Source organism: Leuciscus leuciscus (assembly GCF_965113295.1).
Source record: "Leuciscus leuciscus genome assembly, chromosome: 5".
Taxonomy (NCBI): domain Eukaryota; kingdom Metazoa; phylum Chordata; class Actinopteri; order Cypriniformes; family Leuciscidae; genus Leuciscus; species Leuciscus leuciscus.
The window spans coordinates 6412409-6556587 of record NC_138729.1 but is presented as its reverse complement, the minus strand read 5'-3'; the positions used below and the strand labels follow the sequence as shown (position 1 = coordinate 6556587).

The window sequence follows — 144179 nt, the reverse complement described above, 5'->3', positions numbered from 1 at the left end:
GCAAATTTTTGGAGGCGTACATATTAATGATCCCAACTGTTGCGTCACAGTTGGTGTTATGTGGAGATTCGCCTGTTTTTCAGGGGTGTTTTTCAAAAACGAGATTTAAATAAGAAAGAGAAAAGTATGGTGTTTGAGACTCACTGTATGTCATGTCCATGTACTGAACTCTTGTTATTTAACTATGCCAAGATAAATTCAATTTCACATTCTAGGGCACCTTTAAAACGCCACATAGACATACAAACAACATTAAAAACTTGATTTTCACCACAGGATGACTTTAAGTGTTTTTTTGTGAGTTTTTTTTTTTACCTTGGATGTATGTAAACTAGGGCTGTGCAACGATTAATCGCATCCAAAATAAAAGTTTGTGTTTACATAATAAATGTGTGTGTACTGTCTGTGTATAATTATTTTGTATCTATAAATACACACGCATGCATGAATATATTTGAGAAATATTTGTATGTATATACAGCATATATATTTATATATAATTTATATTATATAGAAATAGAAATATTTTATATATACAATTTTCTTAAATATATACATGCATGTGTGTATATATATATATATATATACAAAATAATTATACACAGTACACACATTTATTATGTAAACACAAACTTTTATTTTGGATGCGATTAATCGAGATGAATCGTTTCACAACTCTAATGTAAACCTATTGTAGGAGAAACCTGTATTATAGCATATAAGCATAATAGATGCACTTTAAAAATATCATTTGTGTTTCGAAGATATACAAAAGTCTTATCATCAATGTATTTTGTACTGTATGTAGGTAAGATGTAGATGAACTGGTTAATCTCCCTTATGCTGGGGAAGGAAAGGATGTACCAACATCAGAAATAATAAAAGCAAACATTATTTTTGCTATTCCATTTGGTATGGCTATTAACTGTACATAACAAATAACATTCCTCATGACAAGAATTTTACTCTGGTGCATCACTACTCAATACAGCAGACAAAAACGCAAATACTTGACCTTGTAGGTGGCATTGACATAGGTACGGACAGTCGGGCCGGTGGACTCCAGAACATCAGGGGTGCAGAGAGGGGTGGAGGACATGACGCCACCTCCCTGAAGCCAGGCGTTCTCTTTCAGAGCCGAGAGCTTCAGCCGTCGCTCAGGATCTACGGTTAACAAACCTGTGAAGATGAAGAGGGAGATAAAACTTGAGATGGAAGCTAATTTAGGGGCTGCCAATATAAGGATCCTTCAGCCACTAAACCACCATCCTCAGGGACCATCACACTCTTTCCTTCCACCAGGGCACTGAACCTCATCCATCTCAATCTAGATGATCAAATGACAGCTATAATAACAAGCACGTGTGCTGAAATTGGACTGAAATGCGTTCGAGAGCCTGCGGGTCCCTGATGGCTGGGTCAGGAATCACTCATCGAAAGCTTTGGAGTGGTATAAAGGTATTAAAACGTATTTCACAGCTATTTCAGGCCGTAATCAATAGAGGCTCCAAGTATTGGGTGAACGCAAGTAAATTTCACATGTCTCAGTGCTCTAAACCCATAAAGATTGCAGTTCAGAAACTATGGATAATCACAACCAATTTTACAGAAGACTTCATAAACTAGAAGATCCTGTGGTATGGGCTTTTCTGAGTGAAACCTCAATTGGACCCTAATCTTAAACCTGATTTAAATTACACACATTCAGGTTGTTCAAATGGATTTTCTGTGTAGGGAAGGATAATATGCAATCTCAGAAACTACCTACTGAACAAAAACAGGCTACAGAACTGAAAAAAACTAAAGGGAATCTATAGCTATATTCAGACAGTTATCGTTTTACATGGAGACATAAGGTAATTTCCAAATTTGCAGGGGCTAGTCTGTGATTTTATTGCCATCTGAATCCAGAATGTCAGTGTTTTTCTCCCATCACCTGCGCAAATGTTTTTAACAAACGCCAAGGTCGTGTGTTCATTTAATTGCCGTCTGAATCCACATCTCAGAGCTTGCAAGAAAAGATCATTCCCAAAGTTATTTTGTACACTTTTACTACTGAAATGCTGGAAACGGTTTAGAGGAATAATAATAAAAAATAAAAATAAAAATAAAATGGGCTATTATTATTATGCAACTAATCATTTTACTAGTTGAACAAGCAGTTGTAAGATAAGAAGCAAGACAGAAAATCATTTGAACTACAGCTTGTCAATTTTCCTATTTTTAGGTAGGATATATAAATGTATTCAAATGATAAATAGGATATTATTTTCCTATTGTTAAATTAAATATGAATTTATTCATATTATTTAAATAAGTACACCAGTTCTTTTGGGGTCAGAACTGCACTACATTTGTGTCATCAAAATGGAATCTGTTTACTTCTGTTGCTAGGTAACAACAATGCAGGAGAAGGCGGCAAAATGGATAATGTTGTGTGCCTCACTGCTGCGCTTCAGCGCATCTACTGCAAATGCACTACAAAGGTTTATCCCTCCACTCCGCTTGCAGTGTCAGTCCAGCTTGTCAGGAAAGTGAGTGGGCACACACACACATGTTGGGTTTCCATGTTTTATGGGGACTTTCCATAGACATAATATATGGTCTTTCAAGGTGGCCGGCGGGGGGTGGGGGAGAGGTTATCAAAAGCACATCAACTGTTACAGGAGTTCCTCAGGGATCGGTTCTTGGACCTCTCCTCTTCCCCATATTCACTATATCACTGGGACACAGGCACATGGTTTGTCCTATCATTTTTATGCTGATGACACTAATTATTTTATTTATACTCTATCACTAATAATATACAAACTGTGTATTGTATCCTCTAACCCTAAACCTATCAATCACCGAAAACTTTCTGAATTTTTACATAAAAAAAAAACAAACATAATTCTGTAAGATTTATTAGATGTTTTCCTCGTGGGGAAACTTTGCTCCCACAACGTAGGGTTTACCAGGACCACACACACAGTTTGACTAAATCATACGTCATCCATAGCGGTTCATTTCCGATTGCATTCATATCAGCAGCGAACCATGACGGAGATCACAGGAACCGTACCCCAGACCACCTTTTTATGTAGACTGAGGAATGGTTTGTGGATGTGTACCCGAGTTTGTAAAACAAGACTCACGTCATTCAAATAAACCAAACTCAAATTAACCCAGGTGTTCAATATTAATAATAATAAAGTCATCCTTTAACTACATTTTTTTTTACCACCCAAGTTTTGATTCTTTCACTATTAGTACCTCTCACTAGATCTTTGGCCTCTTCGGACACACCCTTCCAGGCTTCTCCATCCAATGAGAAATCTCCCTCTTTGATCTTATGCATGATGTCAGCAGCATGCGACGATGTCATGCCTTTTTTCTCACTCTGGAATGGAACTTGACCAGAGAGCATGGTGTACTGACAAAAAAAAAAAACATCAACAATATCAGCATGTTACATTACATTTCTGTTCTTACATTTTTTTAACAAACAGTTTTTCTAAAGTCTGATTTTTATTTACATTTTTTGGGGAAGTATAAGTAAAGTTTACTTTTGGAATTTATCAAAATACCAGAGTAACATTTTCAAATAAATAATGTGTAAATTTTCTCTATTTAATCAATTTAATGTAATGTAACATTCCCCGACACCGACCTCTCCCCTGACTAAAACAATATGGCAGCCAGGCAATACATATAAACACTCACCAAAATCACCCCGAGGCTCCAGAGGTCGCACGCCTGGTCATATCCCGAGCTGTGGAAGAGCTCAGGCGCGGCGTACTGCAGGGTGAAGCAGGGGGTCTGCAGGGGGGCACTCCCGCTCCCCGCTGGAAACAACCGCGCAAAACCAAAATCAATCAACTTCAACACGGAGTCATCCGACTCATCAGCAAACAGCACGTTCTGCCAGTGGAGGTGGAAAAAAAAGAGAGAGACAATACGTGACAAACTGCTATGCATTAACACAATAAACCACAAGAGGTTCTATGTTACAGTCATTTGACTTCATGTGCATGTTTTGGCACTGTGGATCCAATTATGATGCAGCGCAATGTATTGAAACGTGCAATGCGCATCATATTGTGAGGCATTTGATCTAAGTGATGGCTGAAAGATCTCATTTAGGAAAAAATCCCACTGATGAAGATTAATGTCGACAGTCATCAGATGTGGACGGCGCATTAAAATTCCACAGCGCAAAGACGAAATCAGCACATGGATAGCTGAGCACAGAGTGAACGCCGAATACATAACATCACAGAAGTCAAATCAAGCAAACTATGAGTGATGATCACACAGCTGACGGGAGATCTGAATGAGAGAATGAGAAACTGACTAAAGCAAGGCCAGTTAGCACTGCGACAGATGCCAGCATAATGCTTTCCTCAACGCATGACAGCATCCTTTTATACGTTTAGAGAAAGAGTTGATTAAAAAGGCACTAAGGCTGCTCATTTCTTGTTAGTCCATCCTTGCGTACATTTATCTGTTTGCTGTTCTTTTGTTCAAACCTCAACAAATCTACACATTTTTGATGCATATCGATTCTCAACAATCGAAAACGTTTCCATATAAATTTTTTACTCATTTATTGATAAACTGATCCCAGCTGAGCTTTTTCACGAGTTGAAACCGCAGTGTGTGTTTTAATTAAATAAGTGTGTGCAGCTCATGATCTGGTGTTTGCAGCTCGGTTCACAGTAAATGCAGCTGAGCCCATTTTCTGCATATGCCGTGAGTTTAATGTGCATTTGGGACACATGCACCAGTTGTGCTTGCTTAATTTTTTCCCACATTCGCATTATCGCCAACATTTTTGTGGACAGATGATTACAGCATTTCTCTAGATTTGTAATGGGAAGGTATTGTATTGAAGTTATACTTTAAGTATCATGACAACATTAGTATTTGTGATTTACTGAAATTTTAGCAAGTAAAAATATTTCAGTTTCGAACAAAATATTTTTGGAGGACCAAAATCATTGACTGACATGGTGATGTTTAATTAGTTATTTTGATATGAAACAAAGTCTCAGCTTTTAAATTATGTAAATTTTATGAAATTTAAGCAATACATGATGCATGAAAATTGGATGCTCTTTAATGAGTCGTGACAGATTCAAGCGGCACGTGAACCGATCATCTCTTCCTCTTTACTACTAGTTATAGCACAAAATAAACATGAATGAGCAGCAGAAGATATGCTGAAAGAAACATTACAACTTACTAAAATGTCTTGTGTAATCGTTCAATCAGTGTTTTAACCGGGGAAAGATGTCAATAAAACAGCTTGTAAACAATGGTGCATAACTACATTTACATCAGAAAAACCATTCAATGAATTTAAGAGTAATATATGCGCTACATTACTTATTAATTATATTTTTACTAAACCTGTTGTCTTCATTATTTGATTTATGTTGGAATAAATCTGCCATGATTAATGTCATTAATATAAAAACTGCCTTGTGTGAAATTTAAATGTTTATATACTGCTCAATTTGATATAAAACTAAATTTTATTAATTAATTGATTATGAAATAAGTTATTTTTGGTTTTCAGCTCAATCAAAACTTTATTTAAGGTTTTGGTGTTTCGATAAAAAAAAAGCTGTCCTTTCCTCTTTGTGCTGATCTGTTCCACTTATCCATCATAATCTAGCCAGATTTTACCTTTACTGAAGGAAGTGTGAGTGGTGCTTACCTGTGCAAACGTCATTGACACAATGATAGGGTGTTTAGAGTTATTTTTTTCGAGTGGTTACAAGCAGGGTTTGAAATTAACACAAGCCAAACGCGGGTAAAAATCAACTGTGGCGGGTACACAAGATCATAGATCATATTCTGTTTTTAATATGTCATGATGACTCACGAGTTGAGTATTTGCCCTAAATCTGCGCAGATTTGGCTTACACGAACTTCCCCAACATAATAAATAACACACCAAATTGGCTAGTGATTTGACACCGTTAAATTTTTACCCGCATTTGGCGGGGTTGGTGGGTGTTAATTTCAAACCCTGCTTGTAACCACTCGAAAAAAATGACTCTAAACACCCTATCATTGTGTCAGTGACGTTTGCACAGATAAGCACCACTCACACTTCCTTCAGTAAATGTAAAATCTATGTAGATTATGATGGATAAGTGGAACGGATAAAAAGAAAGAAGAAAAGAAACAGAATAACTATATAAGCTGTGACGTACTTATTCTGGTTCTTTTCTTTTTTCTTTTTTTTTTGGCTAGTAGAAGTTCTGAATGGCCAGTAACTTAAACTAGTAGCCAAATTGGCCGGTGAGTGAAAAAGTTAATTTCAAACCCTGGTTACAAGGGTGTTGCTAGGCTAATTCTCTTTGCCCTTATAAAAATCTGTAACATCTGTAATCCTTTCTCTCTGTATGTCTCTACCTCTGGTTTGAGGTCTCGATGTACGACTCCAGCCTCATGCATGTAGCTGACCGCTGACACCAGGCTCTTCATCAGCTGACTGGCCTCCCATTCTGCAAACATCTTCTTTTTCCTTATTCGCTCCAACAGCTCGCCACCACGCAACAGCTCCATGACCAGATACGTATGGTACTGGGAGAGATGGAACGGAGAAAATGGGAGCGAAAAATAACAGTAGTAACATAAAGGGATGGGGTTAAAAAAAAAGCAATACAAGAGAACTAAAATGTATTATATACGTGACCAGGTATGTACGCAAAGGCAAAAAAAAATTCATAAAGTACTCATTTTAATAAAAAAACACTCAAATGTTTTTTATGATTAGTCTAAAACATTATAATTAGCTTAAAAACAGAAGAATTTTGATAGCTAGGTACATGCTGTGGTGCAAAAACATACCTGATCGGTATAGACCTCGTGGAGTGTGACGATGTTCGGGTGAGATTCACACTGGCGTAGTGCTGCGACCTCTCTCTGAGTCATGGCCTCCATCCTACAATGACAGAAAGAGTCTTTAGTAGGGAATCATCAACGATAATATCATAATTGTTGATTTAACGATGTGCGAACTGACATTATCAAGTATGTCACTCACTTTACAAAAACACGCCTTTCACTGCATGATGTAGCCTATTAGAATGCAGTAAAAATGCCAACAGAAATTCTTTTGCATATCTTAGAGCAACAAACACCAATGTTTCATTACTGAATTAATCAGCTTTTTTAATGAATTATTTGAGTGAATGATTCATTAACCCATTAACAAAGACACTTTAGTTTATTTTCTGAATGAATAAGCCATTCTGAACAAATCATTTGAATGAATGATTCAATGGCTCACTCATTATGACAGGGAATTTCCGCCACCAACTGGTGGTTTTAGTTTCATATAGGGCTGGATAGCATAACAATATATGGCATTACTACAGTATAAATTGTCTATTTTGTTAAAGATTTTGCTATTCAATTATCTCAATTTGTTTATATGAAAGGTTTCAAACCTAAAATGATGCAATAGTTTTCTTAGTCTGTTTTGGAAGTTTAAGATAACAAAACATAAAATAATATGTATTATTTAGAGGTACTAAAAATAATTTCTAACATAGGTTTTATAGAATAAATATAGTGATATATGTCATGAATTTATCAAATTGTTTAGTCAGGTAATAATGCACTAGGACACAAAAATATGTCACGCCATGTCATTGACCCTCATACAGTGAAAACAATGCAATATTTTATTTTTCCATTTAATTATTAAAGTTATGTACTAATTCTAACTTCATGTTAAATAAACCTACTGTACCTGAAAAACATTTATTCAATTCATATTTTTGTTATATTACATTTGTCCTATTGTTTGTAATTAGCTTTTTTCTTATTTTTAAATGAGAAATTAGATAAAATAACACAAAATAACTATATTGTGATATACATTGTTATCGTGAAATAAAATGTCATATCATGAAATAAGATTATATCGCCCAACCCTTGTTTCATATGTGCAGTGCAGATGTATATATGCCACCTCTGAGCCATATTAAATGCATAGATGAGCAAAAAGATTTCATCAGATGAGCAAACTTCTGTGCCACCTCTGCACTGCAAAAAAGCCTTTTGTTGATGATGATATTATTGGTTTGGTAGCAGCCCTATAATGTTTGCATTATTCTAATTGAATTTATTGATTAAATGTAAGAATTTGACAAAAGATGAATGATACATCATAAAGTTTAGAAACAATTTTTCATGAAAGGCCTAACTCAGCCAAGGTACCAGCACAAAAACACTCTCAGCAAAATCTTATCGAATTATCGTTATCTAAAAAACCCCAGATAATAGATACACAAATTTTCTCAATATCAAACACCCCTAGTGCTAAAACCTTTTAGATAGTGTTTTACATTAAAGGGGGCTTATTTTTTTCAGTACTTTTGAATGACTTTTCAACTAAACGAACATATATTTTTAGAAAATTGTGTTTGTTTTCTCCTGATGCTTACCTTTGTTAATTCATTCGTAGGAAACCTCAAGTAATGACTTTAAAACCTCAAGTGATGATATAACGTATGCGATTTTTAATGTGGTTTGGCAATGAACAACTCTGGTTTAATGTCTCTACCTTCGGCTGATGATTTTCACAGCGTATTCCTGGCCACTCTGCCTGTGTCTGCACTTCCTGCAGACAGAAAAACTGCCCTCGCCCAGTGGCGCCCCCTGCAGGCACAGCTCATAATGCTGAAAGAACTGAGAGTCCTGAAAAAAGACAGAAGAAACAATGATGTTTTACATTTTTTCCCCACCCAATAAGATAAAAAATAAAAACTATTTTCAAAGATTATTATTTTTTTAAACAGGCAGCTATGTACCTTTAGCATAGAACTGCGCTGGACTATAGCAGAACCAGGCCGGTCAACATTCACATGAGCGTCCAGAACATCCGCCATAACCACATTCTTATTGAACAAGATAGAAGGAGCCACAAAGGAGTAGCCCTGAGAGAAAGAAGAGACTGGATCACTACAGAGATTGATTTGGCAACAGTAAAATCTCTGCTGAGAAAAAAACAAAAAACAAAACAGGTTGAACCAGCCAAAGTGGCTTGTTGGTTTTAGATATTCTGGCAGAATATTTAATTCTTTAAAAAAAAGTTCTACATAAGAAGATTTGGAATGACAAGTTGAGCCAGTAAAGATTTTTCACTTTTGGGTGAATTATGTCTTTAAACTGGTCTAGCTGGTGTTTGGCTGGTTAGACTGGTCTGGTTTGGCTGGTTAGACTGGTCTGGTTTGGCCAGCTGAAGCTGTATGTTTCAGTAGTTAAAGCTGAATAAAAGAACATCATGGAACAGAGTATACATGGCAGAGAAGGTGTTGAAAAGTGTGTGTAGTGACTTGATCAAGGAGACTGGGTATTAAGTTACCGAACAGTATGTGTACAGTTACACTATCTGTTGCTATTAATAATGGAGGGCTGTGACAGGAAAGAAGATTTCATGTATTGTATGCATGTATGTATCTCCATGAAAGGGACACAGGGACGGGTGTGTTTGAGTGCGCGCGAGTACCTGAAACAGACGGTCCGTACTAGGTGGTGTGCTGGCAGGGGAATAGACCGGATCCATTCCTGTAAACTCCTCGGCAAAGTTGCCCACATCCAACTCATTACGTAGTTCTGGTCGGAATGGGCTCTGAACCTTTTTCTCTGCCAAGTCCGACCAGTTTAAACCCTAGAGAGACCAACCAGTTGAGGTTTGTGACAATCTACAGTGACACTAAAAAGTATGTGGACACTTAAGCCACTTAAATATGTATGAAGGTCATTGTAGTAGATAAAGTATCAAGTTTGTTTAAAAAAAAAAAAAGATTTTCTGGTTAAACATTTTTATACAACAAGGTTTGTTTTACAGCTAATGAGGGAAAAAACGGGACTTCATTTTATATTGGTTGGTGACTGGATTGTAAGAAAGTGAGAGAAGCGTGCCAGAATGGAGGCAGATATGAATGCAGTACATCCTTGCAATGTCTCGGCAGAGACAAGTCATATCACAGGAAGAGCAAGTTATGACATTTTGATTAAAGATTACTTTAAGTGTGGATTGTGAAAGAGTCAGGCTTTAAAAAAAAAAAAAAAACTTTTTCAAAGGATGGAGCAATGAAACAGAAGCAATATTACTGAACTACTGAAAACCAATAAAAAAGCATTATAATTTCATACTGTTAGAAAAAGGGTTAGCCAATCATAAGAGTAGGCATTAACAGGTCATGTGCATGAGAGAAAGGATAAAAAGCAATGTAAAACTAAATCATGACCATTTTTGGAGCAGAAATCTTGACAATTGAAGTGGGCCTCGGGGAAAAGAATACCGGTAAATAAAAAACTACCCCATTTATCTTATCTGTTAATGTCTAATCATTAATCAAAATATAATAACTTGCTCTGTCTCTGAAATGACTTTTCTTTTCAGACATCACCGAGCCCTGTTGTTTTTCAACGCCTCCCTACAACCACCTAAAATAACTACTATTCACGATCTAATCAATTCCTGTTAAAAAAATAAATAAATCAAGCCAGTCCTACATTTTTCCAAAAAAAAAAAAAAAGAAGGTAAAATCAAAGTAAAATGGGTTGCAAACACAACTACTAGAGAAAAATAGAGAAAAGCTGAGACAAGGATGGAGAAATTATTAAAGGGATATTTCACCCAATTGTTTTAAAATTCTGTCAATATTTACTCGCCCTCATTCCGTTCCAAACCCGTAAGACTTTAATTCATCTTCAACACAAATTAAGATCTTTTTGATGAAATCTGAGAGATTTCTGTCCCTCCATAGACCTCTACACAACTACCACTTTGATGCTTCAAACAGTTCATAAAGGCATCGTGAAACTAATCCATATGAATTGAGCGGTTAAGTCCAAATTTTCTGAAGAGACTCGATCGCTTTATATGATGAACAGATTTAAATTAGGCTTTTATTCACATTTAAACTTTATCAGCGAACATACACAGATGTGTTTACCATAACTGAAGTGTGAGTTGATGAATGTTTATATGTGAATAAAAGCCTAAATTCAATATGTTCATCATGTAAAGCGATCAAGTCTTCAGAAAATTTGGACTAAACCGCTCAATTCAGATGGATTAGTTTCACAATCCCTTTATGAACTTTTTGAAGCAGTCAACGGAGGGACAGAAAGCTCTCAGATTTCATCAAAAAGATCTTAATTTGTGTTGAAGATGAATGAAAGTCTTACAGGTTTGGAATGACATGAGGGTGAGAAATTAATAGGGCTGTGACGGTGGCAGTTTTTTTACCACCGCGGTAGTAATGGACCCAAATACCGGCGGTGTTGCGGTTGTTGGGTGGGGGGTGTTTTGAAATAAATAAATTAAACAAAAACAAAGAAACAACAAACTAAAGCCTGTAAAGCATTGAAATAAATATCAGTAAATACTGGTAACTTACATAATATAATAAAGTTGAATCTATTGAAAAAAAAAAAAATTAAGAAAAAATTTCGGTTAATATTTCCACACAAAGGCGCGTGATATAGCCTACCGCTCTGCGCATTGAGAGGGATGTGGGACACAAGCAGGAAAGAGACCATCGATCTTTTCGAGACCATCATGTTTTCTACTTGTAAAAGGTATGAAGAGCGAATTTTATCTTCTACAAGGGCAAGGCATTTAGGCTGTTTGCGCGCTGCCAGAGAAAGCCAAACTAAAATCACCCGCGGTTGTGAAACGCGCTTTACAAAATGAACTTGACGCTTCTTACCAATTATCATGTCTAACAAGCACAAACTGTGTTAAAAAGAATTTGACTTATAAGTAAAAATGTAGGCTATCTGTCCTACAGCGTTTTTTCTACTTTAACACAGTAAAGAATACGAAAATAATCGACCTAAAAGCAAACAAAGGAAGAAACGTTTATAACGCGTCTTTGGGTGAGACGCGAGTGAAGATATGGGAAAAGAAAAAAGAGATTCATTCCATGCAGGGATGAGTCACGATTTTTGAATATTCGATTAGTTGATTTAATTATAGAATATCTAATGTTCTAATGTCTGTTGTGCGATCATTCTCTAAAATAAAATCTCCATGTTCTGGTGCTGATGCAGTGGTGATGCGTAACCGGAGGGTGACGCTGCCAATAACGCACATAACAGCTGTCACAAAGAACTGGCAAAAGTAATGATTATGAACGTGTCAAAGATAGCAAGGAGACATTTGAATTGTTTATTAATAAAGTGTTTTTTTTTTGTGTGTGTCAGTGTCGGGCTGCAAAGATGAAGTTGACGATGCTCACTCTTTGCAGTGAACGCGCCTAGAGAGAAATGCACACTTCATACGGAATACACAAGCATATGCTAGTCGGTTTATTTTCGTTTTGAATTGTTTTGTTTAAAAGTATATAATTCAAGCTTTCTATAAGAATAACTAATGGAATATTTTTAAATTCGCTAATAATCGGGTGACCAGATCGCAAACCAGAATTCAAAGCCGACAAAGCTTATGTTTATGGGCTCACGTAGGCTACAACTCTCTCATTCGTCATGAATTTAAACTTTTCCATGGCTGCGATATTACATTTAATTGCTAACCTATTATTTATTTTGTAAACAAAGCTTTGTGTGTCATAATATTAATGTTAAACAGCATTCATATACAAAAATTTTTTTTAGGCGAACTACCGCCGGTACTACTCAGCCACCGCGGTGGCGCTTTACAACCGCGGTGGTGCGGTTGTCAAGTTTACCGGCACAGCCCTAGAAATTAATGACAGAATTTTCCATTTTTGGGTGAACTGTCCTTTTAAATAGACATGAACACAGTCAAACTGCGCTATCAGATAAGCGCTAAATAAATGTCACTGTTTCGGTCAATGATCTGGGCCCTCCAAAACTCTTTCGGACGAAACCGAACATTCTCATTTTTGGTGCATCACTAATTAAGAGATTACAATCACATGAAACACAGAGATCAAATGTGTGGAATAAAAACAGCTGAAAAGCAAAAAAAGAACCTTGAAGAAAGGATGGCATTTGATGTCCTCGGCTCCTCGGGGACCAGAGCCCAATCTCTTATGAGGGTCTTTCACAAGTAACTTTCGCAGGAGATCCTGAGCCAAGGGCCCAATGATGGAGGGGAATGGAGGCTCACAGCGCAGGATGCGTCTGCCAGAGACAGAAAGCTACTTTAATTCTGGGAAATAACTTACGAGATGCAATCACAACAGTCTCACTGGGAGTTCAAACACTTTGTGTATGTGGACGTGTGGAGAAAATCATTGGAATCACTGGAGGTTTGCCTGTGTGTGGGCGAGACTCACTTGGACACCTCACTCTGGGAATTTCTCTCTCCTTCCAGAGTAAATGGAGACGCTCCCGTCAACAGCTCAAACATCAGAATCCCCAAACTCCACCAATCCACTGACTACAGGAAGGGAAAGAGGGAATTATTACCACTATTTTACATGTCATCAATCAAAATATGGAGAATCTCTCGAAAGCCTGTCAATAGCCCTATTAAGATGGTAAATGTTTCTCATGGGCACGTTAGGTCAATACAACATTTACAGGGGCTAGTGGGTGATTTTATTGACGTATGAATCCAGATTGTTTTTTCCCCTCACACCACCCACATAAAAATTCCCAAGTTGAATTTGCCAAACACAAAGGTTGTGTGGTAATTTTGTCATCCGAATCCACATCTCTGAGTTTACAAGTGACAAACTTTATACAGTTATTGAACCAAACCGAATCAACACTGGACTGACTGAATAATGACTGTTTACTATCGTCTTTTTAGAGCCGCTTTACAGCAGAATTGAATTCCTTTTGCATCACTGAATCATAATTTTTCTGTTTATCACTGTAAAGCTGCTTTGAAACAATCTATATTGTATAATGTGCTATATAAATAAACATGACTTGACTTAAAACACCATCTGTGCAAATTTATTTTTACAGACATTTCCACGAGAAACAATTACCGTCCGAATAGGGATAAAAACATGCCATATTTTTGTCATTCTTGACCAAAATCAAAAGTATAAACGTACATTTTGCAATAAATTTAAGACCATTAACATGGACATTATGTAATAAAAAAGTTTTAAAAAATGTAACCACAAATTCTCATTACAGTAATGTAAAAGTTATTATCACCAACATTTTTAATACTTGATTTTATGGCTATAATATGGAAAGAGAGATATATTATTTAATAGTTAATGTGTATATTTTTATTTAACATTCTTTAACAAATTTAACATTACAAATACATTCTTCCATCACACCTTAATGTGCAGAGGCACAATATAATTAAGACATTTGTCGGAAGATACCTTAAATTACAGTAATTTATTTATGTAAATAATAGCAATGTTTCCATACACCTATTTTTATGTGCATTATGGGATATCGCATTAAAAAAAACGTTTGATGGAAATGCCAAGATGCACATTAATTCTAAAAATGCACATAAAAAATTTTTTGCGCTCAAATATGGTGGATACATTTTTATCCGATATGACAACATGCACATAAACTACAATGGAAACACATTCATCAAATGAATCCCTCGATGCAAAACAAAAAAACTCATGTGACTTTGCCTTAACAGAGGATGTGATTGGACAACTGGACTAACCAGCGGATCAGTTTCAAAGTCTGTCATCAGAATGATTTGGTATAATAACCTCCCAGAAGTGTCTCTCATGAATGTATTTTCAAACACTAGGTTTTCATCTGCAAACTCGCCAGTCATTTACAGTGTAGGAAAATAAGAGCCACAGTGGCTTCCCCGATTGCAGCAACTTCCATTTTAATTACAGATATTTTGTACCAGTTTCCCAGGAGGTGACAATTTGAACACATGGATGGATGAAAACTGTGCTTTATTCGCAAATGGTTTATGCCATATTCCAATTTTACGGATAAGTAAAATTCACAACTTTGGATGGAAACATCCAATGAATCCAGTGAATGAGAAATACAACTCAAAAAGCCAAAAACAAACTGGTTACATTTCTAATATTTTGGTAGCACTTTATTTTACAGTCGTGATCATAAGTACACATAAGTACAATAAGTACACATATGTACTTATTATAGTATTTACAATAACTAGGTCATAACCAGGTACTAACCCTGAACCTAACCTTAACCCATGTAAAAAAAAAATTATTTGTGCAATTATATCTCTCTTTTTTTCCTTTCGATTCTAAATGTTACATGCTTTTGTGAGATTAGTCAGATCATTTTCTCTCACCTTGCCATGACCAGCTTTCCCTCTGATAATCTCCGGTGCCATGTACTCTATAGTGCCACAGAATGAGTACGTCCTCTCTTTCTACACATGAACAAAGAATATCAGCATGACAACTGCACACTGGATTATAAGACAATATGGATACAATGAGAGAAAAATATAAACTACAGTTATCATTTATTCGTTTTTATTTCCCCACCTCCTCTTCCAGAAACTCCTTACTCAGCCCAAAGTCTGTCAGAACCACATGACCATCACTGTCCAACAAGATGTTCTCCAGCTTAATGTCCCGGTACACAATGCCAAGCTGGAAACACAAAACCAAATAAGGTTCTTAGAAAAACCTGATAATCTGTCAACATTCTCCATAAAAAATATCAACATAATCTCTTTTTTATAGCTAACACAATTTCAAATTTTGATCTAAAAAATGTTATTTCAGTTTGCTAAAAAATATTATTGCTAATTATAGCTAATTATATTTCTCCCAAACAATTATTACAAATGAACAGTATTAATAAAATTGAATTAGTTGCATACGTGATTTTAACTTCACCAACTTGTATATCTGTAAGTGTGTATCTAATAGTTATCAAATGAAAAAGTGGACAGAAGACACTACAGAAGCTAGTAGTACCTTGTGCAGGTGCTCCAGGGCCAGAATAATTTCCCCCACGTAGATCCTCACCTCGTCCTCGGAGAAATGATCTCTCTGATACAGGTGCGTAAACATCTCTCCTCCACTCACATAGTCTTGCGAAACAAACACACACTCACAAAACTGTCCAAACAACATCAACTTACTAACGGACAAATAGCTAGAAGTCAGAGGTGGGTGGAATGACCAATGTCTTAAATCATTGAGGATGAGTAATTTTACATCACAGTAACAGCATATATAACAACACTACCATGTTATATTAATATTAACACTATATAAAAATATTTATAATCTTTTATGTTAGATGTGATTAATCGATTTGAGAGCACAAATTTAACGACATTGTAAAAAAAAAAAAAACAGTCAATACACACCTGTGTGTGCACTGTAAAAAATAAAACATGCATATTTTTGGAGTACGTTTTACAAGAATATACTAATTCAGTCTTTCTACTTAAAAAAAAAAAATCATTATGTTAAATTCATTGTTTCTTTGTAATTAATTGTGAAATATACCAGTCATTTCTAGTTAAAAAGTCAGTCAAATTGCATATTAATGCTGGGTAAGGCGTTATTTCGATAGCACACCCCTGTGCTTACCTAGTATGAGATGCAGTTTGGTTTGCGTCTGAAAGGCGTAATGGAGGGTGACCAGAAAGGGTGACTGGCGAATGTGTTCCAGCACCTGTCGCTCTGTTCGAGTGTGCTCAGCAGTCTTTGCCTTCTGAACAATGGCTGCTTTCTTCAGGACCTACAGGGGGAAAGATCATAAAATCATTTCATGATAAGAATGTGACAAATAACAGTAATAATAAATATGATTTTTATACTTTATTTTATTACATGTAATAATTTTTTTATATATAGTTTTAGTTAATGATAATAAGCATGTGAAGAACACAACAAAAAAATTGTGGTAACATTATTTTTTAAATATTGTCTCATTTGTTGACATTAGTTGATGTATTAACTACCATGAACTAACAATGAGCAATACATTTGTTACAGTATTTATTCATCTTTGTTAATAAAAATACAGTTGTTCATGTTAGTTCACACTAATGTAAACAAATACAAATTTTGATTTTAGTAATGTATAAGTAAATGTTGAAATTAACTAAGAATAATTAATGCTGTAGAAGTATTGTTCATACTTTCATGTTAACTAAAGTGACCTTATAGTAAAGTGTTACCAAAATGGTGATTTCATTCAAATCTGCTGTAACAGTAGACAAGTGAGGGCTGTATAAACTAACATAACGGCCCATTATGTTCCAGAAGAGTATTTATTTCTATGATATATTTGATTTATTTAAAGACATCTGTATTTAAAAAAATAATAAACCCATTGAGCACATTATAACTCTCAGAGCATATTTTTGTTTGTTTTTACTAATTGAAGGACAAGCAAAAATTCATGTGTGATAATAGACAGTACAAACCTTCATGGCGTAGAGTTTGTCTTTATCATGGCCACTGATTTTTCTGACCAGGAATACTTTCCCGTAAGCTGATAAAGAGAAGGAAAAGCAATAGATGTAGCTATTTAAAGGGACAGCTCACCTAATGTGTATTAAACAAAACCTCGGCTTCTGAGTAATTTCTGCACTCAAACAAACAACGATTGAAATGCCCCTAAGAGTCACTGCATCTGCCAATTAGACTGTGATAGAAAAATTACTTAAATACTTCCAGTAATTCATTTGTTGTTAATAAGCCAGCATTAAAGATGCAGAATGTGTTCGGGCGTATGCTAGGTCTGATTACATGTCTGGTGTCTCTAGCTGATTATTACACTGAATGACTAAAAAAAAAAAGTGTTTGGCTCATTTGCAGTGAAAAAAAAATGTTGGAGATATAAAAGTGAATATTAACATATATTTTGCTGCTAATTTATGTATAAAATGTGTTAGATATACTCCATAATTACAACCTCATGGCTATCATTCATGTGATCACTTTCTTTCATAATCACTTTGTCTGAGTATAAACATTCCCAATGACCTTTACGGGATGGACAAACCAGTAACGGGATGGGATGGGACAGTCTCACCTCCGGTGCCAAGCACTTTGAGAAGTTCAAAGTTCTCCATGCCAACTTTCTCAGTGTATCCTGTGAGGTTTGCTGGGAAGGGACAAACAGTGTATTTACACAACAAATCTTGCTCTCGACCCTTTAAATCCCCCCACACACATATTTGAATCAATATGTTATACAGTGCATGTAGACATCAGACCAATTTACTTGTGGCCGATAACCTAAATGACTGAAAACATAAGATGGACTACTCTTTAAAGTCTTTAAAATTCTATCATTAATTACTCACTAACTTAACCTATAAGACTTTTGTTCCTCTTCGTAACACAAATGAAGATATTTTTTAATCTTAAGATCTTCTGAAATGTGAGAGTTTCTGTCCCTCCAATGACAGCGACGCAACTACCACTTTGACGCTTCAAAAAGTAAAACTAATCCATATGAATTGAGCGGTTTGGTACAAATTTACTGAAGAGACACAACCGCTTTATATGATGAACAGATTGAATTATTTCACATTTTATTCACATTTAAATATCGATCAGCAAACATAAACAGAAGCGTAACACGAGAATGAACCTCATTGGTTCTCGCAAGTCAAGTGAACATGCTTGAGCTAACGTTTACCACAACTGATGTGTACGTTGATAAATGTATAAGTGAAAAAAAAAGCCTAAATTCAATCTGTTCAATAAAGCGAGTTTCTTCATAAACTTTGGACTAAACCGCTCAATACATAGGCTATGGATTAGTTTTACTATCTCTTTATGAACTTTTTGAAGCAACAAAGTGGTAGTTGCGTAGCTGTCAATGGAGGAACAGAAAGCTCTCAGATTTCATCAAAAAGATCTTTATTTGTGTTCAGAAGATGAACGAAAGTCTTAAAGGTTTGGAATGAAATGAGGGTGAGTAATTAATGACAGAATTTTCATTTATGGGTGAACTATCCCTTTAAATACCATACTACACATCAAAGTACCGTGGTATTAGCATCAGCATGCTACCACCAGTTTTTGTAAAGAAATCAAAACACACCAGGTTAAATGAATACAGTCACCTACCATTAGTGATCTCGAGTTTAACGGTGCAAACTTTACGGCTGGTTTCCCGGTCGGAGTCTTCACCACTGCCACTACTGTCTCCTGACATGATGGCTCTGACTTCTACAGTGTTTGATCAGTAAAGTGATTTTGACAGCCCGCTCTTCCAATGCACAAACATCTATATTATGTACAGCAAAAGTCGACGGGTTTCTGTTATAAAGCGAAACTTTACAATTTATGACAGGGTGAATGACATGTTTTTGTTTTTGTTATTATCTCAGCTCACAAATCCCTTTGACATCCTGCTGTGAACACTAATCTTCATGCACGACCTAAATATTAATCTCCACTTTTGATGGGCGCGCGGGCACAGCGATATAGTTTAATATCTTTCAAAACAAGGCGACGATACACGGTATATTTAACACTTGATATGCAGTTAATTGATTATTATGTGGGCCATAAATGGCTGTTATTTCCGTATTTCCAACTTCGACACAACTGTCGTGAGGTCGTCCGCAACCGCAGTGAAGATCGCTGTGCGAGTGTTTACATTTCAGCTGATCTCGTTATCGCTGTTTTAGCTTAAACCCAATCAAATAAAGCGAGATGTTCTCCGCTAACGAGTTATACTCTAGTAGCGTACGTGCTAACTATCAACGATGACAGATCACGTTAAAAATGTCCTTAACAGCGGATTGACTAAAGCTGAACAAACGTATTTAAGTCCTTTGTACCTTCCTTTCGGGTGTAGTTATGTCTGACTCGCGTTAAAATATGCGTTTGTTGTGAAAAGGAAATTAATTGAACGATAAATTCCTGGAAGAAAGTGTAGTAAGGACCATTTCAGCTACGGAAGCCGAAGTAGTGCGGCTGTCTCATGATTCGCGAACCAATTGTTGTTATGAACCGGTTCTTTTTATTGATTTGGTCGAACCAATTCACCTCTTAAATCACTCGAATTGTGAACTTGACTGTGTTCATTTTCTTAAGGATGGAAACATAAGAAGAGAGGTGCTGCATTTGTTTATATTTATTTCGTTACAAAACATGACGTAAACGCAAAGGGAACCCTTCTGTGCTATGACTCGAAAGAATCACTTTCTGAACTGGTTCATTAAAATGACCTGTTTGAATGAACCGATTCGCTAAAATGATTCGGACTTTCCCATGGCAAGTGCCGCTATTGGAATCGTTTGCAGCTCGTGTGGTTGGGTTGGGTGGGTTGGTTCTTCTGTGTAGGTGGTGAAAGAGAAAAGCTGGTGCAATCCAACTTGCCAACTCCCGTACTAAAGGACAGCCTCTCCCACTAACGACACTTTATCTTGCACACCCTTTTTGGATCTCAAGTTGTATTTACATTCTATGTAATGTGGAAGGTCGATTTTGAGCTGTTATCATTTAGATTGCATTTAGTTCAGATTAAGCTTGTTATTGCTGACAGATGAGAGGTTAATAAATAAAATAAAAACTTGTATGCATAACACTTATAGCAAGGCATTATGGCACACTATATGGGTTAAGTTGTCACAAAGGAAACTTGACAGTAATAGGATAGCTTACTTCAAAACTATCTAAAAAAAAAAAACTATCTTTAAATATATTATAGGCTATTTGAAAAATAGAATATGAAATACAAAACAATTCATTTGTATTATAATAGGCTATACTTAAAAGATTCCTCTAACTGTTCCATTATGACAACTTACCCTTAAGTGTGCCAACATGCCTTGCTATTCACCTTATTTTTTAGGTAAGTGCGGGTGCGGCCTGTGCGGCTTCCTGTGTCGTTCGCTTCCAGTTATTTTTAGCTGTACAAAACAGCTCGTTATGCTACTTGATATAGCAAACTGGTATTTATTACCATATTACCATAATTATAAACACACTGGTTTTTGGCACAAATGGTTTTACAATTTACTGCACTTTGATATATTCTTGAATAAATATTCTTATATATTCTTTGAAAGTCTTGCACATTCACAGAAAACACTTAACTTCCACGTTGAAAGATAAGGTGGATAAGAGGTTCATGCAGGGCCTAAAGCTAACTTTTTGCCAAATCTGCCAATGGCTGGTGACGTAAGAAAATGGATCAGCCATAAATATTTTTACCAGTCATGAAACATAGATTAATCCTTATTAAAGTTACAAAAGTTATTCAGTCAAGAGCAATGAGTGATTGTTCTTTGTCTTTTGTTGTTTGATTAACATTAAAACAGAGATAGTAGCAGGAATATCTGGCTGCTGTCACTTTAAGAGCTAATGCACAGATCCAATAAACTGTTACACGCACACGTTTTATTTACGTTCACTTAAGACATAACTGACCATGTTATGTTTATAATGATACTTGCCAAGACGGGAATTTTGACATAATTTTGTTTGAATATGTCTGTTCAAGAGCAAGAAGACGTGAAAGAGAACTCAATTTAGTATTCATGCGCTGTCTGAGATGTAGATTTCTGGGCGCACGCGTTGGATATTTGCACAGTGCGCGTCTAACGAATAGAGTTCCCTTTCATATCTTCTTGCGCTTGAATATTTAAATTGGCCAGGCTTAAACTTTCATGACGTTACAGCACTGGTGTAGGCTCGCGCTTGATCGGTCCAAAGTCCGGCATCCGACCAGCGCGGAAGGTCTCTACGTGTTACTGTCTTTTCTCGAGGCAAAGTATCTTTTGATTAAATGCAATACATTTGAATATGTATTCTCTCGTTATTTCATCTGACTCCATAAATGAAAAGGTTGTAATGATGTCCAGCGAATGTTTGACTATTCCTTTTAACTCTTTAATAAAAATAATGTCAAAGTCAGTTAGAATAATCAAATGTAACAATTTATTATGTCAGGTAAATGTATCAAGCCAATTTCATAATCAATTCAAAGATAATCGATACAAAACATCAAATGCTCTGGAATAAAGAGAAGAGATGCGAACCCAAAATTATACATGAAGCTGAGAGTCTTACTCTCAGCCTCACGAGCTAATCTGAAATACAGAAAGGCCCCGATCTTCTCGTTGCATTTCCCTTTATAGACAGAAACTTCTTTCACATGGAAACATCTGCTAACAATGGGAATTTACATTCAGAGTTGACATCTTTTGGGGATGGGAGACCATTTGTCAGGAGACCACCTTCCTTTGTCTGTCAGTTCTCTCTAAACTCTTAAAAACCTTATTACCTTTTGTTTTACTTATTTGGAAATGAGACATTTGTATCAGTCGCACTGAGACATTTCAAATTATACTAAATATGTGTAATACTTGATGATAATCATTCACATTAAACCATATATTTTCTTGGGTGAATTCAGGTGATCGGAGTATGAGAGACAGGGGGTGAGGGATGAGGGAATGAAATGTAGATTAGGATGACTCGGAGGTGAGACTTTTGTCTCGTTCAAATGGTAATTTCCAGCAAGATCCTGTTTTCTCAGGGTCCGGTCGCTCCTTGACCAGACTGTCCGGCATTTTCAAATTTCTCAAGTCTTACACTGGCCTGTCAACTGTCACGAGCATTGCTTAAGTTTGTTCATGTTCATGTTCTCACATATTTGCATTGTTAGAATTTATAAAAATGTTACCGGTTTCATATACTCGCAAACACCGATTTTTACTCGCATTTGGTGCTTGGCGAGTGTTAATTTTAGGCCCTGGGTTCATGCATACACACATTTTTGTTGTTGTTTTAAATCTCTCTATATACTGTTTGGGAAAATTAAATTTTTTAATGTCTTTAAAATAATTATCTTATGCATTTATTTGAGGACAAATACGTTATATTTTAAAATATATTAAATATTTTTAAACTGTGTTTTTGAAAAGCTGTGAGCATGTAAGAGACTTCTTTCAAAAATAGTAAAAAAAAAAACGAATTATTCTAAACTTGTAGTCGAATCTCCAACATATATATATATATATATATATATATATATATATATATATATATATATATATATAGGCTAAATGGATTGACATGAATTGGAGTTTGGACATTCATCTTCCCTCCTGGTGTTAGTTATAATCGGATGCAGTGTGTGTGAGTGCTGGTGCAGCAGTATGTGTATTAACAGATTAGGGCAGGTTAAAGGATAAAGGACGCAGACACACTGGGCTTTCACTGTATACTGTCATCAACTATCATCTTTCATTATCTTGCACCTGCCTCGGACATCCAGCTACTTTTGTACATGAGAAAGTGGGTGCGTTTCTACCCGGCTCATATGATCGTGCAGATCTTTCTGCTTGCTTATTGTATGCATAAATGCACCTCTATGTTAAGGTGTAGCTACCTGTGAAAGTTTGAAAGAAAGAATCAATAAAAAGACAGAAGTATGGGGGTATGCATCTATTTCGACAAAATATCACTACTCAACAAAGCAGTTCAAAATGTCAGATTTTATTAGACCTGACAGTAGTTTTCTGCGAGTGCAGTACAGTGTTTCATAGCAGAGCATTGAGCATCATCTACACCATCTTTTAACACTTACAATGCATTTAATTCCATGCTGTATGCAAAACCAAAAATTATTTAATGACAATGAAGTATTTATGTTTACAACATGCAATTAACACTGAATGAGAAAAAATATGAAATTGTCTTCAGATTGTTTATAATTTATTTCACATTTATTGTAATTTAATGAATAATTTCCAGTATCAAATAATTTGCTTATTCACATTGCAAGCAAAAATACAACACAATCAAAACCATCAGAACATATTTATTAGGGTACGTTTACACGACAACGATGTACTAAAAACAGAAACGTTTTTCCTTCGCATTTTTTCACCTACAGGCGACAAAGTTGTCAAAACAATCCCGTTCACACGGATCTGCGAAAACGATTAAAAACGCTGTGTTCTGCTGATAGGCCAGTAGTTGGCGATTTCACTTTGTAAATAAACACTTCGTCCCTAGAGACTGAACACGTATAACGCATGGGCATGACGTCAGTGTTTTCACAAATTCGCATATTTGTAGTATAGAAACAGAAACGAACAGTATCGTTTTCAAAACTTTGAATCCTGTTTTCAAAGGTTTGCGTTTCCATGCCCTAAAACGCCATTTTCATGTAAATAAACGTTCAAAACGCATAAAAGGTTTCCCATTTATAGCTGAACATGGTGTCGTGTAAAGGCCCCTTAATCAGCAATGTGGAGATTTGTAGTGGAGCTTACTGCAGTGCCAAATGATGTTAGCTCCTCCCCTCTGGACTTAATGGGTGGAGCTTGACCTCCAGCTCCACCTCTGTGCACCTAATTGGTGGAGTTATGTTTAGTGATAGGGTCAGGGTTATGGGTAGGTTTAGGGTGTGGTTGGACTGTCTAGCTCCACCCATTACGTCCAGCTGGACTTCAAGCTCCAGCCATTGGCTTTGCAGTGAGCACCTCTCGAGATTTTAGGCCAGTGAGATTTCACTGTGGGCGGGGCTACCCATTGTGACGCCAAAGAAATGGAAACCTAGTATCAATGTGTTCTATCATTTCTCAAGGTTGTTGGCTGGTAATAACAAAATTTGTTTTGGAAGAGACAGCTTTATCGTGTCATGGGTAGTACACAGTGTAACTACTATTGTTAGAAGGAGCTTACCCTTGTAAAAAATAAGTACTTTTATGCATATTTTTAAAAGGAGTACTTATTAAAATAATATGATCAAGTTCAAGTTGAATTTAATGTTTTCAGATATTTAATTTCATGTTATACACAATTAAATACAAATGTATTTAGTTTAAATTTATGTTAAATATGAGTAGTTAAACTTAAGAGTGCTTTTTCACCCATATAAGTAGGACTTACATCTTTATGTAATTTCATAATTACTTATTTTTATTTTGTTATTTTTGAAAGTGTGCTGTCGAATGGTAAACTAAAATATACTCATTCAATATGTCATTTTTTATTGAAATGAGTATGTCATGTATTTAGACATACAAGTTGCAATTTAGTATATTTAAAAATATTTATTTAAATGTAATATCGAATAACACAACAGTTAAAATTATAATAAAGTACTTCACATGTGATCTAATATGTTAGTTAACACATCAAAATAAGTGTTCTTTAATTTAATTTGGAATTTTGCCAAATATAACTTAGTGTACTTGCAAGTGTACTCTCTTTAAGAAACTTAAGTGGCCTTTTATTTCATCAGTATTATATTACCTGCAAGTATATATTTTTTTAAATGTGCTTTTAAGATTTGAAGTACACTACAAGTGCACATTCATTACAATTAAGCACATTTCATTTTTCACAAGGGCATTGTTTTGCATGTTTCGGTTTTTCCAGTTTACAATAATTTACAAACATCCATATGGTAGCAGTAGTATATTACTGAATCAGCCTCTTTTAGGTGTATGATTTTGTAAATGGGAAAAGGATGTAATATAACTTTCAGTTAAGACAACTGCTCAGTCACACTTAATTATTCAACCATTCATGGTGGAAATTTAAGCACATTGCTAGTCATTTCCCAGGCAGAGCTGCACCAGGTTTCTCCTGACAGGAATGAACAGACGTTTACTCACCCCAAGGTAATAAATCATTAGAGTGCTGCAGAATTGGCAGTGTAATCATTCATCATTCAAAAGACTTCTCACCAAATTGGGTGACATTTTGATGCTGTTCATTTATTTCAGAAGCAACCATTTTAGAGTATTAATGAAGTATACAACTCTTTGAGATGTGTTATTAGGTCAATAAAACGTATATAAAAAATACCAAAACATTAATTAATTGATTGATTAGCTGTCAGCACTCTCAGCCTCCAGCTGGACAGATTTCAGTGGTCAGATGAATCTGACTCTTTAGCTGGTGGCCGCCCCTGCTTCGGCTTGGGCTTCATTAGGGGTTACCTGGTTCAGCAACAGGAGATTCAGCACAGGATCCAAATACTCCATGATGGTCTCCTTCACTCCTTTCTCAAGCAAGTAGCCCTCGGTGTCGATCTCCACATTCTCCTGTCCAGCAACGGCCTCCATAGACGTCTGCAGGAGGCGCACACTGGCCAACACTGAGCTCTGTAGACGAGATGCCATTAATATGGAAAATTTAGTAGAAATAGCAGGTTAGTAGGTATAGTAGAAGTCAAGATACAGGTTATAAAATATTAACTTAAAAAGACATTTATTAATGAGAATTTCTGGGAGTTTATTTGTCATATTGTGTTCAATCTGAAATTAGCATTGGTAGGTATTACTAACCTACCAATGCTGTATGTACTGGAATTTGCCTTTTTTTGCCACACTTGGTAGCCCAGTTATCACAAATGCATTTCAGTTACTGTAACGAATGCGCTGCAATGAATTAGTGTAAGACAGAACTTATTCATATCAACTGTAATGTATGAATTCATGGTAACACTTTACAAAAAGGGCCCATTAGTTAATAAAAAATACTGCTGTTCATTGTTAGGTCATCTCAGTTATTAAATTACATTAACAGATACCATTTTAATAATGCATTAGTAACTGTTGAAATTAACATTAATTAAGATGAACAAATGCTTTAGAACATTTTCATTGTTGATTTGTGTTAACTAGTGTAGTTAAAAAATATTAAAAAACATAACCTAATTGTAAAGTGTTACTAAATTGGGAAATGAAATAGGCTAAACCTTGTTGTCCACAAACCAACTGATATTAGTTAGGACAGCATATTTGATTTTTAATGCGAATGAAAACAAAGTGGTGATCTGTTCAATGTCCATTCAGTGGGTTACTGTATATTGTCTTGAAAGGTGGTTGAAGGTTTGATTTTCAAAACTCATGCTATAGCCTATGTGAGTTTTTTTTATTTTTTTTTATTTTATTTATTTTGTTTCTTGAAAATTTGTTGGAAAGATTCAATATTTCCTATTCTACCGTACACAACACAACAATCCACTGAATTCATTGGTAATGTCCATCCCTCGCTAGTCTCAGCCTTAGATGTCATGCCCATGCACTGTTGGCTGGGCGTCTGATGCATATGGCACACAAAACTGGAAACACTTCAGTTTCTAAGTCGGTTGAATTCTACAGGATTTCCGGGAGACATGTGTCTCGCGTTCTTTAACGTTCCACCTGGAAACAAAGCCTTCGTGATGCCAAACCCCCTCATGGAAGAAGAAAGCTGTCGTGTTTACAACATTGACAATTACCGCTTATCAAAAAAAACTTAGTTGACAGCATACTTCCAAGAGTTTTACACGGCGGTCTGTTATTGTTGGGACATCGACTTTACATTTTCACGACCGAAACATGGCCCTGAACAAAACGAACTGTGATTGGTTGCTTTACATGTCATTCAGACGGCCTCTTGGTTGGTCCTTGGCCAATGAAAGCTGCAGACCTTCTGCCATCAAACTGAAGGTCTGGCTACGTGAGACTAATCCCTCTCATTTTAATTTATGTTTAAATAAATATGGTGTCTACCCTGATTAAGGTCCATTGCGTACATGCAAACCTGTGACAATGTACCTGAATCATAAAGACAGACAGAACTGCAGCTCCAATGGTGTTCATCAGACCCATGTAATAGTTGACCAGGGCTTCTCTGCAACCACGAATGAAGAGGTTGAGTTCTTCGGTCTCATGCTCGTAGTTGTAGTGGGCAGAGTTGTTGGTGATTTTGGATTGGATACAGGGTCTGGGAGAACTAGGGTTACAGCAACTGAAGGGCACGCCGTCAACCAAGTAACGGCCATCCACATTGCTCTTAATGCGGCTAGAGAATTGAAGATGAAGAAAATGGAAGAAAAGAGCATTGAATGATTGAAAACTGTTACAGCAGGTCATATTAGATAGTTATAAATTGCTGTTCATAAAGTTACAAATAGTTCCCAAAAATATCTTAACTTGAAATTTTCCTAAGTTGTACTTTATGCTTTTTATTTAATTGTGCCTTTGTGCATTTATACTGTGCGGTTACATTTAACATTTTCATTGGCGAAATGCAGTCATTTCAATAATAGTAATTCATGCAATTGGGAATCTCCCTCACAGATTTTGCAGTTCAATTTGGTCACATGGACCACATTGACCAATAGAAAGCTGATTGGTTTGAAAGTGACTTTTGTGTGAGCTACATCGCTACACTATTGACAATAAACAATGGACCTTTTTGCCGACAAATTTCGCTAATGTGACTGTACATTTATTAACAGACATGAATGTCTGAGTCAACGTTTGGACCTTTGTCTTGATATCATTAACTATAGCTATAACATGTCATATAGCCTATAATAACACGCTCTCATACGTTTATTGTTTTATGGTTGGGAGGAGTAAAATTTACATAAGTGGTTTCAACAACCAGATGCATTTACACTTGTCCAGTTTCGTCTGGAATGCGTCTCAGACCACCTGATGAAGTGGTTTGAGTGATTGGATTCAAATCCGTCTCGAATGTGTTTCAGAGGGTATTTACACCTGGTCTTTTCACGATCGGATAGCCATCTGATCTGAGAAAACACATGAAGTGACCAGGAGTAAACAGGCCCTAAGGTAACTACATGGGTTAAGGTTAGGTTTAGGGGTAGGTTCAGGGTGAGTACCTAGTTCTTATCCAGTTATTGTAATTACTATATGTACATGGGGAACAGGACTGTAAAATAAAGTGCTACCAATTTTTCGGAACTAATTTCGCATTTCTAAGCCATTTTGGTCTCAAAGTGATTTTTGTGGAAGTTCAGTATTTTTGGGTAAACTATCTCTGCACTTAAAAAAGAAAAATTCTGTCATCATTTGCCTACCTCCATATTCTAAACCTGTATGCAATTCTTTTTTCTGTGGAACACAAAGGAAGATTATTGGATAATGCCCATACAATAAAAAATCAATGGGGTTCACTGTTGTTTTGGACCCCAAAATCATTGCACGGACAAAAAGAGTTGAAAAATTCTTCAAAATATGTTCTAGTTTTGTGTTCTGCAGAAGACAGAATGTCATACAGATTTAGAACGACGTGAAATTGTGTAAATTATGTCAGAATTTTCATTCTTGGATGAACTGCTGTATCCCTTTAACACTTTTAATTGACATTTCCTTTGACTCACTCCTTAACTTCCTTAGAGCTGAAATCCAGGTAACGGTTGCTGATCCACTGCACCTCAAACCAATCCCTGTAGTCGCTGTTTCCACAGCACTGGAACTCCATCTGAAGGCGATCAATGGTCTGCTTCTGGTAGCAGCGGCCAGGGGTGTCGGTGTCCTTGTAGAAGCGAATGCCATTCTTCAAGCCGATTTTCAGAGAGGACTCTAGGCTTCCCATCATGGCGTAACTCAAGATGACTGAAAACAGCATGAGGGTGGTGAAGAATATCGAGCATCCATAGAAGGGCTTCAGGAAGGTCTTCCATTGTGGGAAACGCCCCGCATCTAGGGCGTCCTGGCAGATTCGACTGGCAAAATAATTGATGCCCATTGAAGCCAGACCCACGATCAACAAGGTGTTGGGCACACAGTGGATGTCTGTGTTGTCCATTACCTAAAGGACAGGAGGATGTTTAAGTCAGTCCATTTTGAGCTCAGATTGCATTGAGCTCACTGTGTATACTGAGTTTGATTAAAAAAAGTTCTGTCATTAATTACTCACCCTCATGTCGTTCCAAACCCGTAAGACTTTCGTTCATCTTCGGAACACAAATGAAGAGCTTTTTAATGAAATCTGAGAACTTTCTGTCCCTCCATTGACAGTCTACGCAACTACCACTTTGACGCTTCAAAAAGTTCATAAAGAGATCGTAAAACTAATCCATATAAATTGAGCGGTTCAAATTTTCTGAAGAGACTCGATCACTTTATATAATGAACAGATTGAAATGCAACACGTTTGAGCTTCCACAAGGACCAATGAGGTTTGTTATCGCGCATCAAGCCGGTTCGGTTGAGCTTCTATGTTCGCTGATCAATGTTTAAATGTGAATAAAAGCTTAAAATCATATAAAGCGATCAAGTCTCTTCAGAAAATTTGGACTAAACCGCTCAATTCACATAGATTAGTTTTACGATCTCTTTATGAACTTTTTGAAGTGTCAAAGTGGTAGTTGCGTATCTGTCAATGGAGGGACCGAAAACTCTCCGATTTCATAAAAAAAGATATTTATTTGTGTTCCGAAGATGAACGAAAGACTTACGGGTTTGGAATGACATGAGGGTGAATAATTAATTACATAATTTTCATTTCTGAGTGAACTGTCCCTTTAAACAATCTTTGGAGAGTGAGCAATTTTTTTATTAGAGTAGATATATAAATCAGTGCAGAATAACCCCTAAATTAGCCAAGTACGTTAAAAAAATGTTTTTGAGAATAAGAGAAAGCTTTTGGTTGATACATTAAAAGCACTAAGTTGTGGCTTTGTTTTCCATTATGTTTAGAGAGATTCGAGTGGATTTGATAATCCATTGGGACTGTTGTAAACCAATTAGTTACTCCCTAAGCTACATCAAAGGATTTTTTCCTTGCTTTCTTTAAAGAAAAAAAAAATGTATTTAAATCAGAATTTCCTTTCTATTACACATAGTACTATCATTCTCGTTTTTGGAGTGGTTATTTACTCAATATATAATGAAAAACATGCAAAAAATGTTTGTTTGTGTGTGTGTGTGTGTGTGTGTGTGTGTGTGTGTGTGTGTGTGTGTGTGTGTGTGTGTGTGTGTGTGTGTGTGTGTGTGTGTGTGTGTGTGTGTGTGTGTGTGTGTGTGTGTGTGTGTGTGTGTGTGTGTGTGTGTGTGTGTGTGTGTGTGTGTGTGTGTGTGTGTGTGTGTGTGTGTGTGTGTGTGTGTGTGTGTGTGTGTGTGTCAATAAAAATATTGGTGTGAGTATAGAAAAGTATGGCCCTCTTCAGACAGATGTCACACTTTATAAGCATGTTGAATTTGACCCACCTAGACGGTTGAAGAGCTCATTTGCAAAGGACAGTTCCTTAAGCCAATTATGACCGGCTTAGATAATATTTATATTCAATTGGGTTAATCCATGCCAGATATTTCTGAATCATTTGAGCCCTTAACATAGTTATTTATTAATTATTAAGATCTTTGTCAATTTAAAATAGAGATTCTATAAACTTCCATAAACTAAATCAAGGCCACTACTAAAAAAAAAAAACACCTTTGCACAAAAAGTTCATTTGCTAACACTGAATGTGTCAATGGCAATTTTAAAGCTCAAAGCGAATTATTGCATAATACATGGAATTATTAGCAAAAAACATCAAGCAAATGAAAAATATGAGGATTAAATGGATACCTCTGCCCTCCTTCGAAGCTCAGTCTTTAGGAAGCATCCTAAAGTGAAGGTAACCGCTCCACCCAGAGTCGACATCCATGAGAGCAGCCACAAACCCTGGGCCAACTTCACCCTTTTCTGAAAAGTGAACTTTATCTTACCCACAACCATTGTGAAAGAGTATTATGATGTAAACTTGAGAAAAAGGGAAGACTAGAAGAGTGTGAAAAAATACAAAACTGTTCAAAGGTTTGTCAATATGTGAACTCTTTGAAAGAAGTCCTGAGGATCAGGTTGGAACTGCTGGAGGCTCAAATTTTGCGGGAAAGAAAAAGAAAAAAAGAAAGCTTTGTGCAATCCGTTACACTTCGTTTGTTAGAATATGAGATCAATTCAATTTCATCCAAACAACGCAGACGCTATTCTGTATTTCGGTGTCACTTAATCCGTTAGCAAATGTCAGTCCAGATTTTGATGTGGTGATCCCCCCGTAGCGATGCTAAAATGAGCCAGATGCCCACTCAATGGTGACAGTGGTGCCCTTCCACCTCCATGCCCATGCTTGGGTGAGACACACTGGATTTGGCCAAAGTTAGAGGTCTTGTGCGTCTTACCTGTAATCCATAAACTATCCTATTACAATGGCCCTCTCCAATGGGAAACAAGGCCACTGTCTGCTCAGCAAAGCAAGCCGTGCATCGCTGCATTGCGTCACATATGTAGAGGATAAAGATGATGAATAACGACAAGGAAGAGATTGGAAGGGCTATGATAGCCAGCCGTGAAGAAAGGTGGCAGCCATTGTGCTTAAAACTGTCTTTAAAGTCGATAGGTGTTAGATTTTGACTGCATGCGGTGCTGTATTTTGTAGACTGTAGTACTTATTAGGACCGTTGCCTTCCTTTAAAGTTCAGACTAGTTCTAGAGTGTCTCTCATTTTAGAGGTGAAGATTCTGACTTCCCTGAGTATAGGCGGCCATGAGAGCAACCAAATGGTAAAACAAAAACACCCATTTAGATTGATAGAAAAAAAGAAAAAACGGTGATTCACACTATACGTAATATATTAACGATCTTCATCAATTTTCTGCTCTGCCATTTGTGGGAAGGATAGCAGGACGTTACGCATCAACAAACTTCACTTCTCTTAAAAAATTAAGGATTCAAAAACTTTTATAAGAACCGAATTTGTTTACAATAAAAAATATTTCAATTATGACAACTCTCTAAACAGTTTTAGGGCCAGATTTACTAAATAAGGCAAAATAGCGGGAGAGCGCAGAACCATAAAAGCACAGATGGGAATGGAAAGTTCTGCATGTGATCTACTGACGATGCGCAAATTAAAGAACATTTCCATTATGACCAACGCAATCTATCAGTTAGCGTCTGGTTTAAGACGTGCTTTTTTGGGCAGTAAATAATGGTGCAAACCTTATTAAATCACCTTGCATGATTCATTTAAATACTCTCCTCCCATACATTTTTCATCTGAAAGGGAAACTCCTACAAAAGTTGTGCCAGCAGCCATATCACCCTGTCGCCCAAGACTGGTTGCCAACTGAAGCTAAGCAGGGCTGAGCCTGGTCAGTACCTGGATGGGAGACCTCCTGGGAAAACTAGGTTTCTGTTGGAAGAGGTGTTAGTGAGGCCAGCAGGGGGCGCTCACCCTGTGGCCTGTGTGGGTCCTCTCGCCCCAGTAAAGTGACGGGGACACTATACTGTCAAAGAGCACCGTCCTTCGGATGAGACGTTAAACCGAGGCCCTGACTCCCAGGATGTCCTTCGGAAAAAGAGTAGGGGTTTAACCCCGGCATCCCGGCCAAATTTTCCCCTGGGCCCCTGTCCAACATGGCCTCCTAATCATCCCCATATGCTGATTGGTTTCATCACTGTCTCCTCTCCACCAATAAGCTGGTGTGTGGTGGGCGTTCTGGCACAATATGGCTGCCGTCACATCCAGGTGGATGCTGCACATTGGTGGTGGTAGAGGAGATTCCCCCCTTCCATAGGTAAAGCACTTTGAGTACCTATAAAGGGTTTTTTTTAACACCAAAAGAGGGTTTGCACTGGCACAAGCTGTTAGTTAATCTGGCCCTTAGCATGTTATTTAATATGGCAATGTTAATGTATTTGGTCTGGCTGGATCTGCTACGCTGCTGCTGCTACAGAGCAAGTATGGACTTGCTACTGCTATAGATACACAGACATGCTGCTGTGAGCATGTAAGAAATGCTGCTGCAGGATAAATAGACATACATAAATCCCGAGCAGATCTAGAAGGGTGGAGCTAGGGGAGGTGGAGGGGTTCAGATAAAGCAGGACTAGCCTACTACAAACAATGAATCAGACTATTTAAGTGCTGAGCAAGAAATCTCATTGACTGCAGGATCAGCAGAGGCCAATTAGCTTGTGCCATGCGGTAATGATGCCATATCAGCCTGCGCCCTCTAGAGAGTGTCATGACTGAAATATAGTTTACAAGCGGGGAAACACCTTGGACAGGGGGTGTTCAGGGGTGTGACACCAGACACACTTCCATTCACACCTATAGGCAGTTATTGTCTCTCCAATTCACCTATCCTGCATGTCTTTTGGTTTGTGGGGGGGAAACCAGAGGACCCGGAGGAAACGCTCGCTGACACGGCGAGAACATGCAAACTGCGGGCTCAGTCGGGACCCTCTTACCGTGAGGTGTCAGTGCTACCCACTCAGCCATGAACTGACAATACACAATACTTCAAAAGCGTTTATTAATATTAGCTAGGGATGATTTAAAAATTTAAACTGTAGCAAAAAAAACAAAAGTTTTACCTGTAAACATTAGGTAATGCACTGTGAACTTTCTCACTTAACATTAACAAAGGTTAATAAATGCTGTAAAAAATATACTCAGTATTAGTTTATGTTAGTTAATGCATTAACTAATGTTATCAAATGAGACCTTATTGTAAAGTGTTACCGTGATGTGCTTACAGTACATGGATGTAAAATAACGTTCTTGGTCATTAGCTTTTGATTTCATTTCAGTTCTTTAATCCATATCTAATTCCAGCTTAATTCTTAAAATGACTATACTAACTAGTATACTAATGACATGAAATACTTTGGGGAATTTTTATTATTCAATGTTTGGTGGTGTGACTTTACACTCCATGTACTGTAAGGTTATTCTTATTTTAAACAACATTCATATTAATTGGGAGACTACTTTTAATCATGCATTTTTTTTACACTGAAGGGCAATATAAAATGAACTATTATAAAATGAGATAAAAAAAATAGTATTCTCATATACAGTATATAATAATTTATAATATGCATTTCAACTTTCTTTTCTATTATTTATGGATGTATCTCTCACTGTGTCTTTATTGTCAGGTTTTTAGTTATAGGAATTCAGGTGCAATTGTAAGTAAATTATTTAATAAAACTGCATACAATACACACTGAAATGAATATAAAAGGCTTCCAACATATTTGTTCTACTTTCATTTATTTATATCAGCATAGTTATAGACATTAATACAAACTGCAACAGCAAGGCAATAAAGGATGATGCATTATAGTGATTATAGAAGCGGGTGCACAGTTTCATACCACTATTTAAACGAAATCAAAATGACATTCTACTGCAACATCCTAGGAGGGTTTATTTTCTAAAAACAAACACAATGTTCTTATTCTTTAATGTTCTATTATATTGTCATACACACAAACAGCATGCATTTAATTTTTCTAATGGAAAAACATATGGAATGAAAAGTATTTTAAACCTATTGCTTTTAAAAAAAACTGTAAAGTCTTAAAGACACGACTCCCTTTACCTTAGTTTTTCACTCCTTATTCACTCAATCAATGTTTTTTTTTACCTATTTATACCTCTTCAAGTTGCTGCTATGGTTATCAGACACAAATAAAGCTTTAGAAGTAAGAGTATTAGAATAATTACAAATGCATAAGCACATGCACTCAAACAAAACATTAAAAATGCAAATAAATATTGAGTAAATATGAATAATATCTACTGAGCAGGCTTTACAGCTTAAATAATTTCAGCTTAAAGAATTTTGTCTTTATAAATACCAAACCCAAGAACTATACGTCTGACTAGAATCAAGAAAACAATGTGAGATCATCTTGTGGCATCAAGATCTTTAGAGGATCAAGCGTTTCCTACAGGTGAATACGTCAACAACAGAGAAAATCAAGATGGAAAATCAGATCAATGCGGATCTTTCACTATGATCTAAAACTACAGAAACAATCTTTAAAGTCGTCATGAAATAGCATTCGCAACCCACTTTACTTCTCTAATGAGATATTATTGCTACTGAAACTGGATGTTCAGGGGGAAAAAGGCAGGGACTTGATTTTATCCATCAGGAATTAATTAAAGAACGAAAAGAATGCAAGCAGACCTGAATGTGAGTGCGCAGATGATCCTCATATTAATTTCAGCCTCGATCTGCTGGGAAGCGAGGCTGAAAGTCAAGTTCACCCATCTATTTTTCGTTACTCTTATTGCTGTCATCTTTATTACATTAATTAGCAATAAGCATCAACCAGCATTAAATTGCTACATTAACTATTAGCAAATTGCTATATACAGTAGCCCAAAACAATGACGTATAAATCACTTTTTTTTATTGCCAAGTGAACCGCTTGACGAGAAGTTGTATATTAAAGCATGTAGACTGATTTTTATGTGAAGGAAATTTAAAGGATGTAGCGTTTACGCGCGCTCCTGTGAGCCTCTCTTCCATTCAGTGACACATGCAATGAATGCTTATACAATGTTCAGGAAAATGATGAAAGAGCCATTCTGTACTGAAATATCAATGTGTCATGCAAAGAAAAGGGATTAATTCAAACTATAGTCTCACATAACCAGATCTACAAAAGTCCGTAGTCTCACATATACTTTATAATCAATCATAACCTTAAAGGAACACTCCACCGTTTTTTGAAATAGGGCTTATTCACTTTCTTTCCTACATTTAGATAGGTGGGCAAATGCATTTTTGTCTCAGTGCATGCATTGTTTTAGTTTGACAGGGTCGGCGCTAGCTTAGCTTAGCACAATGAATGGAATCCTTTGTTGCCAGCTAGCATGTCCTGAGTAAAAGTGATATAATTTTTTTTTAAAACCCACCTAATTACTTCTTGTGGCCTGCGTATTCACAACAAGTACAAATAGTGATGCAGATTAACACTAGGCGATTTCCTAGGCAGATACTGACTTATATATTAAGGACTATATTAGGGGGAAGCACAGGCGAAGCACTGCTACTTGGGCGTGATATCTCTGCGCCCAAGTAGCAGTGCTTCACCTGTGCTTCCCCCTAATATAGTCCCAAGTCAATATCTGCATAGGAAATCGTCTAGTGTTAATCTGCATCGCTATTTGTACTTGTTGTGAATACGCAGGCCACAAGAAGTAATTAGGTGGGTTTTAAAATTTTTTTTATATCACTTTTACTCAGGACATGCTAGCTGGCAACAAAGGATTCCATTCATTATGCTAAGCTAAGCTAGCGCCGACCCTGTCAAACTAAAACAATGCATGCACTGAGACAAAAATGCATTTGCCCACCTATCTAAATGTAGGAAAGAAGGTGAATAAGCCCTATTTCAAAAAACGGTGGAGTGTTCCTTTAAAGGTAAAAACATTAATCATTACCTTATCTATCTGTGAAATGCAGAGCTGGTGCAAAACATTGCTAGTCCACATTGCTATGATCAATCAAATGCTTTCTTAACTGCTGGTTTGTTATTTTTGTTATTGAGAGGAAAGTGCGCAGCACCTTTTTACATATTCGTCTTAGCGAATCAGCAGCAAGGATGTTTGTTAACAGTATATCGCTGCAAAGGTATTTACAAGTTGTTTTTACTATTAAGCGAAGAACGAAAAAGAACTTCACTGTGAGTATATCACGTTCAGTCTCTTCTCATGTTACATGTGCACAAGCAATAAGTTGCTGGCTGCAGTTCACTTAACGGCCATCAGTGTCGCTATCGCTAATAACAAGGGTTTCTGAATTCTACATATAGCCCATTTAAAGGCCCTTGCACACTGAGTCCGAAATTCGCATCCAAAATTTTCGCACGTAAAAAAATAAAATAACTCACGTTATGTCAATCACGCTTGCACGCTGCCTCCGAAACTTTCGTCCGTCATAATAAAATTGTATCAGGTTTGATTTTCTGCGCTTTTTGCATCCGTAGCAAGCATTTTGAATGGTGTTTTGACATTTCAGAGCCAACGAATCACGAATACGAAAAAACGAATGCGAAACTTTCGGACTCAGTGTGCAAGGACCTTAAGACTTCACTAAATCTCAACCTAAATTCCAAATTCTTACAATTTAATAATTAGAATTTTTTTAATTAGTGATAAAATATGTTGCCAAAGTGACTGTCACAAATATTTTCCACCATAAGTACTATAATACTAAATGCATAATAAATATTCACCATTTTAAAATGTCCCCTTAATCACAAGTGTGTACTCTCTCCATCATGAATATAGTGGTTGAGCATTTTTTGAGCAGACTCCAGACCAACCATCCCATTTATATGCTCTCCAGCACCATGGCTGTTCGCTTCTCTCCAGTCACATTCAATCTCATCCTCGTACAACACTTGCCTGGTGCAAACTTGTGATTGGTGGAGGTCCATCATGGATTTATGATGATCCTGCTGCTGCTCTTGCTGCTTCAGAATCCCTATGGAGTGGATCTCTTCCAGACTAGCAGAGAGTACACGAATGGGAGAGCCCAGATTACGTACATCTGTGATGTGGTAGCCGTCGCAATCTGGATCATCAGGACCCTGATTGAAGCAGGCCAGGCTTACATCACCGATAGGCATCGGTAAGGTTTCGGGGTGAACGGTGAACTTGAGATGTGGTATCTGTAGGCCGTGAGGAGGTTGATGACATCTCTCCTCACCCCCAGATTCACTCTCCGTATCCACATTTCCCTTTGAATATTGGTTCACCCCGTCCCAACAGCCTTGCCTCTGCTGCCATTGGTAATACGATGCGCTTCCATGATTTCCCTGCGAACCCCTCAAGACGCAGATCTGTGCCTCCTCTCCCATTTCTGACCAATCAGATTCCTCCTCTTCTGGGAGTGTTCCCAGCGACTGGTCGTCGCCATGCATTGAGACTTTGTCGTAACGTTCACTATCCATGAACTGAGCTGGAGGTGGTGCGGCTGGAAGTGGAGTCATGGGATCGTCAGACTTCAAATGTTTCACCAGGGCATCCTGTAGGAGTGATGTCACCTATAGTATAATGGAAGGGTATAGGAATGTCATTAAATTAAGGAAAATAATTCTGATTAGAGGCATATTTTGAATAACCATGAACTAATTATTGTACATAATAATTAATGTAATATAACGGTAGTGCTGGGAATCGATTTAAAAAATACACACTACAAGATATTCTGGCCAATTTTGGACCGATTTCTCCCTTTCGACAATCCTAGATAAAGTCCTGATTATCTTGATGGCTCCACAGATTATTTGATCAGATTTTCCTGAGGTGTGAGGTGTGTTAAGAGTGACTGAACCTGCTTGGAAGAACGTCGGAGCCGCCCCGATCTCAAATCGTAAATATCCAACATGTTGAATATTAATGATCAGAAATCCTGTTGTGTGGGGGAATCCTGAAGACAAACGTGCGCACACTCTGGAGATTATCATGTGAAACGAAACAATATCCAATCAGAAAGCGAGCTGACGGAAGACTCACCGCTCGTGCTGTAACATGTAAAATCCATGTTCACACCGTCTCCACGACTTCATCTAAACATTTGTCTTTTTCCCCACACAAATTTTCAGAAAAAAATACACTTACACTTTAAGCGCCATTTCTTCTTGCCAGTTTTCCGCCATGTTTGTTTACTTTAAAGTCACATTTAATGAGAGATTTTGCGAGATTTGACTGTGTTTGTGAATGGATTCTGTTAGTGCGTGGTGTTCTTTCCTGATCACTCCACACACTCGAGGAACAAAACGGTTAAATCTATGATTTCTTATCATCATGTTTGTGGTCTCTCACATTTTGAAAATCTTATAAGATTTGAAAAATCTTTTAGTGTGGACCCAGTTTAAGGCGTTAGGAATCAAGAATCGATTCCATCAAAGGTAATCAACTTTTAATAGCATTTTTCAGTTCAAAAGAGCTAATCATTCATTCACATCTTGGTCCTGCTGGGGCCACACCACAAGATATTCGGCCGATTTCTCCCCTTCCGACAATCCTAAATGAAGTTCTGATTATCTTGATGGTTCTACAGATCTACAGATCTACAGGTTCTACAGGTTCTAGAGATCTTATCAGATTTTCCTGTGGTGTGAGGTGTGTTAAGAGTGACCAAACCTGCATCGGAAGAACATCGGAGCCGCCCCGATCGCGAATTGTAAATATTCAACATTTTGCATGTAGCATGTCAATATAAACATTACTTATTATAAAAATAACTAAATCAAACTCTCACATTAATGGTCTCTAGACTTTGGATGGTCGTTTTTGCCACAGACAGTTGATCTGTGAGCTCGGAGATTCGCTGGTTCAGTCGATCACGCTCTCCATCCATATTCTGTGCCTAAATTGAAGTAACAAGACAGACAGACGTAACAGTAAAGTCAAATTTAATACAAATACAAGTTGTTTTGAATTTGAAAGTGCTTGTGTAAATCAATGGTTTATTGATATTATGAGATTATGTGAATTTATTAAAACCAATGTACTTAATTTCTTACAGTGGAACTACTAAGATTGAAGAATTAAACTGGGCTTTACCACACAATGCAGTTTTTTCTCCAGAAGGTGGTTGGTTTGTTGTGTGCTAGAGTAGTTGTCCTGAAGTCTGATGAAAGAGAAAGACATTTCCTTATCCTAATACACTTTAACATAATAACAAGAACTGTAATGTAAAGTCTTCTGACATTTAAAGGGATAGTTCATCCAAAAATGAAAATTCTGTCAGTAATTACTCACCCTCATGTTGTTCCAACCCCGTAAGACTTTCGTTCATCTTCGGAACACAAATTAAGATATTTTTGATTAAATCTGAGAGCTGGCTCACTCCTTCATAGGCTGCTAAGTAATCGATATCTGCCATCCCAGAAAAGTTAGTAAAGACATCGTTAAAATAGTCCAAGTGACTACAGTGGCTCAACCTTAAGTTTATCAAGCGACGAGAATACTTTTTGTGTGCAAAAACAAACAAAAATAACGACTTTATTCAACTATTAATTTTCTTCTGTGTGGGCCTCTGACGTGAGTTCACGAGAACGCCATGACGCATGCGCGAGAACTGAGAAGATGACGCAGATGGGTCTCGATGTAGTGTTTAAAATGGTTCTAAAGTGTCTAAAATGTCAGAATCGTGAGAAACCAACAAGAAAACGTAAAAGTGCTTTACCAATGCTGCAAAATGAATGGCTTACCCTTCACACTTTTCCATCAAATGATCGTGAGAGTCATCTTCTCAGTTCTCGCGCATGCGTTGCGGCACTCTCGCCCACACTGAAGAAAATTAAGAGTTGAATAAAATCATTATTTTTGCGCACAAAAAGTATTCTCGTCACTTGATAAACTTAAGGTTGAGCCACTGTGGTCACTTGGACTATTTTAACGATTAACTTTACTAACTTTTCTGGGCTGGCAGATGCAATTACCTAGCATCTTATGAAGGAGTGAGCCATCTCTCAGATCTCATAAAAAATATCTTAATTTCTGTTCCGAAGATGAACGAAAGTCTTACAGGGTTGGAACAACATGAGGGTGAGTAATTACTGACAGAATTTTCATTTTTGGGTGAACTAACCCTTTAATTGCATGTTAATTAATTAATTATTTACTTAATTAAATAAAAATATGTATTATAGTTCAAAGCTATGCTAAATGCAATTAGTGGAACTTTAAAGTGTTTTTTCTGACCCACTTAAGTGGGACTTATGTTCATCTTTATATTGAAATATGGTTGAAGTGTACTGCCGAATGTATTGACAAGCATTTATGGTAAACTAATGCATAATTGTATGCAATTTCTTGTAGAATCTTGTATGTCATGTATTTAAATATATTTGTAGTTACACATTTGTAATGCTGAAATTGCAATTGAAAATATATTTACTTTAAATGTATTATTAAGTACCACATTACAATTTAAATTGTAATCAAGTACTTTACATGTGCTTTAGTCAACACATTAAAATAAGTGTACTTCTTTTGAATGACAAAAGATTATTAAAACATAATGATTTATAATATTGAAATCATGAAAGTGTATTCTTTTTAAGTACACTCAAATGGCCTTTTAATTAATATTATATGAATTTCTTTTTTTTTCTTTTTTTAATACATTTAAAATCTGAGGAACACACATTCAGTACAATTAAGCACACTTCTTTTTCACAAGGGTAGTTTGGGTTTGTTCATATGAAAATATTAGAGAAACCTGCAGGGCTGTTTCCCTTGTTGGAGCAAATCTAATAAAACTATCAAAAGCTAAAACAACGCATTAACTGTTAAATACCATAAAAATTCTTCTTTGTCATAAAAAGTCATGTCTCATATATCCTCTTATTAAAAAAATACATCTGTTGTGTATGAAAAAAAAAAATTTGTGTATGCAAAATGAATAAATGTGATAATGTAGTGCGTGTTGGAGGATGTACACTGCCTGTCAGACCACTAACCCTGACTGAAAGTTTGAGCTCAAATCATGCTAAAAACAGCTTTTTTTTAACTATTTTACACACATGCATTATACATTAATCCAATAGAATAGAATAGAATAGAATAGAATAGAATAGAATAGAATAGAATAGAATAGAATGTGCTCTATAGCACAGTACAATTTAGTCTTGTGTCTCACCTTGTGAACCGCTCCAATAAGCTGTTTAGCTCTATGCGAGTTCTTTGTAACTCAGATTCAATGAGTTGGTGGCCAGTTTTGAATTCAGATCCCATACATTCCATTCGCACAGTGGTCTGCAGCAAGTTGTGGTGGAGAACCTCATTCTGCTCCTGTAGCATCCTAGATTGAATCGACAGACAAGACACCTTCATGAATACAATCACATATAGCTTGTAAGAGACACAGCGCTTCTATGAGTAATGGCATGCCAGGAGGGGATATTTACATCTGAGTGTGTCTTAAAGCAAATTGTTTCACTACCATCCAAAAAAAGCTGAAAAGCAATTTCCAGACCCAAAGTTTAGCTGGCTGCATGCAAAAAAAGAATGCAAAAGTAAACAATGGACTCACATTAATCTTTCCAATTCTGAGTCCTTTTCCTATGCAAAGGTGAAATTGGTTGCAAATGTGGAAAACCCAACAACAAATTATGTAAAATATGTATGTTTTCATTCTACTTTAACACTAAAGAAAAAATACTCACTTTGAGGAATGAGGATGACTCTTGGTAACTCACTGTGGATTGGTCATCCTGGATAGTGGAGTTAGCGGATGAATCGGACTTGTTAGAATGAGGAGAAGTGGACCGCTGGCCAACTGGAGAGTGGCGAAGATGACTCTGGTGATCATCATTGTGATGATCTCGATAGTGGTTCGATTCAGAATGAAAGTGGTGATGTTCTGTATTGGAATGCTGATTCTGCGATTCTGGGTTGTCATGGTAATGATTGTTATCTTGAGAATGATGATGGTGGGATTCTGGTTGGGAACGATGATGAGATTCTGAATGCTCATGATGTTGAGGATGGTTAGACTCTGGATTGGAATGGTGATGGGAATTTGAATGGGAATAATGGTGGGATTCTTGAGATTTGTGGTGATGGTAATGATCAGGTTCAACAGGGGGGTTTTCATGACTTCCTGAGGGGAAATGGTTTGGGTGAGATTCCGGAGGATCATGATCACTGTGGTGGTGGAGTTCTAAACGGGAAAGGTGTCCTTTAGGATGTGATGCGCTGTGATCTTGGGATTCTGAATGTGCGTTAGGATGATTTTCATAATGATGGGCTGAATTAGAGTGAGCAGGGCCTTTTGGATTACTGTCAGATAAGTGATGGTGATGTTGATGAGGACTATGGTGAGAGTCAGTATGAGAAGAATGATAATGGTGTTCCGGTGTTGGGGATGCATTATGAGAACGAGAGTGTTGGCGAGGTTCAGTGTGAGAATCAGAAGTGTGATGGTGTTGGATGGTGTTGGGTGAGTTATTAGGATGGGAATGATGATGGTGATGGTGAGATTTGGGATGAGAGGAATCATGGTCAGAATGATGGTGTTGCAATTTCACATCAGACTGGTGGTGAGTTTCTGAGTCAGTCGAAAGATGAGATGTACTACCATGCTCTCCATGGTGGTGGAGAGGAGGAGGAGGCGAATTATAGTGGTGAGATTTTGAACGGGAATGATGGTGGGAAGGTTCTGAAACTGAGGTGCTGTGACTTCCATGGTTGTGATGTGGCGGTGAAGGTGAATGTTGATGGTGGCTGTGGTGGTGTGATTCTTTGTGAGAAGGATGAGCTTCTGGATGGGAAAGATGATGGTGAGTCCCTGACTTAGAAGAGTGTGTTGAGCTGCGGTGAGCTCCATGATGGTATTGTGATGGAGAGGGTGAATGGTGATGGGAATCTGGAGGAGGAGGATGGGAATCTGAAGGAGAATGATGGTGTGGTGATGGGCTATGATGAGTTCCATGGTGCTGATGAGATGGCGACGGTGAATGATGGTGATGAGATTCTGGATGGGCATGATGGTGATGAGATTCTGGATGGGCATGATGGTGATGAGATTCTGGATGGGCATGATGGTGATGAGGTTCTTGATGGGAATGATGGTGATGAGATTCTTGATGGGAATGATGGTGATGAGATTCTTGATGGGAATGATGGTGATGAGGTTCTTGATGGGAATGATGGTGATGAGGTTCTTGATGGGAATGATGGTGATGAGATTCTTGATGGGAATGATGGTGATGAGGTTCTTTATGGGAATGACGATGGTGGTTTTCTGATTCTGGAGAACAAGGACATGAAGGTGGGCTATGATAATCTTCATTGTGATGGTGGTGTGATGGAGATGATTTGTGGTGTGAATTTCGATGATTCGATGAATTGAAATGTTTCTCTTTGGGGGCAATTTGGTGCTGGTTCTGACCTTTGTGACCACGTTCAGTCCCAGATGAAAGACATTTTGAGGAAGAGCTAGAATTGCTTGTATCATTGCTTGTATCACTTCTTGCACTATCATGACGACGCCTGGGAACAGCCTGATGCTGTTGTTGATTGATGAGGTCTGTTTCAGAATAAGGATGCTTGTTGGAGCGGGAGGTCTTGCTTGAATGTGAGTGACGTTTGGAATGGGAGTGCTTACTGGAGTGCGAGCGTTTGCTAACATGGGAATGAGCAGTTGAAGTTATGGAGCTAGCACTGCTTCCCGGCCGGCTTCTAGCAATTTTTGACTTCTTTTCACTTTTATGTTCAGGCTTTGGGGACACTGCCTTTGGAGACGTTGAAGTCTGCCCAGGGCTCGAGGGTCTATGAACATCTGTTACCCCAAGGGAAGTAAGTCTTAATGGGCTAAGCACCTGCCTTGTGATTTCATTCAAAAAGGCAGAAAACTTTATCTTCTCCTTCACAAAGACCTTATGGGCCTCTTGTTTCCTTTTCTCCAGCTCTTTCTCATCCAAGTTTCCAGCACCAGCATGATCCACTCGCCTGGACAGAACCTCCATAGACTTGGTCTTTCTTATGTTTGCAGCCGCTTTAGCGTGATTCTGTTCTTGCCCCTTCTTTCCCTTTTCATTCTGTTCTCGAGAATATGTTGCCTTCTTGGCAGTTCCTCCACTTTTTTCTTTGACTGTCAAGTTCTTTTCCATGCTTGTAGACTTCTTCTGTTGGCTATTAGCTTCCAATAAAGGCATTGTATCTGCATCATCCTCATCATCCCCATCATCCTCAAAGGCTCTCCGTCCTCTGCTGATATCCATACATGATTGTGAGTGCTGTGGACGTCGAATTGCTCGCTTGGACTCAGAAGCCAATGGGGCTTTTTCCAGACTGGCTTCAGATGACCAAGAAGAACCAGAGGAAGAGGAAGACGAAAAACTAGAATTGGAAAAATATGATTTGGAGGAAGAAGATGAAGAGGAATTGGAGGAGGAAGAGGAATCAGAAGAAGAGGAATCGGAACTGGAACTGGATGAGCTTGATGAAGACTTTGAACTAGAGGAAGACCCAGAAGAGTTTGAGGAAGTCACTGAAGCTTTAGAGTGAGTTTTCTTTTCTGGTGTGTGATGTTTATCTTGAGGTTGTTGATAATGACGATGGTGATGATGATGGCTTTTAGCTTGGGAGTGATGATGGTTATAATGCTCATGAATGAGATGACCACTGCTGCCATCTGAGGCACTATAGATGAAAGTGAAGAAAAATAATTAGTAGCTCTTACTAAGGCAGGAATCACTATTACTACTGCTTATTCAAAACTCATGACTTATTTATGTATAAACTCATCCCGCACCATTTTTGCTTTATACAATGATACCTCAAAACCATGTTTCTTGAATAGCATAAAAGGCTTGAAGGTGAGTTCTTTTGACATGAGCTAGTCAGCAACTGCTTAGCAATGCTCATCAACCATTCAGGAGACAGTACTTGCATTTTGACCCTGTTTACACCTGGTATTAAGATGCGTTTTGGTTGATTGTATCACAAGTAGACGAGGGAGAGACACCCATTTACACCTGGTATTTTAATCCGTCTCTTTTGTCCACTTTGAACCACTTCTGTCCTGATTTCTTCAAGGGAAGGGTCTATGGGTGGGTAAATGTGTATGTTTTTTTTTAGATCTTTCGATCTAATGGACAAAATAAGCTTGTGAAATTTACATATGAACATGACCGGAGAAGACAGAAAAACATACGGAGAGCATCAGCTTTCGTTCCTGCTCTGACAGCCGCAAGACCACGGCGAACGCTGTAAGAGTGTGTTACAAATCAGGAATGTTTAGAGAACATTGTGCTTGGTATGTTTTTTGTCTTCAAACCAAACTTGGGTCTTCAGCCAACAAAGCTGGCTAGCACGCTTCCCATAAAGTTTACACAGTAGATCAGTAGGCGGAGAGTAGGCAGTCTTTTGTGGCTGTTTGAACACATTCGACCACATGAGCGTTTACAGTATGAAAGCAGTCCGGTCAAATGTGCTTTCAATGACCTCTAGAAGTGGTCGAAAGTGGAAAAGCTCAAAACTTTTTAATTTTAAGTTAAGTGACATGAAGGCCAAGTTTGGTAACCCATACTCAAAATTTGTCCTCTGCATTTAACCCATCCTAGTTATTGCACACACATTAGGCGCAGTGAGTAGTGAACACTATAGGTGAACATACACACTGCAAACCATGGACACACACACCCGGAGCAGTGTGCAGCCATTCACTGCGGCACCCAGGGAGTGATTGGGGGTTAGGTGTCTTGCTCAAGGGCAACTTAGTCATTTCCTGCCGGTATTGAGAATCGATCCCGCAACCTTCGGGTTACCAGTCTGACTCTCTAACCATTAGGCCACGACTGCCCCCACATTTAGCGCCATCCACTTGTGATCCGATCGACCAAAACGCATCTTAAAGGTGGTATCAGTGATTTCAGGCCCAAAAATATTTTTATCACATTCATCTAATCTTTCCTAACGATCCGCTAGCTGCCCGCCCCATAAGCATGCCGTCAAAAAAACGCATCTCTGTTGGCAGGCTAGGCTCTGAGATCTGCACACAAAAACAAATGGTTTAGCCAAACACTCAAAACCAAAACAAATAGTGTTCCAACCAATCACTGACAGGGGGAGGGTGTTGTGAGGTTTTTTGTGAGGTAAAAATATTTTTGGGCCTGAAATCACTGATACCACCTTTAATGCCAGGTGTAAACATGGAATAAAAATGTTTTTTGTATTGTTTCTAATGTTGTATTTATCTGCATTTTACAGTAAAAAAATGTTGTGCTTTAAGATAATTGCAACCCCCATGTGAGGGACCCCCATTATGCACATTTATATTTATATATAAATGACTTTTTTATTATTACATAAATGTACAAAAGTGCTTTTATTACAAATACGTGTAAATCTATCACCTTTTATCTTCATGTTCCTCTGGAAGGTGTCCACCATGGTGGTGACGATGAGATGAGTGCCGACTCTCATGGTGAGGATGCTGATGGTGTTGACTATGGCGATGTGTCTGATGATGAGCCATTGCCTATGTTCTTGCTTTTTCTCAGAAAGATAATGGAACTGAATTGAATAGTTCTTGAGTTGTAAAACGGTTGCAATTTCCTTGATTCCAGAGCAACAAAGCGTCCTCTGCCTCTCAGTGTAATGGGAAGTACTGTGGGAATAGATATGTTAGAGGTATGATAGTACTTGTAATTTAAAAAGTAAAAAAAAAAAAAAAATCAGTAACAAAAAGACAAATGTTGTGCACATGGTAAAGAATGGCTGACAATTAAAACTACTAGAACATCTGAATAAATGACTGACGTTTTAAGCATTGAAATTTAAATAATCTAAACAAAAGTGTTCATATAAAATATACTTGATCTAAGACAACAGGAATTAAAAAAATTCTTAAATACTTAAACTGTACTACATATCTCGTTAATTTTATTACTCTACATAAAAAAATTATAAAAAGTTAGCTTATTGCAATATCTTACCGTAAAATGGTTACAGAGAAACGAAGCCAGACTTCCTCAAGGGATCTAAGAAAAATAAGTATTGTGTAATACCAATTTAAAAGCCCAATTGCAATACTTAATTCCAAAGGGAAAAAACTATGAAAATGCCTATTATAAGCCACGGCAAACAAATGCTGCGTGTTTGAAGGGTTCGGGAGAGACGATGAGAGCTCTGCTATTTTCACAACCTTTCTATCCATGTCTGTCCGTCCCCTTTATTTGACATGGCTGATTTTCCAGCAGCCATCAGAACAGTGGGAGCACCAGATGTCAATAATTCCTATCACTGTCTGAAGTGCCCGTGGCAAATTTGTGCAACAATGGTAACAACATCAATTTTTAAGATAAAATAACTCTTGAAGGGGAGATTATTTTCCATTATAGGCAATGGCTACTTTATTATTATTATTATTATTTGGGCATCAGATTAAATAAGATGCATGCATGATGTTATTCAATTATTTTTTTTTTTGGTCCTTAGAGATCATTTATATATGTTTAAAAAAAGAGAAGTTCATCTTTTGATTTGACCTTGTAAATGGTTGTTAGGTCATTTAAATAAAACTTTGATAAATGAGTAACCTGACGTAGTACTTTTTCTATGGTTCATAGTTTCCTTTGCTTCAGGCCTGGGCTTGTATCTGTCATCACTATTGATGCAAATGTTAATGCAACAGAGATGAGGATGGAATCATTGAGAATCAATTTAAATTTACAACATTAAACTTAACACACGTTCACAGGCACATGTTCTCCCTCACCATCCATGCCAAGATTTAACAATGTGAAACATCAGAGTCACTTCACTGAAGTCATAAATGTCAAAAACATTGATGAAGCTAAATATGATTCAGAAAAAAGATGAATATATAACTTCACAAACGTTCAGTGTGTATAACAAATAAAATCACAGATGGTACTACTTCATATTACTCACAGCCATTGTCATATAAATAAAAATAATCGACCTTTAAAGTACACTACCGTTCAAAAGTTTGGGGTCAGTAAGATTTTTAAAATGTTTTTAAAAGAAGTCTCTTCTGCTCACCAAGGCTGCATTTATTTGATAAAAAACAATAAATTAAAAAAACAGTAATATTGTGAAATATTATGACAATTTAAAATGACTGTTTTCTATTTTAATATATTTTAAACTGTAATTTATTCCTGTGATCATTCCATCAGCATCATTACTCCAGTCTTCAGTGTCACATGATCCTTCAGAAATCATTCTGATATGATGATTTGATGCTCAAGAAACATTCATTATTATTATCAATGTTGAAAACAGTTGTGTACAACTTTTTTTTCACAATTCTTTGATGAATAGAAAGTTCAAAAGAACAGCATTTATTTAAAATAGAATATTTTCTAACATTATAAATGTGTTTACTGTAACTTTTGATCAGTTTAACTCATCCTTGATGAATAAAAGTATTGATTTATTTTATTTCTTTCCCCCAAAAATAAAATTTAAATTCTTACTGACCCCAAACTTTTGAACGGTAGTGTTTAATGTTACAAAAGCTTTAGATTTCAGATAAATGCTGTTTTAGAACTTTCTATTCATCATAGCATCATGAAATAAAAATGTAAAAAACTGTTTTCAACATTGATAATAATCATAAATGTTTCTTGAGCATCAAATCATCATATTAGAATGATTTCTGAAGGATCATGTGACACTGAAGACTGGAGTAATGATGCTGAAACTTCAGCTTTGATCACAGGAATAAATTACACTTTACTGTATATTCACATAGAAAACAGCTGTTTTAAATTGGAATAATATTTCACAATATTACTGTTTTTGTTTGTATTTTTAATCAAATAAATGCAGCCTCGGTGAGCAGAAGAGACTTATTTTAAACCGACCCCAAACTTTTGAACGGTAGTGTATATAGACTGAATTTTAAAAATTCTCACAGAAAAAAAAAAGCTACATGTAAATATCATCAAGATTTACAGTAAGCGACTTGCCCTATGCTTTAGGTATGAAATGCATTTTGCATGAATTTTGTTGAGTCTCAGGGACACGAACAAATCAAGTGTAAAAAAGGACAAAATTCCACTATTGAAAATTCCATTGATTTTCTTGGTTTTGTCTTTCCTGAGCAGTGGCTAAAATGTGGATACTTTCATCTCAGAGAAGTCTAGCTTTCTTAAAGTCTTTCTCAATACCTGACAATGTCTATTAAGAGGACCGGAGTGCAAATGCTTTGACCTGACAGGAACTTCAGTTTATTTATCAGAGCTGCTCTGGCACTTTCTAAAGTTTCAGAAAACTGCATCATCGGAAAACATTTCAAATGTAATTTATGATTCTACTAATTATTTGTTGCAAAACAATATAGAGACCATGCTCTGCTGCACTGTCTAACAATGCCATTTATTTTAAGACTGTAGTCCTAAAATAGTGCAACCTCTTGTACCTTTTTGCTTAAATAAGGCACATAAGGCTGTTTTAATGCTAATACACACTGTAAAAAAACATTTTCAAAAGTTGTAAATACATTACTGGAAGACATTTTACAAGAAAATACTGTTTCAGTCTTTCTACTTCAAAAAGTCATGTTTAATTTAATGCATTTCTTGCTGTTTCTTTGTAATTATGTGTGGAATTTACTGAAAATTGTTTCAAAGTCAATCCTTACTTTTTTTTTTCAGTGCAGTTTTGACAATATAAAAAAAAAATATTCAGCTGTGATGACCATATTCATAAGAGCCAAAAACCCCTTTTTTGCTTAAATATAAGCCAGCCTCATCATGAATTTAAAGCTCATATTATAAGCGTATGAGCAGATCTCCAGTGTTTGATGCGTTTCCTATTCGTTCATTCCATTCCGTGCAAGAGACAATCAATGAGAAATTGTGTAACACTGTCAGGCACCCAATCATGATCAATGTCAAACTGCAATGAGATTTAACCTTCAGAAAAAACAAATGGACACAGACCCAAACACAGCTGAGTCCTGAATGAAGGCCAGACAAGGACGATCATTTCCCATCAACTTCCTCTTATTATATAATGCAGAAGGACAATGACTTCATTGCCAGCATGTCTTCAGGAAATATTCACCTCTCATTGATTATTGTTGCACAGACAAATTAGATTTAGCAGTCCAAATGCAATTCTGTAATGTTAAGTTACATTATTCTATTAAAATACACACACAAATACATATATTTTTTTTTTAATTTTATCAAGCTTGTATATTTAAGTTCAGTAATTTCACTTAAATGGCAATGAAGATTACCTATTAATTGTCATTAAAGTGAAATTACTGAACTTAAATATACGAGCTTAAAAATTATTGTATATATTCTCTCTCTCTATATATATATATATACAGTACTGTGCACAAGTCTTAGGCATGTTAATGTTCCAAGATGCTTGAAGAAACCTTCCTGCAAAGAACTATACGCAAGTGTACCTGGACAAAAGCCGTTTTAAACGCAAAGGGTCGTTACACCATATATTGATTTGAATTAGTTAACAGAAGTTAAATCATAAATAAATTCAATTTGTGATTTTATTTTTGAAAGCATTCTCACTTTACAGCATTGTAACACAAGTGCCAGTGCTTCTCACAGTCCTGTAGCTTTGCAGGAAGGTTTCTTCAAGCATCTCGGAGACGTTCCCGCAGTTCTTCTGGATTTAGTCTGTCTCAGTTTTTATATATACAGCAAAATATATAAATAACTGACTTAAAACCATTTTGGGGGGGATATTAACATGCTTAAGACTATACACACTGTATATATATCTCTTTCTATCCATATATCTATCTATATCTATCTATATCTATCTAAACTTCATTGATAAGAATTCCCCCCATTATTGCTTAAAGGGATAGTTCACCCAAAAATGAAAATTCTGTCAGCATTTACTCACCCTAGAGTTGTTCCAAACCTGTAAGAGTTTATTTTCTGTTGAAGATGATATTTTGAAGAATACTGGTAACAAAACAGTAGTTTGGCCCCGTTGACTTCCATAGTATTTTTACTGGAAGTCAATGGGGACCAGAAACTGTCTGGTTACCAACATTCTTCACAATATCTTCGTTTGAGTTCAACAGAAGAAAGAAACTCATACAGGTTTCAATTTTCGATTTTGGGTGAACTATCCTTTTAACAGCCCAGGCTAGACGAAGTTTGCAGTTAAAGAGATTCACACTGAACAAGATAAACATGTGGTCAAAGTGAGTCACTCATGTTCAGTTGCTTGATCGATTGCACAATAAAACTTTGGGAAACACCATTTCGACACTCTACTAGCTATAAGTAACTTAGCAACTACATGTCAACTTATTCTAACCCGAACCTAACGGCCTACTAATAATCTACTGCGAGCTAGTTGACATATAATTGCAAATTGATGAAAGATAGTTGACAGTTATAGAATGTCTAAAGTGGAGTATCAAAATAAAGTGTAACCAAACTGTGTGATGGTCTCAACTATTAGTCTCTTAATTCCCTCTCATTACATAAAAGATCAGACAACAAAAGACCATGTTAAATAAGACAACATTTATTTTAAACAAGCACAGCTCGATCAGTATAACAATCGATTTCAGCATGTCAACAGATCTGTCTTCACACGGGCACTGATCCACCGCAGCTGCATGCTATAGAGCAGTCAGGTTCTGCTATTGATGGATGGATTGTGTGCTGACAGACTGATTAATGTACAGAACCTCCGACATACCGCAAAACAAATGCTCTGAAATCAAGTTAGAACACATTAACAATAGATGAACAAATGAATACATCGATGATCAAGTGCTCTCTAGTGGTGAGGCACAGGAAAACAGGACATGAAGCAAAGATGGCTCGCAGAACACAGCATACTGTTTCCCAATCGGTTCCTATGTACATCTAAAAACATTTAAAATATCTATAGCTCAACTAATCTTGAGCTTAAAGTCTATTAAAGTTTCAAAGTAAATGAGGCTTTATGGAATTTATCCAGACATAATTTATGAATATAAATGTAATATGAGAGGAGTATGATAACGTATCAGTGATCATCCCTTCTGCTGCCAGAGGATCAGAGAAAAAATATGTTTACTATAATAAATTTGAATTTTACAATCTCTTACTCCTCCAAAATGCTATTTATTAAAACATTAGGCGACTACAGTTCTGTAGTGATGAAACACATTAACGCACATTTAAGGAACGAGACAAAAAAAGGCCTACAAAGGGCTAAATGATTTTAACCATCTAATATGAGAAAGTGAAATCAAGACCACCTTCAACATGGTGAAATCTCTGAATGATGACTGTAGCATTGTGAAATAATCAAATTATATAAGAACAAAACTACATTTGTTTGATCTTTTAAAACATGCTTTAGTTAAATCCATCAAGATTTTGCAAGCAGGAACAAATAGATGACAATCAGCATAATGAAAAATACTTAACCTAGAAGTCGTAAAATGTGACGTGTCCTGAAAATGTCCAGAGCGCGTGAAGCTCTTCGTGAAATGTCATTCAACAAACAGATCAAAACTTTCCGCTTCCTCAAACTCTGCATTCAACTTTGCGGCAAGAAAATCCAACTCTGACATCTGAAAGAGCAGGAAGAACATTAAATAAGAAGTGTTTAATAAGGGGAAAACTTAATTAACTTAATTTGGTGAAGCAGAAATTACACAATTCAACTTTAAACTGATTGAGATGTTTTATATCATACAAAAGCTCGTTTCTGCCACTGAATAAAAATATAAAAGTTTTTTCTTCTCACAATTGTTTGTTTCCGCCACATTTTATCTCACAAATTTAGACTTTTTTTTCCTCAGAATCCAGAGATCAAATCTCACGTTTATAAACTCAGAATTGTGCTGGAAATCTCTCACAATTCTCAGTTTAAACAGGACAAAAAGTCACAACAACCTTCTTTATATTTTGATTCCATGGCAGAAATGCTTCCCCGACTCTCTCTCGCTCTCTCTCTCTCTCACCTTAATCTGTTGAACACGCTTCCTCCTGGTGGTCTTCTTCCCCAGACAAACACCAGGGATGTTTGGATCCACTTCGGGAGGGTGTGACGCACTGTCATCAGCAGCGGAGGCGTTAAAAGACCCCAGGGAGAAGGACGCAGAGCCTAAAGGAACTATTCGAGATCTCTCAGTTTTACGCATCACCTCTGGTGTCTGTAGCCTCTCAAAACCAAACAGGGTGTCTCGGTCGTTGGTAGAAGAGGAAGGTGCAGGCTGGCTTTTGGGGCTTTCAAAGGACTTGTCCCCGACACTCAGGCGACTGTAGGAGCGCCGCACTTTTTGGGACCAGACGGGGTCCTGCTGTGGCTCTTTGGGCTGAGACGAGGGTGATGAAGGAGGCAGGATGGGCGAGAGGACCACTGTCTTGAGCACTGTTGCTACAGCTGGGGATGATGTCAGGACTTTGGAGAGCTTTGTTGGCACTTCAGATGAATGTTCCACATTCTCCTTGTTACTGTCAGACGGGGCCTTGAAGAACATTTCCATATGATAACATTATGTATTGGTGGAACAGTTTAAAAAAAAAAATCATAAGCATGATATTGGGCTTGACAGAATTACCTGAGTTTTCCTGGGTGCAATCTTCCTGACAGTGATCGAGCGTTTCACAGCCACAGGTGGAGCCTTAACAGTGAAAGACATGATATTACACATCTATTATAAAGAGCTAAATCACCAAGTTTACTGTTGCATGATTCAGTAACACTTCATAATAACTATAAAGTACTTATAAATAATTTACAAACTCTTAAATTGTGTCATCTCTACAATAATAGGCTTTGTAGACTATAGAAATAGTTCTTTTTTTCATTCATTGTCATTAGAATTTAAGTTGTTTAAGTAGATAAAGCTTTCTATCCTAACTCTAAACTTGTGTATTTATGTATATTATGTAAAGTGTGGTTCTACCACACACACATTTACTTGCATTTGAATAGACGCGAAACAAACAATACTAATGTCGTGACAGCATCTAAAACGTTAATGAGTTACTAGGGCTGGGGGAGAAATAAAATCTATTCACATTTGAATCGCGATTTTATCTTCTACCGATTCACAAATTTAAAATATTTTCTAAAGTGTTACACTTCTTTAACTCCACTGTACTACTTAAAGTTATTGAAACGTTAGTGTTGTTAATTACAATAAGCCAGGAAAAAGGACTCGTCAGCTTAATAATAATGACTAACATTTCTAGATTTACATTTAATTCAGTGCTACTTTTTTCTTCAAGACCTATTCAACCGTTTACTGCAGTCAAACAGGAAAAGTAACAAAACAGTAATCCAGAATTAATATATTATATCTATGTATATATTAAATATACTATTTTTGTCTTGACGACTACACAGTGCGTGCAGAATTATTAGGCACATTTTTATTCCCAGGCACATTTTGCCAATTCCGAACCATATTAATCTTAATAACTACTATTAATTTTGTATTTAATCATTTATAAGTGATATATAATTGTTCATGAAGGCTGGGAATGAAAAACGCCTTTAATTCAGGATTATTAGGCACATTTTCTTTTACAGATAAAATAAGACTGGCTTTATAGACAGACAGATTGAGAGTGACTCTTCAGATTGAGAGCACCACATCCTCTTCTATCACTGTTTGAAGAATTCATCTTCTAGAATCTGACAGTAAGTTTTTGGAGTTCATTTTTAAACCATCTCCTACCCTGAAGTCCGTTTTGCAGAGATGGACTAAAAATGAACTCCCAAAACTTACTGTCAGATTCTAGAAGATGAATTCTTCAAACAGTGGTAGAAGAGGATGTGGTGCTGGTCCTTCAAGAGTCACTCTCAATCTGTCCGTCTATAAAGCCTATATAAAACCAGTCTTTATGTATTTTATTACACTTCAGCTTGTGATTCTTATTAAGAGGGGGTACATTTTTAGGATTCTTTACCTAACCCAAGTCTCTGAGATCCTGACACCTTGCTCTACTGGAGACTCCAGGTAGGCTGCAGTTCTGGAAAATGGTGGCGCTGGAGACTAAAGGGTTCCTGATGGTTTCACACTTAATTCTTCACCTTAATTCCTAATTCTTTTGCAGTTAACATGTGTCTTTTCTTCTCCACCTGTTTTTGTCTGACCCTGCAATGAGCATTTCACTATCCAATGGTCATGCCCTAACTGCCATTTATAGTATTGCATCCTTCTCATGGGCATTTAATAATTTTTGACTTTTCAGTCTTACTTAAAGGTATAGCGGAGGATGTTTTACTTCCTGGTGGGTAGTCTAAACTATTGGTCCTCCTAATTGTCAATCATTCTGGTGAATCAATCAAACTTTTCAAAAAGTGGAGAGGGTGGGTCTTATCTAAAATTTGGAAAGATCCTCCGCTATACCTTTAAATCTCTTTTTTGGCTTATTTTATCTGTAAAAGAAAACGTGCCTAATAATTCTGCACACATGAATATAAGGCATTTTTTATTTCTAGCCTTCGTGAACAAGTATATATCACTTATAAATGATTAAATACAAAATGAATAGTAATGATGAAGATCAATGTGGTTTGGAATTGGTCAAATGTGCCTGGAAAAAAATATTATCAGAAAATCAACGTGCCTAATAATTCTGCACATGTAAACATCTTTTATCTAAAATTTCTTATTCAGGACAGTACCTAAATAAAAAAAACATGCATTTTGTATGATCACTATTTTGTACAAATAATTAACATTTTGCAGATTCTGCAAGGTGCATGTAAACTTTTGAGCACAACTGTACATGTATACCATCTGTGGAAGGTGTGGGACCATAAAATATTTGTCCAATCATTACTTTCGGATCGAATTATACCTGCCTGTCAACTTATGCATTTTCATACCTCCGAACACCTGCTAGCGCAGACATCACACGTCATCAGCGCATTTTATGCTATGCAGAGTTAGACAGACGTCAGTCACCGACTGCCAAAAACAAACAGCAGCCGCCTTATACGGTTCCTCCTGAGCCAAAACAACCAGCTCATGCTGCTGTACACACCATAACTACTGTCATTTGGAAGAGATGGAAACCAGTGACGTTATACTCAGAGCGGTTCGTGACTTGAATTTATGCGTTTCAATGCCAACACTATCAACGGCGAAATTAATCTGCAGCTGTCAGGTGGTACAGGTCAGAGTTATTTAAGTTTCTTTTCTATTCTTTATGTTCAGAATTATGTGCTTTGAGATATGAGGTAACGCCATCTCTCCTGACGCTTTAGTTTTCTCCCTGCTGTACGCGTTGTTTGTTTTGAAGGAGTCATGCCTTTGGAGACGCTCTGAAGCGAGGGTGGGATCTTATGCTTTCAAAGCTAGCTTGCTATTGCTAGACTCTCCAAAAATTGCCTACCCTACCTTTAAAGGGATAGTTCACCCAAAAAATCACTTACTCACCCTAAAGTTTTTCCAAAGCTGTATGAATTTCTTGCTTCTGTTGAACATTAAAGATGATATTTTAAAGAACGTTGGAAAACCAGATAATTAATGGTCCCCATTGACTTCCATAGTATTTTTTTTCCTCCATACTATGGAAGTCAATGGGGTACATCAACTGTTTGGTTAGCTATTCCTCATAATATATTCTTCTGTGTTCAGCAGAAGAAAAACTCATACAGCTTTGGAACAGCATGAGGATGAGTAACGTTAAATGATGACAACTTTCATTTCTGTTCTGTGTAACTTCTGGTGAGAAGACAATGTCAAATATTTCTAATATTTGACACAATATTACACATTTTTTACATTCCTGTAGACGTCTAGCCTTAGTACTTTCTAGTGAACTCACATAGAATGTAAAATTTAATTTCAGTTCAAGTCACTTTCGTGTTGGTTTCAAGAGAGAGACGGGAAAAAATGTTTGTGCTTTTGCTGATAATTAAAGTCTTTTTAATTCAAAGCTTGTGAACTCACCACAACTTTAGAGGCCAGATTTTCATCATTTGCAGACAATCTGCAGGACCTCCTTCGTGCTGGACTCTTACCATTTGACTCTGAGCACAAACAATATTTGTGTTTTAAAAAGACAACAATATTTGTGTTTTATTCACACAAAGTAGAACATTTTAGTATCATAAAGCCATTTCGCACCATTTCTCCCATACGACCATTCGGTAGCATTAGACAGTAGCAGCCCTGTTATGTTAAAAGACTAAATGTCATGCTCGTACAGAGTAATAAGTTAACACTCACTTCTGAGTTCATCGCTGCTTTTCCTCGACGTTAATCGCGTAGTTTTGTTGCTCATCTTGCGAGCCAATCCAGATCCAGACACTAAAGCAGTAACTGTTAACGTTAAGCTAACACTGAACACACGAGAAACTTCAAATGCGACAATCACTACAACAGCAATGCTGCATGTATGCTAACAGAGCTGTGCCTGTGTTTTACGCACACTGCTCGATATCTGACTGTGTTGAATGGGATAATGTCAAACAAAAACACGTAATAAAAAATGCCGTCTCTTTGGATATAAACGATTCCGCTCTTCTTTCAAATTCGCCCGCCTTCCCATGTAGAAGCAGGACATGGCGGATGCTAAGGGGTGGGGCTAAACAACTACTTCCGGTGGGTTGAAGCGTGTCTGTCTTCCTTTGGGGGGCGCTTGGCACCATAAAATCGCAGTCAAATATCAGGATGATTTTGGTGAAACTGTTAGACTAAAAAGTATATTTTAAATGTAATTAATCGGAGTGTTAGTTCCTGGCATACATATGAAAACTTGCTAAAGTAATATCGCTGCAAAATGAAAAAAGTAACAGGCAGAACGTGAACTCTGTTCTGTTGAATGATAGAGTACAGAGAACACGTTTTCCTTTGAAATTAACATTTATTTCTTGGTTATGTCCCTTTGCTTTGTTTCCATACATCTAATTCCTATTAAATAAATGTGGGACGGGTCTTGATTTTGTCTAGCGGGAAATAATTGGAATGTTGTTGTTTGCTTTTGCTGATAATTAAAGTGTTTTTTGTTCAACAGTAAGATCATTCATATGCATCAATAAGTGGGATTTTTTCACTTGTTTTGACTTTGTCAGAATTATCTTTAATTTATTCTGTGGGGGAAACAAGCATATATTGTCAATGACTGATCTATGACAAGAAAAAAAATTGTAATTGCTAAACAAAGATTTATGGAATGAATTCTGAACTAGTCAGAACCTTGGATTATTAGTCAATTTTCATTTAAAACTATTAACAGAAAATGTAATACATTAATCGCATGCTTTTTTTTTCTTTGTAAAGAACAGCAAACTTAAAAAAACAAAAACATTAGTGACATAATATCAACGATGTTGCTAAATGATATTCAGTAGAAGTATTATTTTCAGTAATGCAAGTTATAGTTGAGTGTCGGTGAAGGGGTACTTGATCTTTACCGTTTACCAGTGAGGTACATAAAGAAAAAAATGTTTGCGAAAACGGTTCATTCTTAAGATTGACAACATCAGACAATTTTATCTGAAAACGATGTTTATTGTGACTCACTGCTTCGTTTATCAGGCAGTTTCATTTTGGAAAAACATGTCTGGCTTTGAGAAGAGACAAATAGCCCTACGTTTTCTACAGACAGTTCAGGAAGTTCTTCAGGGCCATACACACATTTTTTTTAGAGCAGCACATTAGATTTAACATATAACACAACAAAGATTTTTTTTGCACTTAAAATATATTTTATGAAGTTTCTTTCCATAAGATTTTCCCCATTTGAACTTTATACAAATAAATGTCTCACAAACAACCAGGGAAACATGCTGACTTTACTGAAAACAGTCCCCCCTTCATACATTCCAGATCTACACAACTCATAATAAAGTAACAAAAACAGTAAGATGATGGTTACTTGTTTTTTTTTTACAATTCTTTTTGGGCAAACGTTTTCCTAACAGTCATCCTGAAAGATAAGTCATTGAAACAGACACATTTACTCGTTGAGAAATAATGAAATTTTCACAATCCTAGAATAACTTATTATATTATTACTTCTCTTACAGTATCCAAACTTTGTGACGTGTGAAAGGCTGTTGAGAAGTCAAGCCTCCCTTCCACTAGAGGTCAGCACTGAAGTTCAAACACCTGAACCCAAAGACCTTTAAAGAGAGAACCGCAATTCCACATTTCCTGGTTAACCATAAAAACAATGAGCATTTACTACATTTACAAGGTACTCTTTCCTCCGAACAGTCATTCAGTGCAATAAAGGCAGGTAAAATTGCCACTGAGTAAACTATTGATGCTTGCTTTAAAGTGACTGAAAGGTTTAGGCTTATATGGTGGTAAACACACAAGTGAAAAACCACACACACACTCACAATAGTCTTTTGTGCACTGTTTGATTCAAGGCATAGTATTGCAAGTATAAATGCTGCAGGATCATGGTAGCAAAACCCTAGAAAGTTTGATCGTCGTTGCAGGACTCTGTCCAGTGGCCGAAGACCTCACAGATGTCACAGTAGGGTCGTTCATCGCTGGGACTGCCGTGGTAGGTGGTGTGCGGGGGGGAATCTAGCATCTGGTCCTGCGTGGGACAGTCTTCGGTGTCGTGCTGGTCGAAGCAGTCGCATATGTCACAGAAGAGACGGGGAGGGGGTTTCTTTTTAATCGCCGTCTCAGCATGACTAGGTAGAAAAGACAAGCTCTTAGACACTGTATAACATGATAAACATAATAATAACAGCTTTTTTTTTTTTTTACCTAATATACTTGTGTAAAACAACATTTTATTTGCATATCAACATGATAAACTGAACAAGGTGAATATATTGATCTGAATTGTCAAACTGAACAAGGTGAAACATGGATAACCCAAGCAGAAATAATCCAATTCAAATCAATATATAAGAATTAAGTAATAAACCTTGAAGTAACACTCTTTACATTTAGGAATACGCCTCTATAAATGCATGTACACACAATTACCTTTTTGTTTGAAGAACTACAAAATCTTTATGTTAGTCAACTAATATAAAACCAGTAATTATAGTAATTAAGTTAACTGAGACGTTTGTGTTTGAAGATTAAAAGAAAATAAATGAGTGACTCTTGGGATTTAAAGAAATAAAAAAGCACCTGTTATGAGTGTCTATTTCGGTTGCACCGTTTCCGTTGAGCGCTGCTTCAGCCATCTTCTCTAGTTTAGATTTTAGGTCTTCGTTCTTCCGCTGCAGATCCACAATAACCGTGTTCAGGAATTCAACCTTTCCCAAAGAAATCAGCAAAGTCAATTAACATGATTCAATAAACCCAGAGAAGTTGCTTTCAGAGATTGAGACTCTATTCTGATGCCATTTTAGGGCTGCACAATATATTGAAATTATTGAAATATCGCAAATGTATATATCGCGATATGCATATCGCAACGGCTTGCAATAACTAGGGTCATGAACAAAAGACGAAGAGATTATCACTCACTGCTCTTGGCTGAATAACTTTTGTAGCTTTAATAAAAATCAGTATATATTTAATTCATACAGTGAAAATTAAGCAGCGTTTTATTTTTTACATTTGATTATTCAGTTTCTGTTGTTAAATAAACCTAATGTAGGATAACCTGAAACCCTGAACCCTGAGGTTTACACTGATGTTAAAATAACACGTCTTACGCGACAGTAAAACACTGCTGTTCACTTTCAGAAGCTGTAGAGATGTTTTCTATTCACAAAAAGAATGTGAAACACGTATGTAGGTTATATAATTTTAAATATATTTCAAAGATAATTTAAGTTTATTTTACACACTTTAAGCATTATCGTATTGCATATCGAATATCGCATTATTTAATGAATTATCGCATTTTTCTTCAATATCGTGCAGCCCTAATACCACTGTTATGTAATATTGCAATGCCAACTTGTTAAAATTAGATTTCTATTTGTAGGATTTTTTAGGTATCCGTAAATGACTAGTAATGTAAGTACCTAGTGTTTTTTTTTTATTACTTTTATTGATTTTCTTATTTGTTTTACTAAGCATGGAAAAATGTAACATTAGCCTGTCAAATCCTTTTGAGAGTCAAAAAATGTAAATGACAAACGGACACCAAGATTCTGACAAGATGAACACACTGGTGAATTTTCGTGGTTTGATCCAAACTTTGATCCAGCAAAGTCCAGTCTGAGTCGTGTTCGACAATCACTATCACTAAAGTTTTGCCATGAAATCACTCTGCTTGTATTCTTTCTTTTTCTTTTCTTTCTTTTTTTCTCTTAATTTAGATTTCAGAAAACTGAATAGGGGAAATAGTATGGAAACAAAATTATTTTTCCATTCAGTTTTCATTTTCCATCGTTTTTTCAGACCTGGAAATTACTCAAATCAAATTCCATGCTTTTCTAAACTGCGTAGGGACCCTGAATTTAATTGTACAACTTTTATATTAAGGATTAACAGATTATATCAATAATATTATACATGGTTAATGCAAAAAGTGTGTGAAATGCCTACAAACAAACAAACAAAAAAATCTTTATTACTAATTTCTAGGAACAGAACAACTTTTTTTGTAAAATAACACTGTAATTGTTTGCCTAAGCAATGCTCACTCTTGTAGGTCAGTGGGCCAAAAGAGCAGTATGTCAATATAATTATGCCTTTTATGTGTGATAGGAAAAAGGTCCAGTCTGCATACCTGATGCTCAGCATTCTCCTTCGCCTCCCTCCATGTTTTCAAGACAGAATCATCTGGATGGAATGTAAAACACACACATGCGAAGTTCGGTCATGTAGATTAAACAAAATCTATAGTCTTACTGAATTTAATTTGACATTTAACCCGTGATATTTATTTGTAACTTATTTAATAGAAACATTCTGGTTTAAAACAACTATGTGTGAAGAGGTACCTGAGCCGGTGCCGGTGACCTGAGCGTCAGCTAGACTCCTCTCGAGAGCCTTCAGTCGCTCCTGAAGCTGAGTGTTCTCACTCTTGTGGGATTTCAGATTGGACTGAAGCGCCTGTGTCGTGTCACGCAGACCTGCTATCTGCTTGCAAGAACCACAAACACAATTTTTTTTTTTAGCAAAACTGAAATGCGCACATTCAAACTCTAAACCAAAAGGACGTTACCTCATTTCTCAGAGAGTCTAATTCTTTGTCCTTTTCTGAGACCAAGGCACTCTGTGTTTGGAGAGATTGCTGAAGCGCTTCCTTCTCCTTTTCTGTCTCTTTTGTTAAAGTGCTTTCCCTGTGCAGAAGACAGATTGTGTGTGTGCATTCTGCATCCATTAAAACGGCAATATAGGGTCAGAACGTCTAATGAAGAAAGGACTTCTATTTATAGTAGTCAAAATTGCTGTACATTTCTTGTATTTGCTTACCTCATTTTTATCTTCTTCAATTGACTGTTGAGGCTGTCACGCTCCTTTGTGAGCTGCATTAAGAGTGAACAGAATATAATACTTATGCAACATAAAAAGGCAAAATCCCTATTTAATCCTCAGTAGTATTTTCAGTTTCTTTAAAAAAAAATATATATATAATAAATAAACTCTTTATAAAGTCTGGTGCACTTTTCAGCTTTTTCTGCCCAAGTGCCACCCACATAGACATGTAAACTTGTTTTGTTTTGCTTTTATTAACAATTTAAGGGTGGATTTATCTGCAAATTAATAAAAATAAACTGGAATGGAAAAAGATTAACATCATATTAAAGCAATATTACAGTTTGCCAAATCCTGTGCAGTGACACTAATGCCTCAGTTGAAATCAGGTATAAGTAATAAAAAGCTTGATTTCAGATTTCTCTTTTCTACAGACCTGTAGCTGTCTGCCTATTTACGCCATACATGAGCGCCAAGTTGTGCACTACTAAATATTTTAGATACTTAAAATGCTGTTACTTAAAACGTACATATAAACCAAATATTTAAGGAAGCCTACAACACATTTATTACTATAAATATTATACATTTAAAATATAGCCACAGGCAGCAATTACCAGGGTCCAAGCACCAAATGTTCATATGAACAAAGAGGTGGTACTCGTGATTTCCTTGTATCGTTCCAAATATTATGTGTTTTTACTGCAAAGTCAACTTGAATCTTGAATCTCCACTGATACTGAGAGTTAGGGTTTGATGAAACATCTTTCATCAAACAATACATGATAGTTCAAAAAGGAAATCATGAAATATTCAGCCATTCAAACTGATGGTAAAAATTATAGACCTAAAAAGATTTATTAGCCATCAACATTAGTATTACAGCCCTCATCTGTCACTCACAATTTGTGATATTTGGCATGTTTCCTCAGACTGTCCTTTTGGACATGTGCACCAAATTTTGTGAACTTTGGACGTTCACAAAATATATAATAGTAATTTATAATTAGTCACTATAGGTCACACCCACATATCGGCCTAATTTGAAGAAACTTGACGCGTCCTCAGAATCTCCTGATGTCTGACGTCCTGCAGATATACGTGAATTAGTAAAAATGGGCATCGCCTGACTATTTAAATTGCTCGTATCTTCACAACACTTTGACCAATCAAAATTCTTTGATAACTTTCCATAACCCTCAGGTCACGGTTGTCATAACACACACTAAGTTAAGTATAAATACATTCAAGTGTTGCAAAGTTATAGAAGAAATGTCCATTTCAATGTGTTTTTCGTTAAATTCATTTGCATGTTATTTGAGAATGGTTTTACTAATCAACTTTAATTCTATAACTGTTTGTCGACATGCTCTTAACATGATCTGGTTTGATTATTGCTTTTAAAATAAAGTAAAAATCAGAAGAAAGATGTGAATATATTGACATTTGGTGGCGCTAGAGGTTTTGAGTTAGAGAAACCAAATTTGCTGTGGTTAATGTTCAGACTGTCCTCTAAATTTCACAACTTTCATGCAAGCGGTTCTAAAGGCTGCTATAGACTCAATGGCGAGAGGAGGAGGAAACTAACAATAACAAGCCTTTGGTGTTTGGCTGCTATTAATAATAATAATAATAATAAATCTGAGCAAAAACAATAGGGTTTCATGGTTCATGCTCAAACCCCAAATACAGGAGAAACTCAAAAAATTTGAATATTTATAATATTTTATATGGTCAAAAGTTCATGTATATCAGTAATTCAAATTAAAAGGTGAAACTAATATATTTAGAATATATATTACTATATACATATGCATGATTATACTTTTCAGAGGGCCGACATTTCTGTATTTAAAATCCTTTTTTTAAAATTGATTTCATGTAATATTCAAATTTTATGAGATTTTGAATTTGGGGTTTTCATAAGCTGTGAGCCATAATCATCAAAATTATAACTTTTGCATGATATTCTAATTTTTCGAGTTTTATCTGTAAGAAACCCCTACAAATACAATAGGATTCCAGCACTTTGTTCTTGGACCCCTTAATCATTTCTGTCCATTACATTAAAGCCAACTCTTGATTGCATAAAGCCACCAAATTAATTTACTTGGGATGTTAAAATATGTTCTCAAACTGGGATAACAACTGTGTTATGTGTGAAAATCCTTCTCAAATATCATAAAAATAAATAAAATAAAAAGATTATGTAAACAGCCATAATACCTCATTTCTCAGAGAGTCTAATTCTTTGTCCTTTTCTGAGATCAAGGCACTCTGTGTTTGGAGAGATTGCTGAAGTGCTGCTTTCTCCTTTTCTGATTCACTTGTTAAAGTGCTTTCCCTGTGCAGAAGACAGATCATATGATGTGTGAATTCTGCATTCATTTGGGGGTTGAAACAAAGTCCCTCTATACATGACACCATTACAAACAAGTTCTGTTTCCTTACCTCATTTTCATCTCCTTCAACTGATCATTGAGGTTGTCACACTCCTTTTTGAGCTGCATTAAGAGTGAATAACAGTTAGGGCTTTCAGCTATCAAATTAGCACATTAATCATCACAACATAGCATTACAATGATTTAAGGCATAAAATATTTACATTAAACATGCACAACATCAGCATTAAAATCAACCAAAAATGAATTCAGCTCAATTATCTGGACACTGAATATGATGCAAGTCAAAATCAAATCAATGAAATGACACACATTATACAGTGAACATACATTTAGTAGAATGCTACTGTCTTTGTGGCTGCTGGCAAGGTCCATGGTTAGCTTTTCCTTCTCATTCTTCAGAGTATCCACTGCCTGGGTTTTTTCAGCAGCTGCTTGTTTTAACTCCTCACTGAAACACAACCAGCATTTAATCAAACAACACACAGAGACACATAAAACAGTGTGAAGGATTCTTACACCACTTCTAAAAACAACTATAAACACAAGATTCTCTAACCTGTCCTGGAAAGCTGTAGTGCACATGTAAATGAGTCGACTGTATGGTCTGACACTGCTCAGTACGTCATGTATGCTAACACGAATAATGCAATACTACAGGTATGGTGACATGAATTTAGTCGAGGATGTGGTTTTCACACGGACCATTATAAAAGGGGTGTAAATATTTGACCTGACAATACTTTAAACTGTGAAATCTAGATAGGGAAAAAAATATACATTAGAATATATTTCTGAAGCATCTGTGCTGGAGATAGATAAAAGTTTACCTTAAAATATATGTGAAGAATTGTATTTTGAATGCGTAATACATTGGGTGTTTTTGTAATGATTATAATTGGTAATCTCTGGTAATGACTCCTAATTGGTTATTAAAATCCATAATCTATGCATGGACGCCCCTTTCCTCCCTTAGTTTTATACATAGTTGAATTAAAAGTAAATTAAATACCAGTAAAAGATTGAGATAAGACTTTGAGTGAAAAGTTGTCATGAATATAAAAGATAATTATCAAAGATTATTGGTTTTGTTTTATAATTTAGCATTACGCCAGCTAGCACGGCTACAGTATATTTATAGTGAGAAAAAGATAAAAAGTAAATAAGTAAATAATGGTAACACTTTAGTTTAGGGTTCAGTTCTCACTATTAACAAGTTGTTTATTAGCATTCATATTACTAGAATATTGACTGTTTATTAGTACTTATAAAGCACATATTAATGCCTTATTTTGCTTGACCATATTCTACATCCCTTAATGCCTACCCAATACCTAAACTTAACAACTACCTTATTAACTATTAATAAGCAGTTATTGGGAGTTTATTGCGGCAAAAGTTGTAGTTAATAGTGAGAATTGGACCCTAAACTAAAGTGTGACCTAAATTATATATCTAAAAAAAAAAGACAAAAGTTTTAAAAGTATATCTTTGATTAAAAAAATCTAAAACTCTAAAAAATTACTTAAAAAAATTACCGAAAAGTAAAGAGTCCTAGAGTTCAAACCATCACAGTCCAAAAATATGCAAAAAAAAAAAAAAATGCTTCAGAGATATTGGACTCCTGCATAAAGAGAGTAAAGAAGGATCTTCACCCATTAACACAAACTTGTGGGTTAGTCTAGACGGTAAATATCAACGAAAAATGACAAAAGTTTCACAATTCTACAAACAAAACAAAGATATGCAGTGTGGATAAATGGTAAAGACACTCACATCTCTTTACTGAGGCTGCTGATCTTCTGACTGTCTGAACTCACATTCTCTTGATACTCGGAGTTCTGCTTTGTTAGAGCATCCAGCTACAAAAAGTACAGAAAAAAACATTTCGAAATATTTTGGCCATCTTCTGATCATCTAAAATATACACAACATAGAACAAGGACAACCTGAAGCAGACACTAATAAATTATGAATAATTTTGCACACATCTTTACATAATATTGTCAGATAACTCAGGAATTATATAGACTCCTCCCACAGTTTTCAAAAAAGAATGGAAATGGTGCATATTAGGGCAAGACATTCTGCAGGTTTAAAATCAGAAATATTTTTGTTAACACATTTACATGAATTATTCAGTAACACTGTGCTATTTGGCCTGTAAACATGTCTACAAATCCTTGACTTTATAGATGGATGAACTTCTGGTTATGCATTACTGACAATTTCTGTGTGAATTTGTACTCATGTAAACAGTCTGTTGCTAGTATCCTTACTTGTGGTTACTAGCTTTACATGGTTGAATGCATAATACTGCACATTTAAGATGAGTAACTGTTTTATCACAACAGTCTCATGTAAACATGTATTTTGGTTATTACATAAACAGCCATAATACCTCATTTCTCAGAGTCTCTAATTTTTTGTCCTTTTCTGAGACCAAGGCACTCTGTGTTTGGAGAGATTGCTGAAGTGCTGCTTTCTCCTTTTCAGATTCACTTCTTGAGGTGCTTTCCCTGTACAGAAGAGAGGTTGTATAATGTGTGCATTCAGCATTAAATTAAAAAAAAAAAGTAACATTTAACATCAACGGAACCTTTCCATTGCACAAAAGGTTCTTTATATTCACAAATTTTGGAACCTTTATTTTTAAGAGTGTATGGACAACTTTTATGGTGCATTTTAAATTCTATTTAGAGTTTGAAAGTTCCTGTTCCCTGTATTAGCTTGTCTGCTAAACATCCCCTTCTGTATTGTACACAAAAAAACAAGCAAGTTTGGCACGAGGGCGAGTAGATTATGACAAATCCTTTACGGCATTTCAGGGTGTAGGACTGACTGGGATAAATAAAAAACTAAAAAAACTTTTGGCATGTCTATTAAGTGCTATAAATATAATAACTTGGGTATTACAGTATTTTAAAGTGCCTTAATTATGCTTTTTAGGATATTACCTTTCATGTAGTGTGTAATAGAGCTGTTAGTGCATGTAAAAGGTCTGCAAAGTTTCAAAGATCAAAGTGTAGATAATGTTAATGTCTCCCAAAAGAAAGAGCCGATTCTCAACTGCCTGACATGAGTCATCAGTAATTCCAGCATTATTCCTGCTCGAACCTACATGCGTTTGTAACACATCTGCATAATGCCAGCCTACGGTCTTCATTGGCTGCCCGCAAACAATGTCTACTTCGACCCTCAAACACTGTGGTTGTAGCTGAGACTGGAAGAGTTTGGTTTGTGTTGTTGACGTGTTGAGAAGACGCTGTTTTCTGCACTGTAAAAAATGTCCACTCTGCATGCACTTCCAAAAGATGAGGCATTGATACGGTAAAACTGACACAATCGTTACTGTTCATATCACTGTGTGTACAAATGCTGAGGAAGATACGGAGCTGAAATTCAGATATGCTAATGGACGTTTGGTTTCCTGTTAGCGGTAGACCAATCATAACAGACTGGGCCATCCGACCAATCAGAGCAGAGAAAGCTCTCAGAAAAGGCGGGGTTTAGAGAAACTGGATCCTTGAACAAACTGTTTCAGACACTGTGAGAGAAGAGCTGATGCTGCAGAAGATATTATGAGAAGATTAAAATGTTTTTGATCTTGGATGCATGTAAACCTATTGTAAGAGACCTCCCGATTAAAACTAGGAACCTTTAAAACAACAACAGGGGCACTTTAACATAATACTACAATTAAACATTTCTAAACTTTTATTTCCTCTCTTAATGCTAAAGAATAAACGAAGCGGATCTCTTGCATGGACGGCTCTCTTTCACAAACAACGCTGGTGAATCGGTAGGAGAGATCAGTTAATCTACCCTCACTGTCACGCAAACGAGCCAACAAACTTTTTCCCGCTTATACATAAACTTGGTTTTGACAACTAGGAAAAGTTCCTTACCTCATTTTCATCTCCTTCAACTGATCGTTGAGACTGTCACACTCCTTTTTGAGCTGCATTAAGATGACAGTGAAGAGAATTCATTTACTTCTCACAAAATAGCACATAATAGTACATAAAGCACAATAATAATAATAGTACATATTGGCTAGTATATGAGCACAAAATGATATATAAGTTATTGTTAGGTTAGGCATAAAAATACTTGGCCAACAAACTACAAAGTTTACAATAAAATGTCCATAAACTGCTGGTCATCATTTAATTAAATTAATTTTTTGTCACTTAAATATGATTGACAAGCAAAATAAAAAATTGGAGAAAAAAATGATATAATGTATTTCCTAGTGCAATATTAGAGTAAAATATTACATGTAATGTGGTTAACATACATTTAGTAGAATGTCACTGTCTTTGTGGCTGCTGGCAAGGTCCATGGTTAGCTTTTCCTTCTCATTTTTCAGAGTATCCACTGCCTGGGTTTTTTCAGAAGCTGCTTGTTTTAACTCCTCACTGAAACACAACCAGCATTTGTTTACGCAACAGAGACACACAAACTTATCTGGCTTATTATTATTAGAATTAATATCACATAGAAATTAAACTACACAATTTCAACTGATAAAGAATTGCAGTGTGGATAAATGGTAAAGACACTCACATCTCTTTACTGAGGCTGCTGATCTTCTGACTGTCTGAACTCACATTCTCTTGATACTCTGAGTTCTGCTTTGTTAAGGCATCCAGCTACACAAAAGTACAGAGAAAACAATGAGCAACTTAAAACAAGCACTAGTAAATATCAATGATTTAAGCAGTGGCGTGTAACGCAGTCACTCCTACTAGCCACTTTGGTAGGTTCGTTGAATTTTATATAATATATAAATTTTTCAATAGTAGTCTTTTAAAAAGGCATCTGAAATAAACTAACTGCAATGTAGGGTTGTCAAAAGTATTGATTTTGATACTGAAATATCTAAAATGCTTCCAGTACTCATTTTGCACAGAATAGATACACGATACCAGCTGCGCTTTCTCACGCTCTTATCTCTCCGACAGTAGGTTACACACAAACCTGCCTCCCTTCACTCACTTGCTCTGGATGAATACGGTTGCTGTTACAGGACTTTAATTTCAGCGTGGGATTGCGCGTATTGCGCATCCTTTTAGTCATTCCCGCAGATTTTATGCTCACACTTAAAGTGTGCGCACATAAAGCCACCTCTCAATATTTTTTTTTTTTTTTTTTTTACCACCTATTGTGTTTAAACAATCAACTGCACACAAAAGTGTCAAAATGCCAGTCTTGGCGAGTATTCATGTAGACACGGTCAGTTTTATTTTAAGTGAACAAACATTTGAGAAAGAAAACGCATGTGTAACAGTAAAGGCTCTGTGCATCAGGTCTTAAAGTCAAGTCAAGTCAAGTCAAGAATATTTGTATAGCGCTTTTCACAATACAGATTGTATCAAAGCAGCTTCACAGTATTAAATTAAAATAATACAACAAGGTTTGTTTCAAGTGGAATTTATTGATTGATCAAATTAAATTAAATATCCCCAAAATATCCCCAACTGAGCAAGCCAAAGGCAACAGTGGCAAGGAACCGAAAAACTCCATCAAGTGACCTAATGGTGTCCTAAAACTCCATCAGGTGACCTAATGGAGAAAAAAAAAAAACCTTGGGAGAACCCAGGCTCAGTCGGGGGCCAGTTCTCCTCTGGCATTTATGAGCTAGAGACCGGATTGTATTTTGAACTGTAAGATTAAAAATATTATATGAATGCCTGGCTGAAGAGATGCGACTTTAATCTAGTTTTAAACTGGGAGAGCGAGTCTGAGCAACGAACAGTATCAGGAAGACTATTCCAGAGTTTTGGAGCCAAATGTGAAAATGCTCTTCCTCCTTTAGTGGTTCTGGATATCCTAGGTATGACCAAAAGCCTTGAATTTAGTGATCTTAAAGAGCGCAATGGATTATAGGGTGATAGAAGATCCGTTAAATAGACTGGAGCTAAGCCGTTTAGGGCTTTATAAGTCAGTAGCAATACCTTGTAATTAATACGGAGCTTTATAGGTAACCAATGCAATGATGATAAAATCGGTGTTATATGATCATATTTTCTTGATCTCGTAAGAACTCTAGCGGCGGCATTTTGGACAGTTAGTAGCTTGTTTATTGAGGATGCAGGACAACCAGCTAATAAAGCATTACAGTAATCTAGTCTCGAGGTCATGAATGCATGAACTAACTTTTCTGCATCAGACACTGATAGCATATTACGTAGCTTAGCAATGTTTCTAAGGTGGAAAAAGGCAGTTTTTGTAACATATGAAATATGATTTTCAAAAGACAGGTTGCAATCAAGTATAACACCCAGGTCCTTTACTGTAGAGGATAAAGTAACAGGACATCCTATGATGTTAAAGTTGTATTGTGCGAGGTTTTGTGGGCGGTTTTTTGAACCGATAAGTATTACCTCTGTCTTGTCTGGATTTAATAAAAGAAAATTACGGGTCATCCAATCTTTTATATCTTTAACACACTCTGTCAATTTGGAAAATTTAGCGTTTTCATCCGGCCGTGATGAAATATATATTTGAGGGTCATCAGCATAACAATGGAAACTAATTCCATGTTTCCTTATAATATTTCCAAGTGGCATCATATATATTGAGAATAACAGAGGGCCTAACACAGATCCCTGCGGCACTCCATAGTTTACTGGAGTTATGATCGATTTTTCTCCATTTAAATAGACAAAATGGTAGCGGTCAGATAGGTATGATTTGAACCAGCTTAATGCTTGTCCTTGAACACCAGTATAATTTTGTAGTCGATCTAAGAGTATTGTGTGATCTATAGTATCGAACGCAGCACTAAGATCAAGTAAAACTAGTATTGAGATACAGCCTTGGTCAGAAGCTAAAAGTAAATCATTTGTGATTTTAACGAGCGCAGTTTCAGTGCTATGATGCGGTCTGAATCCAGACTGAAACTTTTCATAGATATCATTTTGTTGCAAGAAAGAGCCCAGTTGAGCGGACACCACTTTTTCTAATATTTTAGACATAAATGGAAGATTTGAAATGGGTCTATAATTTGCTAGGTTATTATGATCTAATTGTGGTTTCTTAATTAGAGGTTTTATAACTCCCAGTTTAAATGTTCTTGGAACATGACCTAAAGATAAAGACGCGTTAATAATATTGAGGAGAGGCTCTTCCACTACAGGTAACACTTCTTTCAGTAGTTTAGTTGGTATAGGATCTAATAAACATGTTGTTGTTTTAGATGAAGTGATAAGTTTATTTAACTCTTTTTGTTCTATAGTTGTAAAGCACTGTAATTGTTCTTGCGGGGTGATAATTGAAGCTGAATTATAAGGCGCAATTGAAGATTGAACGTTTACAATTGTGGTTCTGATGCTTTCTATTTTCTCAGTGAAGAAGTTCATGAAATCATTACTACTGAACTGTAACGGGATATTTTGTTCGGGTGACGTCTGTTTATTTGTTAGTCTAGCCACGGTGTTAAATAAAAACCTTGGATTGTTTTGGTTGTTTTCTATTAGTTTGCGGAGGTGCTCAGCCCTGGCCGCTTTTAGGGCCTTTTTATAATGTGACATACTGTCTTTCCACGCGATTCTAAAGACCTCTAAATTTGTTTGTTTCCATTTACGCTCTAAAATACGGGTTTCTCTCTTTAAAACATGCGTAGTATTGTTGTACCATGGTGCTTTAATTTTCTCTCTGACCTTTTTTAATTTAATAGGTGCAACCACATCCAATGTTCTAGAGAGAATGGTGCTCATAGTGCTAGTTAGTTCTTCTAGTTCATCTGTTTGTTTGGGTTCAGGCAGCAGCTGAGACAGATTAGATAAGCAATTTGAGAAATTATCTATGGTGGATGGGAGGATTGTTCTGCCTAGTTGATAACGTGGCGCCGCATGACATATTACAGCAGTACGTAATATGCAAGTTACCATGTAGTGATCAGTGACATCATCACTTTGTGGAATGATATCTATATCGGTTGGATCGGTTCCATGTGATATAATTAAATCGAGTGTATGATTAAGACGAGTTGGGGTGACGTTTTGCTTGACCCCGTTTTGCTTGACCCCAAATGAATTTAATAAATCTGTAAACGCAGCCCCTAACGCATCATTTGGATTATCTACGTGTATGTTAAAATCTCCAACAATTAATGCTTTATCGACATTGACTAAAAGGAAAATCTGCAAACTCTTTTAGGAAATCAGCGTAAGGCCCTGGCGGTCTATACGGTAGCCAAGGCTAGAGATAATAGGGATGTTTTTCTAATATCTAAGAGCGTAACATTTAGTACAAGTACTTCAAATGAAATAAACTTATAACCCGTTTTCTGAGTAACATTGAGAATATCTCTATAGATTGTTTATAACAGTATCCAGATGGAGTAGACTCATTTAGACCGAAATAATCATTTGGTTTAAGCCAGGTTTCAGTAAGGCAAAGTACATCGAAGCTATTATCTGTGAGTATTTCATTTACAATAACTGCCCTAGGTGTGAGTGATCTAATGTTTAGAAGACCTAGCTTTAGAAATTGTTTTTGTTTACTAATAGCAACATTTTCTGTTTTAATAACAATTAGATTTTTCCTAGGTACTTCAGTAGATGTATTATTTGATCTCACTAAACGAGGAATAGACACGGTTTCTATGCAATGTTCTACACTAGTATTTATATCAGTTAAGTTGGTGCAGCAGAGACTATGATTTGGACTTTTGGTTACTAGTCAAAGGGTATTTAACATTTTGGAGATGTTATCCGACAGAAGATCCGCTCCGAATCTGCTTGGGTGTAAGCCATCAGCACGGAAAAGCCTAGGACGCTCCCAAAACAGATTCCAATTATTTACAAAGAGCAGTTTCTGCTCATTGCACCATGACATTAACCATTCATTTAGCGCAAATAATCTGCTGAACTTTTCATGCCCTAGTCCAGGGGTGGGGAACCTTTTTCCTATCAAGGGCCATTTACAAGTTTTGAACATTCTTTAAGGGCCATTTTAATGAGCAGGGGCGTTTCTAGATTTTAAAAACACCAGGGGCTGAGCCTGAAACATCAGGGGCTGGGTAACAAGATAACATGATTCGATACAGAGAATAATGTATATTTTAGGCCTATATGCAGGGGGCAGACTGGTTAAAAAATTCAGTCCTGGCACTGTAGCCACACCAGCCCATATATAACCACACAGACACACACATATTTAAATGTGAGGTAGTTAGGGGGGTTTGGGGGCATGCTCCCCGAGAAATGTTTTATTTCTCAGACCTACATATGTGCATTTTAAGGTGTTTGAAGGCCAACATTTTTTGATAACAATAGCTTTAAAAGCATGTCAGTGGGCAGTAGCATAACTTATTTGTCAAGCAGATAACAGATTCTTAAACATGAGAATGAGGATAAATGTTGAAATGAATGATCCACACTAGAAAATGGAAATGCAAAATGTTTCTGCTTATTGTTGACAATACATAATCCCATATTCCAAACAGGAATGGCCTTAAATGAGAAATCTGTTGTAGGCCTATTTTTCACATTTTTGGTCACAAAATATTGAGTCTGTTTTGATGACTTTGCAATATTGATCAAATGTTAGAATATTAATAATGAAAATGGAGTAGGGCTACGCCAAAATGTGTAACATTTATGTAGCCTACAAAGGAATACAAAAGCCCCGACATAGAGTTTTGACGCAGCTTTAATCTCCCTTTTGGTTATTTCAATACTTAATTGACGACAGAACACGACGTTACATGCTAGTAGTTTATTTTGCGTGATATAGGGCGCGCCGCATTTGCGTGATTGAAGAGTGCGCGCCGCGAGCAAACGGCTGGCACGACGTAACGCAAGTAAGTTAGTTTTTCTGAGTTTTACTGACATATAGCCTGACAACATCTGGTCTGACAGAAGACTGTGCGGCGGTGCTGACTGCGTTATTTTTTTTTTAAACCGGTGCGGCGCGCTCGCCCCCGAAGTTCATCCGTGAGAAACTTGAAACCGGTGCTTGAACTTGAACTCAGGTGACTCATTATGACCGCCGCTAGCGTAGCTAGCCGGTCATATAGGGATTGTCAAAGTTTTTTTTTTTTTTTGTCTTTTTTTGTCACCTTACTGAATTTTTCGTCAACGATACCAGGGACACCGAAACACCGGGGAACATGAAATTTGGTGGGCATGTAGCCCCACTAGACTTCTAAGGAAAAATTTCGTTTGGTCCTCGGGGGCCACTCCCCCCCCGCGCTGGGCCCCCCCAAACCCAAAAAAATGCAGTTTTTCCTAAATAACTACCTGAACCGTGGCACCGAGGATGAAGAAATTTTTGTGGTATGTTGGTCTACTAGACTTTTACGGAAAAATTTCATTTGGTCCCCGGGGGCCACTTCCCCCCCCCCGCGCTGGGGCCCCCGTAAATTTTTCGTCAACCATACCAGGGACACCGAAACACCAGGGAACATGAAATTTGGTGGGCATGTAGCCCCACTAGACTTCTAAGGAAAAATTTCGTTTGGTCCCCGGGGGCCACTCCCCCCCCGCGCTGGGCCCCCCCAAACCCCAAAAAATGCAGTTTTTCCTAAATAACTACCTGAACCGTGGCACCGAGGATGAAGACATTTTTATGGTATGTTGGTCTACTAGACTTTTACGGAAAAATTTTGTTTGGTCCCCGGGGCCACTTCCCCCCCCGCGCTGGGGCCCCCGTAAATTTTTCGTCAACGATACCAGGGACACCGAAGCACCGGGGAACATGAAATTTGGTGGGCATGTAGCCCCACTAGACTTCTACGGAAAAATTTCGTTTGGTCCCCGGGGGCCACTCCCCCCCCCGCGCTGGGCCCCCCCAAACCCCAAAAAATGCAGTTTTTCCTAAATAACTACCTGAACCGTGGCACCGAGGATGAAGACATTTTTATGGTATGTTCGTCTACTAGACTTTTACGGAAAAATTTCGTTTGGTCCCCGGGGGCCACTCCCCCCTCCCCGCGCTGGGGCCCCCGTAAATTTTTCGTCAACGATACCAGGGACACCGAAGCACCAGGGAACATGAAATTTGGTGGGCATGTAGCCCCACTACACTTCTACGGAAAAATTTCGTTTGGTCCCCGGGGGCCACTCCCCCCCCGCGCTGGGCCCCCCCAAACCCCCAAAAATGCAGTTTTTCCTAAATAACTACCTGAACCGTGGCACCGAGGATGAAGACATTTTTATGGTATGTTGGTCTACTAGACTTTTACGGAAAAATTTCGTTTGGTCCCCGGGGGCCACTTCCCCCCCCTGCGCTGGGGCCCCCGTAAATTTTTCGTCAACGATACCAGGGACACCGAAACACCGGGGAACATGAAATTTGGTGGGCATGTAGCCCCACTAGACTTCTACGGAAAAATTTCGTTTGGTCCCCGGGGGCCACTCCCCCCCCCGCGCTGGGCCCCCCCAAACCCCCAAAAATGCAGTTTTTCCTAAATAACTACCTGAACCGTGGCACCGAGGATGAAGAAATTTTTATGGTATGTTCGTCTACTAGACTTTTACGGAAAAATTTCGTTTGGTCCCCGGGGGCCACTCCCCCCTCCCCGCGCTGGGGCCCCCGTAAATTTTTCGTCAACGATACCAGGGACACCGAAGCACCAGGGAACATGAAATTTGGTGGGCATGTAGCCCCACTACACTTCTACGGAAAAATTTCGTTTGGTCCCCGGGGGCCACTCCCCCCCCGCGCTGGGCCCCCCCAAACCCCCAAAAATGCAGTTTTTCCTAAATAACTACCTGAACCGTGGCACCGAGGATGAAGAAATTTTTATGGTATGTTCGTCTACTAGACTTTTACGGAAAAATTTCGTTTGGTCCCCGGGGGCCACTCCCCCCTCCCCGCGCTGGGGCCCCCGTAAATTTTTCGTCAACGATACCAGGGACACCGAAGCACCAGGGAACATGAAATTTGGTGGGCATGTAGCCCCACTACACTTCTACGGAAAAATTTCGTTTGGTCCCCGGGGGCCACTCCCCCCCCGCGCTGGGCCCCCCCAAACCCCCAAAAATGCAGTTTTTCCTAAATAACTACCTGAACCGTGGCACCGAGGATGAAGAAATTTTTATGGTATGTTGGTCTACTAGACTTTTACGGAAAAATTTCGTTTGGTCCCCGGGGGCCACTTCCCCCCCCTGCGCTGGGGCCCCCGTAAATTTTTCGTCAACGATACCAGGGACACCGAAACACCGGGGAACATGAAATTTGGTGGGCATGTAGCCCCACTAGACTTCTACGGAAAAATTTCGTTTGGTCCCCGGGGGCCACTCCCCCCCGCGCTGGGCCCCCCCAAACCCAAAAAAATCCAGTTTTTCCTAAATAACTACCTGAACCGTGGCACCGAGGATGAAGAAATTTTTATGGTATGTTGGTCTACTAGACTTTTACGGAAAAATTTCGTTTGGTCCCCGGGGGCCACTTCCCCCCCCTGCGCTGGGGCCCCCGTAAATTTTTCGTCAACGATACCAGGGACACCGAAACACCGGGGAACATGAAATTTGGTGGGCATGTAGCCCCACTAGACTTCTACGGAAAAATTTCGTTTGGTCCCCGGGGGCCACTCCCCCCCGCGCTGGGCCCCCCCAAACCCAAAAAAATGCAGTTTTTCCTAAATAACTACCTGAACCGTGGCACCGAGGATGAAGAAATTTTTATGGCACATCAACCTAGCCCATAATCACTCATTTGTGATTTGCGCCCCTCCCATAAAAAATGAAAATGCAATATTATTCTGCTTTAATCGCCCCTATCTTCAGTGGAGATGTTCAGAACTGCACCATATTTCATGTGTATGATTAACTTGACAACCTCTGGGGGTATCCTCTGCTAAGTTTTGTAGAATTTCATCCATGGGGGGGTATAAAATAAATTCATTTATGTGCACATTTAGTGACTGTACACTCATCGGCCTGTAGATGGTGCTGTTGAGCGAAGGGTTGCTGGTTTAGGATGATACTGTCACACACACACATGCAGGAATACAAACAAACGCAAGCATGCACACACACTGACATCCACACGCACAGACACACACCCATACACACACATACAAATCCACATGCACAGACACACACACACACAAACACACACGCGCACACATGTACGCACACATACATACACGCACAGACACACACACACACACACACACACAGACACACACATACACAAATACACACACATACACACACACACAGACAGACATGCACATACTATTACTTTTTTTAGGTATATACATAAACACGCAATACAGCCAAATTACTCCACGTCATTTATTTTTGTGGAAAGCCAGTGCAGGCCTGAGCGGCGGTCATATTTTGTACCGGGATGCGGTACATCTAGTTAACACTCTCGCTACTGGCCACGCCCTGCTCTCACGGCTCGTGGACTCGTGCTGCTTGCCACTTTGCCTATTTTGTGTTTTCTATCACAGGAAAAGTAATTGCTGAGATTTTTGTTTCTGAAGTTTTGTTTTTTTTATTTTTTTTGGGAGGAATTGATTCGCGGGCCGCATCAAACTGTTTTGCAGGCCGGTTACGGCCCGGGGGCCGGACGTTCTCCACCCCTGCCCTAGTCGGTACGTGGGAAGCCTAATATCCCTGCTGTCAAATTATGAGATAGCATTAAAAATATCTATATGGCAGTTTTTCCCCAAGGTATCGATGTCAAAATTGTGGCAAGTGAAAATGCTGAGCGGTTAGTAACTTTGGAAAACCACTAGCCACAGTGGCTGGTGAGCAAAAAAGTTAATGTCAAGCCCTGGTCACAATCAATGACTAGAAAACTCATAGAGGTGACATGATTTACCCTTAATATAACAAAGGTGCTGAATGTAATAACGTTTGGAATAAGTCTTCCTGTCCTCGGCATGCACTCACCTTGCCCTGCATTTCTTGCATTACGTTTTTGAGCTGTGTCACCAGAGCCTCAGTCTCAGACTTGTCTTTCTGAAGTTGAAGGTTCTCCTGGGTCAACTGCTCCAACGAGGCCTGTGCCGTCTGTTCTGCTTTCTCTGAGGCCTAAGTAAAAATTAGCAGTGGGGATAAAGTTACAGTAGCAGCTTTATTTCAATTAACAAAACATTTTTAATAGTTTAAATCAATGTTAAACCAGGACTGCACAATTAAAGTTTTTGAAAGCAGTGGGAGTGAAATGACTGCTACATAAGACTACACTATGTTTAAGAAGCATCATGAGACTCAGCTTATAGGAACGGAATAGATGATTATTTTTAACAAATCATTCAATAAATACACTACCGGTGAAAAGTTTTAGATCGGTAAGATTTTTTATGTTTTTAAAAGAAGTATCTTCTGCTCACCAAGGCTGCATTTATTTGATTAAAAATACAAACAAAAACAGTCATATTGTGAAATATTATAACAATTTAAAACAGCTGTTTTCTATGTGAATATACAGTAAAGTGTCATTTATTCCTGTGATCAAAGCTGAAGTTTCAGCATCATTACTCCAGTCTTCAGTGTCACATGATCCTTCAGAAATCATTCTAATATGATGATTTGATGCTCAAGAAACATTTATGATTATTATCAATGTTGAAAACAGTTTTTTACATTTTTATTTCATGATGCTATGATGAATAGAAAGTTCAAAAGAACAGCATTTATCTGAAATGGAAAGCTTTTGTAACATTAAACACTACCGTTCAAAAGTTTGGGGTCAGTAAGAATTTTTTATTTTTTGGGGGGGAAGAAATAAAATAAATTAATTATTTTATTCATCAAGGATGAGTTAAACTGATCAAAAGTTACAGTAAAGACATTTATAATGTTAGAAAATATTCTATTTTAAATAAATGCTGTTCTTTTGAACTTTCTATTCATCAAAGAACTTTGAAAAAAAGTTGTACACAACTGTTTTCAACATTGAAAATAATAATGAATGTTTTTTTGAGCATAAAATCAGCATATTAGAATGATTTCTGAAGGATCATGTGACACTGAAGACTGGAGTAATGATGTTGAAAATTCAGCTTTCATCTGAGGAATAAATTACATTTTAAAATATATTAAAATAGAAAACAGTCATTTTAAATTGTCATAATATTTCACAATATTACTGTTTTTTTAACAAATAAATGCAGCCTTGGTGAGCAGAAGAGACTTCTTTTAAAAACATAAAAAATCTTACCGATCTAAAACTTTTGACCAGTAGTGTATATATATTTTAAAAACAAGTTATAAATGTAGAAGTGTTGTTCAGACCTATATATGTACAACCCAGTGCATCAATAAAGAAGCAAGAATAGTCCCATGGGTCTTACCGCAGCTTTTTCTTTGAGGGTTATCAACTCTTCAATCTGTTTCCTCAGCTCTAGGCTTTCATCCTGAGACACACGGAGCTCTTGTTGTACTTTTTCAAACTCGCTGCGTAATTTCTGCATTTCTTTTGAATGGTGTTCTACAGCATCTGCAAGCGCTTTCTCTCCCAATGCATCCATGTCTTTGGCTTTAGCCTGATTGTCTTCAACACTCTTCTCCTGAGGAATCACGAAAAAAAAGCCAAATTTCAAGTTATATTAGAGACTCAGTGTCCAAAGAACAGTGAGAAAGGGGACTTGGTAGAAAAGTAATGATTTTTATAATGTTGAAAGTGTTAAATCATTTACACGACAACAATGAACTAAAAATAGAAACGTTTTTCCTATAGGCTGAACATATAATACGCATGTGCATGGCGTCTTTGTACAATAACATTTTCAAAAAACTCCACTTTGAAACCCATTTTCAGGAACCCAAAATGTCGTTGTCATGTAAATAAACGGCCAAAACTCATAAAAAGGTTAACGTTTTTAGTTGAAAACTGTGTCATGTAAATTGCCCCTTAAACACCAGAAGAAACCGATGCCTTTATTCCATTTGGTAGCAATACAGGTGAGATTGAAAGTTCAAAGGTTCTCACCAAAAGCTTAATCTTCTCCTGTAGGTTAGAAAGTTCTGCTTCGTGTTTCTGCGTGAGGACTTTGGCTTCCTTCTCAGCCTGGACTTGTGCTTGAGAACGACTCTCCTCAGCCTGAGCTGCCTTCTCCCGCTCCTCTGCAAGCTGGTTCTGAAGCTCCTCTAGTGTCCTGAAATTAGATATGATTTGTAAATTAGGTACGATTTCTTCAAATAGACCAATTTCGAGCTGACGTCAGAGTTACGTCACAACGTTAGCTGGATGCAAAACAAAGGGAAAACTGGAGGCGGCCAATACAAACCAGCACAGATTCGGCTACATAATGAGGAGTTTAAATTATTATTATTATTATTAGATGTCATCTTGTTGTGTACAAGAATCGACGGAGTTTCCAATTAGAAATTTTATCGCATAATGTTTTTTTAATTATTGTGATTATTTGTGAATCATCTATGATTGTATACACTGTTTTGATTGGTTGTGACTAGACTTTTTGAAGAACCTGTAAGAAAGGGTAATCAAATACATAGTTAAAAAATGAATATGCTGTTTCTGGAATTTTTATTTCTAGAAAATATTCACATCATTAAAATTGCACCGTAATGCCACTCTTTACATTGTCGTATTCTGGCCTTGGCGCTGGCTAGGCAGAACTGCGGATTGTACCACACAAGTCTTGTATGTGACCATTTAGCACCGGAGGTAGCATTAACGTTAATCCTGTCAGCCAATCAGGTTCCGTCCGTCAAAATGAACTTTTGCAAATAACAATCGCGGTCCTGGACAGTGAGTGACCTTGCACATTAAGATAAAATCGGATTTTCTCCAGTCATTGTAAAAAAACAAGCTAACAAAACTTGCAAACTAACGTTAGTGAAGCGACCGGAGGGATCGTTCTGCCACCACCTAAGCTCCGCCCACAAAAAAACATCACCATGTTTACTAACTGAAAAGGGGTTTATAAGGTTTGATGTGTGATTGTGCATTTAAGTCCTCCAAAATATGATCAAATGTGGTGTAAATGTTAGGCCCCACAATCCAAATCAAGCTAATAATATAAACTGAGGTTAAAGTGCCCCTATTATGCAAATAATTTTGTTTTGTTTTCTCAAAGAGTCAGTCTCTCTAAACCCCTTCTTTCCGTGAGCCTACTCAGCTCTGATTGGTCAAGTGGCCCAGTTTATTTTATTTTTGTTTGACGTACATTGTAGATGAGATGTTAGTTGGAGTTAAACTGATGTGGTATCATAGTTAAAATAAATTTTAACCACTGACTCTTCACATCCTCATCCTTTTGAAGTGCATGGGTTTGCTTTCACAGTGCAGAAAACAGCGTCTTCTCGACATGTCGCTAACACGAACCAAACTCTTTCAGTGTCAGCTGCAACCACAGTGTTTGAGGGTCAAAGTAGACGTTGTTCGAGGGCAGCCAATGAAGACCGTAGGCTGGCATTATGCAAATGTGTTACAAACCTACATAGGTTCATGCAGGAAGTAAGAATGGAATTACTGACGACACGTTTCAGGCAGTTCAGAATCGGTTCTTTTGGGAGACATTAACTATATTTATCTACACTTTGATCTTTGAAACTTTGGAGACCTTTTTCATTCACAAACAGTTATATTACACACTACATGAAAGGTAATATCCGAAAAAGCATAATAGGGGGACTTTAAAACTTAAAACGTTTACTATTCTACATGGTTTTGTTTTCTAGGCAGTTTCATCAAATATATTAAAGCACACCTTTCTTTCCGGTTGATTTCCTCATTCAGCTTTGTTATCACAGCAGAACTGTCTCCCGATGACTTTGACATGTCCATAATGTCATTTTCAAGTTTAGTCTTGTCTTTGGTCAGCTGCAGACACCTTTCTTCGTTTGCTTTCAAATTTCTCTGTAAACCTTAAGATGAAACAAGATAGCAATCATACATAAATACAAACCGTAAATAACAGAAACACAAACATGACATTTTAATTAGTTCCTCCTTTGATTCACATATTGATTGATGAACTTGGTACTGACCAGCAAATTGACTCTTTACATCCTGTAATTCAGCAGAAAGAGATGTGCATTGTTCATCTTTATTCCTGAGCTCCTCGCGTAACTCTGAGATAGACAGTAATCGTCACACTGAGTGTAAAGTTCATTGAGCTGTATAAAGTCTTACTAAGTTAAGGTCTAACTTTGAACAATAGAGTAATTTGTGCATAGACATACATACCTTGATTAGTCTGAGAAGATTTGGCTTGGTCATTAGATGTTTTTTCAAGATTCTGTTTCTAGAAAAATAAGAATGTGAATCGATTTGAGAACTATGGCTGAAACATTAATTATTTGTTATTTTGTTGTGTGGTGTATCAGAGGGCCATCATAGTTAGACATTCATTCACTGAATCAGTCAAGGTGGTTCCTGACTTAAACTCCTATATATGCTAAACATAGACTCCAAATCCCTGCCAGAAATATAACCAGACTATAACCAGCTGTGTCATTATGCCGTTCACATGCACCCGTGATCCTCAAAAATGAAAATTCTGCCATCATTTGCTCACCCTAATGTTGTTCCAAATCTGTATGACTTGCTTTCTTCTGAAGATCATAAAATATGACATTCTGAAATGTCCAGTGTTGTTTGGACCCCACTGACTTTCATTGTCAATGATGAAAGAATATTCATTTTTGGATGAACTATACCTTTAAGTACTTTTATTTTCAGTTACTTTAGTGCTTTTGCTGAAATATTTTTCTCATGACATACTTTCACTAGTCAATTTCCATAGAGTTACTTACCAGCACACTAACTTCTTGCTCCAAAGTGCTCTTTTCCTGCAACAGGCCATTCAACTCTTGCTGTTTAACCTCTAGTTCTGAGTTCAACCCAATGACCTAAAATAAGGTGTACCACATAATGAAGGGAAATGATAGGGGACAAAACATGAGTAATGTTACACACAAAAACTCACAAAGACCAGTGCCAGTCATACAAAGTGGAACTTAAAAGTGACTATTATAGAAAATAAAATCTCCGAACACTGGTAATGTTAACATGATGTATTATTATGCACTAGGGCTGCACAGTTTTGGGATTTTTTTTCTGATAACAATTGTGTTGCGAACCGAGCCACTCGGAGAAGCTGCAAACCCCGGAGGATAATGAGCCGCTCACGTGTAAATGAACAAAGTGCTTCACTTTGAAACACGCAGCGCGTATATTTACTTCCTTAAATTACAGTCTTTACGATTTAATCACACTAAACCATATTGCGATTTCAGTTTTATTTTGTTTAATCATGCAGCCCTATTATGCACAATGCACACAATGATGAAACAATAAAAATGAATGAATGTATCGCACTTTTTACTACAGGACCTAGCAAAACCTGGTGTATTGACAGTACTGATGTCCATTCTGACTCAATGCACCTTGAATGTGTGCAAACTGAAATTAAAATTTAAGAACTATGGCGGATATAAATATTTATCATATTTAAGAGGCCTACGGAACTTCTTTTATCACTAGGCTTGACAGTCCTAGTTTTCATGCAAAGATTTAATGTGTCAAACGATAGAGAATTTGCTCTATTATTTAGCTATTGTTATTCTTTATAGCAAAGCTGTTCACACATTAGCGCAATAAAGAGATGATGAATGAAAAGCGAATGAATGAGAAAATGGAGAGCAGGATGTGCTTGATAGTAGCTAGCTAACCAGAATAATGTCTAGAAAACTAGCAAACCGTTTGGTTGTAAATTCCACCTCGCACCCTGACCCCGTGAATGGAAGGTGAGGAGAGAATGACTTATCAAATGAATCCAATAACTGACCCTTAACTATTAGACAAGGTTAACAGAGGCAGAACGATTTCAAAGATATGTGAAGAATTTGAAAGAAAATGGCCACGGGGTTGCGATCACATGGGGTGTAAATGATTGTATATTATGTGATGTTTCACTAATACACAATTTATTTGATATCTCCTCATTCTGAACAAATTTGCTTCAAGAACCACTGCTGCCAATCAAATTGCTTGTTAAATAAATGAGATTACTTTAAAAAATACTTTTATAATCCAGTACTAGTTTACAAATAGTACAAATCTCTGGACTCCCAAGACCAATAATTATCCCCAAAAAAATTTGAACTTTAGTATTTGAACAGCTATAAGAGGGTAATTTAGATTGTGGGCATGACCAAGTACCCAAAAACCTATCATTCCTAAATAAAATCCCACACAAAAATGAAATTAAACAAAAAAAGTTTAGGTGAGAGGTTCAGTGGTCAAATTTGAAATTCCTTGTTATACATGTTCTACATGCATACTGTGTATAGTGTAAATGGACATTACAACCTACCTTTTCTTCCTGAGATCTGGCTTTACTTTTTGCCTCTTCTATATTGGTCAATAACCTCTGCATCTCTTGGTTTCCTTGACTGTGCTGTGACTGCAGAGTCTGAAGGGCTGTGTTTTGCTCCAAAGCTTCTTGCTCCTTTTCATGTAACTGCTGGCCTAACTTAACTCCGGTGTCCTCTAGCTCTTTCACCCTGATCTCAGCATTGTGAAGTTTTCCCAAGACATCCTCCATTTCCACCAGGTGCTGCTCCTCCGCCTTCTCCAGATTGGTGCGTAGCGTTTCTATCAGTCGTTCGTTCTCTTCAGTGACTCTCAGGAGTTGTGCCTTGTGTTCTTTGGCTTCACTCGTGCTCCCCATGGCTTCAGAAGCATGCTTGTTAGTGAGCTCCTCAAGCTCAAGTTTATGTGTCGATTTCAACTGTTCCAGAGCATTACGTAGCTTGGTTTCACCTGCCTCATGGGAGGCTTTGAGCTCCTCCAAGACTTGCTGGTGTGAGGCCTCTGCTGATACTAGTTTAGCACGCCACTGCTCAATGATTTTTGAGTTCTCTTCCTCAGATTTTGCCAGCTGACCTAAAAGCTTCTCATTATCCTTTGACAAGTGACCTGAGGCTGACTGGAGCTGTGACAAGGACTCGCCATGTGCTTTCTCTCGAGACTCAAGCATCTCACGCAAGGATGACAGCTCTGCTTGGTGACTGTCGCTCTGAGCGGCCAGCTGTGTACGGAGGGAACAGAGCTCCTCCTGGAGTGATGCCACGATAGAGTCAGGAAACCCATCCTGCCCTGGTACAGCTTCCAATGGCTTACGAAGAGCAGCAACCTCCTTATCCCTCAACGCAAGATCCCGCTCCAACTCCAAGATACGAGACTTCTCAGAGACTGTGGCCACCTAAAAGGAAATTTTTTTTTTTATTAAACGATACATGCTGTATGGATAATTGACAACTTATTTGACGGTGTGAATATGATCATCTTTTCAGGTTTAAAGATGTGGGATAATTAGAAGTTTTCATAGAAATTAAGTTAACCTAAAGGCCATGACACACCAAACCGACATCAAAGAACTAGTGGCGATAAAAGCAAACTATGTTGATGCATTGCGTCACCATTTCTGTGCCAAAAAGTTGCACTTGAACACACCGCAAAGACTACAGCCAACTAGCACGTGCTTTCTGCGTTTGCGTAAGAGGAAAATACGGTTTATACCAGCAGGTGGCAGTAGTCAGCATTCATCATTCAAAAAAGAAAACCGAAACTAGGACTGCAGATATACAAACAACATTTGCTTACCATTTTGAACATGAATCATGTTGATCACGTTCTTCCTTCCAAACAGCAATGTCGTTACGAACATTTTCCTGTATTAGAAAGCTCAGATAAGCTGACCATGTAAAATTAGAAGAGCCTTCGATGTGTGCCCTCTTGACTTCATTGTTTGCTTGCTTTCTTTAATGCACTTTCGATAACTGGAGAGCCAATCAGAGTAATATCTTTCACCGACTGCCAGACGCTGATTCAACATGCTCAATTGGCCAAAAAGCTTCCAACAGAGTCTGACCTGTGCCGACGGTGCAAAACGCACCACAAAAGCTGAGCTGACAAACACTTAACAACGGCCCAACTTTGGCCTACCTTCAGGCTTGGTGTGTCAAGGCCTTAAGCTGTAGTTCTAAGTAAAAAATCATTGAAACATGAAATCTGTGATTGAATGGGATGGGATAAAGTCTTTACAAGAATGGGAACAACCATTAACCCCAAAATTAATAATCTAACAGGGTTCCCACACTTAAATTGATTTTCAGGAGCTTGTCAGTTGACACTTGATGGTTGCAAGATCAAGTTTTGATCATTGTTGGGCAGATTTTTATTTGTATGCCAGTTTTTATTTCTAAATAAAAAGCTTTAACCATCGGATCTACACAACCACTCCCTAATAGCAATATGAAACATTTTAGAGCAGAGGGAAAAAAAAATACTACAAAGTATATTCCTTATCCAACTTTCTAAGGTTGTTCTCATTTCCATGGGACAATTTTTCTTGTTTTCTAAAATTGTGGGAACCCTGATATAAAAACAAATTTGTGTTCTCCTATACATGTATGTATATTAAGACAGCACAATGAAACAGCAGCAATGGGATATTTAGTGCGTGTTAGTAATCATTCATCAAATTAGTTATTAATTGGAATAATTGAACAACATGCAGTGAAGATCCCTGCAACACCCTGACATGAAGAAAAAATAAACTTCTTAGCTGGAGCACTCAAAATATATATAGGCCTAAATTTAAGATTTATCATTTGAATTGCTTATAAAAATTCCCATCCATTTGGATTACACAGTTTTAACAGTTTATTAAAATAATAAACTTATTGAGATAAATATCTGTCAGTCATACCTGAACAAGAAACAGGTATGTTTCAAGCCATAGTTTATTAACTATTTGCATCTAATTTTATGTAAATACATTTTATACAATTTATTCAAATTGATTAGAATCAGCATAAATGTGTTCATTGTGAAAATAAACATTTTCAGTTAAAAAGTTTGAACATTGTTAAAATATGGCTAGCTGTGGAATAAGCAATTTAAAATGAATGCGATTGAAAATTTGGATCTATTGACAATAAATATATAAACCTGGTTATTGTGTATTTGAAACACATTCAGATTAATTACGTTTCATTTATGTATGACTGACCTATATGAGTCAACATTAAGAGTATTAGTTAATAGATGATTCCATCTATCTGTATAGAGACGGAAATTTTATATGCAATTTAAATCCATACATCTTAAATTTAGGCCTAAATATTTTTTTTTGAGTGAGCACTGTAGCTCCTGTGACATATCTTCAGTGATCCTTGACCCGTAGCCCAGGTGAAGCTCCATTACCCTAGAGTCTTCTAACTCCCTCTGAAGTTTGTCAGCTTTGGTCTTTTCAAAGAGAAGACTCTGTTCAAGCTCCTTAAGGAGGGCATGCTCCAGCTGCGTCTGCGTCTGTTAGTACAGAAAGGGGAGAGGAAGAAACACAACCAGTGCCACCATCACATGCCAGCCTGATGCAGAAAGATGAGGGGTGAGGAGGAAAGTTGTGGAAATGTAATGCAGAAAAAGAGAAGGATGGTGTTGTGATGAATGCAAGTCAGATCAATGCCACAGCTGAGGAAAGTGTGAGGAAACTTTGCAGCAGAGATCTGGTCAATGCTTAAGGACATGCTGATGATGGCCAAATTAATAAAAACACCAGAAACTGAACGCCATGCAGTATTATAGTGACTGAGGGTTAGGAACAGTAACAAAAATGGTACTTTGACCACAACAAAAAGCAAAGGAACAATGGGGGGAGGAAAATCTGATAACTTAGTTTTTCCAGTAATAACTAAGCACTAAATCAAATGAAACTTAATTATACTAATCTTAGAAGAAAGGAAAAAAACACAACGAGACCTTCACGTAGGTTAGTGAGTGACTTATGGCATCTTACAGAATAATTCATAATTTCTTTCCTTAAAATTGTGTAAAAAAATTTTTTTTTACTCCGAAAAAGTTGGTGATTTAACTTTCTACTTCATTTTTAATATAAATTCACTTCTATAACAACTGACCTTTGTTAATTTAGAACAGTGAAACAATTTTACATACTGTTAGTGTTGCTACAACTGTGTTTATATACAATACATTCAGAAAGTATTCAATCCCCTTCATTTTTTAGCATTGTGGTGTTGCAGCCTTATGCTAAAATGTCTTGATCTTTTTCACATCAATCTACACTCCATTCACCATAGGCACAAAGCAAAGCCTGTTTTCCTCCAGACATGATGTTTAGAACTGAGGTTCATAAGACCACAGAATATTACGTGTATTTTACAGTACATGTACTTACAGTGTACTTACCTAAGAAAGTACAGGGTAATATAAGGTAACTACATGTGATCAGGTTAGGTTTAGGGGTAGGTTCAGAGTAAGTACCTAGTTATTGCTCAGTTATTGCAATTACTATAATAAGTACATAGTATGGGGAACAGGACTGTAAAATAAAGAGCTACTTTTTTGTTGCTAATTCCCAGCAGGCTTTCTTGTATCTCAATCAGAATGACCATCAGGTTATTTTTAATGGCCTTCCTGAGATCTGTGCTGCAACAAAATCCAGGGTGTAGCAAAATATGAATGAACTATAACTAATTATAAATATTTAGATCAGCTGTAGGAATTAACTTGTATGAAGCAGAATTAATAACACAATCAACTAACAAGGGCTGCGTTTCCCCAAAGCATCATAAGCTAAGTTGATCGTAGAAACCATTGGTGACAATTGTTCCACGATCAATTCGCACTTACGGCGCTTTTGGGAAACGCAGCCGTTCTTTTTTTTTTTTTTTTTTGGCGTGTAATTTTATGAAATTTTCATTTCTGGGCCGTAATATGGGAAATAACTTCTTACTGTACAGTACTACTCAGAGCATGTAGCCAAAATCTGCATGATTAGGAACTCCAGTATACAAGCATGAACCACAAACAACTTTATGTGTGACAAGAAGACTTTATTAAATAGACTAAACACTTAGACTAATCTAGCATACATACACATTCATGCATACAGTTTAGCAATGGATAGAGAGCTGATGCAGAATACAGGAAAGCAAGAAGTTATCACAAATTCAGCAGATCGACAGCCTTGAGCAAACCATCAGTTTCTTAGTTCTAACACACCCTTCATTCAAAGGGGTAAGGGATACTTAATATATCAAATAATGAGACTAAGTTTGATACACATGTCGGAGTAAAAATTGTATAATGTGTCCTGATGCAATTTGTTGAAGCTCCAGCTGATCTTTGCTGAAGTTGTCTTGATGAGAGAGAACCAAAACGAGGATCTCTGATGAATGAAAAGACAAGGCCGTAACCTGGCACAAACTTAGGGGTCCTTAAAAGACTTCTAGCTCAGCATCATCTTCACATCAGAATTTCTCAGAATCCCTAGTGAGCCAATTAGGAGTTAAATTTTACGAGCGAAACTTAAGGATCCTTTGTCTTCTAATAGGGTGTTTTCATATGAAATTAGAACTTTTAAGATTCTTATCATACTAATATGTAACAGAGTTAGCAAAATGTGAGGTAAATAAATATGAACATGCTATACATGTACTTAATTAACATTAACAACAGTGCAATTCTGAATAATTCCTTAAAATTAGTTAGTATTGATGTATACGCAAAACAATGTAAAAGGAAAATCCTGAGATAGGAAAACTGGATACACGTTTATACATCAAGTAATTTTATATATAGAATATATAGAGTTAGAAAGGGTTTACTTGTCTTTCAAAGTGAAGTGAGTGAAACTCTCTCTAAACTCCTGTAAGTTGTAAAACCATCTTATCTTGATGATTTGTCTTTATTGCGATGGTAACCCAAGGCCTGGTTTTCCATTTGCAGTTTTGGGAGTAGTTAACAGAAACTCTACACATAGTTTACTTGTTGGGTGAGGGGTATTGTAGATTATTAGTTAAATATAACAAATAATTGCGTGTCTGATCTGTCTCAGTCACTACATTCCCCCTTTTTCGCACATTGTTGTCTGACCTGTAGACAACAGCGAGCAATGGCAAAGGAGCAGGAACATTGGACAGGCATCTGGTGGGCTCTCTGGTGATTCGTGCCTCCCACAGTCGTGGTTGATGCTGTTCTCAGGTTATGGCGTAGGCTATCGCAAGGTTTAGGTGTCCAGGCTGTGTCTTGGTGTCTTCATGCAGCCATTCGATTTGTACCTGTTTGAAGAGTGTTGAGGTGGATGTTGCTGTCGACTGCTGCTGGATATCCAGTGAAATTTCTAGGGTATTTTTCCAGAAGAATTTGGTCTCTTCCATTGCTTCTCCCAGCGGTCGATCTGTACCATGGTGACGATTCCATCCTCTGCTGACTGGAAGCTCTTGTACGTTTTTACTGAAGGACTTTGCGTTGTAGAAATGCTGTGTGCCTTCTGGTGTCAGCTGGGAATTTTGGATGTTCCTCAGAACCTCTGACATCTTGGGATAAAGTAGACAGAATTTGTCTTGGGTGGTAAAATTCTGTGTTTGTGGACATCATGATCTCCTGCAGAAGTTGGTGCAGAGTAGACTTTTCTAGCTAATTTGTTGAGGTCTTTGACGGACACTCCAAGTGTAATTTCAGGGTTCCTCTGAATTAATCCTTTTTCTATGGTGGTTGTAGAGGCTTTCAGGAAACCCACCCCCCACCTTTGTGTCATGGTTGGGTGAGTTTGCTCTGCTGATCGCATGTGGGGGAATGAGATGTCTCTCCAGCTTTGATTCCTTTTGCAGCAGTTAAGAGTGTCTCAGTTCTCTTTGGACCATGTCAAGTTCGTCTTCACTGTTGTCCAGCTGCAGCGTCAGAGCTTCAATTCTAGCTCTGGATGTTTTGAGGTGACTTTCACAGGCCCCAATTCTGGCGTCTTTGTCCAAGAGTTCAGAATTTGCTGTTTTTAATAGTGACTCTTTGTGAAAAAGTGATTTTTCCAGCTGATCTCTTTGTTCAGCAGTTGTCAGAGTCTTTTGAAGTATTTTGATGTCGTCAGGGTCCTTGTGTCTGGCCTGAGCCTCGATCTCTAGCTGGTCTGTGTGTCTTTGAGGATGTGTCAGCTCCTTGCGGGACTCTCTGATCTGTTGCATGAGGTTGTTTACCCCCTGTTTCAGATCCATGAGGTTGTGGGCTAAGGAGATGATAACCTTGGTCAGCTCTGTGTGGTTGTAACCCTCGCTTGGGTCGTGTGTCATTAGTCCCCTTCCCTCGTTGTCCAGTTGCTTTTGGCTCTGGTGCTGTGGGTCGTCAGCACACCTGGGTAGAAGGATGTTCCTCATAAGGCCTTGCCAGGCCTCCAATTCTCCCATCTGGACAGTTAGGTTGAGCACCTGTGACATTCTGGCACACTTGTGGTGAGAGTAAGTGGAAAGAGACTAATGCAAGACCAAACAGACTTTGAAGCAAAAGGTGTAGTGGGGCAGCTAGGTGTATAACGCACAGCTAAGTTTTATCAGGTGTGGTTAACAAGTGCGTACTCGAATATTAGTATCTTTGCTGTGGATAGCAGGATGCTAAGATGTGTGTGAATCTGAATAGATTTGCTGAAAGAGGTGTAAGTAGGGGTTTAATTATTGACTTAAGACTGTTCTTACTGTCAAATTAAAACACAGAACTTACTGATGGTTCAACAAAGGCTTGGTCTCTGAAGAAACGAAGAAGAGAAAGCAAAAGGAAGTGTATAGCTTTCCTATTCAGATTGTGTTTATTAGTGTTGCTCAAAATTATAGTTATGCCTTAGCAATCATTTAGATTGCTTGTGTAGCAGGGTCATAAAATTAGAGCAACCGCTGCAAATAAACAAAATCAAGAAGGAAAGTATGTCAAGTTCCTTTTGAGGTTCAATAAGACAAAACCGTACTAGAACAAGAAAAAGCAAATACATGAAATAAAGATTTAAAAATAGCTGAATGCCACTAATAAAACAGGGGAATAATCTGAAATTGGGCATAATCAATAGTACTGATTCTCAACTGTTAATGGGCATCACTCCATGTTTGGTCAAGGCTGCTGCGTTTTCAGCTTCCATGACACATGTGTTCCCATCCTTAAAGTGGAGTAGGGTGCTATTAAACATCCTCAATAACTATGAAAATTCTTCTCCCGTTACACAGTTCAATTTAATTGAATGTATAATTGAGTAACTAGCATTCAGGAAGGAATGCACCTAAAAAGGTTACAGTGAAAATTAGCTGAGATTAATTAAATACAAGAAGAGAGAAAATCAGAAACCAGGGAGTAGGTTGAGAGGAGATGGTTATTCACTTCACACTGCATTCACACAAGCTGCATTTAAAGTTAAGCATACAATGCTAATTTGCAATGCTAATAGTTTGGCTTATGTCTTAGGACCACTAAGTAGCTTAGCTTAAGTGAAGGGGTGCTTTCAAATAAGGCACACACAGTTCATTAACATGTGCCGCTTTCAATTTCAGAAATGCACGACTTTGTTCTTACATTCGTTAAAATCCTAATTTTACAAATGCTTTTGGTTTTGTGGTTCGTTTAAGGAGCAGTTACAAGGCTTTACTATTATTTAACACTTGCTTAAGCATACACAGTTGCGTGCCCTTACACACAAATAATGAGGCACAGTTTTACAAATTTAATTCCATTTGACAAGTAAAACAATCGCTATAAACAGGTAGATATGCTTGTAGATATGCAGTCAAAATTTTAATTAATGGCATCGATCTAACCATAATTTATAAGGCCTTTATGATGTAGAATGAGGAACATTGTTCAAATCTACCTTCTAGATTACACTGTACTGAACAGATTAAGAAATTATGCAATTGGGATTTCATCAACCAAAGCAGAATAATTCATTCTGGTACAGTTTATAACTGCAGCAGAGCTGAGATTACTTAGTCAGAACAGAATTGCGCTTTAACACTGATATTAGGGTTTATTCACTAAGATCAGATTAACCTTAACCACTGATACCATTTGAACATATGCTGAAATGCATTAAGACTCATTAATGGCCTGTTTACACCTGGTATTAAGATGCATTTTGGTTGATCGGATCACAAGTGGACGATGCTAAATACAGGTGTAAACGGGGTCTAAAACGTTTTGAGCTTGTCCACTTTCGACCACTTCCAGAGGTAGTCGAAAACGCATTCAACCGGACTGCTTTTGTAGTGCAGATGCTCATGTGGTCGAATGTGTTCAAACAGCCACAATAGACCACCTACTCTCTGCCTACTGACCTAATGCGTAAACATTATGGGAAGCGTGCTAGCAAGACAGGATTTCAACTTTGTTGGCTGAAAACCTAAGTTTGGTTTGACGAAAAACGTACCAAGCACAATGCTCTCTCACTATTCCTGATTTCCAACACACACTCACAGTGTTCAGCGTGGTATTGCGGCTGTCAGAGCAGAAACCAAAGCTGATGCTCTCCATATGTTTTGTCCGTTGCCTCCGGGCACGTTCATATATAAATTGCGTGAGCTTTTTTGTCCATTAGATCAAACGTTCTGATAAAAGTCAAGTCACCTTCATTTATATAGCGCTTTTAACAATATGGATGGTTTCAAAGCAGCTTTACAGTGATAATCGGAAATTACCGTAACAGATTGTTTAGGCTTTACAACAGCTCTAGGATAAAGTTATTGTCCAGCTAAAGTTAGTTTTGATTGATTGATTCACTTCCGTTGCGAAGATCATTAGTTTTTAACTTAGGGGCCGCTAACACGACACCGTTCTAACAGGAAAACCCTTAACGCGCTCCGGCCGCCCATCCGCACAAAACAGTGCCTGGTGTCTCGAGAACGCACTCCCTGAAATCGGTTCGAAAGTGCAAACAATTATCCATTATCTCTGCGCAAACCTCAGAAACACAAACCCGCGAAAACACAGACGTCGCGCACATGCGCATTACGTGCTCAGTCCAAAGGTATGCGCGTTTGAATATATATGTGCGCAGGCTTGTAGTCCTTCTTTACAAATCAACCCTCAATAAACTACTTGTCTGGCCTTAAAAATGTATTATCCCGACAACATTTTACATTTTCATGCCTATAAACCCCTTCAAAGTAATCAGGACAGAAGTGGTTGAAAGTGGACAAAAGAGACGGATTAAAACACCAGGTGCAAACATTTTGTCTCCCTCCTCTACTTGTGATCCGAATGACCAGATCTTAATACCAGGTGTAAACAGGGACATTAGAGGTGTCAATTCAAGCTATCGCTTTATCTGCATTTAGAAGCCAGCAACCTACATGCGTATTGCATGTCACGTCCTACACTGACCGAAATGATCAAATGCACACTTTTAGGCTGACAGTGGTTTAAAATCATAACCTTTTGTTTAATCATGCACAAATTAGCCCAAAAGTGAAATATGATTAATTAATCATACACCAAGATATAATTAAACATAAATATTTAAATCAGCAGTAAGAATTAACTTGATGTAGAGAATTAATACCACAATCAACTAACCTGTTTGTCTAGCAAACATTGTTAATTGTTTATTAACTCTAAAAATGTTCATTTACAGATTATGGGATATAACCTTCTTACTGTACTACAGTACTACTCAGAGCATATAGCCAAAATCTGCATGATTAGTTATATGAGCATGAACCACAAACAACCTTATGTGTGACAATGTACACACTTGAACTAATCTAACATACACACACATTCATGCATACAGTTTAGCAATGGAAAGAACTAAAGCAGAATACAGGAAAGCAAAAAAGTTATCACAAATTCAGCAGATCGACAGCCTTGAGCAAACCATCAGTTTCTTAGTTCTAACACACCCTTCAATCAAAGGGGTATGGGATACTTAATATATCAAATAATGAGACTAAGTTTGATACTTGCATGTCTCGCTCATTTGAATCTGATGCAATTTGATGAGGCTCCAGCTGATCTTTGCTGAAGTTGTCTTGATGAGAGAGAACCAAAATGAGGATCTCTGATGAATGAAAAGACAAGGCCGTAACCTGGCACAAACTTAGGGGTCCTTAAAAGACTTCTAGCTCAGCATCATCTTCACATCAGAATTTCTCAGAATCCCCAGAATCCCCCTTGTGATCGGTGACCACATGTGAGGATGTCACACACTCTAGAGGTCAGTGAGCCGATAAGGAGTCGTATTTTCGGAGAGGAATTTTACGATCCTTTGTCTTCTAGCAGGGTGTTTTGCATATGAAATTGGATTGGGTGTTAAGAGAAGAAATTGTTTATATTCTTATCATACTAATAAGTAACAGAGTTAGCAAAATGTAATGTAAATTAATTAAAATTGCAGTTCAAAGATACCCAACATCCTATACATGTGATCTTGGTTAACTACAGTGTGCAATACTGAATAATTCCTTCAAATGAGTTTGAATTGATACATACGCAAAACAATGTAAAATGAAAATCATGAGAAAGGAAAATTGGATGCATGTTTATACATCAAGTCATTTCATAGATAGAGTTAGAAAGGGTTTACCTGTCTTTCAAAGTGAAGTGAGTAAAACTGTCTGAATTTCTTTAAGTTGTAAAACCATCTTATCTTGATGATTCTTCTTGATGAGGCCTGGTTCTCCATTTGCAGTCGTTTACAGAAACTCTACACATAGTTTGCTTGTTGGGTGAGGGGTGTTGTAGAATATTTGTTAAATATAAAAAGTAATAGCATGTCTGATCTGTCTCAGTCAGTAAAAGGGTGCGTCTCAATCAGCTCCCTAGTTCAGTAGTCAAGGCACTGATCAATGAGTCAGCCATTTTAAACTTAATCGCAAAATCCTTGTTCACTGAAACGTTTGCTCCCTAAATAGTCCCACAATACACCGTCAAAACCAGGGAGCATCGATGCTCATAATATTCCCTTAACAGAACCTTTGAAGCGAGAAACAAATCACACGAGACAACTCAATAGTCAAGTCAAGATGCGATAGACGTTTTGAAAAGCATTTATAATACATTTACAGCTGAAATGTTCTCTCCACGCAGTTCCTTTGACCTCATGTCTTTGGAAAGTTGTAGTATATACAGGTTTGTTTCTAAATCATGGCCAATCAATTGAAACTTGCCACAGGTGGACACCAATCAAAGTATAGAAACATCTTTGGCTTTCTTATAGCTCAAACAGTAGAGCATGACGCTAGCAACCACAAGGTCAGGGGTTCGATTACCAGAACAAGAACTGATAAAATGTATAAAATGTTAAAAGCAGCCAAATGCATAAATGTAAATCTCAAAGATGATCCAGAGAAAAAGGATGCAGCTGAGCGGAAAAAAAGGAGGGGGGGCATGAATACTTTTTGAATGCACTGTACATATGGATAGAAGAAAAATTCAACTTGGATAACCAGAGCTTAGACTAGTCTTACAAGTTAGTCACATTTTTTTTTCTTTAAGACTGTTCATACATTTTTTTAAACGTACATTGGCCTTATTTGATACCAAAAAGTAAGACTAACCGTTCCTTGACTGCCGGCTACTAGGTCATGCTAGATTTTAAGACACTGGCTCAACATAATGGCTAAGTTTATGCAACTGGCCCCTGGCTATGATGTTATAAAAAAAAACTACTATACAATAACTAACCCTATACGATTTCTTCCCTCCTACAAATTCTACACTTGTCTTTCAATGTCACAATTCAAGAACAGATAAACGGTGAGGAATTTGTTCAAGTATGTAAAGCATCTGCACTAAAAGTCATTGTCTAGGTTGCTGACTTGCATGTTGTTGTTGTTTTTTTTATTAAAATCATTTGCCAAAGGTTTCTTGAATGGATTAAAAGTCCAAAAGCTATTTTTAAATAAGTAGGTCAGGACATGAAAACAACTCAAATGAATGATAATGAAGGCTGGAAACACATCAAAAGAACATCCCAAACAGGACAAGAGAAAACAAGACCAGATCGTATAAACTAAAATACATGTTGTTTTCTTTTTGCCATTTTGATAACAGTTTAGCTATTCACTTCATTTAGTATGTTGGGTATCATTCGCATGACATTTGTTATAAATAAACCACACATGACAAAACTGCAGATGAGGTGAGTGCTTGGTTATATTTTAGTAGTCTATCAGAACAATTTAAAGGGTTAATTCACTCAAACATTACTCACCCTCATGTCATTCCAAACCCGTAAGACTTTTGTTCATCTTCAGAACACAAATGAAGATCTTTTTAATGAAATCTAAGAGCTTTCTGTCCCTCAATTGACAGCTTAAGCAACTAGAGAAATCTCTCATATTTCATCAAAAAGATCTTCATTTGTGATCCAAAGATGAACGAAAGACTTACGGGTTTGGAACGACATGAGGGTGAGCTTTCAATGACAGAATTGTCATTTTTGGGTGAACAACCCTTAAGAAGCATCAATTTAGACACTTTCATGACTGAAACCAACAAGTTGTAGAATTTGGACAGTATTTGAAACATAGCAATGTGGTGCTTAAGTGTACGACTAAATGTTTAAATGCATGTATAAGTTAACTTGGGACAAAGCACTTTATCATCACAATACTCTTACCATAACAAGAAAGTTCTTGAATTTGACCAAAGTGGACTCGTCTTAATGTGGTTTAAAATCCAAATCAGGGCATAGTTGATCAATCAAAACTAAGCAGCTACTGTCAGTCCTGTGCACATTCTCACATGACACATACACTACTATTACTTTTATGTTTTTGAAAGTCACCAAGGCGGCATTTACAGTATTTGATCAAAAATTCAGCAATTCAAATTACTTAAAAAGAATAAGTGTGAAATACTTACAATTTAAAATAACTTCTCTTTGAATCTATTTTATTCCTGATGTTAACTGAATTTTCAGCATCATTACTTCAGTCTTCAGTGTCACATGATCCTTCAGAAATTATTGTTATATGCTGATTTTCTGTTCAATTATATATAGTCAATTATTATTGATGCTCAATTATTAATGATGGTTCTTATCATTATCAATGTTGAAAACAGTTTTTGACACTTAATATTTTTTGTGGAAACAGTGATAATTTTTTTCAGGGATTAAAAAATTCTGAAGGATCATGTGACGAGGAGGAAATGGGGGGGGGGGGGGGGGGGGGGCACTTTGAACAAGATATGTCCCACTCTAGGGCTTCTGTTTTCAAATGAATAATATATAAATAATAGACATGAATACATTTCAAAATGTGAAAAATATACTATCTGTTTTCCCACAGCACGCAAACCTGCAGCTTTGAAGTTTGTGTTCTCTGAATTCAGCCAAGAATCATCTAAGAAATGTAGAGCAAAAATCATAAATCTTAAAATACCTCCAAATCTCCTTTGGTAATGCAAGCTTCCTCCACCCGAAATTGCAGGTCCTCCACCTTCCTGTTTGGGACAATAATTCTTTATCATTTTCAGCTTGTATTTTCATTTTAAGTTCTTACGCAAGTTGTATTTATAAGATTTTTGTTTCATTGAAGGCCAAGAAAAAGAAAAAAAAAAAGTAAACAAATATGAGGGACAATAATACAGAGCGCATATACAAACTATATCTGAAGTAAAAGGGACCAGATGTCAGTAATAACCTTAAAATAACTTATTGTATTGTCATAGTAAATGTCAGTTTATAAAGTTATCAGAGATTGTGAATATATGATCTTCTGTGGAGAACAATTAACAAACAAATAAATTAAAGGGATAGTTAACCCCAAAATGAACGCATACGGTCATCATTTACAGTCATCAAATACAGTCCTCATTTACTCATCCTCATGTCTTTAAAAAACATTGACATTTTTATTTATTTATTTTTAAGTCAAAGGTCACCAAAACAGTTTGGTTGTTAACATTCCTCAAAATATCGTTTGTCTTCACCAGAAGTAAGAAAGTCAAGAGGTAAATGTAAATGACCATTTTTATTTTTGGGTGAACTATCCCTTTAAAAGACCACTTGAAATTGCTAGCATTAAAAGGAGGGAGATTCTCATTCTACGCATTTTATTGGACAAAAATGCGCATATTCTCTTGCGCATCAATATCAATGTTCTTTATCAGTGAATATTGTGTCTATTAGCTCTAAGTACATCTGTATGCAAAAATATGTAAAAATCCCCAAAATTCGAATTGATATAATGGGGTGTTCTGATTAGATCTTCAAAAGTGGGTTGAATAATACTACACCTCTTCTCCTCCTCCAGCTGGTTGAGCAGTTCCACCTTCTGTCTGTCTGCAGCCTCCACAAGCGCTCGCAGCTGGTCCATTTTGGCATCAACCTCCAACACATACTACATGAACAATTCAAAACAACTACATTAATATCATTTTATAACTTGCATACATTTTTTCTATAGCTGTAAAAAATAAAAATAAAAAAAACGAACTGAACTGACCATATAAATAAATTGTAGTAAAAATGAATGTAGTAAATTTTTGGTTGATTAAAAGACAAGACTTGTATATGATCTTTATAAATTGATCTCAAAACAAATACACCTAAAAAAAGAAAAGAAAGCAAGTGTCAAGCGGAAGTAAAAAAGGGAAGCAAGACTTATTAGAACTCCAGGAGTGCCCGTTCTTCCCTTTTCATTAGTTTGTAACAGTTTTGTCTAATAACAGAAAGCCAAACTTTTTTTCCACATACCATCAGCATTCAGCAAATACACATTCATTTAACTTAAATCAGTCTTTGAATATCTAATAAGCACTTAATTACACAAACTGCACAAAATCTGGCAAATTCGTCTGAATTGTGCATTAAAGCCTGCATAAAAACGTGTACTCAGTGCATGATAGTCCATCTGTGCGAAGGATCCAAGTCGTGTGAATTGTATGCAGAGAGAAGAGTTCTGCAGTCACTGGACATCCACAATCATTTCTAGGTTTCTAGGTTTCAAAGTATGCCAAACCAAATCCAGTTTGCCTCAATGTCATATTCATGTCATACTCACTTGTCTGTATGTAAAATGGTGTTACTTGGTCTTTTGATTCCCAGTGTGCACAGATTTACCAGAGTGCACTGTTGGACCCATAGAAATATATATGTAGATGCCACATCCGACCGCGCCAACACCGCCGTCTTGGAGGGTCAGCGTGTCGTCACTCACAGTAAGAATCAATGATGCCACAACATTGCACATTTTCAGGTTGTGAAACCACCGAGATTTAAATTCCCGGAGAAATGGGATAACCTTTTCCAGGTGAGAATGTGTTGGTGTTTTTATATATGTATTAACTCAATATTACAGGTTTTTACTATGGTACTTTTTATTGTTTTTACTTTTGCTGTGATAACTATCTTGTTAGCTGATGCCTTAGTCTTTTTGTATTTTGTTAGTTTAGAAGAATCATCTGCTGAAGTCTATTGCAGATATAGATATCCATACATGCGTCTAACGACGGTTGCAGACGCGCAGTCAACTTGCTCTTGAATGTTCACAGACTGGCTTTGACCGTTCCAATATGGTGGACGGCTTACGTATCGCGGCCCACAGAAACAGCCGCTAATGAGGCATCTCTATCTATCTATCTATCTATCTATCTATCCACATCCACTGCATTAAAACTGTGCCTTAAAAACTAGTTTGATTAAACAGCATTTAACCAAGTAATTAGTCTCACTTTTCAGATTAAAATTAACCCAACCTATGTTTTTATACAATTGACTTCAAGTTATGACCAGTCTTAAAGAAATAAGTTGGATGACTCACTTGTAAGACCAGTCTAAGCAGTTTCTGCACCCAGCCATTGGTTACAATGTTTACTTCTGTTTTATTCATGTTTATTCAAAATTTAGATTTTGTTTGAAATGTCACATTTACATTTTCACATTTAAAAATGGAAATAGCACTGGAGGCCTGAGATGGAATGCGTAATAAAATAGCTAGTTCTAATAGAAGAGTGTTTTAAGGACAAAAACTATTTTAAATAAAGCACATAAAAATGCCATTGACAACCTGCTCTGCCTTGTGGCTGCATTACCACCTCAGGTTTGCATTATTTTCTACAATTCAATGGCCCGTCATCAATTATTGAATAAATTGATCAATATACAAATAAATAAAAAAGAAGAAATCGCTGAGTCTAACCTGTTCCTGGCCTTCTCTCAGTAACGTAAGCTCCTGCTCCACTTCGCCCACATGGCTGGTTGCCTTGGCAACCTCAGCTCTCTCCAGGTCACGTTCTGCCATGAGTTGCTCGATGTGTTGCTGTTTCTCCTTCAGGGCCTCCTGTAGTGCCGTAGTGCCAGAGATCTTCCTCGCATACCTTGTGGACGTCTCTGTCAACTTCAGAAAGAAATCCAATCAAGATCTTGAAAACTACATCAGATACTGTCTTGCCTACATTTACTTATATCAGATTGTCTCAGTAATGCGGTAACATCATTTCCATTGTTCAGGCATGACCTTCATTTGCAACAGTAAATGGACTAAAAATGGAAAAGGCTTTCCTTTGTGTTTTTCACGTACATACAACAAAATAATCCCTGTACATGCAGATCCGAGAAAACTAATTCTGCTTGCTAAAAAGCAAGCCATTCGTATGTTGGTTTCCCTGTAATGCTGAACACTAAAATAGTGAGATTGTTCAATGAATGCATTTTATAACAAATCTCATTTGGGTATATAAAGCAAGCCATTCGTACGTTGGTTTCCATAAAATAATGAGATTGTTCAATGAATTTGATATCAAAACTTTGCTTTATTTGTTTAGGCGACTTGAATTGTCAACTGGCTCAATCGATTGAGTTTGTCAAACAATAAAATTAAATAAATTGATGTCAAAACCCATTTTGGGAAATGATTTTTCAATTCCATTTTGGTGCTGTTAGTATCCCAAAAATTACACAGCTTAAGCATGCTTAGCAGGGCCAAAATATGTAACCAAAAATAGGTTTGCATGTGAGGTGGCATTTGTAACTCACCAGTCCTGTACGGCTTGGCTTGCAACTAGCAGAAGAGGCCACAGAGCTCATGGAGCTGATGGAGGAGGCACTAGGGCTGCGTTTCAATGTTCCTGGTGTGGTTGCCGTCTTCCTCACTGTGGTCTTTGCCTTCGCTGGGGTAGTGGAGGGAAAGCCTATACGGGTCACCTTGTGCACTGGTGCAAAGAGGCCATACTTGGGCTGACACTGGAAATACCTGATGACACACAAATCCAGCCATGTCAAACTCCTAACGTTCTTTCAAGACAATCTACCTTTGCTAATGTAAGAACAGGACACAGTACCTGGTTCCAGCCACAGCACCATCGTTCTTTCCCAAGGGCTCATCCAGCTCAACTCCACACCACTCACCCTTGGCAAAATCGGTTTCGCCTAAGAAACGCACTACGCCAGCTTTCGAGCCAGCAACCTAAAATATGTGAAGGAAAAAAGAACTTAACATACACACTACACAGGATTCCTAAACCGTGCTTATGGAATATTTATAACAGCAGCTTCACTTTATTTCATATACACGTCTACTACATTAGCAAACAAAGATTTAAAGGGATGGTTCGGAGTAAAATCAACCTTGGGTCCTTTGCACCATGACCTCGAGCCAAACACACCCCCAGAAGCCTTTTTTCCCTTGGTTGAACATTATTAAAGTTAAAGCTTATTTAGTGAAACCGGATGGCTTAGTTCAGGCGCTAATGGATCCTATGATGCATCTCGTAAATTACCCCACTAATAATGCCCAGAATGGTACCAAACTTCTACAGTAGTACAAATAGGTTCTGTACTCGAGGCATTATAGGAAAGTTTGTAAGTACATCAGGAGTTTTATTTAAATAACACTTGCCTGACGGCTCATGCTACTGCTAACCCGGACACCGACGTCACTTCAGTGGTTTGGGAAAAGCACGTAAAGTCCTGGCAGAAAGCGATGCATAAGGATGTAGTGTAACTACGCCCAGGTCCAGGAATGCACTAATATTTGGTTGGTAGTACCAGTTTGCAACGATTATTAGTTAACACTATGTTGTTAACACTTCGGAAAAAAATATAATCCGTCGTTACACTACATCCTTATGCATCACTTTCTGCCAGGACTTTTACATGCTTTTCCCAAACCATTGAAGTGACGTCGACGTCCGTAAATTATAATACTTTTAAAAGTTATAAACAAATAGGCAAGTTATCACGATTATTTTTGAAATTATACAAAGTACGTTTTTTATAAGGAACTACAAATGCATTAAAATTCCTTAAGAATACCCTATAATGCATTACAAATACAGGCATCAAAGAAAATATTACACACTTTTATTTTGTCTTAACTAGTTCATTTCGAATGGTCCTATGGTGTGACAAATTAGTTAATATAGTCTTTCAAATTAATTATAAAAGTTGCATGAATAGGTACAAAAGTAACTTGTAGAATGCTGTTCAAAATAGTTTTAAATGGATAATAGTGCACTGCAGGACATGCCAAGCTCTGAAAACTACCGTTAGTTCATGTAAACGTACTCAAATGTGCTGCGTAACACACCAGAATGAACCTCATTGGTTCTTGCACTTCAAGCAAACATGCTTGAGCTTCCGTTTACATTAACCGTTTCGCACGTACGATCACACCGGTGTGATCAGTCTAGGCTGGCCCCTGGAGCGTACAATCACACCGGTGTGATCAGTCTAGGCTGGTCCCTGGAGCGTACGATCACACCGGTGTGATTAGAAATGGTCAGTGCATCACGTGATCAACTGCTAAATTCAAATGTGCTTTCGCATGTTGGCTGGCGCTGAGCCAGAGACCGACGCGCTCTGCGCTGTCATATATCACAACTTTTAAGTGTTTTCACCCACATGTTTAATTTTAGGTTTCAGACATATAAATTCACATAAGTACTAAAAACACAATACATTTTGTAAAATACACATACCTATGGAATTGGCAATAATAATCCTTTCCATTATAATTAGACACTTTTTATTCATATCAGATACACATTGTCTAAGTAACTTTATAGTTTACTCTATTCTTCTCCCAGTTCACCAGCCACTTACTTTCATGTATTTTGGGAGAAGTGGATGCATTCATGTGTTGTAAATCCATCAGATCCGATTCTCTGAACTGTGGCGCAAACTAACATGGCGGGCGCCCATCGCGCATACAGCTCAACGAACGTGATCGTTATAAAGGTGTTTAAACAACAAAACACATCCACTTGCATATATTTGACAATCGGAATATCAGATATTTCATGCTATAGCTAACAAATTTGTGAATATTTTGAATAAAAAAGGAAAAATGACATAAAAGCAGATCATCATTCATTCAGCGCTGTTGTGGCTGCGGTGTGTCACGTGACAAGCAATGACGTGTCACAGTGGAAACCTAACTCGGTTACTAACGTAACGGGAATGAGTATTGCGTCGCTAGACGCTCTGGGAAAACTCCTTTTCTTGAGAATATTGAAGCCTTTATTTTAAAACGCAGTGCAGCTGCACAGCCAGCACAGTGCAGAGCTGTATAGCGTGCTGATTGGCTGAGCTGCGGGAACTGCACAAACCTATAGCGAAGCGGCGAGGACGCACGAACCTACCAGGGGCGCTTCCTGCCTCGCCCGTGGCAAATAAACACGAAAATGGGCTTGCTACTGACTATAAAGTGGCCCATTTCGCCATAGGAATCAGGTTAAGTCAACTGGAGTGACAGTACCTAAACGTGAAGCTTAATAGCATGGCCGTCTACGCAATACTCGTTCCCGTTACTCTCAGGGAACCGAGGTTACGTGTTAGTAACAGAGTATGTTCCCTTTCGAGAACGGTTCACTCATATTGCGTCGCTAGATGCTATGGGAACCAATTTCAAAACACCATGCAATTAGCTGACGACTTCGCTCTGAACTACCGTCTGGGGCTATGAAGCCCGAGGCTTATAGAAGAACTAAAAGTCAAAACCAACGGGGACCTGACAAATGTCGGAGCCCACAAAGGGATACCCAGAGGCTTGGGCCCTTTAGGGGCCAAGATCTCCTTGATAGAAAGGACTTGTGCCTGCAGAGCCAGCACCTCCAAGTTGTAGAACCTCACAAATGTGGACGGCAAAGACCAGCCAGCCGCCGCAAAAAAATGTCTTCAATTGGTACACCACTGGACCATGCCCATGAAGAGGCCATACCCCTTGTGGAATGAGTCCTGACGCCTATGGGGCATTGAAGGCCCATTGAGGCGTAGGCCAAAGAGATAGCATCTACTATCCAAAGTGACAATCTTTGCTTCGTGACCGGGAGCCCTTTGGTGCGGCCGCCGAAGCATACAAAGAGCTGTTCCGACTGCCTGAACGGGGCAGAATGCTCTATATAAACTTTGAGAGCCCTGACGGGGCAGAGTAGACTTAATTCTCAATCGTCTTCCGACAGAGTCTTGTCTTGCCATGTCTTGGTCTGAGGACGACTTTGGAGTCGTTGGGCCCAAACTCAAGGCAGGAAGCATTCATGGAGAGCGCTTGCAAATCTCCCACTCGCTTGACTGATGCTAGGGCTAGCAGGAGTGCGGTCTTGAGGGAAAGTGGCTTTAAGTCAGCCGACTGAAGCAGCTGGAAAGGGGGTCCTAAGGGCCCTGAGGACCGTGGATAGGTCCCATGAGGGTATAGAGGGAGGACGAGGCGGGTTCCGCCTCCTGGCCCCCTTGAGGACACGTACGACCAGGTCGTTCCTTCCTAAAGATTGCCGGCCACAGAAGCATGGAAGACTGCTATGGTCGCCACGTATACTTTGAGTGTGGAGGGGGTACGACCCGCGTCCAGTAGCTCTTGTAGAAATGAAAGTAAATGGTAAATGGTAAATGGACTGCATTTATATAGCGCTTTCACAGACCCAATGGCCACCAAAGCGCTTTACAATATTGCCTCACATTCACCCATTCACTCACTCATTCATACACCGACGGCGGTGTCAGCCATGCAAGGCGATCCAGCTCGTCGGGAGCAGCTGGGGTTAGGTGTCTTGCTCAAGGACACCTCGACACTTGGTCAGGTGGAACCGGGGATTGAACCACCAACCTTCCAGTTTGTAGACAACCAGTGTTGTCTCTCGACAACCAGAGAAAGTACCAGTGTTACTTCACATGAGTAGGGGTCTAGATGCCGAGCTGAACACCAGCTGGTGAACACTGACCACTTGAGAGCATAGAGGCGTCTCGTGGACTGAGCTCTAGTCTCAGCGATAGTGCTTAGGACTCCTTCCAGGATGTCCCCGGGTACCCGCTGAGAGGCCAAACATGGAGGGCCAAAATATAGAGAGTAGTGAGAGTTATCTTCTGAGGCCCCCTCTCCTAATGCCTCAGAAAATCCGATCTGCCTGTTTACATGACAGTCGCATTGGCACATATCTGATTTATATCTGATTTATTTCCACATATGAACAAGGCCTGAAACAGATCTCGAAATATCCGAATGCATTTGTTTTTTCCTGTTTACACGGTCAAAGAACACATCCGATCTGTATCACACATGAGCAAAAAAAAAAAAAATCGGAATTGGGTCACATTTCACTGACAGTGTAAACAAGGCCTATGTGAGGTAATTTCTAAGCATCTGAAAACTCATGAAGAAAAATTATCTTATTATTTTCCCTCAACTTCATCCGAAGCCTTTGACTGCGTGCGAGACCCATTTAGCTCAGCTGCAATGGACAACGCAAATAGACTGTCATTGCAGCAACAAGAGTAACTTGCCGAAATGAGACAGGACCGTGGTTTAAAAATTACATTCTGTGACCTGACTTTGGACCGTTTCTGGTTGACTGCGACCAAAGAATATCCAGTCATCGCAGACAGTGCAATCTCAGTCTTGCTATCATTTTCCATAACTTACCTACGTGAGCTCAGCTTTTCTAGTCTGACTTACATTAAGAACAAAAACAGAAAGATTAAGAGCAGTTGACCAAGAGCTCCATGTGTCGTTGTCATCAATTCCAGCCAAGATATCATATTTGCGTTCATCAAAACAAGCTCATGTTTCACATTAAATGTGAGTGCAGTCTACTGTAAATATTAAATGCCGTTTTAACATGCCATTTGAACCATTACAATGCACGTTTGTGCAATTTTGTTATTTTTTAGTGCTTAATGTGATAGTGGTGTGCCGTTGGATTTTTTACATATCAAAAGTGTGCCGTGACAGAAAAAAGGTTGGGAAACACTGGTGTAGAGCCCTTTGAAGCTGCATTGAATTTGGACCTTCAAACCGTTGATCTTCGTTGAAGTACACTATATGGAGAACATTCCTGGAATGTTTTCCTAAAACCTCAATTTCTTTTCAAATGAAGAAAGACAGACATAAACATCTTGGATGACGTGGGGGTGAGTAAATTATCAGGAAATCTTAATTCTACTCCTTTAACTAAGGGTAGTTTTCAGAACTTGGCATGTCCGCTTACAAATACATGCAATCAGTGACACAACAATTTAAAGCTAATAATGCTTTGACTGAGTCGGACCATCTTGAGAACCTTGAATTATCTTAACTTGACACACAATAATGCTCAATACAACACACTCACCAGCACTCGATCATTGATCTTCAGCTCCCGATCACCTTTCTTGACCGAACCAGACTCCGACAGATTTGACACCGATTCACTTTTGGACCGCACCAGATCTGAGGTAGGTGCAGCTGTTTTAGTGGGTGAGGCTGGTTTCTTGGCTGAAGCAGACACTGATGCATTCGAGGGAGTGGGTGACCCGGCACGAGACGGAGGGGCCGTCGTTGTGTCATCCGCCTCACCTTCAGTGCGTGAAAGCTTCGAGGGACGTGTGAAAATACCCTTTAATGCTTCACACTCAAAATAGCGCACACCAGACACCGACCCATCATTTTTCCCAATTGGCTCATCAAGCACAATGCCAGCCCATTGGCCCGGAGCAAACTGAGTCTCTCCTAAAAACTGAACGACGCCTGGTTTGTTGCCATTAACCCAGACACGATCCCCGATCTTGTATTGCTCGCCTGCATCTTGGGCTTCGGCTGAGGATTTGTCATTTTGAGTTGGTTTGGAAGCACCTGTTCCAAAGGAAGAAAATAAATAGGCTTTGTTCAGAATACAGCATGCAGTATTTATACTGTGCATGCTATACGTCATATCATAAACATACAAGCTGCATCCGAAATCACATACTTCCTTACTCTATAGTAGGTGAAAAAACATACGTGACAAGAGTAGTATGTCTGAATTTACAGTACTCATAAAAAAGAAGGGAAAAAGTGTGCAGACAATTGACTAATTCCGGAGAACTTCTGAAGTGGGCATACTATCCCATGAGACCACGGGAGAATTTATGAATGACAGTGAAGCGACACAACTGATGCTGGTCACATAATAATGACAACATGGCGAATGTAGTGCGTCCGGATTAGTAGTAGTAGTAGTAGTGGTAGTTTATTGATTCCAGTTGGGAAATTAAAGGGAGAATTACATTCTTACTATATAGAAGATCCTTTATTAGTGGTCGCAGAAGTAATTACGTATTCAAAATAAGCACCTACTCAAGAAATTGTGATTTTGGATGCAGCCACAAAATCTTAAAGGTCTTCACAACAACCGGTCAAAATAAAAGTCTTGTTTAACTTGAAGAAATTGTGACAGAAATTATCCTAATATATTATATAAAAGATTAAATTGTGAAAGTTTCATGCCTACATTCGATTACCACCGTTTTTGATAATACATTTGTATTCAATTTTATATCCGGAAAAACAGACAACAAAGAATGTCTGAAAAAATAAAACATTTCATAGGGCCCTATTATTGTAAAAAGAAAAATTCATAAATGAGTAAAGTGTTAAAGTTTCATGAATTCAATTGTTTAAGACATGCTTTTTGATTATTAAAATGTAATAAATCATTAAATTAGAATCCATAAAAGTTCAAAAGCGGGCAAATTTTATCCAATTTAGGGAGAAAAATGTGCCAAACATTTAACAGTATGTTTACTCAAATAGCCCTTTAAACACTTGAGCCTTAATTTTATTTTAAAGACTGTGTTAAATTAAATGTAAAATTACACCAATATGTAAGTAAGTGAATCTTAAAGTGGTGCACATTATAAACAAACTGGACGACGGACTAAATGCAAGTGGTATTGCCTGTTCTTGTTGATGCTTTTCTTATGATCTTTCTGTAAATAACCACAGCACAGGGCATACGCAACTCACTGCACTTTGGAGTAATGACATTTACATGTGTTAATTTAGCAGATGCTTTTTTTCCCCATTCTTTTTCCAATTGTAAGTATTACATAGTATGCAGAATACTCCATTCCTAATCCAAACATAGTCATTCACTACTAGGCTACATTAGAAAGTTCGCAATAATATTATTTATATTGTATAAAATTTTATACATGATAAAATGGGATGGCCCTTACCAGCAGAAGGAGTCGTCTTCACGACGCCCGCATTGGCTGGTCTACCAATTTTGCTGGGCGCTTTGAGTCCACTGGGTTTTGATGTGCTCATTGTAGGTCTGAAATTTCCGTCTGTCTAAACTTGGACTTTTCCTCTCCAACAAACATTGAAAATTAAATAAAAAATTATTGAGGAAGAAAGGGGTGCAGCAATGTCTCTGGAAAGAAAGAAAAGATAAACATATCAGCCTGTTTTAACAGTCTTGCTTTTTGCCATTTCAGAAACTGTGTGTTCATGCAACACATTTTGTTCCATTGGTATGTTGGTGTAAAGCCTATTTCACACTGCACACATAAGCAATATGTAACAGAAGGCTTCCGTTTTTGTTTATTGCTGTGTAACAGAGCTGTTACTCTATACAGATTTGTTACAGCGAGTATTTCTTTCAAATGAAGGCCATTATATCTATAAATGTAGGGCTGGGTATCCATTCAGATGTTCCGATTCGACTCAATGAATATAGATTTCAGCCAAATCCTATATTTATCAAAAAAGAACAGTGAACATAAGTTTACAAGTGGTTAATTAATAAAAAGAAATTAAGAGCCACAAAGCTGTATATTAAACTCTTTAATTCAAGTACACTTGGGTCCATTATAACAGAACCCAACTCTATATTTCAAATGCATACAATGAATAGACAGGATTTTGATGCAAGATGAAAAATTGATGCTGAAAATTGGACAAGTCAGAACAGTCGCATGCTGTTCAAGATCATCAATGCATCAATGCAATGTTTGATGCATCAAACAGGATCAGGTTATTTTATGTTTAAGATACAACCAACGTAAAATCTCACCGCATTCGCAGTAACATGGAGACCGCAACCCTATGAACAGTGTAGGAAAACTAATACTGGCTTTTGGGTGATAGATAAATAAATATAAAAAATAAAAAAAACGATTCATGGCCTTTGAGAATCAATTTTTGAATCGACCACATTTAAAAAAAACGATTAATCGAAAAAAGTAATTTTTTTGCCCAGCCCTAATAAAAAGGTTATCAGGAATTACCCATTAAAAAAACAAAACTCAGTCAGTGAGCTTGTACTGAAATAAATTGAGTGATGAATGTTCTTTGCTCACTTTCTGTATATAATATTCCCAACTTAAATAAGTCTGTTTTTCATGCTGCAATGGCCATGTATAAACTGCAACGTTTCAAGAGTGACAAACATTTAAATGCAGGAGTAAATCTGCTAAATTATTACAAATATCATGCACGTATATTACTCATATCATGAAATAAGATTTTGGTTATCCCACCCCTATCCCAAGCTGTTCAGAATTGTGAAAGGTTAGCAAATGTTAACGTGATTGATGATAATGTGATTGTTGCAAACATCTCTGTAATTATGTAATTATTTTTATTATTTTTTTTTTTTAAATAAAGAGGGGGGAATTGGCAAAAAGCAGGGAAGGAACATGCTTGTCAAGTTATTTTATTTTTTTAATTAACTTATAAAACAATAAACTGTAAATTCTGTCATATTGTTCAGTTAATTTTACTGTTTTAGTTTTTTGCCGTGGTATCAATTCAGTGTCTGTATCGAGGTATTTTAGTCAGGTATTGTATCGAAATCATAATTTTGGTATCATGACAACACTAGTACGATGATTATTATACAGATCACATTTTCATGTAAAGCAGTTATTTTTTCATGTTATGAAAATGTCGGCAAATTTAAAAGCACTTGTTAAGTGAAGGTCATATTCCCTATATTCACATCTTGCACTTAAATGTATTTTCATTATCAAAGTGATTGCAGGATAACTGCGAACTTTCAAAGCCATAGTTTCACTTTAGTTCTTTGTTTCAGTCGCACTCGTCCACCATATTTAATCACCACCATCAAAGGGGCAAAGTAATGCATTACAGTTATTGTAAGATAATTGGATTTGAGCCGTAACAAGTACCAGAAATTACTTTTTCTCAGATCTCTAACATTCACAGACATGCATTTTAATCCTAATCCATTTACTGGCAAAAGTCCACCTGTGTGATTATTAGACTCTCGCTGGTATAAGATGGATCTGTAAAAATGTTTTCTGGGACCTATGATCTCTGTTTGTGTGTTTTTATATTCACCACCATTTTTTTTGCTCCACTGTTGGTCATAAACAAGGCAGATGAGTGCAAGAAAAACAGCACAAATGAAACACAAAAAAGGTTTTCATTCAAACAAAGACAAATGTTACACTTTGTTTAACTACTTCAACCGACTATGTTTGTTATGAAGGTGCGGGAATGGAAAAAGAACAGGTTTCAGATTTATCAAAGGCTCTCAATCAGTAAACAGGTGCGAGTCCAAACCACTACTGTACATTTCAGCAATATAACAAGACAGTAGTTCAGAAAAATATACTCAATTCGGGACTCACACTGTGAACATATCGGTATCATGGAATGAAAAATATTGCTTCATATTTTGGTGAGCAGATAATATATACATTTTACCCTAACTCTGACACTTTAACACTGGGTTTTAAAATACAATATTCACTAACATTATCGATTAAACTGCACTGAGACTATTGGATGAGAACATACATTTAACTGAACTGAGATGATACACTAACTTTGCAAGATCAACACTGTTTCGAACTGAACTGATTCGACATTGAATTATGCTGAATAATAACTCAATATCCTTCTGTAGAGCTGCTTATAGCTGAATTCAACTTGCTCCATAATTGATTAACATTGCAACATTAACACTGTAATTGAGCTGAATTGAAAGAACATTGAACTAAATTGAGCTGAATACTGACAATCCTCTATAGAGCTGCTTTACAGGTAAAATTGAATTTGTTGCATAATTGATTAATTTTACAACATTAATATTGTTATTTTCCTGTTTTGTACTATGAAGCTGCTTCGAAACAATCTGTATTGTATAAAGTGCTATATAAATAAATGTGACTCTACACTGTTTATTGTCCGCTGTATGAAGAGACTCAAACTCAAGGAGATACGAGAAATAATGGGTTGTTCAGTGCACTTCAAAAACAGAGGCTTGCTTTACTTACAGAGATGAAGCAATACCACATTTCTATACCGATACTGACAGCCGATTCCCAATAGTTTGTTTTTTTCCAAATAATGCTGTAAAGTGGGATTCCCCTCATTTGGTTTTGAACGCTTATATCTTCAATATGCGCGTTTTGTCATTACTTTGGAGCACACTAGCTTATAGATAACAGTAAGGCTAATATATGCATACAAAAGGCCAAAAAACTTCCATTTTGATTTCATGGGGACTTTAAGTTCAAGTTCAAAATGTATTTGTACAACACATTTAAAAACAGCCATAGTTTGCCAATTGCTTAATGTCAGGATACACAAAAATATACACAAAACAAAGACAGTAGAGAATGTATCACAGTATCAAAACTCAACTCAAAATGAAAGCTAAGGAATACAGGTGAGTCTTAAGCAACGACTTGAAAATGTCAGCAGTCTGTCCGAGCTGTTCTTATGTAAACCGATAGACTATTCCAGAGATTAGGAGCAGCCACTGAGAAGGATCGGTCCCCTTTATTTTTTAACCTGGATCTCGCAACATCGAGAAGCATTAGAAGGTGCCAACCCATTTCCAATCTTAAAATCAATCCGTAAGTGTACAGGACGCCAGTGGAGCGAGGCTAAAACTGGGGTAATGTGCTCACGCTTTTTAGACCCAGTTAGGAGCCGAGCTGCTGCATTCTGGACTAACTGTAAGAGATGACTGATCCAAACCAACATATAAAGAGTTACAGTAGTCTAGTCTAGACATAAGAAAAAAGCATGAATTACTCATTCAAAATCCTTGCGCGCCAGGTAGGGCTTGACTTTAGCCAACAGTCTCATCTTGCTTTTACAAAAGAACTCATTTGATTTTTAAAATTTAAAAGCACTGTCAAAAATCACACCGAGATTCTTGGTAAATGGACAAACATGCGATCCTAAAGAACCAAGAGCATCTACACAGGACCATACCAAACACAACAACCTCAGTCTGAGAAAGTTCTGATAACAATATTTTTAAAGCAATGGCTGAATTGAGACTTTGTCATTTGTTTTGATGGGCAAATAGATTTGTACAAAATCCGCATAACAATGGAAGGAACTATTTTGCTTTTGGAAAATTATTAAACCCAACCATATTACCAAATAATATAGGCCTATCCCATCTCAACAGCAGCACAAGTGTTTTGCACATCACGAGAACTGTAGAGAACTGTATTATTATTTTTTTTAAAGCCAAATAGTTAAAGAAACCCAAACTTTTATAAAAACCTACAAACTTATATAAAAGACGATAGACAACACGGAATTCAAATGTGCTTGGCTCTCTCACTATCTGGCTCTTCAATCAAAACAAGCTCCCTGTTAAACACTGGACACTGAAAACAACGACAAACAGATCCCAAATTCAATCTTATACATGTTGACATGCTGCACAGTTTACAAAATTCCATTAAAAACTAGAATTGATTTATAAAATCTAGTGCTGCATGTAATCATTCAGGCGCCACATCTGGGGCTTCCCAATCTGAGCCGCTTTACGCCAGAGCTTGACAAGTTACCAAATCTGCCTTAGGATTTCAACCAAAACAACGACCCAATATAAAGAACAGAATATCATTTACAAAACCTGAAAATAAACTATTGGTTGTTTGACGACGAATACTTAATTTTCCACCGTAAAGCCCAAATGAGTAGCTTTAATGAGTCAGATTTCCATGATCATTAAAAAAAGTAAATAGTTTAAAGCAACCATCAGAAAACAACACGACGTAACACAGATTAACATGATATATATTTTGGCGTCGTATGACTTTCCCCCTTCAAGTAACTTAACGCGCAAGTTTCAATACGCAATGAACATGGAGAAAGTTCACTAGTCCTTATGACGACTTTCCGCAATGTCACATCTTGACTAATCGGACCGAAATAGAGAACCGCGTTCACTAACACCGCAGTGCTAACGTAGTCAGCGCTCATCTACGATCAACGCATTTTAACAACAGGTTCTGTTTACAACGAACAGCTGATAGCAAACAAGGATAATGTTACGGAGGGCCGAGGAGCAACCTGTATTAGATGGGAAATTCTGACTTAGCAACTTCCGATGGAAAATGCGACCTCCTCGAGATCCACGACACCCACTGAACAAGCACTTAACCCAGGAATCGCGTTACTCACCTGCTGTTTCCCGGCTGCGTAGCGCTATCAACAATCAATCGCGCTGAATTCTCTTCAATCTACTTAGCTTGACGCCTGCGTTGGTTAAGGATTTAACCTGGTGCGTTCAAGCACCCACTTCAGCAGTGACACGAGTAGCGTAATGACGTACCTCTCTAGGCCCCGCCCACTCGCGGCCAACGGAAGGCGGGCAGTTGGAAAAGCAAATGCGGTCATTTTATAAACTGTCTATGGGTCATTCGGCGGTAGCATTAAACACGTGGAAGAAGTATTAGCAACATCGTACATATGCTGTTCAGTGTATATACATCCACACTCTCTGTCTGTCCTCCTAGACCTGAACATACCTCTGTTGGCACTATCTGTTGTCTCTGGGTTAAAGCCTAACAATTATAAAATTAGACCCTTGTTTTTAAGAGATATTATTTCTACGCCTTATGTTATTTTCTACTGGAACAGTTTCTTTAATAATGTAAATTGGACTCAAGTTTGGTCATTACCTCAAAAATTCCTCCTTACAAATAAGGTTAAGGAAATCTCATAATTAATTCATAGAGTTTATCCTACAAAGGTATTCCTACAAAAATTTAAAATTGATATTGATTTAAAATGTTCTCTCTGTGAATGCTCCACTGAAACAATTTCTCATTTGTTTTGGTCTTGCCAATATACCCAGTATTTTTGGAATAATGTGGAGGTTTTCATTGCTGATAATATTTTTAAAACATTTTCATTATCTTATAAACATGTGATTTTGGGTTATCAAGGATCGCTCTTTAAAGGATGTTGGTTTTATTATACATTTTATTTTATTTTTATTTCACATTCATAAATGCAAGTTTACAAAAGGCAAACCTCTTTTTATGGTGCTTGAAAAGGAGATTAAAATGTATGTAGATGTGATGTCAAAATAAAAAAATAGTAAAGCAATTAAAATGATTAATATATGCTCCTCCTTTAACATTTTCACATAATATAAAATATAAAGAATGGTGCTGACCTGCAAAGTATATTTTCTGTATTTAAACTGCATTGTAATATGGAATATTTATATGTATAATGTATATCTGTTTGTAAACTGATGCTTACCCTCTCATCTTTTTATTATTATTATTATTTTATTTATTTTCCTCTCCCTTGTTCCTTCTTGTTGAGGCATGTGAAATATGTTCTGTTATATGACATATGGCACTGTACATGCTGCTGTTGACAATAAAGCATTAAAAAAAGAAAAAAAGTATTAGCAACATCGAATAATTATGTAATTCAAAACTACACATAATGTGTATAAAGTCTGTGCAATCAATCAAAGACTAAAATAAGTTGAAAGATGCCACACAGCAAAGTAAGGTCTATTTACAGTTTTTTCTGAATGCTTAAGCGCTAATCGTGATTCTTGTAGCACAATTTCTAAAACTATATACGTATAGCAAAACCACTCACTGAGTTTGCAAAACTAAAAGCACAAACACTGCTTTGTACTCAGTTTGCAATTTTGTAACACACACTTTGCAAAACTGTAGGCACAATTCACTGCACAACACTCTTTTTGCAGAACTTTAAACACAACTCACTGCTTACACTCAATTACCAAATTTCCAACACACTCCTAGCAAAATTATATGAAGTTCCTAAACGCAAGTTAGGGAGGAGTGAGCCCATCTAATCTTTCAATCAACAGCCTGAGTATATAAGCAGCCGCTTACCTCTCTCTAGCATCAGCTGTTCCAGTATCCCTCCACCTCCCCAAACTCCACCTTCATCTCAGGTACCTTGCCCTTCAATTATCATATCCTACATTTAGCCACTGGGGGGTATATCAGAGCTCGAGTTGAAGCTGCTTCATCGAGCCCCTCTTCAGTGGACAGCAAGCCAAATAAGTTTAACCTAATATCTTAAAGATTTTATGGGCAAGCAAACTCGTTAAACACATGTATGGCTATCATTAACACTATTTTGCCAACTGTCTGGCACACTTTCACATGTGAAAACTGTTTTAGATGATTAGTTCACTTTGCAATCAGCCTAAGCACTATAAATAAGCCACAGGTAAGCTGTCTGTGTGGAGTACAATGGAAGGAGCAGTAAGAGTGAGAATCAGAGGAGGCCGAGGAGGCCGAGGGAGAGGACGTGGAGGTGAAGAAGCGAGAGGGTTAGAGGAAGTTAGAGGAAGAGGACAAGGAGGAGCAAGAAGAGGACGAGGAGGGGAAAGAGGAAGGGTAAGAAGAGTAAGAAATAGAATAACTGATGAATCAGAGCTACAATAGTGGACCATGTCATCAACCATGGGATGACCCTGAGGGAAGCTGGCCAACGGGTTCAGCCTAATTTGAGCCGCTACACTGTTGCAAGCAGGTAGGACATTTCGAAATGAGAATCGGTAAGTACTTTGTAGCACTGCCATACTCTAATGAGAAACACAACAGTACCATACATGCAAAAATACTGAAATTGTTACTCTACAGAATTGCTAGATGTCCAGATGTTGGGGGCAGAGGAAGAATGTTCACTCCAGAGCAAGAGACCCATATAGTGAACATGGTGATTGCCAATAATGCAATAAGACTGTGCGAAATACAGCAGCGCATAATTGATAATGACACCATCTTTCAAAATATACACAGTGTAAGCATTTCTGCACTAAGTCGTGTACTTGCGCGCCACAGAATAAGAATGAAGCAAATTTACAGAGTTCCTTTCGAGAGAAACACAGAACGTGTAAAGCAACTGCGATATGACTATGTGCAGGTAAGCTATAGTGTCATTGGTTCTGAATTTGGAAGTGCATACTGTAGTGCTGTGCATGGGCCTGATGTGTTGCATTTGTTTTGTCTTGTCCAGAGAGTGATGGAACTAGAAGCAGATGCCATGGGACATGAGCTACTTTTTGTAGATGAGGCCGGTTTTAACCTCAGTAAAACCAGGAGACGTGGCAGGAACATTATTGGACACTGTGCCATCATCAATGTCCCAGGACAACGTGGTGGTAACATATCCATGTGTGCAGCTATAAGCCAAAATGGTGTTGTTCACCATCATGCAACCATAGGCCCATACAACACTGCACACATTATTGCATTCCTGGACACCTTACATGACATGCTCACTGTTCAGAGACCAGAGCATACCCGATATGTCATCATATGGGACAATGTTAGTTTCCATAGGGCTGCTTTGGTCCGCAACTGGTTTACAGACCACCCATCCTTCATGGCACTCAACCTCCCTCCATACTCTCCATTCTTAAATCCCATCGAGGAGTTCTTCTCTGCCTGGCGCTGGAAAGTGTACGACCGTCATCCTCATCAACAGGTAGCCCTTTTACAGGCAATGGAGGACATTTAGTCATTTAGCAGACGCCCTTATCCAAAGCGACTTACAAATTAGGACTAAATTCAGCGAGTCATCATAAAGAGGCAAAAGCAACAACAACGCAGGAAGTGCTCAAAATACGAAGTTCAGGTATTATTCAGAGTAGCATAAGCCTGATAAGTGATGTTTCAAAGGGAAAGGAAATTTTTTTTTATTTTTTTTTTCTATAAGGTTAAGTGCTCACGGAAGAGATTGGTTTTCAGCTGTTTTTTGAATGTTGTCAGGGATTCTGCATTCTGGATGAGGGTGGGGAGAGCGTTCCACCAGCATGGAACTGTAAATGAGAATGTTCTGGAAAGTGATTTTGTGGCTTTCTGTGATGGAACCACGAGACGTCGCTCGTTGACCGATCTTAGGTGTCTGGTAGGGATGTAGACTCGTAGGAGTGAGTGAAAGTAGGAGGGAGCTGAGCCTGTGATAGTTCTGTAAGCAAGCGTCAGTGCCTTGAACTTGATGCGAGCAGCTAGAGGTAGCCAGTGCAGAGAGATGAACAGAGGAGTGACGTGGGCCCTCTTGGGCTCGTTAAAGACAAGACCAGCTGCAGCATTCTGGATCATCTGTAGGGGTTTGGTCGCACATGCTGGGAGTCCAGCCAGAAGGGCATTGCAGTAGTCAAGCCTAGAGATGACCAGGGCCTGGACGATAAGTTGTGTTGCATGCTCAGTTAGGAAAGGCCTGATCTTCCTGATGTTGTGCAGTGCAAACCTGCATGATCGAGCTGTCTTTGAAATGTGATCTGTGAAGGTCAGCTGGTCATCAAACGTTACTCCAAGATTTCTGACCGATCTTGATGGGGTGATTAATGATGACTCTAGCTGGATGGTGAAGTCGTGCTGTAGAGATGGATTGGCAGGGAGGACGAGAAGCTCAGTCTTTGCCAGGTTGAGCTGCAGGTGATGTTCCTTCATCCATGTGGAGATGTCCGCCAGACACCTTGAGACCCGTGCAGCTACTGTGGGATCATCTGGTTGAAAGGAGAGGAAGAGCTGTGTGTCATCAGCATAGCAGTGGTAGGAAAAACCGTGTGCCTGTATGATGTGTCCCAGTGATGTGGTGTAGATGGAGAAGAGGAGGGGACCAAGAACTGAACCCTGGGGAACCCCTGTGGTCAGCTGATGTGCTCTGGATACCTCGCCTCTCCATGCGACCTTGAAGGACCTACCTGTGAGATAGGACTCAAACCAGTGGAGTGAAGTTCCTGTGATGCCCAGTGATGAGAGGGTGGACAGAAGGATCTGATGATTCACCGTGTCGAAGGCAGCAGACAGATCCAGGAGAATGAGGACTGAAGATTTGGAAGCAGCTTTTGCGATCCGTAGGGCTTCTGTGACTGACAGTAATGCAGTCTCAGTTGAATGTCCTTTCTTGAAGCCAGATTGGTTGACATCCAGCTGGTTGTTTAGAGACAAGAAGGATGTTAGTTGTTTGAAGACAGCTCTTTCAAGTGTCTTCGCAATGAATGGTAGGAGAGAGATAGGTCTGTAATTCTCTACCAATGATGTGTTTAGCGTTGGTTTTTTGAGCAGTGGAGTAACCCGAGCCTGCTTGAATGCTGTAGGGAAGGTGCCAGTGTGGAGGGATGAGTTGATGATGTGTGTGAGTGATGGTAGAAGTGTGGGAGAGATGGCTTGTAGAAGGTGTGAGGGGATGGGGTCAAGCGTGCAGGTGGTAGGGTGACTGGAGAGGAGAAGTGTAGATACTTCTTCCTCGGTTAGCGGAGAAAAGGAGGACAGAGGGGTATTGGCTGTGGAAGGGGTCGGTCTGGGTTCCTGTGTGTGTGGAAGGGGGCATGTGGAGGAGGCATGTGGAGATATTGACCAGGCATCATGTCAGGCCTGGATACGGCATTCAAGGAGATATTTTCCCCGGTGCCTTGGACTGGAGGATATCGCATGCGATGTGGACGAAATTTTGTGGCCGGACCCAGAAAGACGACATGATGATGTAGGCTGATTGTCTTTTTTTTTGTGAAATTACTATTTTGTGTTCTGGCTTTGTCTTGGTTTTGATGAGTGTGAATAAACACCAATACTTGAAGTTTGGATCCTTGTATGTTTACATGACACTATGACAAAAGTATGACCTCTGTACACAGAGAAAGCAAAAGCCAGATGTGTTTTCTATTCATACCATCAGTGTGTAGTTGGCACATTGTGTGCTTAGTAGATGATGGCTTGTGTTTACTGTTTGATACGAAAACACAATTTTTACGAAGGTGTGAAGAGTTAATCTAGCTGTGTTCGCTTTTGCAAGAGAACTACAATGTTTTGATAATTGGGTGAAAGGTTTTCTTATTTGTGTGTAGAGTTTTGCAAAAATAGCCAATAGTTACAAAAAATGTGCTTAAGCAATCAGAAAAAACTGTAATTGAATGGTGGAAGGTTTTTTTTTATCTCGAGAGATTTTTTTTTATTATAAAATCTGCTTTTATTTTAAAGTTTTAGTTGGCCCAATTTTGTATTTTTGTAATTTTATTTATTTTCTGTATTTTTTAGGTTTAGTTATTTTATATAACCTAAACTAAAATGAGAAACGTTGCCTTGGCAAACGTATGGCTGAAATAAAATCAGTTTAACTTTGTATTTTATCTCAATAAATGAAATGTTTATGGTTTTAGTTAACAATAATAACCCTGATCTCAATAGGCTACTGAAAAAGCAGTCATACTTGTATTTGCAGTGCTTTATTCAATATAGAAAATAGACCATCAGTGTGAGTTTCTAAAAATTAAATTCGCTACAACTCAGAGGATATTGACAGTGAATTAAATTTCTTAGGAAAAGCAGTTTTACAAACATTATATAAATCATAAACATCTTAAAACATTTAACTAACTATTTCTCTAACGTCTGAAAGGAACATTATTGCAGATGAGCGAACACTTGCAGATGTAAATGCAGACATCAAGAAGTCTCCGTGATGTAGCCTATACGTGTGCTATCCGGTCATTGGTTTTACAAGTCTTACACAGATTACAAGTCATTGGAATCTGAAAACAGGATAACATTAGAAGTGATCAAAAATATAAGTATGCCAATGAACAATTTGTCTGTGGCCTATTTAAGCAAGAGCAAATGCTCTAATAAAGATGGATACAGCATTTTGCTCCACAAGGTGGCGATATGGCACTCTCTCAATGTAAATCGCCTTTGTCAAAAAATACTAGGCTATGTAAAATGTATTATATCTCAGTAGTAAAATGGAGTGGAAAAAAATGAACAATGGCGCGGCAGATTCTGTAAATGATTGTACAGAAGACACCAGAAAATAGTGCCTGTCTAAAAGTAATGGCCTATAGGCTACAGAGTATTTCAAAGACATAATTGCAAAACGATATACAGTTCTGCTATCTAGAAAACTAGTCAGAAGTACCAGTCACATCCACCCCGATATCTTTAAAACAGATTTTTTCCCCAGGGTTTAAGATTTGGTTGGTTCATTTCAGCCAAGGAGCTCTAAATTGGTTAGGGTTAGTGTGAGCTAGTTCCAGCCAGCTGGTGTAACTAACATTAGCCTATAGAGCTGGTTTGAATTGTGCCATGAATGTGAACATATGTTGTCTGTGAATTTTTTATATAATTTTTCATGTTACGAGTTTGACAGTATATTGTATGATTCTTTGGCTAGCAGTTGTGGAAAAGACATAACGAAAAAGACTACATGTCGCCTATGTGACGTCACCCCATAACACATTTTCCCTCCACTTGTCAAATATGGGGACAGATCGAGATGCCTGTGTGTTTTGTACCCAAATGTCACCATTCAAACCAAATGGGCTGTTCTTTCTTCAGATTCCCGTCTGATGTAAAAACTAGGTTGTAGTCCACAAAGTGCTCTCACACAAAGTCTAACCGTATCAAACTTCTACCCACTAAATTGTAGCATTCTTCATCTTCACACATTCACTTGCATTTTTCAACCTAGAGGTCCAGTGGGGTTAGCGGAAGGGGCGGGACTTACAGCTCTATCTATGCGAGGCCAAAGCATCTTTTTTTCTATTGACGACCAGGGCTGGAAAACACTGGGGGGACAGTTGGGAATTTTATATATTTTTATTAATATTTTTTTATTACTTTCAATTACTTTTAATTTTCAGATGTATTAAATATAAAATATTCTATAATCTTATTACAGTTTTTCTCAATTGCTAAAACACTAAAACCCATTGGCTGAACAAAGTTCTCAGTTGCCTGAACTCATTTAGCTAATTGTGCAGTCTTTTGTCAATACCTTAAACCATTTCACATGGTAAAACACAATTTGCAGATCTCACTTAGACTTTTCAGCAAAACTCTAAACACTTCTCATTCTCAAAACACACTCTAATGCACATGTCATCCACACTGGTAAACACAAGTGGCAACGATCAAATACAAATAGAGAACACGTGTCATTGATTGAACACAACCACTCAAAACTGATTTAACCTGTTTCAAATGATGCCCAAAGACAAGAAGAAGCACACTGATCACATGTTTACTCCTTTGATTTTTTGTCCCTTTTAGTATTGTATTCTGCAGTACAGTGCATTGTGGGCTGTATACTGTACAATGAACACATTGTATGTCCCTGAACATTGTGCTTTCAATTTGTTACTGTAACAGCACTGCCACTGACTGCTCAATAGATTTTGACTGGTTGCAGGTTCATATCAACAAAGAACAAGAATTACAGTATCACAGAGACAAAGGACAAGTTTGTGAGATGCAGGGTACAGTACTGTAAAAATAGGGGTACAAGGAGGAGGAAGAACAAACACATTTTGCAAAGAGCAAAGCAGAGTTGTAATTTCTGATCAATTTTGAGCTACTATGATAGAACATGTTTTCGTTCATCAAAAGACAATGACGGAAACATATGAAATTTGTTTTGAGATTAAAAATGTACTTCTCCCTGAACTTTTTGATGGTACAGTAAGTGTCATGGGTAAGTCTAAACAGAATAGCTGTCCAATGTCCATAGATATATTGCTAGAACTATATGTTTTGAACAATGTGTTTTCTGTTTTTTGGTGTGTTGTTTACTGACTGCTTGATAGTGTATATCATTTTGATCACTTTGTTTATGATTTGAGAGCAGTGTTTGATTTTGAACACAGGTAAAACTGTTTTGAGGTGAAGCGCCCTATCGCCCTCTATTGGCCAGCCGCCCCTGATCAATATGGGAACATGAAAGGTCAATGAACAACATTTATGAATTGGGTGTTGCTCAAACATGATATCTCTGCTTGGAGATAATAACCTGTGCAATTTTAGCTAAATTAAAGATACACTGTGTAAGAATCTGCAAATATGGTGCATGCGAAATTTAACAGGCCACACAAACAAACTTTTTAAAAATATTTGTCCTCAGGTTAAAGAAAACTGTAATATGTTTTGGATGACGACCTTTAGTGTCAGTTTAGTGCTTTGAAAATCAACAATTACTAAACATTGAAGGTGAATCCAGTTTTGAGGGAAAGGGAAGCTAATATGCATTCTAAAAATCACAACAATTTGGATAATAATGTGTTTAGAATATATAATAATATTGTCTTAAATAATGGTTAAAAGAGTTGAAATGTGATGTTTATTATTTGATATGCTTTTTTGTTTTGAGGACTGCTGATTCTATTAAAAATAATGTTTCCAATAAACATTTTATTATTAAACAGTCGTTGGGCACTTTATATCCACTTTTCAAATATTTTCTTCATTTTTATTGAAAATAAATGCCTTTCCAATCAGATATGTGATGGGCAAAAGGCGATTTCAAACTCTGGTCAAATGTGTCAAAGGCTTCATGCAGATGCCACACTCCCTACAGCCTCCTCCACAGCAGACGTTAAGTGGACTGTGTCTTTTAGCCAAAAAATATGTCTATTTACATTTAAAGCCACTCCATTATCAGAAATGTGTAAAAAGAAAAAGAAAAAAAAGGGGGACAAATGTTTTCTTCCCCCTGTTTGGGTCCCAAGTGTGCACTGGCCCCTGGCCCCGTGCCCATATAGGATAATCCGGCCCAGACTCTCAGTGGCGGGAGTGTGGGCCTCGCTCCAATCCCCTCGAACTCCACTGGGACTCCCACGATGATGGATGGTACAACAGGATGCACACTTGGTCAAACGGACTTCCCTCAGGCTAAAAATCCACATGTATAAGTAGGATTAGAAAAATTCATTGACAAACATAAAATATTAAGTGAAAATCAATATGGATTTAGAAAAAATATATCCACGGCAATGGCCTTTGACTCTGAAGAAGACGCATGGGCGTCGAAACGTTAGTCGTTTTGTACCAATAATAAATTATTCAAAACTTTGTGTGCTCCGGTCCTGTTCCTTGGTCCTAGCTAGACCTTGGGTTTCCTCTCTTGATTTTTGCGTCCTGTTCCGTGAGCACCAACCAGGCTGAATCGCAAGTGACTCCTTTCTATGGCCTTACTGGATTCCATTGAAGAAGTCACAGATTCAGTAGAGCAAAAGAAAATAGCGGCAGGACTATTTATAGATCTTAAAAAAGCCTTTGATACTGTCGATCATTCAATTTTATTTTGGAAATTAGAGCACTATGGAATACGGGGGAAGGCACTGGAGTGGGTTGAGGACTACTTGAGAAATAGGAAACAGTTTGTGCAACTGGATAAGTACTCTTCCTCTTATATGGACATAAACTGCGGGGTGCCTCAAGGGTCAGTGTTGGGGCCGAAATTATTTATTTTATATATTAATGATATATGTGATGTATCGACAGTGCTCAAACCGGTCCTTTTTGCTGACGATAGCCTACTAGTTTATTTTCTTCTGGGGATAATATAGAAATGCTATTATCTATGATGAAACTTGAAATAAATAAATTTGTAACTTGGTTTAATGAAAATAAATGATCCTTGAACTTAAGTAAAACAAAATTAATGTTATTTGGGTGTCGTGGGGATAATGAACATATACAGCTAGAAGTCCAGGGGGTTGTCATTGAACGGGTGGGAGAGAACAAGTTTTTAGGGGTAATTATAGACGACAAACTTAACTGGAAGTCTCATATAAGATATGTACACTCTAAAGTATCAAGAAGTGTGGGTGTATTGAGCAAGGCAAAATATTTAGTAGATTATGATTCAATGAAAATTTTATATTTTGCGCTGGTCTTGCCATATTTAAGTTATTGCTCTGAGATATGGGGAAATAATTACAAAAGTTCAATTCATTCACTATTTTTATTACAAAAGAGGGCAATACGAATAATTCATAAAGGTAGGGAGCACACAAACACACTTTTCTGTAGATCTAAAATAATGAAACACAAAGAGTTGATTGATTTTCAGACCGCACAAATATTATTTAAAGCGAAAAATAAATTACTTCCAAGAAACATTCAACAGCTGTTCAATATAAAAGAAGATGTGTACAGTTTAAGACAGAAACTTGAATTCAGACCTGCTTGTGCACGAACTAAACGGAAAAGTTACTGTGTCTCTGTATGTGGTGTAAAACTGTGGAACAGTCTACCGATGTTTATTAAGGAATTATCTCAATTGGTACAATTTAAAAACATTTTTAAAGATTTTTTGTTCACGAGATATAATGTGGTTGACGTGTTTATTTAATATTTATGTAATGTATACTTCATTTTATTATTTAATTTTGATCTAGGATAATTATTTTTTTATCTAGGATAGGCAAAAAACATAAGCCTTTGGCTTCAGCCTATGCCTTTTTGGTCAAAAAAGACATTGTGTAAATTGTGTTTTGTTTTTGTTTTTTCTTTATTTGTTGATATGACTTGTGGGTTTGTGACCAAATAAAAATCATTCATTCATTCATTCAGCATAAAGCAGCACAAAGAGAGCAGCATAAAACACATCTAGACACAGACGAGACAAACAAGGATAGGCCTATATAATAACCTGATAATAACACACCTGAAATTAATGACAACTAATCTGAAACCATGACAATAAACTACACAGTAGAAACTTTCTATTCTATTTGTTCTATTATTATCATCTCACACATTGTTGATCTGCATTCAGAGTTGATGGGGGGTTTTTTTTGCAACAGGACGTTTTCTATGCATAATGTGTTTCTATAATAAAAACATCTATGGTATATCTTAACTTTCAAGCAATATGGAGGCAAAATGACCAAACATAAAATAAACTTCACAGCCATGTTATCTTTGCAAGCACAGACTGTTTAATCAGTCTTTCTTTTTATTATATGATTAGCATCAAACAAACAATATAGTTCTTATTCACAGTGATTAAAGATTATTAAAATAAAAGACTGAAAAATTATTACAACCACCAAAATAGGTGGCGATATATTTACCAAGTAGCCTATGTAAATCGGCATTAAACAAAAATATAAAGTAGAATGGCGCGCTTTTTTTTAACCTCCGTTTTCATGGTGATTCGTCGATTCGTAGAGCATGTCTTGTAAATTAACCGTGAACATACTATCTAGGTTGGCTGATGTTACTCCTGGACGAGTATTTATAACCAGCATAGCTTGAGTAAGCAAGGTTTGATTTAATCAACCAAGAGTTCAGTGTTTGACGGCAAGATAACTTTGCTTTCTTCAGCGGCAGCGCAAATGCAGATTTCGCGATCTTTTAATGATTAATCGTGCTGCTGCTATACAATATGTGCCTCAGTCTCTTTTCAGGCTAGACATCATTATTAAAAATAGTTTACATTAAATCCGATTAAACCTGGTAATTTCAGATAGTAAGTTTAAACCACAACACATTTTCAGTTACGCAGAACCCCGCCCACACAGTGACTCAGTGACGCGTTACGCGTAGCCTGGCAAGCCTGCACTGAAATGCGTCATAGACGGATTCTATTAATTACTTTGATAGTTTTCTACAGGCATTTCTTCATTATCATGTTTCATATTCTTTGAAGACAGTTTACTAGCATTTCTAGCAGCGTTGTTATTTAGAATTTGAAAATGGGTTCAAAGAATTCTCGTGTTAAATGTGTAGATGTTTTGTCAATTTACACAAAAAAGAGAAAAGTCAAAAGGAAGGCAAAAACCAATAAGACCAGCTCAAGTCAAGGTAAGAAAGAGATCTAGACATGTCGATGTTATTATTGGTATTTGTAGAGTATGTAGAATATGTAAAGTTTTGTTTTTAAAGTCTAATAAATAATAATAATGCTCAACCATGAATTGAAAAACTAACGTTACTAGAGAATTCAGTAACATAATATACTTGACATATAGTGATGAAAGATGCGTAAATGCCTTTAAACAGACATTTATTGTTACTAATACCTCAGATTTTTACAATCTATTACCTCATATTTTTATTGAAGTTTTTATGCTGTCTTTACAACTTAAGTCTTAACAAGGTGAAATTGCTCAAGAATAATAATTATGCCGCGTGACGTTTGCCCAGTGGGCCGAATTCAAGTCTGAAAATGAAAATGTGGATTGCCCCATTGATATTCACACACACAAATGAATGAAACTTAATGTAAAACTTAACTTAATGAATGTAAACTTAACGAAACTTATTTGGGGTATGTTTTGAAAAGCTGAACTATTTTTAATTTGACACTTAAACAGAGAACAGAACAAAGCGGAATGCACGAATTAAACCTGTCTGAAAGCCCCAAAAACTCGCTTCATAATTTACAGCAAGCTTAGCTGCAGCAATATTAGTGCCTAGTAATGTATACGGTTATCAATCTTTTATTAATAGTATTTCATTAAAACCATCTTTTGGTTATATCATTTCCCTCTTTAGATCAGACTTCTCAGCATGTCACCAGTACCAGTGAGGCCGAAGTCCTCAGCGTTGCAGAGGAACCTGGTCATGCTGAAATCGATGACGAGTGGAGTGATGACGCCTTCCAGGACTTAGTCAGAGATTCGTCAGAATGGGGTGCCGACGTCCTCAACTCTTTGAGCTGTATCTTCTCAGACTTTAATGTCAATAATCTCCAAACTCCAGTCTGTGTTGCGACTGACTTGAGTGTTGACGTCCTCCAAGCTACAGTCTGTGCTACATCCGACTGTAGAGTTCCAGTCCGAGATGTGGCCTACTATAGAGCAAATATCCCTCGAGTTCCAGTCCGAGATGTGGCCTACTATAGAGCAAATATCCCTCGAGTTCCAGTCCGTGAAGTGGCCTACGATAGAGCCAGTGTTCCTCGAATTCCAGTCTGTGATGTGGCAGACTGCAGTGTGGACGTTCCCCAGGTCCCAGTCAGTACCACATCAGCTCCAGGCTTGGATGTGGCTGACTGTTCTGTTGATGTCCCTCAATTTACAGTCTGTGCAATATCAGACTGTAGAGATGATGTCCCTCAAGTTACAGTCTGTGCAATATCAGACTGTAGAGATGACGTCCCTCAATTTACAGTCTGTGCCACGTCAGACTGTAGAGATGATGTCCCTAGAGTTACAGTCTGTGCCACGTCAGACTGTAGAGATGATGTCCCTCAAGTTACAGTCTGTGCCACGTCAGACTGTAGAGATGATGTCCCTCAAGTTACAGTCTGTGCCACGTCAGACTGTAGAGATGATGTCCCTCAAGTTACAGTCTGTGCCACGTCAGACTGTGGAGTCAACGTCCCCCATGACGGACCGACAGGGGACACTGTATCACCTCAGTTGAAGCAACTGGAGGTTAATGAGATTATTGGTAAGTTGACTGTCATGACTCCAACATAACACAATACAGACAAACTTTTGATATTATATCTGTCTTTACTAAAGTCAACTCCTATTTTTCTTTTAACAGACATCGGATCATGCAGCTATGAAATCGGCAGGAAGCTCGGTGAAGGAGGCTTTGGAAGCGTTTATGCAGGGATTTGCTTGAAAGATGGCCTTGAGGTATCACTTATTTTACTTACATTATTTATCTATCAAAGGCCTCGTTTACACTGTCAGTGAAATGTGACCCAATTCCGATTTTTTGCTCACGTGTGACGCAGATCGGATGTGTTCTATGACCGCGTAAACAGGAAAAAAACGCATGCGTTCGAACATTTCGAGATCGGTTTCAGGCCTTGATCATATGTGGAAATAAATCAGATATAAATCAGATATGTGCCAATGCGACTGTCATGTAAACAGGCAGATCGGATTTTCTGAGGCATTATCTACATCTCTGCAGTTTAATGACGAGAGCAATCCCGTCTCGCATCTGCGAAGGGACGAAACGTTGTGTCGTCATAGGAGAGGAATGTGGACAAATGTTGACACAACATATTACAGGTTGGCTTGCTCATCCTAAAATTTCGGACCGACCGCTCCTCGTTAAAGCCAATATTTTAAACACAATATGCTCCCACGAGTCCTGAGATCTCTCTCATACTCATTAACTGAAGCATGAGCACAGGCTGCAATGATGGCTCTTTTCGTCCTCCGCCACCTCAAAATCATGGTGATGTTTGGCGAACTTCGTATCGCAGAGCTAGCATCAAGCATATTTCGTGTTTGTCCATCTGTGCAAGAGAATTTAACCCTTTAAAGGACAAGTTCGGTATTTTACACTTAAAAACCCTGTTTACAGATCGTTTCTGATGAAATAGAATGGTTAAGATTAAATTTTGGACACATGCTGCTGTCCCGAGAATTTTAGGTTTCTTTAGGTTTCTCTGCACACACATTGTAAATAATTCTAACACAAATCCATTTTTTGTTTTGTTGATCAGGTGGCGCTGAAATTCGCTGACAAAGTGGGTATAGAATGGATCGACATTGTAAGTACTCTGTTTTCAATAGACAAACTGGTATTGTCAGTAGTTTAGTAGTGGACTACATGCTTTCTCCATGTAAGATCATAACAATTGTCTTTCTTCTAGGAGGGTCATCCTGAACCCGTTCCACAGGAGATCGGTCTGCTAATTCTTGCCAACAAAGGCCCCTGGGTTCCCGAGATCATCCAGCTTCTGGACTGGGTCGAAGAGGCAGAACGATACATTATGGTTCTAGAGCTGCCTACACCCTGTGAGAACTTGATCCAATTTCTAGACCGCCACGAAGGCGACATCGAAGAGAAAGTAGCAAAGGCCATCATGAAGCAGGCAACACTCGCAGCTCAAGCATGCTGCCAACGTGGAGTGCTGCACCGCGACATAAAACTGGAAAACCTGCTGATTAACCCAGACACCCTGGAAGTCAAACTAATTGACTTTGGGTGCGGCGAAATCCTGACCAATGCGGGATACACGTCCTTTGCTGGTATGTATTATTCCTCAGAGCTGTAAGGTGGGTCTCAAACTTTGATGACGAGTTTGAGACCGTTCGACTTTAATGAGTCAAGGTCTTACAAAGCATCATGTAATGGAATCCACCATTGTGAATCAATAGCATCAAATAATTTCATCCATGCTAATGATTACCTAGTCAAAAGTTGCTTTAAAACAAGTTTATAAATCAGACAAAATCTCTTTCTTCCAGGCACAGAACCGTACTGCCCCCCTGAGTTTGATTTAAACGGCGAGTATCACGGGGAACCAGCGACAGTTTGGTCACTCGGGATAGTCTTGTTTGCGCTGATGTGTGGGCAATTTCCAGAGTCAGAAGACTTGGACGAGCTCAATTATAACATCTGGACCAAAGATGACTTGTCACAAGGTGAGATCTTAATTTCAGCAAAGGCCACTTGTAATTCTAAATCATACAAAATAGAACGAAGTAATAAAAATGGTTGTGTGGGTAATGCAGTAATATTTAGATCTTTCAGCTTAATCAAAGAGAGCGAGTGTGAAGTTTAAGGTAATAATAGGACTTCTCTTCTCTTTCTTCACAGAATGCTGCAAATTACTTTGCTCTCTCCTGCAAAGAAACCCAGAGAAGCGGCCTGAATTGGACATTGTCGATCTCCACGACTGGTTTAAGTATTTTATTTGTCAGCCTGAAGAAAAGATTATTGGTAAGTTTACTGTCATAACTCCCAACATTACACAAGACAAACACACATTTGATACAATATATGTCTTTACTCAGGCACAAAGCAATTTTCATATCAACTCTTCTTATTTGTCTTTTAACAGACGTCGGTTTCTACAGCTATGAAATCGGCAGGAAGCTCGGTGAAGGAGACTTTGGAAGCGTTTATGCAGGGGTTCGCTTAGATGGCCTTGAGGTATTACTTATTTTACTTGCATTATTTATCTATCAAAGTGTTCTTGCCCTATCATATACTCGAATCACTCTCTTCTTTTCAAGCATTCTCAGTGTATCTTATATTCACTACTTAGAGCACTTGACCTCTCAGACCTGTTTAAATTGTTAGACATGCTCTACATGATTAGAATTTAAATTCATGAAATTGAACATGTCTGATCAAGGTTAATGACTGAAATGATATGAACTCTGCACACACATTGTAAATAATTCTAACACAAATCCATTTTTTGTTTTGTTGATCAGGTGGCGCTGAAATTCGCTGACAAAGTGGGTATAGAATGGATCGACATTGTAAGTACTCTGTTTCTTTCAGTACATTTTTCAATAGACAAACTGGTATTGTCAGTAGTTTAGTAGTGTTCTACATCCTTTCTCCATGTAAGATCATAACAAATGTCTTTCTTCTAGGAGGGTTATCCTGAACCCGTTCCACAGGAGATCGGTCTGCTGATTCTTGCCAACAAAGGCCCCTGGGTTCCCCAGATCATCCAGCTTCTGGACTGGGTCGAAGAGCCAGAACGATACATTATGGTTCTAGAGCTGCCTACACCCTGTGAGAACTTGTTCGAATTTCTAGACCGCCACAAAGGCACCCTCGAAGAGAACGTAGTAAAGGCCATCATGAAGCAGGCAACACTCGCAGCTCAAGTATGCTGCCAACGTGGAGTGCTGCACTGCGACATAAAACTGGAAAACCTGCTGATTAACCCGGACACCCTGGAAGTCAAACTCATTGACTTTGGGTGCGGCGAAATCCTGACCAATGCGGGATACACGTCCTTTGCTGGTATGTATTATTCCTCAGAGCTGTAAGGTGGATCTCAAACTTTGATGACGAGTTTGAGACCGTTCGACTTGAATGAGTCAAGGTCTTACAAAGCATCATGTAATGGAATCCACCATTGTGAATCAATAGCATCAAATCATTTCATCCATGCTAATGATTACCTAGTCAAAATGTTGCTTTAAAACAAGTTTATAAATCAGACAAAATCTCTTTCTTCCAGGCACAGAACCGTACTGCCCCCCTGAGTATGATTTAAACGGCGAGTATCACGGGGAACCAGCGACAGTTTGGTCACTCGGGATACTCTTGTTTGTGCTGCTGTGTGGGCAATTTCCAGAGTCAGAAGACTTGGTCGAGCTCAATTATAACATCTGGACCAAAGATGGCTTGTCACAAGGTGAGATCTTAATTTCAGCAAAGGCCACTTGTAATTATAAATCATACAAAATAGTACAAAGTAATGCAAATGGTTGTGTGGGTAATGCAGTAATATTTAGATCTTTCAGCTTAATCAAAGAGAGCGAGTGTGAAGTTTAAGGTAATAATAGGACTTCTCTTCTCTTTCTTCACAGAATGCTGCAAATTACTTTGCTCTCTCCTGCAAAGAAACCCAGAGAAGCGGCTTGAATTGGACAATGTCGATATCCACGACTGGTTTAAATATTTGATTTGTCAGACTGAATATAATGAGATTATTGGTAAGTTAAATGTCACGACTCTGACATAACACAAGACAAACACACATTTTAAACAAATATATGTCTTTACTCAGGCACAAAGCAATTTTCATGTCAACTCTTCTTATTTTTCTTTTAACAGACGTCGGTTTCTCCAGCTATGAAATCATCAGGAAGCTCGGTGAAGGAGGCTTTGGAAGCGTTTATTCAGGGATTCGCTTGAAAGATGGCCTTGAGGTATTACTTATGTTACTTGCATTATTTATCTATCAAAGTGTTCTTGCCCTATCTTATACTCGAATCACTCTCTTCTTTTCAAGCATTCTCAGTGTATCTTATATTCACTACTTAGAGCACTTGACCTCTCAGACCTGTTTAAATTGTTAGACATGCTCTACATGATTAGAATTTAAATTCATGAAACTGAACATGTCTGTTCAAGGTTAATGACTGAAATGATATGAACTCTGCACACACATTGTAAATAATTCTAACACAAATCCATTTTTTGTTTTGTTGATCAGGTGGCGCTGAAATTCGCTGACAAAGGTGGTTTAAAATGGATCGACATTGTAAGTACTCTGTTTCTCCCAGTCTATTTTTCAATAGACAAACTGGTATTGTCAGTAGTTTAGTAGTGGACTACATGCTTTCTCCATGTAAGATCATAACAATTGACTTTCTTCTAGGAGGGTCATCCTGAACCCGTTCCACAGGAGATCGGTCTGCTAATTCTTGCCAACAAAGGCCCCAGGGTTCCCCAGATCATCCAGCTTCTGGACTGGGTCGAAGAGCCAGAACGATACATTATGGTTCTAGAGCTGCCTACACCCTGTGAGAACTTGTTCGAATTTCTAGACCGCCACGAAGGCGACATCGAAGAGAAAGTAGCAAAGGCCATCATGAAGCAGGCAACACTCGCAGCTCAAGTATGCTGCCAACGTGGAGTGCTGCACCGCGACATAAAGCTGGAAAACCTGCTGATTAACCCGGACACCCTGGAAGTCAAACTCATTGACTTTGGGTGCGGCGAAATCCTGACCAATGCGGGATACACGTCCTTTGCTGGTATGTATTATTCCTCAGAGCTGTAAGGTGGGTCTCAAACTTTGATGACGAGTTTGAGACCGTTCGACTTGAATGAGTCAAGGTCTTACAAAGCATCATGTAATGGGATCCACCATTGTGAATCAATAGCATCAAATAATTCCATCCAATGCTAATGATTACCTAGTCAAAATGTTGCTTTAAAACAAGCTGATAAATCAGACAAAATGTCTTTCTTCCAGGCACAAAACGGTACCGCCCCCCTGAGTTTGATTTAAACGGCGAGTATCACGGGGAACCAGCGACAGTTTGGTCACTCGGGATACTCTTGTTTGTGCTGCTGTGTGGGAATTTTCCAAAGTCAAAAGACTTGGTCGAGCTCAATTATAACATCTGGACCAAAGATGACTTGTCACAAGGTGAGATCTTAATTTCAGCAAAGGACACTTATATTCTAAATCATACAAAATAGAACAAAGTAATACAAATGGTTGTGTGGTAATGCAGTAATATTTAGATCTTTCAGCTTAATCAAAGAGAGCGAGTGTGAAGTTTAAGGTAATAATAGGACTTCTCTTCTCTTTCTTCACAGAATGCTGCAAATTACTTTGCTCTCTCCTGCAAAGAAACCCAGAGAAGCGGCTTGAATTGGACAATGTCGATCTCCACGACTGGTTTAAGTATTTTAATTGTCAGCCTGAAGAAAAGATTATTGGTAAGTTTACTGTCATAACTCCAACATTACACAAGACAAACACACATTTGATACAATATATGCCTTTACTCAGGCACAAAGCAATTTTCATATCAACTCTTCTTATTTGTCTTTTAACAGACGTCGGTTTCTCCAGCTATGAAATCATCAGGAAGCTCGGTGAAGGAGCCTTTGGAAGCGTTTATTCAGGGATTCGCTTGATAGATGGCCTTGAGGTATTACTTATTTTAATTGCATTATCTATCTATCAAAGTGTTCTTGCCCTATCTTATACTCGAATCACTCTCTTCTTTTCAAGCATTTTCAGTGTATCTTATATTCACTACTTAGAGCACTTGACCTCTCAGACCTGTTTAAATTGTTAGATAGGCTCTACATGATTATAATTTAAATTCATGAAATTTAACATGTCTGTTCAAGGTTAATGACTGAAATGATATGAACTCTGCACACACATTGTAAATAATTCTAACACAAATCCATTTTTTGTTTTGTTGATCAGGTGGCGCTGAAATTTGCTGACAAAGTGGGTTTAGAATGGATCGACATTGTAAGTACTCTGTTTCTTTCAGTACATTTTTCAATAGACAAACTGGTATTGTCAGTAGTTTAGTAGTGGTCTACATCCTTTCTCCATGTAAGATCATAACAATTGACTTTCTTCTAGGAAGGTCATCCTGAACCCGTTCCACAGGAGATCGGTCTGCTAATTCTTGCCAACAAAGGCCCCAGGGTTCCCCAGATCATCCAGCTTCTGGACTGGGTCGAAGAGGAAGAACAATACATTATGGTTCTAGAGCTGCCTACACCCTGTGAGAACTTGTTCGAATTTCTAGACCGCCACGAAGGCACCCTCGAAGAGAACGTAGTAAAGGCTATCATGAAGCAGGCAACACTCGCAGCTCAAGCATGCTGCCAACGTGGAGTGCTGCACCGCGACATAAAGCTGGAAAACCTGCTGATTAACCCGGACACCCTGGAAGTCAAACTAATTGACTTTGGGTGCGGCGAAATCCTGACCAATGCGGGATACACGTCCTTTGCTGGTATGTATTATTCCTCAGAGCTGTAAGGTGGGTCTCAAACTTTGATGACGAGTTTGAGGCCGTTAGACTTGAATGAGTCAAGGTCTTACAAAGCATCATGTAATGGAATCCACCATTGTGAATCAATAGCATCAAATCATTTCATCCATGCTAATGATTACCTAGTCAAAATGTTGCTTTAAAACAAGCTTATAAATCAGACAAAATCTCTTTCCAGGCACAGAACTGTACTGCCCCCCTGAGTTTGATTTAAACGGCGAGTATCACGGTGAACCAGCGACAGTTTGGTCACTCGGGATAGTCTTGTTTGAGCTGCTGTGTGGGCATTTTCCAGACTCAGAAGACTTGGACGAGCTCAATTATAACATCTGGACCAAAGATGGCTTGTCACAAGGTGAGATCTTAATTTCAGCAAAGGACACTTGTAATTCTAAATCATACAAAATAGAACAAAGTAATACAAATGGTTTTGTGGGTAATGCAGTAATATTTAGAGCTTTCAGCTTAATCAAAGAGAGCGAGTGTGAAGTTTAAGGTAATAATAGGACTTCTCTTTCTTCACAGAATGCTGCAAATTACTTTGCTCTCTCCTGCAAAGAAACCCAGAGAAGCGGCTTGAATTGGACAATGTCGATCTCCACGACTGGTTTAAGTATTTTAATTGTCAGCCTGAAGACAAGATTATTGGTAAGTTTACTGTCAAAACTCAGACATAACACAAGACAAACACACGTTTGATACAATATATGTCTTTACTCAGGCACAAAGCAGTTTTCATGTCAACTCTTCTTATTTTTCTTTTAACAGACGTCGGTTTCTCCAGCTATGAAATCGTCAGGAAGCTCGGTGAAGGAGCCTTTGGAAGCGTTTATTCAGGGGTTCGCTTGATAGATGGCCTTGAGGTATTACTTATTTTACTTGCATTATTTATCTATCAAAGTGTTCTTGCCCTATCATATACTCGAATCACTCTCTTCTTTTCAAGCGTTCTCAGTAGGGCTGTGCGATATGAAAAAAAAAAAACTATCACGATTTCTTGATTTTGTTTTCCGATTTTAATCACGATTTTGACACAAACAGACATGCTTTACAGTTTTAATGCATTCTGTGTGAATTTGAAACATTTTTCCAAAGGAAACCAATTAGAGCTTTATCGAAAAGTTAATACGTCTCTAGAACAGACATATAAAAAAAAAAAAAATTATATATATATATATATATATTAACGTGGGTAATTAAACCAACAAAACAAAACAACAACAACACAAAAACAACCCAGACTGAAGTCTCCAAAATAACAGTGGCAGAATCTAGCTGCTTTAAATGTTTAAAGGTTTTCTGCTAAGAAAAATTACGTTTGTAAGCATCGGCTTTTCATTTCGAAATCGTCATTAATAAAGTGCACCGTTAAACTTAAGTAAGGCTCCGATGTTCTGCTTGACCACATATCTGAAGTAGTTGCATAGTATTTCACTTGTTTTAACTCCGATTCAACACTGGCCTTGCATTTGGAATACATCTCAGGGATGGCAACTCTTGAAAAATAACTTCGCGATGGCAGTTGATATCTCTTATCAAGGGTCTGTATAATTTTTAGGAAGCCGGCTTTACTGACGATATTTGCGGGCACCATATCTTTGCATAAATGATACGTGACAGCGTCGGTTATTTATTTTTTATTTTTTTACTTCTGTCGTATGGTGTGCAGCTCGCAAATGCCTGTATTATCGATTTTTGTTCCGAATGAGTTTGGGATGTACTTTGGTTCGTGTCCAGGGATTTTTTTGCCATGCATTGGTCATGAAGCTCTGTGTGGCGCCGCCTCAGGTGTTGAAAAAGATTTGTTGTGTTACCCTGTTTTGCCGCAATGACAGATTGACAGGTCTTGCAAATTACCTGACTCTGTGATAAATCATCTCTCCTGTATCCAAAGTAATCCCACACCACAGATGTTGATTTTTTTGGGGGCACCAAGTCCTTATCCTGTCCTGAACTCATCTTCCCTGTTTCTGTAGAATATCTGTCGTTATGCCCGGTCTGTTCTGTTCTCGCGCTCAATTTAGGCGCGCTGCATTCTGATTGGTACGGATAGCATACTGGGAGGTTGGAGCCCGGAGCGCAGAAAAAATCGTGCTATGAAGCGATTTAGAAATCGCGCATGCTCAAATCGCGATTTTATTACGATTTCGATTAATCGCACAGCCCTAGTTCTCAGTGTATCTTATCTTCACTACTTAGAGCACTTGACCTCTCAGACCTGTTTAAATTGTTAGACATGCTCTACATGATTAGAATTTAAATTCATGAAATTGAACATGTCTGATCAAGGTCAATGACTGAAATGATATGAACTCTGCACACACATTGTAAATAACTAACACAAATCCATTTTTTGTTTTGTTGATCAGGTGGTGCTGAAATTTGCTGATACGCTTGTCTGTGCTGCTGTGTGGGCAATTTCCAGACTCAGAAGACTTGGACGAGCTCAATGGTAACAGCTGGACCAAAGATGACTTGTCACAAGGTGAGATCTTAATTTCAGCAAAGGACACTTATAATTATAAATCATACAACATAGAACAAAGTAATACAAATGGTTGTTTGGGTAATGCAGTAATATTTAGATATTTCAGCTGAATCAAAGAGAGCGAGTGTGAAGTTTAAGGTAATAATAGGACTTCTCTTTCTTCACAGAATGCTGCAAATTACTTTGCTCTCTCCTGCAAAGAAACCCAGAGAAGCGGCTTGACTTGGACAATGTCGATCTCCACGACTGGTTTAAAGGGTTAGTTCACCCAAAAATGAAAATGATGTCATTAATGACTCACCCACATGTCACTCCAAACACGTAAGACCTCCGTTTCTCTTCTGAAGACATCTTAAGATATTTTAGATTTATTCCGAGTGCTTTCTGTCCCTCCATTGAAAGTCAATGGACGGTATACTGTTCACGTCCATAAAGGTAATAAAGACATCATCAAAGTAGTCCATGTGACATCAGTGGGTGAACTTTCAATGGAGGGACAGAAAGCTCTCGGTAAAATCTAAAATATCTTAAAATGTCTTCAGAAGAGAAACAAAGGTCTTACGGGTTTGGAGTGACATGTGGGTGAGTCATTAATGACATAATTTTCATTTTTGGGTGAACTAACCCTTTAAGTATTTTAATTGTCAGCCTGAAGATAATGAGATTATTGGTAAGTTTACTGTCATAACTCTGACATTACACAAGGCAAACACACATTTTATACAATATATGTCTTTACTCAGGCACAAAGCAATTTTCATGTCAACTCTTCTTATTTTTCTTTTAACAGACGTCGGTTTCTCCAGCTATGAAATCGGCAGGAAGCTCGGTGAAGGAGACTTTGGAAGCGTTTATTCAGGGATTCGCTCGAAAGATGGCCTTGAGGTATTACTTATTTTACGTACTTTTCTCTCTCCTGCAAAGAACCCCAGAGAAGCGGCTTGAATTGGACATTGTCTGTCTCCACAACTGGTTTAACCCTTATGTGCTGTTGGGGATGTTTTCATCCACTATGGGGTATTTTTGAGTCTTAATTTGGCCATAACTTTCTCTGTGTTTCAGCAAATGAATGATTTTTGGTGACAAATATTATTTTGACACATATTTTGGGAAAATGCTCTGAAAACAGCCACTAATTTAAACTGCTGTAAAAATGTATCAGATAAATATTTTTTTCAAATTTTTTAGCATAAATCTATTAATCAACCTCAATCCTGATCAAAACTACTAAATGTTTTTTTTAAATTCAGGATTTTAACTCTTTAATTGCCAAATTCATAAATGATGTCACTGATTTGGGGGGGGGGGGGGGGGAACCACAAAATGACTTATTTTCAATATAAAATGTGATTGTGGACTGGATTTTTTTTTAACCTTTTATCACAGTCTTGGACATGTCAAAGATTAGAAACAACATTGGTTTTGATGCATTGTTAGTGTTTGTGCAGCATCAGATTTTAACTTTTTCTCCCTCATTTACTGATCGTGGCTGTTTTTGCCCCATTGACTTCCATTATAACCACATTTTTTGATTGCAAAGCCATGACACCATATAATCATGCATTTTTGATTGTTGGTGGTTTTCCCTGTTGGGAAGAGGTAAAATTTGTAATTTTTACTGTTGATAACCAGGTGGCACCATTAACCCTTTAGATAGGCCTGTGCAAAAAAAAGCTTAGTTTCTGGCTTTTACATGGAGTTATATGGAGTATAATAGCATATTTGTGTGTGTGTGTGTGTGTGTGTGTGTGTGTGTGTGTGTGTGTGTGTGTGTGTGTGTGTGTGTGTGTGTGTGTGTGTGTGTGTGTGTGTGTGTGAGTGTGTGAGAGAGAGAGAGAGAGAGAGAGAGAGAGAGTGTGTGAGAACTCACCTTGATGCGTCTGAGAAAATCTAAATATGCACCTCAGCTCTCAGAACTACATGGAGTAAACAAAAACAAAGTAAGTGTATTTATGCATCTGCTGCCTTTTGATGGTGAGAAATGCAGACTAAACAAAAACAAAGCAAGTGGATTTAAACACTTGCATGCAAGCCTGCTGGTCATTTGATGGTGAGAAGAGCAGCAAGCAACATGAGAAAGGACTTGACTTGTAGAGAAGTTTTAGAGATGATTATGCAGCCTGACCCCTGTGGCGAGCTGCAGGATTTATCGTCTTCTCCCTCTGACACCACAGACTCAGGAGAGTCAGATCCTGATTTGGATGTGGCACCCCTCATCATCCTCTCTAGCTTCCACTGAAGGCGAGGAGGATTCGGAGGATCCTGGATCTGGGTGGATTGGGAGAAACGGCGAAGTGTGGTTTTCCACCAACGCAGAGACAACTCCCTTTCTTTAGCCTGCCAGAGGCGTGACTCCAGGGCCGACGCGCTATACTATCGCAAGGGTCCAGAACATGGCGAGCTGGTCTCTGCAGGCAACGTGTGCGGAGCCCATGAGAAACTGAAACAGGGTGTGGTCATGCTGACAATGAGGTCAATCATCTCCTCCGTAAAAAAAACAGATTGAACACAGAATTGAACACAGAATCCATGTTCTGGACCGTTGCGATGGCATAGCACGTCGGCCCTGGAGTCACGCCTCTGGCAGGCTAAAGAAAGGGAGTTGTCTCCGCGTTGGTGGAAAACCACACTTTGCCGTTTCTCCCAATCCACCCAGATCCAGGATCCTCCGAATCCTCCTCGCCTTCAGTGGAAGCTAGAGAGGATGATGAGGGGTGCCACATCCAAATCAGGATCTGACTCTCCTGAGTCTGTGGTGTCAGAGGGAGAAGACGATACATCCTGCAGCTCGCCACAGGGGTCAGGCTGCATAATCATCTCTAAAACTTCTCTACAAGTCAAGCCCTTTCTCATGTTGCTTGCTGCTCTTCTCACCATCAAATGACCAGCAGGCTTGCATGCAAGTGTTTAAATCCACTTGCTTTGTTTTTGTTTAGTCTGCATTTCTCACCATCAAAAGGCAGCAGATGCATAAATACACTTACTTTGTTTTTGTTTACTCCATGTAGTTCTGAGAGCTGAGGTGCATATTTTGATTTTCTCAGACGCATCAAGGTGAGTTCTCACACTCTCTCTCTCTCTCTCTCACACACACACACACACACACACACACACACACACACACACACAAAAATATGCTATTATACTCCATATAACTCCATGTAAAAGCCAGAAACTACGTTTGTTTTTTTTGCACAGGCCTATCTAAAGGGTTAATGGTGCCACCTTGTTATCAACAGTAAAAATTACAAATGTTACCTCTTCCCAACAGGGAAAACCACCAACGATCAAAAATGCATGATTATATGGTGTCATGGCTTTGCAATCAAAAAATTTGGTTATAATGGAAGTCAATGGGGCAAAAACAGCCACGATCAGTAAATGAGGGAGAAAAAGTTAAAATTTGATGCTGCACAAAAACTAACAAATGCAGCAAAACCAATGTTGTTTCTAATCTTTGACATGTCCAAGACTGTGATAAAAGGTAAAAAAAAAAAAAAACAGTCCACAATCACATTTTATATTGAAAATAAGTCATTTTGTGTTAATGACTTATTAAACTTTGACCTCTCTTTTCCAGCACTTTAGACACAGTTGCTCCGTTGCGCTTAAAGAAGATTAAAGAAAATAGTCCAACGCCGTGGTACAACGAGCACACTCGGGCCCTTAAGGAGATTGAGGAGATTCCCCCCTTGTATGTAAAGCGCTTTGAGTGCCGAGAAAAGCGCTATATAAATGTAATGAATTATTATTATTATTATTATTAAGAGAGCAGCCAGAAAAATGGAGTGCAACTGGAAGAAAACTAAATTAGAGGTATTTGGCATTTCATGGAAAGAGAGCTTGATTGCATACAGAGAGGCCTTAAAAGCTGCTAGATCTGCTTATTTTTCAACCCTATTAGAAGAAAATTAGCAAAACCCTAGGTATTTATTTGAATCAGTGGCTAAACTAACGAAAAATAAAGCTTCAAGCCCAGAAGTTTCCAAGCAGCACAGCAGTAATGACTTTATGAACTTCTTCACTTACAAGATTTATAATATCAGAGAGAAAATTATAACTATGCAACCGTCTACTACAGTATCGCATCAGGCAGTGCATTGTAGTGTCCCTAAGGAAAAACTTTATTCATTCGTTGCTATAGAAGAGAAAAAAACGCAACTTGATCGTACAGAATTAGTCAATTACAGGCCGATCTCGAATCTACCTTTTCTGTCAAAGATACTAGAAAAGGCGGTATCCTCACAACTATGTTCCTTTTTAGAAAGAAATGATATCTGTGAGGATTTTCAGTCAGGATTTAGACCGTACCATAGTACTGAGACAGCTCTCATTAGAGTTACAAATGATTTGCTCTTATCATCCGATCGTGGTTGTATCTCTCTATTAGTGTTACTCGATCTTAGTGCTGCTTTTGATACTATTGACCACAACATTCTTTTAAATAGACTCGAAAATGATGTTGGCATTATAATCCATGAGCCAGGGCCCCAAATTTGGTCCATCGGTATCATCTGGGGGGACAAAGTCTCATAGTGATTTTTGGCAAGGTATACACCCCTAGTACTAGAAAAATCACGATAGCAGTGTAGGGGTGGTAGCGAAATCACTTTTTTCAGCTCATGAAGTTACTAACCCCCTAAGATAAATTCTGTTTTTGAAATCTGGTGTATATCTGATTTAGGCTCATGCTAGGGATATTGTCAATATTCTATAATATGGTGCTTGGTATCGTTGGAAAGGAGACCTTTTAGGCTTTCATTTAAGCCCAGTACTGAATCTGTCTGACAAACACAGAGGTCACATGACTTCTTTAAACCAGAAATAACACACATTTTTTCACAATTTCCGCCTAAACTATATGCTTTCTTTTATCCCTGTG

General features: G+C 37.8%; 5 protein-coding genes across 11 annotated transcripts in view; all 5 read right to left on the bottom strand.

The window, feature by feature from the left end:
• The window catches only part of rps6ka4 (ribosomal protein S6 kinase, polypeptide 4), a 25156-nt gene extending 5308 nt beyond the window's left edge, over positions 1-19848 (bottom strand). The window contains exons 1-18 of one of the 3 annotated variants that reach the window (XM_082170949.1): positions 19706-19848; positions 18987-19088; positions 17941-18012; positions 17330-17397; positions 16488-16638; positions 15864-15979; positions 15426-15533; positions 15227-15307; positions 13284-13387; positions 12978-13128; positions 9515-9676; positions 8817-8942; positions 8570-8703; positions 6847-6940; positions 6409-6579; positions 3706-3903; positions 3256-3415; positions 1016-1179 (exon numbers count right to left, since the gene is read on the bottom strand). In XM_082170949.1, the coding sequence (XP_082027075.1) occupies positions 1016-1179; positions 3256-3415; positions 3706-3903; positions 6409-6579; positions 6847-6940; positions 8570-8703; positions 8817-8942; positions 9515-9676; positions 12978-13128; positions 13284-13387; positions 15227-15307; positions 15426-15533; positions 15864-15979; positions 16488-16638; positions 17330-17397; positions 17941-18012; positions 18987-19074 (2148 nt within the window). In that variant the 5' untranslated portion in view covers positions 19075-19088; positions 19706-19848. Of the gene's footprint in view, positions 1-1015; positions 1180-3255; positions 3416-3705; positions 3904-6408; positions 6580-6846; positions 6941-8569; positions 8704-8816; positions 8943-9514; positions 9677-12977; positions 13129-13283; positions 13388-15226; positions 15308-15425; positions 15534-15863; positions 15980-16487; positions 16639-17329; positions 17398-17940; positions 18013-18986 lie in introns of all 3 variants that reach the window. The other 2 variants (XM_082170948.1, XM_082170947.1) reach the window with 2 other exon arrangements.
• Positions 19849-23358: 3510 nt separating this feature from the next.
• On the bottom strand, positions 23359-31358 carry rom1a (retinal outer segment membrane protein 1a; the record flags this gene model as incomplete). Its single annotated transcript, XM_082170992.1, has 4 exons — positions 23359-25996; positions 27437-27683; positions 29014-29444; positions 31209-31358. The coding sequence occupies 4 exons, from the start codon at positions 31356-31358 to the stop codon at positions 25784-25786; spliced, it is 1041 nt and encodes a 346-aa protein (XP_082027118.1). The 3' UTR covers positions 23359-25783.
• A 4777-nt stretch (positions 31359-36135) lies between these two features.
• On the bottom strand, positions 36136-49072 carry LOC309499599 (uncharacterized protein). 2 transcript variants are annotated; one of them, XM_082170921.1, is made up of 8 exons: positions 47889-49072; positions 47307-47560; positions 42612-45591; positions 42479-42507; positions 42086-42247; positions 40003-40069; positions 39698-39805; positions 36136-38477 (listed from the first exon to the last, which is right to left on the bottom strand). In XM_082170921.1, exons 2-8 carry the CDS (start codon positions 47426-47428, stop codon positions 37686-37688), a joined length of 4260 nt encoding a protein of 1419 aa, XP_082027047.1. In that variant the 5' UTR covers positions 47429-47560; positions 47889-49072; the 3' UTR covers positions 36136-37685. The 2 variants fall into 2 exon arrangements, with proteins under 2 accessions (XP_082027047.1, XP_082027048.1); XM_082170922.1 differs by lacking the exon at positions 47889-49072 and having other exon boundaries at positions 47307-47645.
• Positions 49073-52424: 3352 nt separating this feature from the next.
• cdca5 (cell division cycle associated 5) lies at positions 52425-58456 on the bottom strand. The gene is made up of 5 exons (XM_082170077.1): positions 58106-58456; positions 57827-57906; positions 54476-54538; positions 53876-54382; positions 52425-53482 (listed from the first exon to the last, which is right to left on the bottom strand). Exons 1-5 carry the CDS (start codon positions 58158-58160, stop codon positions 53402-53404), a joined length of 786 nt encoding a protein of 261 aa, XP_082026203.1. The 5' UTR covers positions 58161-58456; the 3' UTR covers positions 52425-53401.
• A 912-nt stretch (positions 58457-59368) lies between these two features.
• On the bottom strand, positions 59369-116153 carry clip1a (CAP-GLY domain containing linker protein 1a). 4 transcript variants are annotated; one of them, XM_082170917.1, is made up of 31 exons: positions 115995-116153; positions 110768-110964; positions 108904-109403; positions 103642-103766; positions 103337-103553; positions 102501-102698; positions 100597-100700; positions 99741-99801; positions 88792-88896; positions 85895-86785; positions 84333-84428; positions 83764-83821; positions 83565-83648; positions 83285-83441; positions 81541-81706; positions 80903-81118; positions 79497-79637; positions 70204-70289; positions 69935-70055; positions 69543-69595; positions 68036-68153; positions 67411-67496; positions 65965-66085; positions 65684-65736; positions 65459-65576; positions 63230-63282; positions 62979-63096; positions 62755-62896; positions 62541-62593; positions 60983-61110; positions 59369-60531 (listed from the first exon to the last, which is right to left on the bottom strand). In XM_082170917.1, exons 2-31 carry the CDS (start codon positions 110856-110858, stop codon positions 60303-60305), a joined length of 4689 nt encoding a protein of 1562 aa, XP_082027043.1. In that variant the 5' UTR covers positions 110859-110964; positions 115995-116153; the 3' UTR covers positions 59369-60302. The 4 variants fall into 4 exon arrangements, with proteins under 4 accessions (XP_082027043.1, XP_082027044.1, XP_082027045.1 ...); XM_082170918.1 differs by having other exon boundaries at positions 62755-62893; XM_082170919.1 differs by lacking the exon at positions 88792-88896.
• Positions 116154-144179: the final 28026 nt, after the last annotated feature.

Coding starts and splice junctions, on each gene's coding strand:
- LOC309499599 (XM_082170921.1), bottom strand. CDS start 47,428: ATGGCTCATCATCAGACACATCGCCATAGTCAACACCATCAGCATCCT. Junction 45,592..47,306: donor GAGGAACATGAAGATAAAAG/GTGATAGATTTA, acceptor TTTCATCTATAG/TGCCTCAGATGGCAGCAGTG. Junction 42,248..42,478: donor TCAGAATTGGAAAGATTAAT/GTGAGTCCATTG, acceptor GATTCAATCTAG/GATGCTACAGGAGCAGAATG.
- cdca5 (XM_082170077.1), bottom strand. CDS start 58,160: ATGAGCAACAAAACTACGCGATTAACGTCGAGGAAAAGCAGCGATGAA. Junction 54,539..57,826: donor ATCTGGCCTCTAAAGTTGTG/GTGAGTTCACAA, acceptor TTCACTGTTAAG/GCTCCACCTGTGGCTGTGAA. Junction 54,383..54,475: donor TTGCACCCAGGAAAACTCAG/GTAATTCTGTCA, acceptor ATGTTCTTCAAG/GCCCCGTCTGACAGTAACAA.
- clip1a (XM_082170917.1), bottom strand. CDS start 110,858: ATGAGCACATCAAAACCCAGTGGACTCAAAGCGCCCAGCAAAATTGGT. Junction 70,056..70,203: donor AGCAGCCTCAGTAAAGAGAT/GTGAGTGTCTTT, acceptor GTTGTGTTTCAG/TGAGGAGTTAAAACAAGCAG. Junction 68,154..69,542: donor TTGAAGGAGATGAAAATGAG/GTAAGGAACTTT, acceptor TCTTCTGTACAG/GGAAAGCACCTCAAGAAGTG.